This window comes from Cryptomeria japonica, chromosome 6 (assembly GCF_030272615.1).
Source record: "Cryptomeria japonica chromosome 6, Sugi_1.0, whole genome shotgun sequence".
Taxonomy (NCBI): domain Eukaryota; kingdom Viridiplantae; phylum Streptophyta; class Pinopsida; order Cupressales; family Cupressaceae; genus Cryptomeria; species Cryptomeria japonica.
The window spans coordinates 429,981,506-430,125,684 of NC_081410.1; the positions used below are offsets into that span (position 1 = coordinate 429,981,506).

Below are 144,179 nucleotides of genomic sequence, written 5' to 3' on the forward strand. Positions count from 1 at the left end.
CCTAGGAAGCTCACGAATTCTAAAACGGATTGCTCTTGTTTGCTGTAAATGCAATTTGCTTATGATAACACAAACGCATTTTTGTCCTACAAAGATGTGGTTAAAGGACACATACGTGTTTCTGTCAGACATGGACGTGTTTCTAGAATCTGAGTGCAATTTTCCAATTTGTAAAGTTGTTGTTGTGACCAAATCTGAATTTTTGACTGTTTTTCGTGACAAGAGGACACAATGTTGATGAGGACTCACTGTTTGCAAGTGTTTGGACTCAAAATGACTCAAAAGAAAGTGTGTTGTTTTATGTAAAATGTTTTGCATACACTTGAAGACACAAAAGACACAATGTTTTGATGTTTGATCTTGAATGTTTTAATGTTTAAAAGAAGACAAGCACAATTCTTATGGTTGGCCAGGACAATAGTTGTTGATCCTACATGGGGTTTCCCCCAAGGCTACACTATTCAAAGTGGATACTTAGATGCTTGAACCCACTGGCTCCACCCTTGGCACTCACTTCTCTGGGGCAGCCAAGCACCAGTCCCCACGAAAAACTCCCTATGGTGAACTTTGTCTCTACTAAGAACCGTATGTGTGTGGGCTGCTCCAAAGGTCCGACCTCTTGCCCCAACAACTAGAATGATTTTGGCTTTCTAAAACAAAAAGGTGCTAGTAAGGGCATCCGCTCATGTGGCCATACATGTGGTACTTTAAGCTCTATAAATATAGAAGACGCCTAGCCAATAGGGGTTACGCCCTACTATTGATCAAATGGGTTTATGGGGAGACATAGTGTCGGTATGAACTAATCAACACACGTTACCCATGGCTTTCACCATGGATACAATTATTTATAGTGGTTCAGAAGAGGTGGGTTTTCCTCGCTACCACTTGGGTTGTTCCCTCCTCACTAGTAGTCCTAGTGACCACACGGGGAGGCAGGCCCTCTAAAGATAAACACAAAAGAGCCTATTGCCCAAAACTCAAAAGACACTGGTTCAATTTTAGTGCACCAATTGAAGTGTTTGCTAAACTAAGAAGACAAACCAAGCAATTTTAAAATCAAATCTTTTCCAAAGTTCCCGCACCAAGATTATTAGTAGTTTTGAAATAATACCCCTCCTGCAAGCACACAAGTTAGGTAAATTTTAGATCCAGAAGACTTTGTGAAATAGGGGCCTTCGACAAGATGTTTTTTGACAAATTCAAAGATCTGATTTTCCATGAGTTATTTTGCATCATAAAAAAACATAGCACCTATTAAATTTCAAGACATTTCTAGAAATGTAAGGAAATCCAAAAAAAAATCTAATTTGCTCATAAAATTATTTTTTTATGAAAAATCACAAACAATTCATAGAAAATGCAAAATTGATCCAAAAAATTTGCATTTTTTATTGGAAACTCTTCATATCATTACCAACTTACATAACAAAATTCCTGCAAAAAATTCAAGCAGTTTGTGAGATATGATCAAATTAATGCAAAACCGTAATTTTTAAAGATCTAATTTTTAAAGAACTATTTTGCATCAAAATTAAATTACAAAGAATAGATCCTATTTATAATTCTAATAAATTTCCAAAAATATTTAAAAAAACCCGAAAAAGTCACTCATTTTCTCTCAAAATTATTTTTTTATGAAAATTCATAAAAAAATCATAGAAAATTCAAGTATGCTCAACAAAATATGATTTTTTTTCTGAGCACTTCTGATACTGTTCTTGACCTACAAAACAAATTTGATGCCAAAATTCCAAGTGCTTTATGAGATTTAATCAAAATAATGAAAAACCCTAATGTTTAAAGATCCATTTTTTTAGGAAATATTTTGCATCAAAATTAAAATAACAAAGAACAGATCATGTGTATACATTGGATAGCTTTCCAAAAATACAATAAAATCCGAAAAATACGCTCATTTGCTCTCAATTTTTTTTTTATGAAAATTCTTAAAAAATTTATAGAAAATTCAAATATGCTCCAAAAGATCTGAATTTTTTATTGAAATATCTTGATACTTTCCTCAACTTCACAACAAAATTTGGTACAAAAATTCCAATCCGTTTGTGAAATCGGATTAGATCTCTCCAAGATCTTAATCTTGTGTCCAAAACCCTAGTTGCACAAGGTTATTCTCCAAATTGTTTTAGAAAAAAGCAATATAGGGTTAGAAAAACCTACAAAAACATAGATCTAACAAAAATCCATGTCCCACCGGGCGTGCCAAAAATTTTATGGTAAAAATGGAATATCAATATTGAAAAACTAAATAGATTCAACCATGAAACCCTAGCCTAACAACAAACAAAGATCCACCATAACATATGAAGATTACCTAAGACAATGCAAATCAACAAAATCAAAAAGGTTATACCATCACATGTCTAATAGGGTTTGAATCTCCATTCTTCCTATCTCCATTGATCTTGATTGATATATTTTCTCTCAAATTTTATGTGTGCACAAGAGCTCAACAAAGAACAGAAATGTGGTTGCAAGTAGGCTTCATCGCATATGAAAGTTTGAATGCTAATCCAGGAGTGCTTAGGAGTCAAATAGAATGATTAGGAGGATTGATAATGAAATAAGCATCCTCTTATATAGAAGACACTATAATAAATGGAGGGGTAAGATTGAGAGGTGTAAAAGATAAATGGTCGGCTAGGATTAGAGGGTAGGTAGAAGAAATAAGAAAATAATGAAAGGGTAGGTAGTGTAAGAATTAAGAGATGAATGACATATGTCATAGGTAGAAAAGGCTAATGAATTAAATAAATAAATAAAGATTTATTTAATTAATAGAAGAAGTGAGATCAATTAAATAAATAAAAGTATTTATTTAATTTAGGGGAAGGATAATTTAAATAAATAAAAGTATTTATTTAAATGAGAAATAGGGCTAGAAGAGGATAAATGAATTAATTAAATAAATAAAGATTCATTTAATTAATAGAAGAATTAGGCTTAAGATAATTAAATAAATAAAAAATATTTATTTAATTAGACAGGACAATTTTAAGTGTCTACAACTACATGATTGGGATAATTAAGTGAATTTGATTGACATTTGAATTGATAAGTTATTTGTGATAATTAAGGTGGATCACTAAGTTAAAAATTGGATATATTGATTCAACCTCCTCCCCTCCCCCCATTCAGTATATTGTGTTTCCTTCAATGAAGACATGCAACATGTTAAGGCATGCCTCGAACATGAAAAAACATAATGTACTTGTAACAAACTTGCATGCTTGAATGCTTTATCTCATTGAATGTATTTTTGTTCTTGAATGATTTGAATTGCTTATGAGTATGCCAAAAGATCTTTGCAAGAAGAATAAATTTTTAAATTAGAGAGGGAGGTTGTATTTCTATGCAACTTACATGTTTTCAAAATTAATTTTGGTGAAGGATAACAAAGCAAGCAAAAATCCTCACTATTTGTGTAACCAACTTTCATTCTTTAGAAATTGAACTCAAGTTTCCTAGACAGGGTTGCTCATGGCCTAGTCCTAGCAAAACATGCCACAAAAAATGGTCATGAATAGGGGAATGAACTAGGTTTACGGAAATGGTTTTAAAACTAAGCACAATCAAGTATAAATTGGGCACATCTATCAAAGTAGATCCAAACCTTGTATGAAATTGTTAAGGTACACAATTTATGACACTACACCTTAGATTTTCACAAAAAAATTACCCTAGTAGTTGTTGTATGACTTTGTCTTCTACAAAAATCCATATGAACAAATTTCACTTGTTGCAAAAGCATTTTTTTTGCAAAAGTTGATTTGTAGGTCTAAGCAAAATCCTTCAGGTGCATATGTTTTTTGTTAGAAAATTACTTTAGGGTCAAAATACTTCAGGTGCATATTTCAATTGTTTTTAGCAAGTTTTAGATCTTTTTTGCTAGTTTTTTCCCTCTTCTACTAGCATGTATGATTTCTTGTGTGTTTTGCAATCTTGGAATAATGTTAATTTGCAAATTTATCTTTGTTTGTATATTAATTGAAAAGACAAGCTATTGGAAGAAAATTAACTATTTGTATACTTCCCCACCATATTGACACCAAAGATTTAGTCATCCTCCTTAGCTACCATTTTTTAGGGAATTAAATTTATCACCATCACCCCTTCTCTCCAAAATCCCACATATCCTCTCCTTTGAAGTGTCCCCACCACCGCAAGTACTATGCTCTATATGATTTTCCCTAACTATTTGTGATCATGTCAACATAGGGAAAAAAACATTCAAGTTATCTAAATATAGATTTTGATTTCTTTTTGTTTGAATTTAATGTTTGAAGATTATTAGGGAACCCTACTATGGAAGCCCTTAGTTTTGTTGTGCTCTAAAACTCCACACATTCATCATGTCCTACAATTGCTATTTCACTTTCCTTTGCTTGAGAAACTACAACTTTTTACATGGGCTTCACATTACAACACATGCCATACAAAGGCCTCTAACTCACTCCCTCAACCTCCTACACCTCAATAATCGAACATTCCCCTGACTCTTGACCTTTGCATGGCACCAAATCTTCATAAGTTATATGCATTGCAAAGAAGTATAGTTGGTACACAAGGTTTAATCAACCCTTGCACGTGATGGCCCATAGCTTGGGTTTTGGGTTTTGGGTTTTGGACAAGGTTTAATGACCATTTCATATTTAAAAAAATTATATAGTCCAATAGTCTATTGTATGTTAGCATTTTTATGCTAACCTCTTATGATCCAAAAATTGTAAACCTATAGTGCTCCAAAGGGGTTTTGTAATTCCTTTCATGTTTGCAATTGGGAGATGTGTAGATCTCGACATGTTTTGACTATGTATCTAGGGATGCATGTGTTGTGTGTGTTTTGCTCCTAGGTAACTATTCTATGTGTTGCTTTAGCATGTTTATGGTACCTTTGTGAATTATGGTGTGTATGGACCACCCGCATGTTTGAGATGAGGATCCCTCAACATGTGGCTTATTGATGTTTGCATTGAGATACATGTGTGTGTACTATTGTGCTTGGTCCTTTGTAAAGACTTGATGTATTCTCTTGTGATGATAGCTTATGGGATGTATGTGAGATGGTGTTTTACCCGATTTTATTATGTTTAAATTTAATGATGTGGAAGATGTTTAGATGTGGGTTTAATATGATTATGAGTAATGATGTTTGAAGATATTAATATTGATGTTAACTTTTAATGATAATATGATTTGAATTAGTTAAATGTAATAAAGTTATGTATGTGAAATTTAACCCCATTTGGTAAAATCATGTGCTTTGACTATTATGTTTGTGTGCATGAGTACCCTTGATGTTTTTTGAGTGGTTACAAGTATAGGGTACCGACTTCACCTTTCTCCAAAAGTTTGAGCATACATGGATGATGATTATGAGGAGATATCACATTGGTCAATTTCCACTATGCCTTACCCATTATACTCAATCAAGTATGATTTTTAATGTTATTACAAGTGTTATACCCAAGATACCATGATCAATAATGTTCCAAAATACCCTAACCCCTATGTGAATGCCTAGTAAAGAGTGTTTTGGTGTTAATTTATGTTTCTCATAAATTAAATTGTGAAATGAGTTTTATGAATTAAATTGCAATTGTCTATTATTTAATGTTAAATAGGCTTATATTATTTTGATTGAAAGATTGAATGTCATATGTGAAAGATTTGGTTTTGAATGTCTATCTTGGGTTCAAGGGTAACATTTGGGGGAAAAGGGAGTATTTTATTTAATTATTCCAAATTTAATGTAAAAATGAGTTTTGTGGCTTTTATTGGTAGTTTATTATTTGTAAGGAAAAGTGTGGCTTATTTATATTCATTTTTATTTATGTATTGCATTATTAGGGTAAAAAATATGAGTTTGGGAATTAACAAGTCTTATTTAAATTATTTATTTTCAAAACAAAAAGTGAATGGGGTTTTTTAAGGGGAAAATGAGTTCATTTCTTAGTCATTCTTGGAGTTTTTTAGGGCATGAAATCCCTCTTTGTGCTTGAGTTTTGGATTTTGGATTGGGAAGCTAGTTGTGAATGGATTTGGATAAAATTAATTGCAATGGGATAGGAATCGGGATGGATTTATGTTATTCATTGGATTTGCGCATTGCTTTGGTGTGTTGGGAGAATTCTTAGTTTCAAATTTGAACCAAATTTGAGGTAGGAACCTCATTTATTCCTCTTTTATCTCTATTTTTGTTTCTAATTGGTTGAAAATGATTTGATTCATGAAAAGAAACATATCCTTTGTTCAAATAATTTCACTTAAATTAGTATTTTAATTGTTATGAGGAAGTTTTTTTTTAATTCCAATTTACACTATTACCATGGCCAATTTTCTTTGGAATGAATAAATTGTTATTTTTATGATTGAAATGAGACGTTAAGAAACTAAGAACCAAAAGAGCATTATTCAATTTTAAAATTTATTATTTTAAAATTTTATGAATTTTGGAACTATTTTAATGGAGGCTGAGCATTTTGTTGGTTTTTTAGTAGTGAAATTTTTGAAAAAGATAAAAAGTGGATTTGTTGTCAAGTTTTCATGGTTTTCAATGTTGAATGATAGGTATATTGTGTAAATTTTGAGTTTGGATCAATTTGGATCTTGTTTCAATCTATTATCAAATTTGAGAAAATTAGGCTCATGTTGTGAATAGTTGTGAAAATGAGATATTTTTATTATTTGATTTTGATTTTTTTTTATGTTCATGAAGAATGTGGTGAGCCTAGGGGTAGCATTAGAGTCAATGTTGGGCGTGAATCCAATGTGTCCCCAACCCAAAGTGGCACACTGCAATCATGAAATGGGGAGTTATTTAATCAAGTGAGAATCAATGAAACATGGGTGATTAATTAACTAATATAATGGATGACCTTCTTGTGCCTTGAGTGATCATAAAGACTAAGGTTGACTTGGAAAGACCTGCCCACTCATGGTGTGTTGAATCTAGTATGATTGATTCTTCCTATCTATTAGAGAGGATTACTTAGTTCAATGTGAGCCATCCCTTCAAGCTATGTGATGACACTCCCCTCTCTTGCTCTCTAATATCTAACAATATAGTTGAGTAGCGCCTAAAAGATGATAATGCCTTTCCTAATGATGTTGACATGTTGATTTTTATGTGATTGCCATGTGTGATTGGCCTTTGTATGTTGTGATGTATCTCATGCTTGGATGTCATGTATATTCATCCTTTGATGCTATTTATTTTGTGTGTTTGGATGAGTGTTTGTATCTCTCCCCATATCTCTTTTGTGTCTGCATATCTTCAACCTTTGTGATTATCTCCTAGCATCAATGGAGTGGATTGTTTGATTCCATGTGGTTGGGTGGCGTGCATACCAGCATTAGGGTCTAGAGGATAGCAAACCAAACACGCATAATGGATTCTTCTCATAGTTTATATATGCTTTCCAGTTATTTTAGTTAAATGGGACTTTTGAGTCCTCAAATGATGTAAAATTGTAATGTTGTATATTTCACCTCTCTAAAGATGAATGTAATTGTAATCGACATTGAATTATGATAGTGTAGTTGGATTGGTTTACATGTCTTGATGTTGGAACCAATCATAACTGCTTTCGTATTTGATCAATATGCTTGTGTTTGGTTAAGGAAAATATTATACGAATATTATTGTGTGCTTAAAATGAATCTAGTTTGTGTTAGTGTCATCATGGAGGGTGTTGTAGACCACTCATGTCATCAACCTGATTTCTAGTGTCAAACTTGTTATATTGTGACATTTATAGGTTCATTTGAAGCCTTTTGGAGCATCTTGCTAAGGTTTGTATTTAGAGTAAGTGGCATATTGTTGTGTTCTTACATGTCATTTCTTAGGGAAAGAGTTTAGGATGATGATGAGATAATTATTCATATCCCCATCCTCTCCTTTTACACATTGGTGGTGTCTACTGTTTGAGGAATCTATTTTCCTTCCTTCTTCCCCAAGTCTTTCTTGGAATTTTCATGCTCCTAAGGCTTTGTGGGTCTACTCCACTCCATTTCTCATGTCATGGAGATTAGTCCCTACCTTTGTAATCCTCATTGGCCAAGATAATTGCATAGTGGGGAGGACAATAGTGAAAAAGGTTGTTTTTAGGGAAACCAACACCTAAAAACTAGCATGCCCAAAGGACTCCAAGACACCTAGAGGACTACAACACACTGCGCTAGTATCCTAGTACCTTTGGAAACAAGAATTTATGAGACTCGGATGGGAAAACCTTGCACACAAAGTTGTTCATTGGGTCCTAAATAGTCTAGGAACATCTAAGGTGGTCTTTTGGCATTGTCAATAAAAATTTGTGGTGCCAATTGCATTGGTTTATGTACCCTTGTCTATAAATGGTCAATCATTGCACCCAAGACCAAGTATATGGTTGATATCATCTGGTGAAACCTTGTGAAGTATTGTAAGGGTCAAAACCCCTTTTTGATCATCCATAAGTTGTTCTAATCCCTCCTCTAGGGTTGGTTGGTGTTTTGGAACCTAAATTTCTTGGTTGTGCATCATTAAGTTGTGCTAGGATGTCGTAAATTTAGTATTTGAGCTAGTGAACTTCTAAGAGATGATGATGTTTATCTGTAATGTTTCAAAAAAATCCATTGTTTTCTTAGATAAAGTCCTCAAGGGTTCCTTAGTGGGGCATTACAGTTTTTTTTTATTTTGTAAAAATTAAAAAACAAGATTTTTTTTTGCAAAAAATATAGTCAATGGGAAGCTATTTTAGTTGCCCATATAGTGGTGCATTAGTTTATCCAATTTGTATTTTCTTAATCTATTTTTAAACCTCCAAGAATTAGTATTTGCACATTTTTCAAGATGACATATAACTTTCACTCTAGTTATTGAAATTTGACTTTTTTCAGTTGTATTATAATTTCACAAGGATTTTAGATTTGTAATCAAGTTTAAGTTTTTGATAGCAATTTTTACAATTTGTGGAAACCTCTATGAGTTATGAATGAATGATTTAGCATCCAAATATAACAAACACTTGTAAATATTATCTTATATATTTATTGGGGGGTCAAAATTTAGATCTAATTCATATTTCTAGGGGCTTATATGACACAATTCAAGTGCCTCTTTTTGTATGCATCATGAATCTAAAAATTGATTTGGTAAATCAACATAATTTCCAAGATAGAAGGTGAAAGTAAAAAAACTTATTCATGTGGAGAATAAATTCAACACCCTCTAGGTGATGAAATCTTAGAGGAGAAAATAAGCCTACTCCACCTCACTAAACTGACACTCTAGTGAGGCAAGAGATACAAACTACTTAACTACCCAACCTAAAGCAAAGTTTTACTAACTAGAAGTTCTATCAGACTATCAAACTTGAAAAGATAGGTCACAGAGACTCTATGGTGGTCTCTGCATATTCTCTATCTAAGGATTCACAAGCAAGTGAAAGATGACAACATGGTGCGCTAATGTCCCGTGTGAATGTAAACACAAAAAATCATGAGAAAGGTACAAAGTGACACACAAATACTCTAAATGGACCTTTAAGATAACTAAAGAGTATTGGAAAGTGAAAACAACTATATTATTAAGTATTGAAAGAGAGAAAAGAGAACAAATGTCTCACAACCAGTCCACGGTTGAAGCCTCCAGCTAGCTCCTAAACTTATCTCAAAACAATTCACACATAATAGAGAGAGAAATGTTGGGGTTGTGTATAAAGGTTTGGCATAGTCAGACCCTCATTTTGGTGTTTCCACCTCCACAGATAGCCAAGATGATAGGTTGATAAATGACACAACAAACTATGAAAGAAAGATAATAAAAGATAAACTATGGAGATATAATACAACAATGGAAATAAAGATGAAGAAACTCCCCTTCAACACCAAGAGACCAAGAGCTTGTCAGCTTGAAGCTAAGCACCAAGAATCCTTTGGTACATATTTACGAGATGGTGATAAGATAAAATGTCGTATAATGAATGGTGGAATGCAAGAAGAATGATCAAGAAGTTGCAAAGAGTCTCCAAATGTTTAATACATAGTTGAATATGTTGCTAGAGAGATAAAATGAAGCTCTCAAGGGAAGATAAACCAAATAGATTCAAATCTGGTGTCAGTGGGTGCATATAGAGGCATTATGAACCTTGCCAATTGTAGGCGTAACACTCAAACAATCACCTTCAATCTGTGGATTCACGAGATGCTAGTGCAACACACAGACGTCTCCACAATGTGCTAGTGTCCATGATTCAACAATAAATGAGGTTGGGAAAAATCCAAGGTGAAAGTTTACTAGGAAAGACATGTGAGTGAAAAGGAAAAAAAGATGAAGATGATCTCCAATCAATGTAAAGTGAAGGCATTCATGTAGAGTGGAATTGCACAGGGTGCAACTTATGATGTTACATTTTGCCCTCACTTTTGCAAGCATATCATTGTTATGAGATGTGAAGCTAAAGTAGAGATAATGGTTAGAACTATTTTACCGAGAAATGAAGGGGAAGCAAAACCTTCTAATCAAATTTGACCCCAAGGAAGTGTCTTGCACCTTCGTAAGATTTTGCTAGGCTATTCCATCAAAAACATGTCAGCTGCATACAAACATTTTAGATGAAAAAGTGAAAGTTTTGATACAATCAAACACACAAATAACAAGATGATGATTAAAAGATATGTGTTAGTATGGGTAGCAAGTTGTGTTATTATAGATATCCATACGATAGGGTAGCTTATATTGATTGATGATTGATTAGATAGTGGTTTGGCCTCCACAAAGAAAAGGGATAAAAAGAGATTAGGTGGATTGGCCCCCACAAAGGAAAACAATAAAAAGAGATCAAGTGGTTCGGCCCCACAAAGGAAAACAATAAAAATAAATCAATTGGTTTGGTCCCCACAAAGGCAAACGATTAAAAGAGATCATCAGATAAACACGATGCAAAGATAATCATGATACAAATATAGAAATTTAGATAAATACAGAGACAAAAACATAGAGATACGATAGCCCCCCCTTGGAATGGTATGACTGGAACACATGTCATTCTAAGGAGAAGAGATGTTGTGTCATGTTAACATCATGAGATGTTTTCGTGGAATGTCACCTTTGATGAATGACACATAAGACCCACAACATCAAAAAAAAGACAAGGGCACATGGGGTATCTGTTGATCTGGCATCAAACCCATAGCAGTAAAATGAGACAATGTATGTAGCTACATATGAGTGTTTCATCATGGTGTCTAACATTATTGATCATATAAAGAAGACACATGAAAACAAAGATAAAATAAAAATCAAATCAGCATGGAAAAGAGCTTAAATGCCCCCAATGCTTTGCATTATCCCCAATATCGAAAAGTAAAAGATGACAAATAGAAGAATTTTTACGATAGAAAATCCTCTATCTCTGAGCACCTATGGGGTTACTCAGGTCCTCCAAGAGAACAAAATAGATAAATATAGCCAACCACCCATTTCCAAGTACTAACATAGTAACTTGGATCATTTGGGAGGGAAAATACAAATTAAGCAAGTACGAGGGAACATAGTTAGGCACATTATATACTAAAGATAAATAACAAGAAGTAATTGCCCTACGATTCAACTATCAATAGGTCATCATCCTAACAATCTAGATCATATGGGGAGGAAGGATGAGCTCAAAGTGGAACAACGACAAGAGCAACACCAAGCACAAAACCGATAGTAAGAGCCAAGGATGATGTAACTTCCACATTCTCATCCAAAATCTCCTAAGAGGAAAGGATCAATGATTGTGTCAAGATATAGATATCGTTGAGATTTAATATAAAGGGTCAAACAAATACCCTTCAACAAAAGAGGCAACTGACTTAGCCTGAGGCGAAAAAATAGGAGTTGGACCATCGACCTCCGGAAGAGGAGCAGAGACAAACTTTGGAGAAGGTGGAACCTCCTCAACAAAACAAACAGAAGTAGAAAAAGAAATAGGCATTGAAGCAAACAATGGAATAGATGAAGAGATTACCAATGCAAACTTCCAACAATAAAATTCTAATACGGGACTCTACTTGAACTTGTGTTTAGGCTACATCAGAGACATAGGCCTTCAGTCAACCATAACAGGCTGAAGGATCATAGGAAAAATTTGATGATGATGTTGCTATGAAGCTAGAGGATCAAACAAGGTTGCATTGGACCCTACTTGTGTATGCAACATGTTATGCGGTTGATAAAGTAGAGGCACATCAAGCAAAGTGGTGATAAGCGGTGGCTCCAAGGAAGGAGTAATAAAAATGTGCACTCTCTTAGAGTGAGGCTCGCCAACAATCCTAGAACAGATGGGAACAAGATGAAAGATGATGAAATCATACAGGCAATGGGCTCAAAAAAAGTAGCAATTAAAGTAGGCTCAAACATGACAAAAGTAGGAGTGGACATCGTTGACTCACTCACGACCTTCAAAGCAACATCATGTCTCTTGGCCATTGTCTGTCGATGATGCTTATGCTCACGTGTAAGCTAGTTTCAGCATGGGTGGTGAGAAAGAATGAAGGTCTAAGAAGGAGTAGTAGCATCATTCTCCATAGGAGAGGCCTTTGAGACTATTTTAGATGAAGGGGAAGGCCCAACTGATTAATCAAGAGGTGTAGCTAAAATAGGGACTATAGACATAGCTATGGGTGCCCTTCCTCTTTTTTCTCTAGGAGTAGTTAGAGGAATAGGAGGTTGTAATCTAGGCACTAGAGGTGATGAGTGAGCATGAGGTGAGCGCTTACCCTTAACATATGAATAAGATGAGGAATATCACCTATGATTGAGAGCTCAAAGGGTGGTCAGGTCATGGAATTTGATAACATGGGTGCCTTTCCCTTGTTTGTGTCAAAATAAGTCATGAGAATAGAAGACATCATTGGAGGTCATGTAGTCCTAAGCGGGAGAGGAGGTATACCCTAAGGAATAGGTCTTGTTGGTTCCCAAATCATCAGATCCTCTGAATCCTAAAGAATAGCCACTCTCTTATACTCATAATTAGGGATGAATTTGGTCAACAAATGAGATTCAACCATAGGGCTGACATCTCTTGCACTTTTGGCTTAGTAAGACCAACGCAGGTGGACCTAACAATGTCTAAAGATTCAACACATACCTTGCACAGAAATTGTATTTTATAGTAGATAATTCCCAATAAAATTTCACCAAAGATAGTCTAAATAACCTAAAATCTAGCTTTGATCTTGTTCATTTATCATTTATGCATGTTTAATTCACATCGAGTTAACCAAAATGTGTTGTGTGAAAATGGAATTGAGTATAATTAGGACTTAAAACCACTTTCATACAAACATTGGAATATGAAAGCACCTAGAGGAGTGATCCTCTTTGACTAACTCTTGTGAAAGAGATTCAATGGATACTTCTAGGGTTTCTATTCCTTCTCTGCTATGAAAGGGAGTATGCAAAATATGAGAGAATACAAAACTATGTAGAGAAGATATAATATAAATGACTAAAAAAACAAAACAATAGAATGATTACTAATAAAAATGAGATAAAAAGTATAGATTTGAGAATGGAATTTTGATGTGCACCTGTAATAAAAAGATGAGCTTGAACTAATAGGAGCTGCAAACTGAAAATCTGAATTTTGAGATTGTCAAGGCATTGTTATGAGAATTTGGAGAAAAATGAGGAGGACCAAGGCATAGGGTGCCCTGGTCTTGGAGGACGGGGTGCCTTGGTACCTAAAAAAAAGGTCTAATTTCTAGTAATAGGTATACACCTGTTTACTGAGATCTCCTAGAAATTGTTTGCTCCAATGGAAACTTGTAACTATATCTCCAATCTAAAAAATGGTCATGCTCTAGTTATATAGGGTTTTGCCTTATTCAAACCACTTGTTTTTGTGATTTCCACCTTCATAAATAACCAATATTAAAATTGAAAATGTTTGTATTCTCTTGAATCTTATGTGCTTGCAAGATTTCTATGAACTAAATGCATACTATAGTTCTACCATGTGTTTTTTAGCGAACCCTAAATGCTTGTAATGAGAGCACTTTAAATCACAATTGTAATACAATTATGAAAACTAATGTGATGTGGATCTAAAGCTCAATATAGAGACATGAAAACAACAGGAAATCAGACCCAATCCTAAGGAAGAGGTACAAACCAATCAACAGTCCACGATTCTCTTATCATTCTTCAATATCTCTTAAAGCTTTCATAATTGATGAAAAAGTTGACAAGGAATTGATTAATGGATGAATTTTCTGATCTAAGAATTTATACAATGCTACACTTTTACTTCACAAGGATCTCCTTTCAAATTGCTAGATTTGGATCCTCAAATCAGGGAGATAACTGCAATATATATGATACCTTAAATTTAAATTTGATAAAAGGCCAACTTAGATTGATGAATTTTGACACTAAGTGAGATTAGAATAGGATAAGACTACCAAATTAAGCTCTAGAAATACGGGGAAGTAAGTTCAGGACTAGGTCATATATACCTAGTCCAACTAACATTTTTTCAATTTTCTAGGGATGTCAGCTAGTGTGATTCTAATGCTAAATCTAGCTTGGTGGCTTAAACCAAGATGAGAAAATGTGTAAAATATATCTTGAAGATTAAAATTAGGGTGAGATTAGGATTAAATAAGGATTAAATAAAAAAGGGGCACATCTAAGTTCAAGACCCAATTTTTCTAATATGTAAATTGATGAGAGAGGACTTAGGTGTAATTAAATTAATAATTAAATGCCATAAGAAGTCCTATAATGCAAAATGCAATGGGACACACTAAGGCAGGTGCTAACCAAAGAATGGAATTGGACAACCTTGTTGGCATTTGTTGTCATTGATGTCAACTAGGGAAGAAGAGATGAGATGTTGAATGGATTGAAGATGAGATGAGGAGCATAAATGATGGATTACAAAAGAGTAAATGTGTTGAGTTCAAGTGTTGCAGTTGAAGGTTGCAGATGAATTGATATGCACAAAAGAGTTGATTTTATGTTTTGTAGAGGTGTTAATAATGTGGCTTCCTATTATACATTGGTCTCACAATGTGTTTCATCCATCGGGTTTCATCTATGCAAGTTGTAGATTGAAAAATGTTGAAAAACTCTTATTTCTGCAGTTTTTTGCAAGACTTCCTCCCAGTATTAGCAATATACCTATCATTTAAGTTTGAGAGGGTCTATCAATAAGACCCCTTTTATCTCTTATCGATGCTTTATACTTACACTAATAGCTTCCCCTTTTTGGTGTGAGCGAGGACCCGTCTTGGTGACATGGGTTTCAGTTCAATGAGACATGGTCTTTCGCCAAGACCCATTTTACCTCCTATCAGCCTTTTATAGTTATGCCGGCATGTTCCATTTTCAATGTGACTTCATGCTTTTCTTAGTGACAAGGGATACTTTTCAGTGTGGCATACACTATCGACAAGACTATTATTTCCTCTCATCAACAAATTATGGTTATACTGACAACTCTTTCTTTTCATTGTGATGGGCCCTTTGTCTTGGTGACAATGCTTGCTTTTTGGCATGACAAAGTCTATCGACATGAAACCTTTTTCCTCCTGCTGACTAGTATATGTTATATTGAACCTAGGCCTACATTGTATATGTGTCTGTTAGTACACATTGGTGATCATTCATTAGTCCAACTTGTCTATGAACTGTATGTGTGGGAGCCACTTATCTTTTTTGGCAAGACTTGCTCTTTCATTATGACACTTGCTTCCTCTTGATGAATGGTAAGTTATACCAATATGGGGCCGCAAGGATGACTAAAGGCTCTAATGTGACATGTTTACTGTCACATTAGCGTAATGATAGTCCACGTGGAGATGTTTGTGTAATAGTTGGGGCCCACCAGGATGCAATCTTATATAATATCGATGTTGGCTTGATGATGATTATCATGTATTCATCACTTGTTGTCATTGACGAAACACTCTCACACACATATGATTACATTGACTACCAATGTAACTTCATTGATTTACATTGTTAACCAGTATGTTTAAGGTCTATCTCTAATCGGTACTCTGTGTCAACCAGTATGTGCCTAAGAGATAACCTATGGTTACATTAAGTCGACATCAAAATGAAGATGAAGATGAAGATGAAGCAGAAGATTCCAGGACAACGGTTCACATATTTTGTTCCAACCGATATTGACTATTCTAACTAGTAACCATTTTTTTGTGATGAGTTACCAGCACCATTTGTTTGGCAGTCATTTTTATGATGAGTTATGTTTAATTGTCTAGATACACTACACCTAGGAAATTGTGTTCCTATGACCGACATAAGATTTGTATGTTTATTTAAAGACGTCTTAGTGAATCATTTAAAGAGAGAGAATTGATATAGAAGAGGAGATTTATGCGAATACTGATATGCATAAAGAGTGAAATCTTTTGTTGAAGAGCGATAAGTGTTTAGATGAAGAGCAATGTTGAATGTACTTAGAATGATCCGATCAAGCAAGTCTTGTACTACTCATAATAGATCAAATATTTCTTGTTGTTTTCTAATCATTACAACATAATCAAATCCCCTAACTGAGTAAGCTCTAACAAGCTTCATTGTACAACTCCTCTAACAAGGTGATCCATTAGTTTGGATTCTAAAATCCTCCAGCAAGGTTACTCTTAACAGGGTATAAGCTTCTAATCAAGCTTGGGATCTCTAACAAGATTTTCTCCTAGCAGAGCACTTTGTAAGACCTTAACCGGTCAGTTATCTATTACTACAGATAGTTAACTTGTGAGATCCATCTCACCGTGGTTTTTACCTATTTGGGTTTTCCATGTATAAACACTTGTGTTGTGGTGGATGTTCTACTTTATGTGGATGTTGTTATTTCATTTTGGATAGCATGTATTTTGTTCAAATTCTTGGTTAAGTTCATCTATCAGTTAGTGTTTAAAGCTGTGCTTGTTTTGGTGTCACTGATTCACCCCCCCTCTTAGTGTTTTTCAAGACCATCAATTGGTATTAGAGTCTAACTTATTTGAAGCCTAACCGCTTAGAAGGGAATCTTGAAACTACCATGGGGGATAGAAGCTACTTTGAGATGGCTAGAGAGCTAGAAGCTAGCAGAAATGAAATTGAATCCCTTAGGGGCAAACTGAAAGTTTCTCAAGTCAAAAGGAGATAACTATTTGAAAAACTGCTGGAAATATCTGATAATAGTTCTTCAAATGAATCCAATATTGAAGCTTTAGCTGATGAAGTTGAAAAGGTGAACGGTGAAAAACTAAATCTAAGGAGAGAGCTAGAAGATCACACTATCCTCATGAGTCAGGAACTAGAAGCCAAAAGAGCTGATGAAGATCTTATCAAGGTAAGAGATCAAGAGATCATAAAGATCAAACGGGAAAAATATAATATACATGAGGATTTGAATACTGAAACAGAAGAAAAGGAGAACCTAAAGCTAGACCTTGAGTTGGCATTGTCTCTGAAAGAGAACCTGTCTAAGCATAATGAAGATCTTGTCAAAAAGCTTACTGAAGCCAATGAGAAATTGGAAAAGTTTGTCAAAAGTTCTACCATGCTGGAAGAACAAATTCAATCATAGAGAATGAAGGGTGATATCTCTGGACTTGGTTTTCATACAACTGAAAAAGGTGAATCCTTCGGTACAAAGAACAAAACTGCTTCTAAAGTCAATAAGACTACTGGTAAGAAAGTTTTTAAACCTGTCTGCTTTGTTTGTCACAAGCCTGGTCATACTGCAAATGTTTGTAGAAACAAACCTAACAGAAAAGCAAATTACAATACTAATGTTAGGTATGTGTCTAGAAAGTTTGAAGGTCATTGCTACACATGTGGAATGTATGTACATAGACATATTGAGTGTAGATATGGATCAAACAATCTTGTACCACACATGCATCCTAGACCAAATGGTTTACGGATAAGGAATTTTGATAACCGGGTAAATCGAAACTGGCAAAGATCCTATGGCAACCGGTTTAATCCATTCAAAATGGAAAAGGCAACAAATGTTGTTTGCACCTTTTGTAATAACTTTGTTCATGTGGCTATGAACTGCAGAAAAAGAACAGGAAGAGGAAATGTAGGACCCTAGAGATCATCCGGTATGGTCTATTATCACTGCAACAAACTGGGGCACTTAGCAAAGTTTCGCAAATCAAGAAATAACAGACTAGTCAACTCTTTCAAGGATTAGAAAGGCAAGTAGAAAGTTGATGTTGAGGAAACTAGAGAGGACATGAACCAGACTTGGAAGAAGAAAAGCAAAGATTTGCCTGTAGAGGAAACTATTCCTTCACCAAGTGAAGAGAATCCAACACTGGTGACTTAAGCCTGTTTAACATGGCTAAGGGGAGTGTAACGGTAAAACATCTTCGGACGCCTTGTAAAATGAGCGGGAAAGAATTTTTGAATTATAATTTTTTTTGTAACTTTTATATTAACGTGTTATCAACCGGTATTTCACTTAAGCGGTAAATAAAAATTAGGGTTTGTAACCTAAAGTGCAAGCATTTATTACAGTTGGTAAAGAGGATAAAAATAAGTTTTACCTTATCATTTTTACCCTAACTCTTTCAAAAAAGAAATTTGAAGCGATTGCAGAGCAGAACAAGATTGTCTTGGTGTAAATTGGTGAATTGCTTTGTGATTAGAGAAATCAAGTTGAATCGAAAGTTGCAGAGAGGCGAACGGATGTGCATTTGAACATTTCAACCGGAAAACGGAGCGACATGCAAGAAACAAGGTATTTCTTTGTATACCGCTTTTGAAACTTGTTTATCTAGAATGGCATCTACTTATAAACCTATAGAGAGGTTGATGATCACTGCTGAGCCTGAGGAAGCTCTAAAGGTAGATGAAATTATGTCTTATAATGCATTATTGCAAGTCCCGAGTGGTGTTGTGGTCAAAGGTTACTTGTCCAGCTATATAGATTACAAAATAGAATATTTAGGAACTCTACACATCTATACTCAGCTGAAATCACTTTGTGATAAGAATGGAAAAATTGAAGCAAAATATGCTAGGGTTTTTGAAAAAGGGTTTCATAATGCCACATATTTTCTTGAAGATTTTGAGGATGAACACATAAGAATCATCTTGAGTCGAGTCCACAGAGAGAATATGTATTTGGAAAGGACCCATACAATAACTAAGGAGGCTATTAGGGTTGTAACAAGTTATTGCTCAACCCGTGAAATTCTTGTGTTAAGAAGAATTTCAAAGGACATTGTCTTCAAGCTAACCGATTCTACATCTAATAAGCATGCTTTCTCTATCAACACTATTAGAGACCCTGCGGTGAAACTTGCAGCAATGGTGATAGGCTACTGGGTATTCTACTCCAGTAGACTTAACAATGTTCCGTCTGCAGCAATTCACACAACACATGGAATGATTGTTGATAATGCAGACTATGATATTTGTGAAGCTATCAGAGACCAATTATTTCAAAAATTGAAATCCATTAAGAAGGACAACACACAAAAGTTCAAATATGGTCAGCTGTTAACCGGGTTATTTTTCTATTTTCAAAACTTCCTACCAGGTATTGGAGATATTGAATGGTCCAAGGAACAAACAGTCAATGCACATATCAAGAACAACATTAAGGTTGTGAAGAATACTTTTTCAGTTGTCGTGAACAAATATTTTAATGAATTTCAGAAAAAGATGAGCATGAGAATGAGGTTACTTGAAGATGTGGTAAAACACTTTGAAAAAGATATAATGTTCACGGTTACCACTGACTTTTGCTTGATGCAAGCAATTGAACCTAGAGAGGAAGAGATGGAAGATATGAGCTATGAGGTTAATCATGATTTATTGGTCGGCTATGCTAATACCCTGTTAGCATCACCTAAAGATAAAAAGAAGGCAAAATTGGACATTGTGGCAGTCCAAGTTGCACCAACTGAAACCGATATTGCACCTGTAGCTAAAGTGAAAGGAAAGCAAAAGAAATTTGATGAAAAATCTCCTATGAAAAAGACCACAAGGGTGACTCGGAGTGTCCTAACTAAGAAGGAACCAGCACCTAAAGTATATGAAAAGAAGGAGAATGCACCAAAGAAGAGAAATAGGAAACTGATTTTGCAACAAGAGTCTGAGGGTACAGATTCTTAAGAAGAACCAAAGAAGGAAAAAACAACCGACAGAACACCTAAGAAGGTAAAGGTAGTGCCAAAGGCAACTACACCTATAGATATTGCTACCTACAAACCTGGCACAGCCTTTGAGAGGACAATGAATTCATTAGGAAGAAACAAGTTTGACAATGTCAAAGAACATTATGATTCTTTCACTGAAGATGAGCAGAAGCAAGTAATCCAATAGGTAATAACTTATTTGGGTCATTACAATAGATGTTCGTATGATTTGGAGAAAGATATTTCAATCTCTTTGTATAATACTTTGTTAGATAAATGGGAAGAAGCAATTCAATTGGAAAAGAAGATTTTTGATGAAATATTTGTACAATATTTTCTCAATCTATCATGGGATGGAATTAGTGCTCTAATTGAGCAATACAAAGCATATTTTGATTTTAAAGTGAGAAGATTGAAGCTTCTTAATGAAAAAAGGTCAGTTGTTGAGTCTGAGACACATAAGCTAGCTTGTATAATTAAAAAGAGGGAAGAAGTCATCCACTCTAGCAATAAGGATGATACTACAGATGATGTTCCTCGACTGGAAATGGATGAAGAGGAAATTGTTCAAGCTGACGTAGTCTATCCAACCAAGAAGAAGGATGATTCCATTATTCTTGTTGATGAAGATGTTCAAGACACAGTAGACCTATTTGGAGACATTACTGCACCAAATATGGATCCTCCTACAATCACTGAAGTACAAGTTACATCAGTTGAACAATCGGGCATTCAACTCACAGTGGACAATGAACCAACAACAGAACAACTGGAGAAACCCCAATCTCCACCGGTCATTGAAACTAATCAAAAGGAGTCTAGTGAGGAAGCTATCACTCAGCTAATTGAAGATACAACAGAGAATAACACAGAAAGAGCCATCATTAAGAGTGTACCCCTTGAATTGGCAAAGCAAAAACTACTTGATGATGATGATGAAGATTCTTTAAGTATCTCAAGACCTATTGACATGAACACCTTGAGTGCATCAGAAATGATGAAGATTTCTAATGTTATGCAATCTCAAGCACACAAGAAGTGATTGAAAGAGCAAAGGATTGAAGCAGAGACAATCTAGAATGCAATAGAAATTTTGTCTAGTTTATTGCCGGAAACAGCTATTGCACATCTTCCCACTCCCATCAGCAAACTTGGTCAGTTAGTTGCAAATGCATATGATCAAATCAAATCACAGATGCTGCTCAAATGTCTATTGAGAAGATCCACAAGAAGAAATATGGTGATAAACTGGCTAAGAACATTGAAAGTGGCAAAATGGCTTTATCTCATAATGGAAGTCTGTTGAAGAAAGCTATTGAATCTGGAGAGAAGTATCTTGTCTCTACCTCCAATGTTACTTTCTTTTATTATGATATTTCTAAGAGTCAAGTTGAAACTGAGCAAGAAATAGAAAGGTTATGCAAGGCATATGTCCCACTCTAGGACTCCATTCATGCCTTTAACCGGTCTATAGATGATTTGCATGACAGACTGAACATGAATGATAATGAAAAGGCTAAGAGATTCTGATCTCTATGAGAGCTCAAGAGTCATCTCACCTCACAGGTCGACATTCTTCAGAGAGCCTACTCTAATGCAGAATCTATTCTTGCTACTCCTGAAACCTGCACGCTAGACTCAATGGAAGAATTCTATTCCTAGTTGGTGTCTACCTCTGAGTATACAGATAACATACTAGAATCATGGAAAAATGCTCTATCCCAGATGAAGTAGAATTTCAATGATATTTTTATGAGACTAGCCAATGCATGAACTTGTTTAAAATTGTAATATATGATGAACACTTTGATACATATTTTATATATATATTTGAATTTATCATTTTGGCATTTTTGTCAAAGGGGGAGTAATAATATGTATGTGTGTTTTTGAAAATTTTGTATTTATGCATGCATTAAGGGGGAGTATTGCATTAAAAAAGGGGAATATGAGTACATACGTATATATGTTGTGTATGCACACTTAGCGGTATTGTATTACTCTAAAATTTTCTAAGTGTTGCCATCAATGCTAAAGGGGTAGATTGTTGGCTTGATGATGATTATCATGTATTGATCACTTGTTGTCATTGATGAAACACTCTCACACACATATGATTACATTGACTACCAGTGTAACTTCATTGATTTACACTATTAACAGGTATGTTTAAGGTTTATCTCTAACCGATACTTTGTATCAACGGGTATGTGCCTAAGAGATAACCTATGGTTACATTAAGTTGGCATCAAAATGAAGATAAAGATGAAGATGAAGATCAAGCAAAAGATTCCAAGACAATGCTTCACATATTTTGTTCCAACCGGTATTGACTGTTCTAACTAGTAACCATTTTTTTGTGATGAGTTACTAGCACCGTTTGTTTAGTGGTCATTTTTGTGATGAGTTATGTTTAATTGTCTAGATACACTGCACCTAGGAAATTGTGTTCCTATGGCCAACATAAGATTTGTATGTCTATTTAAAGACATCTTAGTGAATCATTTAAAGAGAGAGAACTGATATAGAAGAGGAGATTTATGTGAATACTGATATGCATAAAGAGTGAAATCTTTTGTTGAAGAGCGATAAGTGTTTAGATGAAGAGCAGTGTTGAATGTACTTAGAATGATCTGATCAAGCAAGTCTTGTGCTACTCAGAACGGATCAAATCTTTCTTGTTGTTTTCTAATCATTACAACAAAATTAAATCCCATAACCAGGTAAGCTCTAACAAGCTTCATTGTACAAATCCTCTAACAAGGTGATCCATTAGTTTGGATTCTAAAATCCTCCAGCAAGGTTACTCTTAACAGGGCAGTACTCTTAACAGGGTATAAGCTTCTAATCAAGCTTGGGATCTCTAACAAGATTCGCTCCTAGAAGAGCACTTTGTAAGACCTTAACCAGTCAGTTATCTATTACTGCATATAGTTAACTTGTGAGTTCCATCTCACCATGGTTTTTCCCTATTTGGATTTTCCACGTATAAACACGTGTTATGGTGGATGTTCTACTTTATGTGGCTATTTTTATTTCATTTTGGATGGCACGTATTTTGTTCAAATTCTTGGTTAAGTTCATCTACGAGTTAGTGTTTAAAGTTGTGCTTGTTTTGGTGTCACTAATTCACCGCCCCCTCTCAGTGCTTTTCAAGACCATCAATCACCATTTCACAAGAATAAAATAAGATTTATTTTAAAGGTTTGCGATGCTATGAAAAGTGTTGTCTTTGCAAGGTGTAATCAAATGTGACCACGTGGCTATAGTTAAGGTTTTTAGGTCACATTAGTTGCATGATGTCTTGTCGATAAAACCCTAACTTGGGTTTTTGATCATTTGGGAGGATTTTGATGCCATAGGTGCAACCCGACTGCTGATTTGTCCACACAGACCATTGACTTCGATTGACCAGAAGACAAATAAGCATATTTTGATATCATGAAGCTCTCAAAATGAATGTTGATGCATTCAAATGACAAAGGTCATTGCATAGAGAGATTGTGATCATAAATGAAGTAGATTTGTAGTCCAATCAGAGAAATCTGAGTAGGTCAAAAATGAAGTAGTTGCATTGAATGAAGGATCATTTTGCGTACCATTGTGAGACTCAAGAAACTCCATCAAATCAAAGATTACTAGGTTTAGTAATTTAATCATAGAGACTTAATCTGATTTTAGAAGGATGTCTAGAGGAGGCATTTAATGCTGATGACTAGTTATCTAAATGATGTGTACAGTCGATCCAAATAGTTTGCAGATTGGATTTCTCAAAGGCTGAGAATATTTAATTTTAAATTATTTTGGAGGTAAATTTGGCAAGACAAAAAATGATGATCAAAGAGTAGATATTTGTTGGGTGATGTTGTGTTGTAGGTTGTGTAGAGATGGCAGAGATAAGTGTGCATCTTGAGTTGGTTGAATGTTGTTAGTTTTTTATGCGACAATGGGAGTGGAATGTGATACGCTGGCAGAGAGAAGGAAGTTAAGTGTGAGAAGAAAATGATCTGCAGGGATAGAAAAAGCATGTGTGGAAAAGAGAATGTGTGGTTGCAACCAAGGAAGATAGTGTGTACATCAATTGAAGTGAAGAGTTGCAGAGTGAAATAGTGGATTGTAGAAAAGAGAGGAGTAGTTACAAAAGAAGAGAGTGAGAAAAAGAGAGAATATAGGGTATGGAACCATGAAGGTGAAGTGTAGTAGAACAGAGAGAGGTGAAATCTCAGAGTTGTATTCAAGCAGAGAAGTGTGTGCATCCAATGAAGTAGAGTGTTGTAGAGATCAGCAAAAGTATGTGCATTGTAGAAGAGGAAAGTGTGGTAGCAAAAAAGAGGAAGAGACAAAAAGTATATGTCCTGAAGATGAATAAGATGACAAGTAAGGAGTTTAATGAAGTGTTCTTGTAGAGAAAAAATGTTGGTGTGTGTGTTGTAGAATAGAGAAAGCTGTGCATCTGTGAGTGAAAAATCCAAAGATAAGAAAAGAAAAGGATACTGAACTAGAAGTGCAGTTGTAGAGAGATCAGAGAGAAGAAAAGAAAGGGAGTAAAATATAGAGATACGTACTTGAGAAGAAGAAGAGAAAGAAGCAGTCAGAGAGAAACATAAAAAGAAGATATTGAGTAGCAGGTTCCATTGAGTTGCAAAGATCAGAAGGCAAAAGAGAGACATTGAAGATTTAGCTTAAGAGAGTAGCAATGTATGTATGCTCATTAAAGTATAGGTGTTACAAAATTCATTTGTAACAATGATACACATTGTATTGTTTTTATCCATTCAAGCATTGTAATTCTGTGAGTGGGTGCTCAAAGTAGGGGTAGGTTCTCATAAAAGCGGGGGTAGGTGATCCTTTGAGTAGGTGCTCATAAAAGCAGGCGTTGGTGCTCCTTTGGTTTGGTGCCCATAAACTATAGGGGTTGGTGCTCATAAATATTGTAACAAGTGTTTCATTGTGAGGCTGGATTGGAGCAGTAGTCTCCAACAACTTTTCTCACTGAGGTTTTTCCCACATTGGGTTTTTGTCCTAAATATTGTGTCATATGGTTGGCCTTGTGTGTGTGCGCTTTAATCTATTTGAGTTATCAAATTTTGCACAATTTGATTAGTTTTTAAAGATTCACTGATTCATCCCCCCCCTCTCAGTGACCTCATTGTGTTCCTTCAAACCTAATTAAGGGTGTAAAATTTACGATTCTACATCAATAGTTAGGAATAATTCCTATACTACACCTAAATCCTACAAGAAAAAATCTAAAGAGATTTTGACAAATTTAAATATTGCTAAACTAGATCTAAGAAAATATGCTAGGTCGATGCCTAATCTTAGGGTATAGATTCAAATCTAAGATCCTGGATGCAAATTTAAACAACATATTACTTTAAATTAGTGAATATTAACATCAATGCCTAGCATTAATGTAGCATCTCTTGTAGTTGCATAAATCATTCTTACAGATCCTCATTACATACTCAAATTCACTGTAATTTGTATAAAGTCATTTAATTCTTCACTTGAAAGAATGCAATATGCAAACTACACTATCATAGGAAAACTATGATGACAAATTATAACATTATCGATATTCATTGATTTATACAAATTTGGATACATAATATGGAGACAATCTCTGCAACATTTTCTTCAAATCTACACAAACTAATTGATAGTGCTGAAAAAATTATACATCGATTTCAATATAGACTCAATTCTAATCCTAAGGTGAGTATTTTTTTTAATTTTTATTTTTTAAATTAGAGATCCAGAACCTCTACAAATGAGAAGAAGAAAGAAGATATAGAATAAAGAAAAAATTTCAGTGTCACTCCCCTCTCATTTGGTCTTTGCCTTTAACCTGCATTTCCCCTCCCCTTTTTTTTAACAAATGAATTTTTCCTTTCCTCCTTGTTTGGACCTTATCTCTTAGTATTTCCCATGAACACCTTTACCATTTTTGTGAAAATATCATTTTTTTAACTTTAGTCTTACTAGATAAAATAATTTCCCTTCAAGTAATTCTTCACCTGACATTTACTAGCAACTAAAAAAATTTCTTATTCCTCCTTTTAACATTTGGCTTGACTAAAAACAAGTCCAACACTTCCTCTTTACTTTCCTTTGACCTGCATCCTTTGTTTGCAATTGAATGTGCTTTCTTCAATCTTATTATGCATTGTGCTATCATTTGAAATAATTATCAAGTTCCTTTTATTGTCCTTTTTGCCATGAAATATTTGTCTCATAATAAAGAATAATATGTAGGTGTTCAGTGATTTCCTCACCAAAGTTACTTTCCTTTACCATAGGAAATATTCCCGTAAAAACAAACTTTATTTGAATGAAAAATATTCCTCACTTGCACTTTACCTTCATAGGTGAAACTGATTCATGCAAGTGTAAAATATTTTCAACTTCCTTTTATTTGCAACTGACTATCTTATGAAATGAATTTAACTCTCAATTTGGTTATGTATATAGTTTTATTAAACAATTTAACTAATTTTTTAATATAATACTTTTGATATTCTTTGACACTCCTATCATCCACATTATGATATCTATAAGAAACTCAATCCACTTTCAATAAAATATACAATTGAAAACGACAGATTTCATCACCCACTAATATCTTGGAACTTCTATAATCACATTACCCTCTTACTGTTAAATATCCAACTCCATGGAGCCTTAGCCATTTGACTTGTGACTTTTAAAAGGATAAAGAGGGATTAATTTTATTTCTCCAACATTCATTCTGGAACATTCTACAAAACCATTTTTTATTTAAGGCGCAAATTAAGGTAGTAGATACATCCTTTGAATCGAATGTTCAATTTTGTCTTGTGAATTTTCATGTTCGACACTCATTTAACATCTTGACTATGGAATAGAGCCCAATATGAAGACAAGAAATCTTGTGCATCAAAGCTTTATTACACTACCTATAGTTGTTTGTGAAAGACAATGTTGGTCCATGAATCATTCTCACTCCTCCAAAGCCCAAATCAATCATGCCCTTCTCCATAATTCACAAACCCTATTCACTAAGAACTATCAATAAAAGAAAAGGCCAATGGGGAACATTTCTAGCATCCCATCGACGGCATGCTTGGGCGTCACATATTTTTCCTTACTTTGACATTGGGATTCCAATGTATCCCCTTTTTCATGACATCAAAATGTCTTGTGTTGTTTTGTGCTCACCTTCAGCGAAAACCTTTCTTGTGATGTGAATCTTGGTTCATGTTGAGTCACTTTCTTTAGATGAGATAGTGAGCCTTTCTGCTATTACTCATGTTACCGTCTCACTTTGACTGGGCTCAATACCATGCAGGTTGGATGCACTTTAGAGAGAGTAGAGAAAATTCAAAACTCACCTTTCACTGCAACATTTTTTTATTAATAACATAGCTCCCCATTGTCATTTGCATTATACAATAATCAAACTACCTACACAGACAAAAATACCCACATAGGTCTGCAATAATCATTTCAAGCTCTTCTACGCAACTTAAGCACTCTTGTAAGGCTTCCATCACTTTGAAATTTGGCTCACTCCCATACTGCGCAACTCTTTTATCATTCTTTAAATTGGTGGGAGTATCTATGCAAAAGACAAACTACTAGATGATCAGTACGGGTATGCAACTTGGGGTATGTAAAGCCCTCATCTATGTCTCTTGTGTACCATTCATAGTGATCCAAATCCATTTTGTGCACCCAATGCAAGCGTTTTGCTTTAGTCCTCTTTGCAAGCTACAAAACTTTATATTGTTTATACCCCTTTATGTTGTGATTGATTCAATATCATTATTCACAATGTTTAGCATACATTGAGCCTAGGTGCATCACTTTTCCAGTGTGTCTAGACTAGAACTTCAAGTATATTTTAAATCTTTCCACTTCACATTGAACATCGCTCCTAATTTTACTACTTATAAAATGCAACAATGCAACTTCATTCATTTGTGCATATTGGAGTTTGTTGTCCACCTTAGTCTCTACATTGAAAAAACAAAGAAAGGGTGCAACACACTTATAGCACCCTACACTTTTACCTTCAAGGTAAAGAAATTTTGACAGAACTCTATGCTAAAATACGTTCCAAGTTCTTTTAGTTGAGCCCATCAAATTTGCAAAATATTAATGGCCAAAGTTGGGCTCTAAAATTTTCTAGAAGCACTGATGTCAAACCTCTACAAAGTCAGTTTGCTTTTGGCTTTGAAAAAATATCAAACTAAATATTGGGGTGTTACAACCAAGCAAGCGAGTACATGAATATATAAATAATCATGAGGACCAATCCATTGGTCATGAAATATTAATCGAGATGTAGGGTCACTTTGGCAGATTTAACAATTTACATGAATAAATCCCATTTGCTCTTGACTTGGAAAAAATAACAAATGAGATCTTGGGGCTATGAAAATGGATATGAGGGCATATTAATATGAGGGGAATTCTGGGAAATAATTGGTTTATCGTGACTATCTACTGGTGGCAAAATATGACTTTCTGAAAATGGTTACTCTGACAAATTTAACAATATGTAGACAACAAACTTTCTCAGAACCCCCAAACTAGGTACTTCAAAAACTCATCAAATCTAATTCTGGGAAGTTTCAAATGGACATGAGAAATGTCTAATAGGATTTTAAAAAGATCCCAAATTGATTACTCATGATTATCTAAGGGTGTGAATTTATTCATTTTCAAAGTGCGCTACTTGGGAAGAATTTGCAGGTGTGTTTTTGGGTATTGCAATTAGTTTCGTCATCATGGACCCTTCAAATTTTACTAAATTTTGGAGTTCCTGATAGTTTTATCCCTAGACTTCGATGAAGAAGAGACATAAGACACAACTCACTACAACATAGGTGGAGAAGATAGGGAAGGCAGGATAGATACTAATGCAGGAAAGGGAAACGAATACCTAGGTTGAACCTGACTTAGGAGCTAACTCCCCCATCTTATATTGATAATACACTCTATACATCAAATCACTACAGGGAAGTAGAGGTCCAATTGGAGTAGGCCAAAAGTGATCCAATGAAAAATCCCCATAGGCTACCATTGGTCGATATCTAGTATCTTGGACAATATGCATTGAGCCCTCATGGGGAAACTTTAAGTACTTGTGAATCACTGAGGGGATTACATCCATAGCGATCAACCAGGTGATACCTAGTTCAATTCAAAAAAGATCTAATTTAGGAATGATAAGAACTATACTTAATATAGCCTTGAGTCCCACAAGGACCATCAAGGTGATATTTCCCAAAGGACTAAGAGGCAAGCCATTATGCATACAGAGGGTAGCACAACACTCATCATATCTTGACCTATGTCAACCATTAATAAATAAGGCCTCTTTCATTATGACATCAACTCTTCACAAAGGACCAACCATCACACCTATAACAATTTAACCATTTAACTTTGTTGGGATGTATAGAGGAGCAAGCTCTCCACAATAAAGGGGCATCTAAAGGAGTAAAATATATATCAATTGTTTTCACCCTCTGAATAGAAGGCAAGATTGGAGTGATGGTAACCATATTAATGTACGAGCTTACACTTGAAGTTAGATCTGAAGATGATACAAAAATGAAGCTAGACGAATGACATAAAAATGGATCTATGTATATTTGCAATTCATTGTTTGCCTTATCAATAGATTTGATAGATTTTTTTTCTTTCACCAACCTCGATAGCTCCACTATCTTTGTGGTCTTGGACAAGATGTCTAAGATGAATGCAATGCTCAGGTTTCATGTGTAGGAACACAATGAAATTGATAGAATGTTGAACCATCATACCATAGAAGGTATGGTTCATTGTTGAGAAAAGGTCTAATCTCAGGAAGGGTTATCAAATTATCTTTTAGCAACCTTTACATTATGGTCAAGTAAGAGTCATTTAACTTTGTAAAGACTCTATTTCATTGTGGTTCTTATGTGGGTCTCTTAGTTGCCTAAGGTACAAAAATGGTATTAGCCAAAAATTTATTTTTTCTTGACCCTTCCATGGAAGAAATACCCCCAAAGGCACCAATACAAGAATTCAAAGTAGATTCTTCAAATTGAGTCATTGTATGTTGGTAGTCAATGAGTGCAGAACACAAGTTAGCAAAGCTATAATACTGATTAAGTGATAGTTTTTCTCTCAATTCTACCTACAAATTACTGATGAACATCATTTGTAGATCACTATCTGGCGGGACAAAGGAAAATCTAGTAGAGATAGATTGGTACCGAGAGATAAAATTGGTAACTCTCTCATTCAAATTTTTCTTATAGTGAACAAGGTTAGGTATGTTAACCCTGCTACCAATGTTTGCTTGGAACCATTTGAGAAACAAATCCATGAGTTGATCAAGAATTTAGATGGAATGATCCACCAAAGAGCTATACCATTCAAACATGGGTCCCTTAAAGGACCAAGAGAATATCTTAAGCAAAATGAAATCAAAATTGTGATAGTCACTACACATGGTCATGGAAGAATCGATGTGCACATTAGGATCCCCTTCTCTATTAAATCAATCAAACTTTAATGCCTCACCCCCTAAGGAAGGATGGTATCAAGGATTCTCAAGTCAAGTGGGCTTTTGCAATAGTAAGTGAGCAGGGAAGATTGACTAGAGTCAATTACAAGGTTTGTGATTTATTGCTACAACTATCCTATTTTTTACAATATGGTATTTAAAACAAGATTAGCAGGTAGAGGGGGTGGAAGTGTTCCATACATAACAATAGATGAATGGGTTCCATGATCACCACCTCCACCAACACTAGCATGAGGTCCAACACTACCATCAGGGTAGTACCAACCCTCACACCAACATTGACAAAAGCAATGTGAACTATAACAGAAGCAGTAGTAGAACTACTAGGCATACATGTATAACCCAAGGGAATATTAGAGAGATTGGTGCTAGGAATCATTGGATAATGTCAACCATGTGTACTATCACTCCAGGTATGTCAATAGTAATTTGAGGACCAATGGCATTGAACTAACTACCTCGAAAGGTAACATCAACAAGGGGTGTGTGACTCTTAACAATCAAGGATAAGGCCCTCAATATCTCTAGACCTTTTCTATTTGAAATCAACATATCCCTCAAACTGTTTATCACATTTTTGGCCTAGGGGAGAACATTCTCCCGATTTAAGAACCCTTCAAAGTATCTTATGTTCTCCTCTAATGATTGAATTTGATTAAACTGAACAATTATTATGAAATCATGGTCAATATCAGGAGGGAATCCCAGGGGACTATTTTGTGATTCAAATGTAGAAGAGCACCCAATCTTGACACCCTTAAGGGGACAACGAGCAAAGAGGTCACTCAGATCTAGCATCTTTGTGAACATAAAACCAAGCCAAGTAGGACTATAATCATCAAGAGGCATACTCTACTTGAAGGTCCTCTTCACAACAACCCCAGTGGCAGTCTAGGTTATAAACCTCATAGACAAGCTCTAAAACACTCTAATCAGTCCATGGATGTGCAATAAAGGATTCAAATACAAAGTATTGACTAAGAAATTTTTTATGAAGATTAAGTTCTTTTTATCTAGAAGTAAATTTTAAAACAAATCAAACACACACAATAAAACAACACTCAAAGTTTCATGTCAAGTTCATCAAAATGTGGAGGAGGAAATTCAACACCATGTAGGTGATGAAATATCAGAGGAGAAAATAAGCCTACTCCACAAACTACTTAATTACCCAAACCTAAAGTTAAGTTTTATTGGCTAGAAGGTCTATTGGACTATGAAACTTGAAAAGAAAGGTCACAAAGACTATCTCGTGGTCTTTGCATAGTCTTTGTCTAAGGACATGCACGTGGGTTGAAGACAACAATAAAATGTGCTAATGTCTCATCCAGACATAAACTCACCCAAAAATTATAAAGTAACACAAATACTCTAAATGGACCTTTAACCTAATAAAAGAGAATCAAAAAGTGAAAATGCCTATAATAATAAGTATCAAAAAGGAGAAAATAGAACGAATATCTCACAACCCATCCATGATTGAAGTGTTCAGTTAGCTACTAAACTTATCTCAGAAACTTGCACATGTAACAAAGAGAGAAATGTTGGGGTTGTGTATAGAGGTTTGACACAATTAGACCCTTGTTTTGGTGTTTCCACCTCCATGGACAACTAAGACAATAAAATGATAAATACAAAAATAAACTATGAAAGAAAGATAACAAAAGATATGCTATGGAGATACAATAAAACAATGGAAATAAAGGTGAAGTAACTCCCCTTCAACACCCAGAGAATAAGATTCCATCAGCATGAAGGTAAGGACCAAGAATCCTCTAATACATAGTTACGAAGATGGTGGTGAGATAAAATGGTGTGTATTGGTGGTGGAATGCAAAAAGAATGATCAAGAAGTTGTAAAGAGTCTCCAAATGTTCAAGAGAGATTGGAATATGTTGTTGGAGAGGTAAAATGAAGATCTCAAGGGAAGATAAACCAATTAGGTTCAAATCTGATATTTGGTGAGCGCATACAAAGGTATTATGAACCTTGCCAATCGTAAGTGTAACACTTAACCAACCACCTTCAACCTGCAAATTTGCAGGACACTTGTGCAGCGCGCAGACGTCTCTGTGGCATGCTAGTGTCCATGAGTCAATAGTCAATTAAGTTTGGAAAAAGCCAAGGTGAAAGCTAACTAGGCAAGCCATGAAAGTTTAAAGGACAAAAGGATGAAGATGATCTCCAATTAGAATAAAGAGAAGGCATTCGTGTAGCATGGAATTACATAGGGTATAATTTACGATGTTACAATTTAATCTAAGGGATAATGAAAAATGGTTAATGAATAAAATATAGTTTATGTCATTTTGAACAATGTACTTATCAAAACAAATTAAATAAGGCAATGGGCATAATTAGTCTCCTTATATATGATAACTTGCAATTTCACATTGTTGATTATAAATCTCATAAGAAAATGTGATTTTTTTTAATTCATTACTTAGTATATTTGATGAATTCAAAACACTTCAATTTTATGATGAATTAACAAAAAAAAAATTTAATGCATTTCCTTATGTTGAAGATTTATTAGTCAAGTTTAAGTCTTTCCTTTTTTGACTTAAAGGTTGTCGTAAAATAAAAATTGACAAAGATTTTATCTTCTTTGTTAATCAAAGATAAAAGGGGTTTATTAAGTATTTACTTATTTATTTTAGTAAACAGTAGATGCTCTTGGAACAACATTTGTAACACCTAATTTTGAATAGTTTTTGTGATAGACTCACATGAGAAAAATCTAAGTTAATATTAGTGCAAGCTATCACCTCTTCCAAAAGTCAAGCACTAGTTGTCGAAACATCTAATGGAAAAGGTAAGAAGTCTTCTAAAAAATCTAAGGTCAAATAAATTTCAGGAAACAAGAAATCATCTAAGTAGAATAACAAATCTGACACACCAACCACATCATCTTCATAGTTATAATAAAATAATTCAAATTCTAAGAAGAAATTCAAATGTCCATGTACCTTTTTGTGGATTACATTATCACATCAAAAACAATTTCTATATGATGGTTGTATCTTTGTAAGAGGTCATGAAGAAACACAAGATTGATATTCCTAAACCTACTAAGGGACATGCACTTACAACTAGAGGTTTGGATTCATCGACAAATAGCTGGATAGTTGACATAGAAGCTTCACATCATGACTCACTCGTATGATATTCTCAAGTATATTGTTTATAGTACTCAAATGTCAATACAAAACTCTTTATAGATTCTAATTTTTGTGTCGTGTATAGTACAATTGACAAAGGATTGCATTGATTGTGTTCTCTATGTTCCTAATGTTTTAGCTAATCTTCTATTAGTTTACCAGAATTGTTATATTGGTGATGGGAAGACAATTTATTTTTCACCATATGATGTAGTATTTTGAGAACTACATCATCCAAAGAGGATTTTTGCTTCAAACATAGTAGATCATGAGTCTATATTATACATCTTTCAAGATTTTAAGTCATCTTGTAGTGTATTATATATTTCCCATATTAATTTTTTTAGAATACTTTGACATTATAGGTTTGGACACCTTAATTATAGGCATATTTAGTAGTTAAGTAGTAATAATATGGTACTTTAAATTATTAAGGTTTCTTACACATAAAGTGTTTGTTGAGGTTGTGTTCTTAGCAAACATCATCAAGAACCCTTTCTTTACTATAAGGTCCATCATGTTACTACCTCACTTGAGTTGGTTGATAGTAACCTCATGTCATTTCCAATTCCTTTTTCATGAGTCAAGTATATTCTCATATTCATTGATGAATTATCTTGTCACACGTGGGTGTATTTTATTAAGTACAAGCATGGTGTCTTAACCATTTTTTAGTACCTTCAAGGTGTTTGTGAAAAAGCAGTAAAGTTCTTCTATTTGGCCGATATACATAGATAGTAGGGGAGATATGTGAACCAAGCCTTTGTGGACTATTGCATTGAATTTGGTATTCAAAAATATTATTTATTTACCTATACTCCTTAGTAGAATGGTTTTGTTGATAGAAAAAATAGATCATGAATGGAGATGGAAAATTATATGCTTCAATCTAAGTATATGACCTCATTGTTTTGGGTTGAAGTAAGAAATTGTGCCACCTAGATTTAGAATCGTGTTCCCCACAAGTTAGTTCAAATATTACTCTAAAGGAGGATTAGTCCAAAATCAAGCTTGATGTTTCCTTCTTCATGGTATTTTGTAGTGATTCTTGGGAATTCATTTTAGACATTCAACATAAGGCAATATAGAAGAAGAGTCGACAATACATCTTTGTTGTCTATTTTGAGGATGTGAAAGCTTATAGGTTGGTTGGTCTTATTATTAGAGATACGTGCTTTCATAGAGATGTCTAGTTCAATGAGTTTTTCATACAAATGGATCTTAAATCTACTTTTTCCTCGCTACCTACTCTATTTTATTCATCTCATGTGGATACCTTTGTACTTGAGGATAAATAAAATGATATTCCTAATCCATAACCTCCACCACCTCCACCTCCTATCACTTTTGTTTTACCTGAGTGAGCATGTGGTACTATTGAGGAGGCTATTTCTTTAGCTATTAATCTTATGACCTCTCAACGTAATCGCTCACAATTTTTTAATGCTAGCCTTTTGGTTCATGCTATATTTCTAGATTAATAGAGTATTTTAAAGGCTTCTATTATTTTAGAGTGGGATAATGTTATGGTCGAGGAGTATTCTTCACATATGAACAATCTTACATGGGTTTTAGTTTTTCTTCCTAAGGTAATAAAGATGGTTTGATGCAAGTGGTTGTACCACACCAAGTATGCCATTGGTGGTTCTATTGAGAGATACAAGTGTAACATCATAAATTGTACCCCTTATAATTCCACATCACATGGCATCTTTGCTTCAAGTTGAATTAGAGATGATGATCAACCATCCACCTTGCTTACTTTCTCAACCTACTTTGTCACTTTTTTTTTCACTTCTTGACTACTTGGACTATTTTATTCATGGATATGTGTGCATCCTTGAGACATCCACACATGGCACATTCATCCTATGAATATTCATACTAAAGGTAGTCATTATGATGTTGCGCCTACTAATTTTTGTAGCATAAAACCTCCCTCTATGACCACCAATGTTTGAACATCTTCTAGTCCCTTTATCTTGCCTTTTGTGTTTATATTTGTTCTCTCTTGGTCTCTAATAATTTTTTTGGAACTCTCGTGTTCTCTCTAACATTTTACAAGAAGTTTTTTTGTATCTTGTCCACTATGATCCACTTGTTCATCATGTTACTACCATTGTAGTGTTGTACATTGTTGCTACTAAGATATGTCGTTGTCATTGATGTCAACATATTCTTGATTTGGTGATTGCAAATTGGTTTGTTGGGATTATAGTTTGGTGTATGGAGTATCTTTAGTATCATTATATTCTTTTGTACTGGTGTTGGTGATTCGGGAAGCTTAATTAATCATATATGATTATTTGGTTTTGTAGAGTTTAGTATTTCCTCCGATATATATTCTGGTGTGATAATATCTTGTACTAATATTTTGGGATATTGTTTGGGATGGTCTTTAGTATCTTCATTTCAGATGGTTTGTGATTTGGTGCTCCGCAAGTTATCTTTCTTCAGAATAGTTGATGTTGTTTGAGTTTTCTAGAGTTTTAGATGTTGATAGATGAAGATTTGATAAGTGGTGTTGATGCAGCTGTTACTGATGATTCTAACAAGTTTGCTAGTGTTTCCTAATCATGTCCTATTTGTCCTGATGATTTGCATTGATCATTGTGTGATTTATTGGTAGTTTTCATGATCCAATGATGTTCTTCATGTTATGCGGTTTTTCCTGGTGGTGTAGCATGTTGCAATTGATCTTGGTGTGATTTTCGGTGGTGTTAAGCATTTGGGAATTTAAATTAGGTCCATGTTATTTCATGTATATCATTATATTGGTCCAGTGGTCAATCTTTGTATCGCATGATGTAATTTTGTAATTGTGAGATGAGGGTTTAGCCGACCTTGTTATCAAGGTTGATGATTTGTATAAATAAGTGATATTGTCATGTAAATTAGGTATCAAGGATATGTCTGCATTAATAGAGAGTGGTATATGCGTGAACAAGGATTCATCTTTTAGTGTGAGAAATTGAGAAAATATTTGGTTGCAGAGCAGACATTGTGCTTAACCGGAACCGTAATCAGGCATTTGGAGATGCTATTCTTTTAGTTCATTTCTTCCAGATTGTAGTTTGAATTTTGTTGTAAGTCAATGAGACTTCCCTGAGGGTTGTAGCCTTTTGGGTCATTATATTTTGAGCAATGAGCTCTAGGTGGCATGCCTGAATGCATGTGCATTCCCCATTGTAATATTTTCACATACTACTGCAGAGTATCATCTTATTGTGGGTAGGTTCCCACTGTGGTTTTCCCTTAACCAGGTTTTCCACGTCAAAATCTTGTTGTTGTGTTGTGCTATTTATCTACTTCTCTTTGTTGTTGCTGCAGTTTATTAGATCTATTTTTGTCATTAAATTTGTAGATCCAGTGAAAACTTATTCACCCCCTTGCCCCGTCCTCAGTTTTCCTGAATTATTGTTGCCAACATGTAGAATATTCATAAAATTCATTCTTTCCTTCACTCCAACAATCTTTAGCTTCTTAGTGTTGAAGGGGAGTCCTTCCTCTCTTGCTTATTACATTGTTCATTTGATCATATTTTTGATATCATATCTTTTGTGATATTTCCTTTATTGCATCTCTATTATTATCTATCAATCAATCAATCTTGGTTGTTCATGAAGGTGGAAACACCAAAATAGGGTTTTGACTCTGACAAACCTCTTACCACAACCCCAAATTTTTCATCTTCATTCATTTGTGTGCAAGTTTGGTGAAGGAAGGTGTTGTTTTGACGGGAGGCTACATTTGTTGGACCCTTTGTGAGATTTCTTTTTCATCCTTTCATTTTTCTTAGTGTGTTTCATTTTGTTTGTTATCATTTTATGTTTTTTGTAGCACCCAGTGTGTAAAACCTTAAGTTTTAGTCATTTTACACTTTATATACAATATTGTGTAATTCATCTGTATAGGACACTTGTGTGCCATACAGTCGTCTCAGACTCATACATGCATCTTGGACAAAGAGTGTACAAAGTGCACTAGACAGTCTCAATGAATAGTACTTTTAGGTTATACGTTCATTTGTTAATATTAGATAGTTCTACATGCTCTTTTCATCCTAGTGAGTAGACTTGGAGGTCAAGGAATCTTGAATGTTTACTTGGAGTGGAGAGGAGGTTATTGAGTCCTCGAGGGGTACCCTTCATAGTGGTTTAATTTTCCCACTCTACATTTAGGTGAGCTTGACATGAACCCACCTCTTGATTTGAAACTTATAAAAAAACCCTTACAAAACTTTGTCTTCATCAATCAATGCTTGTGTCAAGTTTCTCTCTTGTGCATTTTTGAGGTTGTTGGAGTGTTGTGGAGCTCATCGATGAGCTTTACAACCCATACTAGTTTGGGGGTTATAGTGAGGAGGACTTCTAGACCTAGCATTACCTCTAATTGATATAGTCCCACATGAGTTGGATTGATATTTGTGGGAACTGTGGATCCTAATGATCCTTTTGCTTCTCAACCTCTTATTGCAGGTCTTGGTTCAAGTGGTTCTACTATAGTTTGCTCTCAACCTAATTCTTGAAATAGTACACTGACAAATACCCCTCTAGGATCTCCTCCTCTCATGGATCACGAGTCCGCTCTGATGGTTTTGTTTGATCAAATCCAATCAATTAAGAACTTAAGATAATTTGAAGGCTTCCTAAATTAGGAGAGTTTTCTCCCTCAGGTCAGTTCTATTATTATCAATATGATAGAGATGCTCATCTCAGATCATAGGGGCTTGGAGGTGCTTAAAGCATTGTCTATGATAGTAGGCTCTCTTTTCAACATCGCTATTCCTAAAATAGGTGTTTCTATGCTTGGGGAGTTGATTCATATGGTGGTTACATGTCCTAATATCGATCCTTTATCTGGTGGTACTATTTTGAAGATTAATGTCTCTCAAATTCTCTTTAGGTATATCGACACTACTCCTAGCTTTGTTGCCACATCCATAGCTCATGCTTCTAGTGTTAGTGTTGGTTAAGGCACTCGTGCTAGTATTGGTACTAGTTCTCACTCTTGTGTTGGTGTCAGTGATTCTATCTCCACCAACATGTAAAATCCACCTCTTAATCATGTTCTTAACACCATATTGTAGAAAATGGGACAACTTCAACAAAAACTTGCTAACCTTTCAAATGATGTTAATCAGCCTTCACTTCCACCATACTATCATACAATTCACTTACCTTGCACGTCCTTAATACTAACCTTCCCCAAGGGGTTGATATTTTGGATTTCAATCAATATAATGGAGATGGATAGCCTCATGTGCATATCAATTCTTTTCTTACATTATGTAATGATTACCATAGTTAGGATCATATCCTACTTAAGTTATTCTCATGATCCCTTAAGGGGACTGCGTTATATTAGTACAATTCTCTACTTGATTATTCTATCCAGACTTTTGATCAGATGATGGATTCATTTCTCAAATGGCTCTAAGATAACATTGGTAGCAAGGTCACCATCACTAACAATGTTCATTGCAAACAATGGCATAATGAGAAAATCATAGACTTTAACTCAAGGTATCAATCTATATCAACTAAAGTCCCCTTTGCCCTACATATTAGTGTTTTTTCTTTTAATTTCCTCAATCTATAATTGGCTTTGAGGGAAAATATTTACTTAAATAGATATCCAAATTTTACCAATCTTTGCTTTGCACTCATTGATTATCAACATACTATGAGTCAGTTTAGATATTCTACTATGAACTCCTGTGTTGATAATTTTGGAGGCATGCCTTCCTCAAGTAGACCTTGAAATAACAAAGTTGTGGCTAATGTTATTAGAATTGCACAATCTAATGAGAAAAATACACAAGAGTCTCAACAAAATTAGGTATTTACTATGTTATCTAATTCTTACTTGAGTGTATTGCAAAAACTATTAAAGGATAATCCAGTGACCCTCCTTGAGAACAGACCACTTTTGGATAACAAACCATACCATCATTGGTATGATGGTTCAAAATTCTACCAATATCATCGTTTGCTTGGACAAGATACTGAATATTGTATGCATCTATGACATATTGTCCAATATCATATAGATAATGGTACTATCTAGGTTGGAGATAAAAAGAAAAAAACTAATATGTATATCAACAAGACAAACAGTGAATTTTAGATCTATACCAACCCATTGTCATCACATTCTTAAAATTTTATTTTTGCATCATTTGATTTGCATCAAGTTTTTGTCGTTATGTCAATATGGTTTCTATCACTTTGATTTCTCCCTCGAGCTAGATGATGAGGAGTATGGATATATCATTCACACCTTTGGATGTGTCATATAGAGGAGAGCCTGCTCCTCTCTACATCCCTAGTAAAATAAATGATAATATTGTTACAGGTGTTATGGTTGATCCATCTTGTAGAGTCGATGTCATTTTAGAGGAGGTCCTATTTACTAATGACCTTAATCAATTTAAATATGATGAGTGTCACACTATGATACAGATGCATTATAAAATTTATGTTCCATCCATGGTATACACAACCTTAATATCCTCATGGGATCCAAGGTGGTATCTAGTGCATTTTTTTGTTATCCTTGAGTCCAACATATTATGTGTGAATTTGGGAATTCCCTGGTTGGTCATTATGTATGCAGTCTCCTCAATGGTACATATATGTCTTAAATTTCTTCATGAGGGTTTTGTGCACACCATCCAAGATATTGGATATCAACCACTAGTGTCCCATGGGAGTTGTGCTCTTGATCATTTTTAGATTGCTTCAATTGGAGCCATACTTCCTTGTGGTGATCTATTATATAGGGCTTATTATAACTATAAACTGGGCAATTGGTATCAAGATTGGTTCGAACTGTTGTGTCTTTGACTCCCCCTATATCTATCTCTACTCCATCATTATTTGGTCTTGTATTGCAGTGTGTTGTGTCTTCTTCTCCCTCTTTATCAAGAACTAAAGACAACACCTATTCCTCAGGGTAGACCTCCCTATTCATTGAGGACCATACAACCTCCACAGTGGTGTCTTTTGTTCTTGCGAATGTGCTACCCAACATAGACAAGGGAAAGGTATTCATGTTCTTGAGGTCTAAATCTTTCCCTCCATTTGAGTTACCAATCCTAGTAGAAATCCCTCACCCTACTTTGTATGGCAAGGACAAGTGCTTTCCCTATGCTCACGCTTCTCCTCTAGCTCCTATATCTTAGCTTTTGAGCATACCTCTTGTTCCTCTGACTAATCCTTGATTAAAATGGGGAAAGGTGTCCGCGACTAAGCCTGTAGTGCCTACTATAGTGGTAGCACTTACTTCATTGGTTGGGCCTTCCTCTCCACAAACAATAGCACTGACAATATCTCCTATGAAGTAGGATGTTATTGAGTCTTCCTAGGTTTATCTTCTTGCTCCTCATCTATGTCAAAACTAGTTTGTGCATGAGCATAAGCAACATTGATTAGTGATGAATAGAGAATGTGAGGTTGCCTTAAATGTTGAGAGTGAGTCTTTGATGCCCACTTCTACTCTTGTTGCATCTATGCTTGCTTTTGTTCCTATTGCTCCCACTGCTAGCTCTACATCTATTTCTGCTCCATCATCTATGGTTCTTCCTATCACTTTTGAGATTGTTGATGGGCATCACCCTAAGTGGGTATAGGTTTTCATTGCTCCTCCTTAGAGCCCTCACTCTTTACCACTCCACCAAATATCCCTCCATTTTCCTAGTCAATCAACATGTTATATACATAGGTGGAGTTTAGTACAACATTGTTGGGTCCTCCTACTTCATCTCTACATCTTCATCACATTTTTCCTGGGGTCCTAAGACTGGCTATGGTTGATGTGAAACCTTCACCTCAGTCACCTAAGTGCAGGTTCAAGCAAGACCTTGTTTCTGGAAATTGTCGCTAGAAATAAGTTCTTGCAACCTCTTTGTCTACTTCCATGCTTGTTGTGGAGGAGGCTACACCTTCTTTGGAGTTTGTCACCACCCCTCTTTTAGAGTTCATTAATGCGGGTCTTGTTTTGTCACTTTGGGCTAAGTCACCTACCTCTTCTTCAAAGGGGTGCATTTTGGACTCTCTAGAGGAAATACCAACATTGTTGATGATCTTCACATGATTGCTAACTTTTGCCTATTATAATTTATTAGATGAGAATGTTGAGGCAACCTCATCCTTGGCTCTTGCTACTTGTGAGACACCTTGTACTTCCTTAGCAATTGTCCCTCTTCAGGCTCCTTGTCCCTCCCTATATGATAAAGATTGGGAGGAAGATGATCTAATGAGGGGATTTATAAAGTAGTATTGTTAATTTTTTAGATTAGAGTGTGTTTGTTTTGTGTTCCCCTATTCTTGTCTTTATATGTTGTGCTCTCCTAAAGGAGCCAAGTTATTCTATAGGTCCTTGGATATAGGGGATTGTATTTGTCATGCACTTCCTCTATTTGTCTCATCTTTTTTTTTGTTGTATCTTGATTTTTGGTATTGGGGGATGATAGAAAGCATTGGGCACATTTAGGCATTCTTCCATGTTGACCCAAATTTTTATTTTATATTTGTCTTCATGTGTTTTTCTTCAAATCCGAAAACTTTAGGACCATGACAAGTAACTTGTATGCAACCCTACATATATAATCTTACTATGAGTTCTATTATTGTACATAGTCAAATTCCCCTATCTCCTTATGTGTTTTTTATTGATGTTGTGGGTATCATGTGCTATCTATTGCAAGGTATTATTTTATGGAGACATCTCATTATGTTAACATGACACGACATTTCTTTTTTTTAGAATGAATTTAATTTCCTCCGTGTAATGCATATCATTCTAAGGGGGGCTATCATATCTACATTTATTTATATTTGCACTTTATTATAATATTTATCTCTGATATTTTATCTTATTTATTTCTTTTGTGGGGACCAAAGCACTATATTATTAGTCTTGTATCTTTTGTGTAGTTGTCCTACAATTTACTTGTAGCAGTCACATGTTGTTGATTGTATGGTTGCATAGCATAATGCAACCCGCCACCCATATCGACACCATCTAATGATCTTATAATCTTAGTGATCACTATCTTGTCATCTATAATGTTTGATAGTGTTAATCATTTTTTTATCTAAATATTTTCTTTTGATCTAGCATGTTTTTCTATAGCTAACATGTTTGTGATGATATAGCTCAAGACTACTTTACAAAGGTTCAATTCAAGTTTTTTCCCTGGAGGCAACTCTACATAGAAAGAAGACTCTACTTCCCCTTCATTTTTTGGTATAATTTTCCTAACGCTCTTTCTACTTTCACATTTCCTTTTGACATGGTTTATAAAATGGGACAAAATGTAATGTCATAAATTGCACGGGCTGTACATTTCCACGTCAGATGGAGCCTCCACATTAAGATGAATCAAAGATGATTCTTAACCCTCTACCTTACTTTCTTGCTTACCCTGCTTTGTCACATGTTTTGTTTGAATTCCCGACTACTTGGATTGTTTTATTCACATACATGTGTGTGTGAAGCAGTCATTGGTGAGGAGGGACCTCAAAGAGATCAATCTGGACTGGTCAACAAGAATAAACACAACAAAAACACAAATATATGATGGAGGCAATGAAGAATAGATTATTTTATTGCATGAAATTTGATTACAACCAACTGGTAACAACCGGGTTACAACATATCGGCTCACAGGCCTAGTAGAATAGGTCACAATCGTGACCTTGAATCTTAGGATCTAACTTATACGTACAGTCTAGCTACTTGATTATTTGATTCATTACATTATAATGTGTCATTACAAATATATATATATATATATATATATATATATATATATATATATATATATATATATATATATATATATATATATATATATATATATATATATATATGTATATATATATATCGATCCAAAGGATCCAGTCAGCCCAAAAGGGATCAAAACCCAAAGAACAAGACCTAGCATGTAAAATAACAAGGTCGGCCTCCGCCAAGAGATTCCTTCAGAAAATCCAAAGGATGAAACGTAGTTCATGAGAAAAGGTGGACCAAACACCAAGGAACATCGGAATCAATGCCCAAGGCTCTGCAAGCTTTAGAAGGGGTTTTGGTAGATCACCAAAATAGGTCCAGGCAACCGGTAACAAATGACTGTCAACTGGTAACCGAAAACTGTCATGGAAATCGGTAGCGATATCATGTCAAAAAATGATCCAAATGCGATGCAGTTTGGAAGCCAGAAAGATGATCAAGTATTCAATTAGAATCTAACTCCACAAGATCCGGTGAGCCAAAATTGGGACACATAGAAAGGAAAATAGAAATTGCAAATAGAACAAAAAATGTTTTTTGGTTGATGCAAGATTGCTATGAACCAGGAATGCTCCCGCATCAAACATCTGAGGTTATTGAAAAAGTGAGCCTCTCACTTTGCCAAGGTCAGGGGAAAACCAAGGCGGTTTACCTCTGCCTAAGAAATCCAAGATGAATCTTCAACTGGTCTGTCCTTCCACTTCACAAGATATTCCTTATACTTGCTGCTCCGGGTACTACGCCCAATCCTATTGTTCAAAATCTCTTTAATCTGATCTGGTTCCTTCTGGGGCAACTATTTCTCAAGTCTGGAACATTGTCCTCACTGAATTTTGGTTCATGATACTCATGAAGATATGCAATATTAAACACTGGTGAAATACTTAGACTATCCGGTAACTCCACTTCATATGCATTTCCAGAACTAAACTTCCTCAAAATCCTGCAAGGTCCAAACTTCTTCATCTGCAACTTGTTATAAGTTCCAATTGAGAATCTCTCTTTTCTTAGATATACCATCACTTCATCTCCAACTAGAAATTCCTTATGTCTCCTCTTCTCATCTTCCTTCTCCTTATACTTGTTGTTTATGTCTTCCAAATGTTGTTTAACCTGAATATGTAATGTTGCCATGTGATTTGCAAAGTCTTATGCTTTTGAACTTCTTTGGTCTTCACTGCTAATGTCTCTCAATTCTGATATCCCTCTAGGATGCACTCCGGTAACAATTTCAAAAGGTGTTCTTCTGGTACTTCTATTCACTGAATTGTCGTAGCCAAACTCTACTTGTGCAAGAATCAAATCCCAACCTCCATTTTATCTACCACTAAACATCTCAACAAGTTTCCCAAACTCCGATTAACAACTTATGTCTGTCCATCAGTCTGTGGATGAAAAGTAGAACTGAACTTCAAATCTGTCTTTATCTTCTTCCAAAGTGTTCTCCAAAAATAGCCAACAAACTTAGTATCTCTGTTTGAAACTATGCTCTTAGGTAATCCATGCAATCTCACCACTTCCTTGAAAAATAGGTCTTCTACATGCAATGCATCTGATGTCTTCTTACAAGGTATGAAATGAGCCATCTTTGAGAATCTATCCACTACCACAAATATAGAATCATTCCCTCTTGGTGTCTTAGGGAATCCAAGTACAAAATCCATGTTTATATCCTCCCAAGGTCTTACTGATACTATCAAAGGTTTATACGATCCCACATTCTGACTACTACCCTTTGCAACTTGACAAACTCTAATACTCTACGCATATCTCTTAACATCCTTATGAATCTGGAGCCAAAAATACTGCTCACTCACCAATGCTACTATTTTGTCAATGCCAAAATGCCCAGCTAAACCTCCACTGTGTTTCTCCTTTACCAAATTCTCCCTCATAGAACTCTTAGGTATGCACAACTAAACTCCTCTGAATAACATCCCATCCTGAGTGAAGTAATCCAACCATTTGCTTCTATCTACCATAACCAGTTCTCTACATGCTTTCCAAGGTTCTGCAAAATCCAGATCTTCAACATACAAGGTCGTCAAATATTCAAATCCTAATACTGTCACTCTCATCTCTGTCAAAAAATTCCTTCTCCTGCTCAATGCATCAACAACTTTGTTAGATTTGCCACTTCTATTCTTTAACAAAAAGGTATAACTCTACAATAATTCTACCCATCTCATATGTCTCTGATTCAATTTACTCTGACTATTCAAATACTGCAAAGCTTGATGATTTGTATACAACACAAACTTCTTAGGTAAGAAGTAATGTCTCCACTTCTTCAAGGCTTGAACTACGGCATAAAACTCCTAATCATACACTGAATATCTCCTCTGGGCATCATTCAATTTCTCACTAAAATAGGCTACTGCTCTTCCTTCTTGAATCAAGACTGCTCCTATTGTTGTTCCACTTGCATCACAATCCACTTAAAATACTTTATTGAAATCCGGTAAAGCCAACATAGGCTGCTCAATCACTTTCTGCTTCAACAGTTAAAAACTTGTGTTTGCTCCCGTGGTCCACTTGAATTCCTTCCGATCTCCTCTCATGGTCTCAGACATAGGGTTACAAACTAAACTAAAATTTCTGATAAACTTCTGGTAAAAACTAGCCAATCCATGAAATGAGCTTACCTCTCCAATGCTTTCTGGTGTAGGCCATTCAACAATTGCTTTCACTTTCTTAGGGTCCATCTTTAAACCATCCTCAGATATCACAAATCTTAAATAGACTAACTCATCCTTTAAGAAATTACACTTCTTGATATTGATCAACAACTTCTCTTCTCTCAACCTTTGCAAAACTTGTCTTAACTGCAACAAATGCTCCTCTCTTGTCTTATTAAAAATCAGAATGTCATCCAAATACACAATAAAAAAATTACCCAAGAATTTCTTCAATACCTCATTCATCAGCCTTATGAAATTACTCGATGCATTAGTCGATCCAAAATGCATCACCAACCATTCATACAGTCCTTCATTTGTCTTAAATATTGTCTTCCACTCATCACATTCTTTGATCCTGATCTGATGATATCCTCTCTTAAAGTCTATCTTTGTAAAGTATTTTGCTCCACTCAAACAGTCCATTATGTCATCCATCGTAGGCAAAGGAAACCAGTATTTCACTGTGATCTTGTTTATTATTTTGGAATCATTACACATTCTCCATTCTCCATTCTTCTTAGGTACTAATACTATTGGTACTGCACAAGGGCTTAGAATCTCCCTGATCAAACCTTTCTTCAACAACTCCTGCACTTGTCTATTCAGTTCTTCATTCTCTTCTAGTGTTAACCAGTGTGTAGCTTTGTTAGGAAAACTAGCTTCGGGAACCACGTCCATGCAATGACTAATACTTCGCACAGGTGGCAATCCATCATGTACATTATCTGAAATGATGTCCTCATATTTTTTCAGCAAATCTCTTATCTCTTTCGGGTGTTCTCCTTCTTGTTTCAGTCTCTCAGTCTTCTTAGGAATTAAAGCAAAACACACATTCTCATGTCTCAGTCCATCTATGAATTTCCTTCCATCTACTAAACAGATTCTAGAATTCATACAGACTTCATTCTTCAAAGGTTCTTCCAAAAGCAACAAGGTTTGCTTCATCCCATTGGCCACAATGGTGTATGTATTCTCCATCCCATTGGCCACAATGGTGTATGCATTCTTCCTCCCATCATGTACTGCTTGTCTATCAAACAGCCAAGGTCTATCCAACAAAAGATGACAAATATCCATAGGCATAATATCACACAAGACTTCATCATGATAATTCCCAATTTTCAATTTCACCAAACATTTCTCACTTACTTACAACTTATGTTCATCCTGAATCCATGCTATCTAATAAGGCTTAGGGTGTTTCAATCTCTCCAATTTCAACTTATTCACTATCTCTTCTAAAATAAGATTATCTGAACTACTACTATCAATAACAACTTTACAACACTTATCGGATACCTTACATCTGGTCTTAAACAGATTCTTCCTTTGCAAGGGCTCTTCATCTCCTCTGGTATGACACAAAACTCTCCTCATCATCAACAATTCTCCATCTTTTGGTTTATTTTCTGATCCGGTGGGGTTTTATTCCACCACTGCTGCTCTTTTGGTAGTTTTTGTCTTCTTACACTTGAATGCACGATGTCCTTCTCCTCCACACTTATAGAAAGTTCCTCTAAATGTCCTCTTGTCTTGTCTCCCAAAATTCTCATTCTGGTAACCATTCGGTTCTCTCCTCCCGTAGAAATTTCTATCATCCTTTCAGTACGAATTACCTTCTTTGCTCACTTCCTTGTCCTTATTCTGATTCGTATCAATTCCTCTTCCTCTAATATATCCTCTTCCTCCTTGAAATCTTCCTCTAGTAAACCTTTCACCTCTACCTCTCTGTCTCTGCTCACGTCTTTTCTTTAACTTGTCTTCTGCCTTTAGGGCATACTGGTAAGCCTCTTCAACACTCTCCAATTTGATCAAACTCAATTCCTCTTGTATAGACATCCACAATCCATTCAAATATATTGCAATTTATTCAACTTCATCATCAATATGTATCAATTTGATATTCAACTTGTAAAATGCTTTTGTGTACTCCTTCATACTAGATTCCTTCTATCTCAAATTATAAAACTTCTGGAACAGATCCACTTGATAATTCTCCGGCACAAACTTTGGCTTCAACTTAGCAATCATTCGATCCCATGTCTTAATCTTCACTTTACCTCTTCTATGTCTGTCAACTTGCAAATGCTCCCACCAAAGAGATGCATGACCTTTCAATCAGGTATAAACATATTTCACCTTCCTCTCTTCTGCAGTGTTTTCAAAATCGAAATACTTCTCCATCTCTGAAATCCAATCCATCAATTCATCCGAATCTAACTTCCCATCATATTCTAGTGGGGTAAAATGAGGTTTGGTATTCGCCCTACTCAAAACCCTCAATAACCTTTCCTCATCTGAATCAACCGCCGATAGGTTTGCTTGTTCTATTGGGGCTTCTTCTCCTTCATTTTCACTTACATCTTCAATATGTCAGCCTCTCCTCTGGGTTGTCTCCACAACTTCTAACCGGGTTGCTATTCCTCACAACATCTCCATCACAACAAGGTCTGCATTCCCACGCGCTCCACCATTCCTAGCTCCTCTTCGCACCATCATTCACGCTAGTCCTCTACAGCTGTAGGTCGAATCTGCAATCTGCCACCCTACAACAAAATTTTAGGACACAACCTTCATAACAAAACTTCGCTCTGATACCACTTGAAGTAGTCACCAGTGAGGAGGGACCTCAAAGAGATCAATTTGGACTGGTCAACAAGAATAAACACAATAGAAACACAAATATATTATGGAGGCAATGTAGAATAGATTATTTTATTGCATGAAATTTGATTACATCCAATTGGTAACAACCGGGTTACAACATACTGTCTCATAGGCCTGGTAGAATAGGTCGCAACTAGGACCTTGAATCTTAAGGTCTAACTTCTGTGCACAATCTAGCTACTTGATTCTCTGATTCATTATATTCTAATGCGTAATTACAAATATATATATATCAATCCAAAGGATCCAATTGGCCTAAAAGGGATCAAAACTCGAAGAACAAGACCTAGGATGTAAAATAACAAGGTCGGCCTCGACCAAGAGATTCCTTTGGAAAATCCAAAGGATGAAATATAGATCACAGGAAAAGGTCGACCACACGCCAAGGAACATCGAAATCAATGCCCAAGGCTCTACAAGCTTCGAAAGGGGTTTTGGTAGATCACCAAAATAGGTCCAGGCAACCGGTAACAAAGCATTGTCAAGCGGTAACCAAAAACTATCATGGAAATCGACAGTGATATCATGCCAGAAAATTATCTAAATGTGATGCAGTTTGTAAGCCAGAAAGATGATCAAGTCTTCAAGTAGAATCCAACTCCACAGGATCCAGTGAGCCAAAACTGAGACACACAGAAAGGAAAACTGAAATTGCAAACAAAAAGCAAAACAGAAAGGAAAATGTTTTTTGGTTGATGCAAGAATGTTATGAACCGGGGATGCTCCTGCATCAGTGTGTCACAAAGACATCGGTGCACTGCGAATTCATCCAATGAATATTCAGATCGAAGGTGGTCATTAGGACATAACACTTGCTAATTTTGGCAACATAACACCTCCTTTTATGACCATTGAAGTCAAGATGTCTTGTAGTCCCCTTTATATTGTCTTTTTGCCTTCATTTTATCTCTCTTAGTCTCTACTCAATATTTTGTAACTCTCATGTGCTCTCTAACATTTCACAAATTGGTTTTTCTATATCTTGCCTACTATCCTCTATTTTTTCACTACATTATTGTCATTGTAGAAGTTTAATCTGCTTGACATATTCATTCTCGTCTTCAATCCAACAAGCTCCAACTTCTTGGGATTGAAGGAGATTCCTTCCTCTGTTGCTTATTACATTGTTCATTTGATCATCTTTTTGATAGCATAACATTTGTGATATTTCCTTTATTGCATCTTTTCTATTGTCTATCAATCAATGAATCTTGGATGTCCACGAAGGTGGAAACACCAAAACAGGGGTTTGACTATGGAAAACCTCTTATCACAACCCCAAAATTTTTCATCTTTGTTCCTTTGTGTGCAAGTTTGGCAAATAAAAGTGTTGTACTAGTTGGATTTTGCATTTGTTGGATCCTTTGTGATCTTTCTTTTTCATCCTTTCACTCTTTCTTAGTGTGTTTCATTCTATGTTTTTCATAGCATCTAGTGTGTAAAACCTTAAGTTCTAGTCATTTTACACTTTCTATTCAAACTTAGATACTTTGTCTATATGAAATGCTTGTGCATCACACTGTTGTCCTAGACCTACATGTGTGTTTTGGATAAAGAGTGTATGGAGTTCATCAAACAGTCTTGGTGACTAGTACTTTCAAGTTCTATAGTTAAAATACATTCATTTGTTCATATTAGATAGTGTTGCACTCTCTTTTCATTGTAGTGAGTAGAATTAGAGGTCAAAGCAACCCGAAAGGTTTACTCAGAGTGAAGAGGAGGTTATTGAGTCCTTGAGGGGTTTAGGCACCCTTGGCAGTGGTTCAATTTTCCCACTATACAACAAGGCACATCTCATAGCTAATGATTTTTCACAAGTTGAGGGTATTGAATAATTAGAGACATTTGCCCCTATAGCCAATATGGATTAAATTTTCCTTGTTCTTTCTATTATTGCATTTCAGAGATGTCTAGTGTATCAGATGACTTTGAAGAGTGCCTTTATACCCATTGATCTTTCCATTCTGTACATGTTGTCAAACAATCCCCTAAGACTTGGTATGAGAAGATTGATGGTTTTTTACTTTCATCTAGTTTCACTTGTTACCACTCAAATCACATTATATACATCTATAAATATGAAGAAGATCTTTTGATACTAGTCTTGTATGTTGATGACTTGATCATCAATAGAACTTTCTCATCCACAATTTAGGATATTCAACATGGTTTGATGACAAATTTTGACTTTACAGATCTTGAGCTTCTATATTTCTTCCTTAGTTTTCAACTTATTTAGTCTATTGAGGAAATATCCATATAAAAATAGAAATATGCCATTGAATTGCCACATCAGTTAAATATGATCAATTATAAGCATTCACCTACACCCATTGTAGTTTGGTGTTACTTTTAATACCACTTGCAAAACACCTAGTTTTGGTGTTACTTTATGCATACAATTAGTAGGTAATATTTTGTATGTGGCACATACAGATCCTTATATCTCCTTCATTGTTGGGATTATATCATATTTTTCATATGACCTTATGAGAGTCATTAGCAGGAATTTGAGTGTATTTTGAAGTATATTTTAAGCAATACTCATTTTGGCATTCAATACACACAAGGAGATTCATAGATAGTAGGCTACATCAGCTTACATTGGGCAAGAGATGTTGACTCATGTAGTTTCACTCTTGGGTTTATTTTTTTCTTGGTTTTGGTTTAATTGCATGGACTTGCAAGAAGAATACTTCCATCTTATTATCATCTACTAAGGTTGAGTATAAAGGAGTAGTTATTTCTATCTAGGAGGTACTATGGATTTGACAACTTATGATAGAGTGTAGTCTTCTTAATACTCATCCTATTATACTTTGGCGAGGTAACCTAAGTGCCATCCAAGTTTCATGCAATCTAGTTGACCATTAATGGATAAATAATATCACAAATCATATGCACTTGACTTGATAGATTATTCTTGCAAGCATCTTCAATAAACCTTTAACATCACCTTTCCATATTGCATTGGACTAGTTTCTTGGGTGAAGGAAGTTGTCCTTGGGAGGTCTTGAGTCCTCTTTCCTTTACATATATAGTTCTATTTTTAAGAAATAATTTTTTTCCTATGGGTTTTCTCCTTTACTCCATTTGTGAGAGACTTTTATTTTGTAAATGAGTACCTCATCAAGCCTTGTTGTTGGGACTCATTTTTTTCTAGTGAGTTACTCTGTAAGTATCACTTAAGGGGGTGTGCTAGTGTGAAAGATGCCTTTATTCATTTAGTTAGCATTTATCTAGTTCTTAGACCTAGTAGTCCTATTCATACTAGCTTAAGTTCACTTAGTGGTTTAGTTGTCTCGTCTCATAAACACATGAAACATGCTCTCACACTTGTTCCAAGTGTTCTATATGTGTCATATCTCTTGGAGGGTTAGTCAATCTTTTTTTATTTTACCTTCATACTTCCTTTTTTTCCTACATATACAAGGAGAGATCATTTTACATTCACACATTTTGTAATGGCTTGTTGGCTAATTTGTTGTGCTTGATTCTTTTGTGTAATTTCTTTAATTTTGCATTCATGGTTTGTTGCTCCAACAATAAAATGATTCCTTTCCATAAGATTTTTCATTTAGGACACATTAGTATATAATTTAATAAAAGAGGTTTAGAAAAAATGAATATTTTACTTCTATTGCCAAAAAATAAAAAAATATTGTTTGTAATCAATTCCAATTATTTTTGCCACTTTTATATTCTTCAAAATTAAAAACTAAAAAATGAGGGTTTAAAAAATGCGAGAGATGATAAAACAACTCATACTTGAGAATTATGTCCATATAATCCCAATGCATGTAATTATTTCTCTTAAGTTAAATTTTTATTTGGGATTATCAAAGGTTAGACAATTGGATACATGTTGGTTGACGCTTTCCTCCAAAGTGTGTTCTTTAATGCTCAAGTCTAGGGTCTAGAAAATGAAAAGTAAACTTTTATGTTTGATGTCTTTTGTTATGAAAATTTAAAGCTAGAAGAGATGTAGTATTTCGATATTCTACATTAGTAAAATGAAACATACTTCTAGGTAGAACAATGAGTGTTTTATGCATAAAAGACTACATGATTCAGTAAGTTGTTTCTAGATTTGATTGTGTGTATCTTTTTTGCATCAACATTTTAGATCACACGAGGTGATCCATCATCTGGATTTATTTTTTACATCTCTTGACACTCTCTCTCATCTTGATGATGGATCACAGAGTGTGATCCGAAATGTTGATGCAAAAAAGATACACACAATCAAATCCAGAAACAACTTAATGATTCAGTTATGGATTGTGGAAATTTGATCAAATTAATAGACTACATGATTAGTATTACTAAAGATTAATTCTTGAAGACCCATTGAACATGTTGTTTTAGTCTATATCTTCCCATCAATTGTCTAGTTAAATGGAAATATGAAATTCCAAAAGATAATTTTCAATCGGTGGATAAAAATCGCCAATACACTTAAATAATTTTTCCTTCATAGTGAAAATTTTCGCCCATACAATTATATATTTGTTCCTTTAAACAAAAAATATTCGTCTCCTACAATATATATTTTCCCCATAGAACAAGGTATTATTTGCCATAAATTTAAGGAATTTTCGTACCCTAGAAAAAATAGCCAATACAAAATAATTTTTTTTCCCTATTTTGAAAAAAAAAATTCGCCATCAATATGAAAATTTCCCCCCAAAAATAATGTCTGATTCGTCAGGATTTTACACTTTTGCTCGGGGAGTGGTTTCTTAAAGTTATCCCTGATGATTACTAAAGATTAATTCTAGAAGACCCATTGAACATGTTGTTTTAGTCTATATCTTCCCATCAATTGTCTTAGTTAAATGGAAATATGAAATTCCAAAAGATAATTTAAGAATGAATATCAAATTGATTCACTCATACGAAGACTCTAAAACATAGTTTAGGGGTGAGTTTTGTCTTTAATCATTTCTAGAATTTTCTTGGTCAATTATCTAGTGCTAAGTTCTTTATGTCATGTTCATACTATTTTGGATTTTAAATCATACTTAAATACTATGTACCATTTGCATATATTTTTTTATATAATTTTACTATTATTGCTAACTACCCGAGTTTTTTAAAGGAAGTTAAGGTAGTGAAACAACTTCCTACACTAACCTTGACAGGATGGTTAAACAATTTTTTTTATCTCTTTACAATAATTATAGAAACTTAATAGAAGTAAACATAGATATCATGCATACTACAACATGGTGATTTACGTGGGGAAAACCTTTTCAGGGGAAAATATCCACACTCCAAAAGTTGCCTAATATATTATTCAAAAGTCAACAACATAATGCAATATATTTGTAGAACAATCATTGCACAATATTTTCATCATCCAGAAATTCAGAGGTAACTCAATAGTTATAAGACTCTTACACAAAACCTCCATCTCACACACCTAATATATAGAAGACACAATACATGAAACCATTAAAAAGGTATTACAAAACCATGAGCTAAAACCACCCAAACAAGTGGAGCCCAAATTATATACAATCCAAGATGTCTTATGATGTGTCAAAACACACACCAACATGTGTAATTCCCTTTTACAACTCATTAATGTGTCCAACACGTTTTTATGTTTTCCATTTTAAGAGACCCAACTTCTAGAGACCATAACTTTTGATCTCGGTGTTTGATTGATGAATTATTTGAAGTGTTAGAAAGCTCGTGAAGTGCTCTCTCAAGATATAACAACTAAATTGACTATGACCAATTCCAGGCCCATCCAAAGCCTCTAAAGCCTTCAAAATTGACTTTGAAACTTTCAAAAACATAAACTACAATTTCTTCAAATATGGACATGATCTTGCAACAAAAATTTACTGCCATGCTTATTGAGCCAATCCATAGCTTTGAGAAATTTTTTGGATCAATTTGTGCTCAAATTTAAACTTACTATAAATAGTAACTTTATGTTAATAGAAGGTTGAGATACAATTTTCTTGATAGTTTTAGGTTATGCCAAACCTAATTCTCTATGTCACATTTCTATACTTTGAATCATCCTTCCCAATTATTTTGTGTCAAATGTGTTTGAGATAGTTATTTAGAATTTAGATAATTTTAGGTCAACATTATTCAACAAATATTTTACCATAGACTCTATGTCATTTATTTATTTCTCCTAATCATTTCATGTAAAAGTTATTTTAATTGTTTCAGATTAAAAAAAAAGCTTTTGTTTTATTGCCTCTTTTATTAGTGTTTTATTTTAGCTTGATGGTTTCTATGGTGTATAAATCATATAGAATTGGCTTACTACTATGGTGGATAAATATACAAAGCAAACAAGAAAGAAGAAGAACAAATCTAAGGTGATCTATTGATCAAGAAGTTAAATATTCTTTCAAAGATAATGCTACAATAATATACTTTTTTTGAAATAACAAATGTTTGTAAATTTTTTATTATAATAATAGAAATTAAGCTGGTTATCTAGCCACCAATCGTATTTACTCTCCATGAAGCATTTTCTAATTGTGAAAATATATTCAATACACATTAGTTAAAATTTATCAAAAAATATGCAAGAAACAAATAACAAATTCAATTTAGAGTACCAAATATTGTCTAGTTTTTTATATAGTATATTTTGTGAAGAATACAACTCAAAAATGATCTTTTAATGCAATATTAAAATATATAGTGCATACTTGAATAGATCATTACTTTACTAATAATTTCATCTTTAGATAGATGATAGTTAATTTGATTTTTAATTTCTTATTTTACAACTTTAATTATTTCAAATTCTTAACAAAATATTTCATAATAAAAAATATGGAGATCTCTAACTTACATATTTTTGTAAAATCCATTACAAAAACTAAAAAATTGCCAATTTCAACCTAAATCACTATATGCCTAGAAATACTATTAAAACATTTTACTCATTCAAATTTATATTTAACATTGAACTTTCCAAGTGTATAGAAATTACCTTGCCAATAAGAATAACCTTTCTAGCATTGCATATACTCTATTTGTCATGGGATATTCCATACCTAAAAATAACTTAATTATTTTTTCTTATTGAAACTTTAAAAATATATAACATTAAATTCTTTCATTTTAAATTGAAAGAGATGGACATTTCACACCTTTTTTTTTTTTTTTCAAATTAGATAAGCATGTAGATCTTATTGTAGCCCAGCCTTCCAAATAGATGCTAATTACAATATAATTGAAACCTTCCACATGCACAATGGATTTTATAATAATCTTGTCAAATAATTTTAAATATAATTAACCATAAATAAAGGTAAGGGAATAGTAAATAACTTGAAAAATCAAGTGAAATTAGGATGTGCTTCTAAAGAACCCAACTAAAGCTGAGGGAATAATAATGGACTCAAAAAACTAATTGAATTTAGGAAATATGTCTCTGATTGAGATGCCATCATCCATCAAATGACACATACATTAATTTAGATTTAGATATTAAAAGTTAAGTTTGTTCATAGAGTTTGATATTGGTTTAATGGACATGAATCATAATTTATTCACTATAAATAAAAAGAAGAGCTAAACGACCCGTCAAGGGGCATGGCTGGGTTCAATCTAGCAATGATTATCAACCAACTGAGTAGTGGATGAGACCTTTGGAGGGATGGTGGAAGATAAATTTTGATGGTGCTTCCAAAGTAAATCCTAGACCATCTGGGGCAATGTTCATTTTCGGGACTAGAAGGGTGATGTGGTGGCTCTAGGTGCTAAGAAACTTGATAAAGGAACAAATAACACATTGGAAGCATCAACTGTATTGATAGCAGTTAGAATTAGTAGGAAGTTGGGTGTCAGGAAGTTACATCTGGAGGGGGATTCTTTGATCATAATTCAAGCTATAATGAAGGGTAGTGTAGAGGCATGACACTTACAAAATTTGATTAGCAAATTATTGAGGAGCTTAAATTCTTTGAATAATTTCAAGTTAGTCATGTTAAGAGAACATGTAATGGGGAGGTAGACATCCTCTCTAAATGGGCTTTATCCTTTAATGAAATTTGTGAACTTAGGCTTGAAGATTTTTTTGGTATAACTTATTTGAAGGGACCTGAAGTATTAAATACTTTAATGATTATGGAATTTTAAAAATACATGGACCACAATGATGAGGTGGTAAGAGGCGACAGTCATTAATGTCTTGGAGCAACATTAATGAAGGGTGTCGAGTTGATGGAGCACAACTTTAAGTGAATGTCCCATCATTTTAGCAAGTTGAGGTCTCATGTTTTCTTGGTGAAGAAAGCCTATTGTTATTGCAGAAGGTTTTTTATAGGGGTGAAGGGAAGTAGGGAAGAGTAAGGTGGTGGAGAGGTGCAAGTAGTTGATATGGAGGCAAATTTCACTTTGCAGACCAATTAACAATTGTGTCCATTTTTATGGGGATTTGATGTTGAAGAGGCTTAGGGGAATTTTGAGATTTTGAGATGAGTTGCTACCACAATCTGTCGCTCTTATTGCGGGCAAAGCTTTCGACTTGGTTAAACACATTTATAAAATAAAGATGAATATCTACTATTTGATAATGGCGTGGGGATTGGAAGTTGGGGAGAATGCAGGCATGGTGAGGTGAGTAATGGAAATGATAGTGCATAAGGATTTTCTGGAGGGGATGAAATCTTTCCTAGAGTGGGCGGTTCCTGGAGAAGGTTTCGATGTTAGGGAAGGTTTGAAGGATGGAGAACAAGGTGATAGGGTAGCGATGATTCCCTTTGTAAGGTGGTTGCAAGGTCTGTGCAAGGTGCACCGTAGAGTAGAGACAAAGCATGGTTGGGAGATGTTGAAACTCTTGGTAGAAATCAAGGAGCTTGAGGCAGTTACAAAAATAGCGAAAGAAAAAGCAAAAGGTACGGGGAGGAGAGTGTTGCGCCTGAGGAAGCAAAGGGAGACAAAGACGATGAAGCTTGGTAGCGACTTTGGTTCACATAACAAAAAAAGATCATGATTTGGTACATTTACAGTTAGGTGGTGTCCTGTTTTGTTTGTAGTGGGTTTATCCATATTTTGTTATGTTGCTTAGATTGTTATGTTACCAGTTAAAGGGGGTAGTTTTTGGCATAGATGTTTAGTGTTAGTTGGGAGCATTTTGTAAAAAAGATCGCTTTAGGTATGGTGGATTATTCTTTCCTGACTTTAAGTGATCTTTTTTGGAAGGATACTATTATGATCTTGTATTACTCTTTTCGAAAATGAAAAAATATAAATTATTACCGAGCAAAAAAAAGGAGCTAAATGTCATAGTTGGAAATCAAACTAAATACACATAAAACTTTCATATCACTATGCCAATAACAAATGTAAGTATAACTACTTGCTTTATATCCCTCTTTTCAACCATTTTAACCTTAAATTATATCCAATAGGCTTCACCATGGGTTACAAATCAAATATATCTAAGAAATTAGATTGCACATCATGTTCAATATTATTAAGATATACATTTTTATTATGTCCCATTTTGAATACCCATTGACAAGATTAAACTACAAAAACTTGGGGCTTGAGACTCCTTACCCATCAAATAATGGTAATCAAACTATTGTGCACCCAACACAATGACATTGCATTATAATTCCTAAGAACTTGAAATGTTTTTTAAAAATATTAAATAAATTAAATTAATGTAAATACATCCAAAATTATTACATATAGGGCTAGGGCTTGGTTTGAAAGGTGCGAGCTTCTCATGGTAAACTATATCTTCAATTATTGCAAAACTACCATATGAACACTGCATTCAAAGAAAATAATAGTGCACCCTTTCATGAATCGAAGATAATGCCAACACCATCAGTCATGTTAAACTATATCTTCAATTATTATAAAATTGCTATCTCAACACCACATTCAAAGAAAATAATAGAGTCCACCCTTTCATCAATCAAAGATAATGCACAAGACTACGCAATGTAAAATTGTGAGAGTAATTTAAACTATAAAATGAGGAGATATAATACTTTACAAATATCTCAATTGTTTTAGCTACTTAATAAAGTGGAATGAATTATGATTCATAGTTACCTAAGTTTAACATTTTTTCTAATTCTAACCTTAAGAATACACATAAACCTAACCCTAAAACTAACATTTGTTCCAACTCCAAAACTAACCCTAACCCTAACTCTAACCATTACCCTTATTGAACCCTTACCCTAATTGAACACTAACCATTTCCATAAGTGAATACTTACTCTAATTGAACTAAATATTTAACCTTGATTTGACTCTAACTCTAACTCTTGTTAAATGATAACTCATATTTAATCTTAACCCTAACCTCAATTACATAGTTACCCTAATTGAATTGCAACCTTAATTAAGAGTATACACTAACCCTAGTTCAACCCTAATACTAATCCTAATCCTCACCGATTCTCGATTGAACCCTTACTCTATTTGAACTCTAACCCAAACTTTAAACCCTACTTAAATCAAAACCCTCATTGAATTTTGAGCCTAATCCTAACCCTAATAGTAACTATAATTGAACCCTTATTGAATCCTATTACAAATTCTAGTTATAATAGATATACTTTGAAATATAGATATCTCAAAAATAATATCTTTGAACATATATATATATATATATATATAAAATGCTGTCTCAAAAATAATATCTTTGAGCATATTTATATAAAATTCAATCACAGCAAGTTAATGCATTACTATGATTGCTTACCGGCAAGAACTACCAAGTAAGTGGGCTAAAAACAAAGAAAAAAGAAACAAACAAGTGGGCTATGAAAAGGATTCGCACCATATAAAGTTCAATTCTACTGCCTTTTAACCTATTTAATCAAGTCATGCATAAAAACCAAAATATAATATGGTTGACACGATTTCCATTCAGAAATTGGTGCACTTCCACGATCACTAAGATAATTGGGATCCACTTCATTTGTCACTATCGGTCCCAGTGAAAATTTGATGGAAAATCCTAAGCTGGTGAGCTCGAGCCTTTAAACCCTAAGGGCTTATAGCTTAAAGGTTGTATTATGTTGTAAAGAACTGTAAGAGTGAGAAGCAAATGGCGTCTAAGTCTCTGCTGCCAACATGCAGCAACTTTCATGTTGTTAGTGGCGGACCTGCCCTTGGTTTCCTTCATCCTATTTCGCTTAAGATTGCGGATATTTCTGTTGGAGGCAGGAGAATTTCACCACACAATAAACGTGGTTCTCTTCAGATCGTTTGCTCCGTGTCCACGCCTTCTGAATTTGCACAGGATAATGCTTCTGTCACCGGTAAGATATTTACTCTTAAATAAAGTAGCATGTGAAGGCAGTCTTGCTCTCTATACATATATTTTTACATAACATTACATAGCACAGCATGAATGAGCCTGATATTGAAGTACTGTGTGTTGCATAGAAGAGGCATCGTTTGAAATCTCGATGGATGTATGTTATGTGCAATGGGTGTGAATTATGTATGCTAGGTTGAACGATAGGTAAGGTTAAATGGAAAAACAATCTCCATACAGGATTTCACAAAGAAAATTTTGTGCACCATTTTTGTTTTAGTTGGGTGACCCAAAAAAATCTACCTTTACCTTATGTATAATTTTGTAAAATTCCTTGAGGGGTAAGGAAGAGTTGTAGCTGGAGTCAGTAATATTTTTCATTCATTTATGCAATTATCTGTTTGTTCATGCGAGCAATCCTCTAAAACTGTGATAATGAGTGGCTTTTATGACCTGAAAACACTGAATAATGGTGAACATTCTTCCAAAAGATATGTTGCAATTAGGTGAAATGCAAACTAGATGATATAAGAACAACATATCATCAGTTTGATACATCAAAATAGCTTTTCAGACTGAAATTATTAGACCTGAAAACCCCGCAGCACAGAAAATAACTTTTCAAATAATATGCTGACATGATGGAAAGTGTGAAAACTTAAACGTGCCAAACAAGAGGAGCTTGGCCATGTTTCTTCTCATATCAGAGAACGACCTTTGTGCTCACAAAAGAGGTCTGTATGCATCTAAAATTAGCATTTTGCTATGAAACCTTTATTTCAACAGATGATTCTAAACCTCTATTAATCTCTTTCAACTACTGATAGCATTTCAAATTTCCATTCGTCATCAATACACGATTTGTTGACCACTGCACAAGGAAACCATTTTGTCCTTATCCATGTGTTGATTAAGTTGATTTAACACTCACAACAATATAAGGCTTGTTCTATCTAGTTTTTGTTTCCTGGGACTGTAAAACCAAGCAGCCAAAAAATCTGAGCTTAAAGGCACTTGAGTAGACTGTATGGTATAGATCCTTCTTGCCTAGCATTTCTCATTGTAGTTTGTTTCCCATCTAGTATTATTCCTTATTTTCTGTACATTGGCCTGAGAATAGGAAGGCATAGGGGTGTCATCCCAGCAGCCAGACAAAGAGTTTTTAATTATCTTTCCAAGGTTATTGTGCTTTGCAATCTGTTTCTGCAGATCGTAATTCGTAGGATGGTAACATCAGATCTAATGTTGGTTCCATTGGATCCTTGGATTACAGTGACATAATATATGAAATGTTGAGAGAGATAATAGCCGCTTTTGTTTATGCCCAATTGAAGCTCTTTGTTATTGTCTTCTAAGGATGTGCCAATGTCATATCCTCTGTATGAAGGTCAGTTTGCTTTCTAATATATTCTGTTTTACTCAATCGTTCAATGGCAGTATATTATCAATTATGTTAATTTGTTAGGGAACCTATGTTGGTCACTTGCAGTAGTATAATTAAGTTTCAATACCCACCACAAAACTGTGGTTTTTGAATGACAAACGAATACCCCCAACCAATGGAAAGTAGAAATTTAGATCCCCGATCTTTCAACTCCATGTTGCTTGCAAATTTTGATGTTTACATTTGTAAATCTAAAAAGATAGTATAGGTTTGTGTTTAACAACACTGGTTATATGTATTGAGAAGCTGAGTTCAATATTAGCAGCATGGCCTTTTCTTCTGTATGCCATAAACCATTACGGGCTTTGAGCTATGGCTTCCATTGTATCTGCAGTTAGGACCTTTGATCAGGTTCCATAGATAGGAAAATACTAAGGCTGCTTTCTCTGTATGAGTTCTTCTGAGTCTGGGCATTTTATAGGAGTTTCTGTATTACTGATGGCACTAATTCTTCATCCCACACGAGAAATCTTCCAAGGCAACCAATATATTGTTTTGCTAAACAATAAAGGTATTTTTCTGTTGTTTTAATGGTTGGGATAAACTAGTGCAGGCCTTAAGTTTTATTAGCCGATAGGCTATATTATGTGCAAGCTTCTCAGTGGAAACAAGTCTCACGCTGTTAAACTGCTTGCCAGAAAACCATTTTCAGTAACCAGTTTTTGTAGTCAAAGGATGATGTCAGATGCAATATTCCTAGACAGTCTCGAATTTATCTCATGTCAGGAAAAATTAATAAGTTGTTGATAAAAAATTCTCGATAGTTGGAAGACATCATATTAAATGTCTCATTGACCGTCTTTAGATATGGTTTGATTTGCTTTGAATCCGCTATTGATACATTATGTGCAATTGGCTAGTATACTATAGATCACCGACATGTCCTTTCAAATCAAATAACTTATATGAAATATCTTATACGCTCTGTAGCTGTCATAAATTTGCTCTTAATGTAGTGTGTGTAGTTGGTAATTGCATTAATTCATTAAACTACCCAATGTGTTTATAGAAAGAATGAATATTGTAAATTAGAATACAAGATGTGCAAGAGACCACTTGAAGGACATTCCATATAGAGATTTGAAGAATTTCTGGTGCTGTTTTCCCATTTGCTATTTTCTATCAAATATTTGTAGTAGCAGGAATCCTAGTTGAAACCAGAAGGACCATTAAGCTTAGATACATTGACTCTTTGTTGTTAGGACACTAATATAGGAAATCCTCCAGCTTACGGCTTACATGATCCTATAATATGTATATTTAATTGTGTTACCATGACCATTAGTTTTCCTTTAACTTGAATTCCAATTAGCATAGACATCTAACGCACTGGCTTTTTGATTCAGCTATTGCTAGAAGTTGAAGGAAAATGTACAAGCAGACATATTTGCTTGTGCATGTTGATAACTGTGCTTCAAAAAATCCTCATTCTCATATTCATTATTAGCATATGTCATGGCCATGGCAACACCCTTTCAAACTTAAAGACTTACATTTATTCACCTAATGCATGTATTAGAACTTAAATGTTTCTGAGAGTCAGTCATACAGCAGTAGCAGTGAAGAGGACAAAGAGGCTGAGGGCCAACAAAAATACAATCATCTTAGTCTTGTAGGCCACTTCTATCTCTACTGATTGTTGTGATGTGCCGCTTTGTGAATTGTAAGTCGCATCCTCAACCTGTGGAACCACCTAACATTTGTAAGATCGTCTTATTCTACTGTTTTTCCAAGTGTTCCTCCGTTAACCCTTTAGCACTTAATGTGAATTTCCTCTTGAATATGCTTAGTAAACCTGTAAGACTATTTATCAATTGTTTTACATCTTGGCAGTGGAGTGAATGGAATTGCCCAAATGACACAACAATCAAGCTACTTATTTAGCTCATGATAATCATCGCTGCTCCATCTTCCTACCAATTTATAAACGAACTCCACTGCTTGCATAAAAGTGTAAAGAAATCAAATGCATTACAAGAACAAAAATAAGCAAGGCTAATTAAATAAATGCAGTCAAATAGGAAAAAATTAGATTAAGTATATTTGATTAATGAAAATAAGTATTTGAAAATTAAGTGTGATAGATAGCCGATACGTGAATTTAATTTTAGAAGTGATGATAACATTGTTAACATCATGTTGAATGTATTGACTATCATTTAAAAATCAATTTAGTTAAAAAAAATTACGCTCGTTATAAGATGAAAATGTTAAGAGTCTATGCATGTTCAAAAAATCATGTGGCTCAATCCTAGGTGCCACAGCATAGATTGTAAACTGCATCTAAATATATCAAAACATTTGTGAATCCCTCTCACAAATTTTCACTGGTCATTCCACTCTGCCATTTTTCTTGGTCTCCATTATTTTTATTTCTATTTCCATTTTTTTCAGAAGAGTCCAACACAATGGAATAAGAAATCTTACATCCACTTCATCATACAAATAAAACCAATTAGGAAACACCCCATAGATACAACCACAGAACCAATGTCTTCATTTAACATGTAACAATAGAATAGTTTTTGAATGAAATAAAACAAAACAGAAATTGATTCAATTGCGTACACAAAAATCTTGTTGAAACAATGGCAAGTGACTTACCTCAAGATTTTCACAAATTGTATTCTCTATCAACATTACCAATGATAAGGTTTGATTACGTGCCTCCTATGTTTCAACACCAACATATAAGAATATAACCATAAGTGTACATGATTTCAAAGGTCTTAATTGTTAATTTTAGTACTTTCAGATTGAATAAACTCAGAAAAATCAGAATTAGTTTAAACTAGGTTAATTAACTTATAGTTTTCCAGACTTAGGCATAATAAGAAAATGAAATGAAATGCACAAGGACAAAAACACAGCTACCCTGGGAAAACCTCCTAGGAGGAAAAACCCAGCCAAAGGATCCTCAGATCTGATTATGATTATGAACTGAACATTACACACTTATCTGGAGCATAGAGGTTGCGGTCACAAAGAAGAAGAGATAGAAGTCTTCACAATTAGGTTGCTAATGAGTTTATGATTTGCAGTCCTTCTCATTGGAATTTTCTGAGTGTAACAAGGGTAGCAGCACCTTAAGTAGATTACAGTCCTTCAATGAAGTCCTTCAAGGGTTCGCTCACTTCAATTGGAAATCTGCTGTTAAATAGGTTCGCTGTCTTCTATTAGAGATCTGCTGCCATCTGGTGAAGTTCGCTGCCTCCTATTTCAAGATTTGCTACCTTCTATTGGAGTTCGCTATTACCAACTGCCTTTCTATGAATTTCGCCTTCACCGAATATATTTTGCATGTGCATTAAAACTGAAAATGAGGATATTGAGAAGTATATGCCACCTTTATAGAAGTCATATTGCTTTTTATTTATGTCGGCCTTCTTTGCATTTAGATATTTATTTATTTTAATTCCTTTTAGGTGAAGTGAGATAGGGTCGGCCCTATCAAGGAGGCGAGTGGGTTTGGGTGAAGCGTGGAAACCTTTTAGGCGCACCGAAAGGTATTGGGCCAGGCCCTATATGAAGGAGGCGGATTCCAATGTTGCCCAAGGCAATTGGAATCCGCCAGCCCTAATTACAACCAACACTCCCTCTTAATTAGGGAATAGAATCATAATCATAATCTTCCAGCTTGCACACAAGCATAGACTGGATCCGCCTTGTATTGCTCACAGAGGGTGGAGAGGATCCTTTTCTACCATCTTAAATTGCCTGCAGAGGATGGTCAAAGGTTACAATACCATCTTACATTGCCCGCAGAGGATGGTTTAACAATTACACTTCTCCCTGAGAAGTTTACAATACCACCTTACATTGCCTGCAGAGGGTGGTTAACATGTACAATACCATCTTACATTGCCCGCAGAGGATGGTTAAGAATTATACTTCTCCCTGAGAAGTTTACAATACCACCTTACATTGCCCGCAGAGGGTGGTTAACATTTACGATACCATCTTACATTGCCCGTAGAGGATGGTTAAGAATTATACTTCTCCCTGAGAAGTTTACAATACCACCTCACATTGCCCGCAGAGGGTGGTTTTATACAATACAAAGTATCACTGAAATTGAGACTCCCTCTCAATCGGAGTTTCATTTTCCACAATACCAAGTCTATCCCTGAAGTACACAAACTTCACTTTGGATAGAGGCTTGGTAAGAATATCTGCAACCTGCTCATCGGTGCTAACATACTTCAGCTGAATAGCACCTCTTTGCACCATGTCCCGAATAAAATGATAATGGGTTTCTACATGTTTTGACTTGTCATGAAACACTGGATTGATAGACATTTTAATACAACTCTGATTATCACAGTGAATAACTGTAGGATCCCATGGCTGACCAAACAGCCCAGCAAGAAGCTTACGAAGCCACACTGCTTCTCTGGATGCTACACTTGCTGCAATATACTCAGCTTCAGCAGTACTCAATGCCATTGAGGATTGTTTTCTGCAAGCCCAAGAGATCACTGTAGAACCCAAGCTAAAACAAATACCAGAGGTGCTTTTCCTGTCTTTGACGCTTCCAGCCCAGTCTGCATCAGAATAACCTTCCAAGGTTATTGGAGTGTTAAGTGGATACTTCAGCCCAAAACCAACTGTGCCCTGCAAGTATCTTAGGATATGCTTGGCTGCAACAAGGTGAACATGCTTGGGCAATCTCATGAACTGGCTGAGAGCATTTACAGCAAAACATATGTCTGGTCTAGTGTTAACTTGATACATCAGTTATCCAATCAATTGTCGGTACTCAAATGGATCTGCAAATTCAGAGTTAGCTGCAGAAACACTTAACTTCTTTAAGTTAGATTCCATAGGAGTAGACATTGGTTTACAATCCATCATTCTAAATCTTTTCAAAATGTCAATAGTATACTTCCCTTGACTTAGAAAGATTTCGTTAGATCTTTGCCATACTTCTAGACCTAGGAAATAATGCATTAGACCTAAATCTTTCATTTCAAATTCTGAAGCTAGTTCTTTCTTGCATCTAATAATAAGTTCATCTTTACCAGTAAGAAATAAGTCATCCACATAAAGAACTAGAATTAGCATTTCATCATTGGCTACTTTAAAGTAAATGTTAGGGTCAGCATCATTTTTACAAAAACCTAGACTTAGCAAATATTTATCAATTCTTTCATACCAAACACGGGGAGCTTGTTTAAGACCATACAGAGCTTTCTTTAACCTGCACACATAGGTTAATCTAACCTGAATCTCATATCCCTCAGGTTGCTCAATATAGACTTCTTCCTCAATCACACCATTGAGAAAGGCAGTCTTAACATCCATCTGATGTAGTTTCCAACCCTTAGAGGCAGCAATAGCAATTATTGTTCTAATGGAAGTATATCTAGCAACAGGAGCAAATGTTTCTTCATAGTCTATGCCTTCCTTTTGGGAAAAGCCACGCGCTACAAATCTAGCCTTATATTTTTCAATACTACCATCAGCATTATGTTTAATTTTAAATAACCATTTAGAGGAAACAACAGATTTACCTTTGGGTCTGGGCACAAGGTCCCACACATCATTCTTGATGATTGACTGATATTCTTCATCCATAGCAAGCTTCTGGGCATGATGACTTAAGGCTTCTTCAACATTGCAAGGTTCAGTTTCAATGAGATTACACATTAACGAAACGTAGTTGGAAAATACCTGAGGTCTCTTAGTTTCACGGAAGGTGCCACTTGGAGCAGCAAATCTCTCAGCTTCTTGAATGGTGTTTCTTACCCAAAGTGGCCTCTTTTTGGTAACGACAATGTCACTAGGAATATCAGTGGGATTCATGGATTCTGGAGGATCATCATGATCATCTTGAGGTGGAGGTTCAACTTGCTCCCTCTGAATCTCAGGGTTAGTATCAATGTCTATATTTTAATTATCATTAGATTCATCAATAACACAAGAACCTTTCGATTTCTTAAAAGCAATGTCTTCTTCAAATTTAACATCCCTACTTACCTCAACGTACCTTTGACCTGGGATGTAAATCCTGAATGCCTTGGAGGATTCATTGTATCTGACTAGCATGCCTTTCTTTCCGGAGGGTTCCAACTTTGATCGCTTTTCCTTGGGCACATGAACATAGACGGGACTTCCAAAGATTCTGAGGTGACTAATGTCTGGTTTGGATCCTATGAAGGCTTCTTCCGGGGTCATGTTCTTTAGAGCACGATGAGGACATCTGTTCTGGATGTATACTGCTGTTCTAGAAGCCTCAGCCCATAGAAAGGTCTGCAAGTCTTGATCGTGGATCATAGCCTTTGCAGCCTCCACAATGGTCCTATTCTTTCTTTCAGCAACACCATTTTGTTGAGGATTGTATGGAACACAAAACTCCCTCTTAATTCCTGACTCAACACAAAAATCATGAAAGCTACCGGATGTGTACTCACCGCCATTGTCAGATCTTAAACATTTGATTCTTTTACCAGAGAAGTTTTCAGTTAATGCTTTAAACTCCTTAAATTTACTTAAGACTTCATCAGATTCTTTAGATTTCAAGAAGTAGATCCAAGTTTTCCTAGAGAAATCATCTATGAAGATTACATAATAAAGGAATCCACTAGGAGATGCTATAGACATAGGACCACATAAATTAGAGTGAACAAGTTCTAGTTTGTCTTTAGCTCTATTTTCACTTTTATGAAATGGACTTTTAACATTCTTACCAATATCACAACCTTTACAAGTGTTATCATGAATTTGACTAAGTTTAGGCATACCTTTAACTAACCTTTCAAGAGATGGAAGGGCTTGATAATGTAGATGTCCAAGTCTTCTATGCCATAACTCACAGGATTCCGGAGCCTCATTAATGAGGGCTTGAAGAGGGTTAGGAGAGAGCTTATAAAGACTATCATATCTATGGCCAATTATACGAGCAGATTTAAACCTATCTTTCTTAGACCAAGCAAGAACTTTTCCTTTAGAAAATGCAATTTGATAACCTTTATCTTCTAGAGCAGAAATGGAAATTAGGTTTCTTTTAATTCCAGGAACAAACAATATGTCACTGAGATGCAAGGAAATACTGGAATCTAATTTTAGAGAAGTAGAGCCAGAACCTCTTACCGAATAACGAGCGTCATCACCAATTACCACGTGAAGGCTGGTATCCTTTTCTACTAGGCCTGAAAGATGATCACAGTAACCTGTGATGTGTCTGGAGGCACCACTGTCAATCAACCATGTATTGCTATCTGAGGGAACACTGTTAGATAGAGCGGAGACGAATAAGAAGTCATCATTTTGTTCTGAGACTTCATTTAGGTTTGCTTCACTTTGGTTAGGATTAAAATGACATTCCTTAGCATAGTGACCGAATTTGTCACATCTAAAACATTGCACACGTGAAGTATCTCTTGGTTTCTTCCAAGGGTGTTGGGAACTAAAAGATCTGGATTCCCTATTTCTTTTAGGATAAGGTTGCTTCCAATTTCCCCTTTTCTTGCATTGAGCTGCAAGCATGTGATGGTCATCTACATGGGGGCTCTTGGATTGACTCCTTGTGATGAGGCGAGACTCTTCTTGGATGCAATCATTCTTAAGGCGATCAAGTGTAGGTAACTCAAACCAACCACTTATGGTTTGGATAAATGACTCCCATGAGTGAGGTAGACCATTAAGGGCAATCATGACAAGGTCTTTGTCTTCCATGTTATGGCCAATTAAACCTAGCTGATTCTTTAGTTCTGAAATTTTCATGAAGTAGGAAATAATAGAATCTTCTTTAGCCATTTTGATATTAAGTAGTTGTTGTCTTAACGTAATTGCCCTACTAAGATTATTAACTTCATATGTACTTTGTAGATGGTTGAACATTTCCCTAGTAGTGGTGAATGAGGCAATAGAGGTGACGAGGTGGTCTTTGACTGAATCAATGAGAATCTTCCTGGCCTTGATAGCATCCTTTTTGAATTGTTTCAACTCAGTTGCATCCGAAGGCTCAATTAGCTCTTTCGCTTCTATGAATTGGAGAAGATCTTCTTCCTCAAGAGCCAACTTGATTCGAACTTTCCATGCAGTAAAATTTAGATTCCCATCAAGCCTATCTTCAACTTTCAGCCCCATTGACTTGATCTGCAAAAGCTACAACAATCTGAAAATGAAAGTGTACTGAATTTAAAATCTGAAGATTGATCTAACCAATTAGCTCTGATACCATGTTAATTTTAGTACTTTCAGATTGAATAAACTCAGAAAAATCAGAATTAGTTTAAACTAGGTTAATTAACTTATAGTTTTCCAGACTTAAGCATAATAAGAAAATGAAATGAAATGCACAAGGACAAAAACACAGTTACCCTGGGAAAACCTCCTAGGAGGAAAAACCCAGCCAAAGGATCCTCAGATCTGATTATGATTATGAACTGAACATTACACACTTATCTGGAGCATAGAGGTTGCAGTCACAAAGAAGAAGAGATAGAAGTCTTCACAATTAGGTTGCTAATGAGGTTATGATTTGCAGTCCTTCTCATCGGAATTTTCTGAGTGTAACAAGGCTAGCAGCACCTTAAGTAGATTACAGTCCTTCAAGGGTTCGTTCACTTCAATTGGAAATCTGCTGCTAAATAGGTTCGCTGTCTTCTATTAGAGATCTGCTGCCATCTGGTGAAGTTCGCTGCCTCCTATTTCAAGATCTGCTACCTTCTATTGGAGTTTGCTGTTACCAACTGCCCTTCTATGAATTTCGCCTTCACCGAATATATTTTGCATGTGCATTAAAACTGAAAATGAGGATATTGAGAAGTATATGCCACCTTTATAGAAGTCATATTGCTTTTTATTTATGTCGGCCTTCTTTGCATTTAGATATTTATTTATTTTAATTCCTTTTAGGTGAAGTGAGATAGGGTCGGCCCTATCAAGGAGGCGAGTGGGTTTGGGTGAAGCATGGAAACCTTTTAGGCGCACCGAAAGGTATTGGGCCAGGCCCTATATGAAGGAGGCGGATTCCAATGTTGCCCAAGGCAATTGGAATCCGCCAGCCCTAATTACAACCAACATTAATGTTTGATAATTATTTCAAAATAAATCTACATTTGTCTTTTAAAATGTTGTTGCATGGACTAAACACCATATGCTAAGATTAATTTAGTCTATATTTTTTATTGCAATTTTGTTAAAGGGTTTGGATCGATCTTTTAAATAAATAAGATTCATTCACGTTCACTAGAAGTAGGATTGAGACATCGGTTTCACAATTAGAGTATAGTGGTATGTCATGCATGCATACAAAGAAATATATATTTGAAAACAAATTTAAAATGATCTTTTCATAAATATTAAATCATTAATGAAATTGACTATTTGTCATCTGTGATTCTGTAGTGTGATAGTTTCCCCACTAAAATGATGTTGCACAAACTTGTGATTCTTATTTAATCTTGCTAAAGTATTACTGATGTTCATGATGTTTCCAACAAATATCTTGTTTGAATGGGTGAGAAATGGTTTGAGTGGGGTCTCATGCCTTTTCAAGGCTCAATGTATTTTAATAAATTTGCTTGTTTCATATCTTCTACTTGTAAATTGTCAAGTTGTTAATCAAAAAAGACAAATCACTAAAAACATGAAGTAAAATTCATAGAGAAAAATAATAGCTTGAAGACAAATCATCAACCTAAGGTTAAGATTGTGTTTCAAAATTTTATTAAAAAAACAAACTATTCTATACATTAGATACTATAAATTAAATTAATGTATCTTATATACACATCAAATTATAATTTTCTATTGGCTCAATCCTTGCACCTCTTTTCGGTGCAAGTGCTAGTAAATAACACAGGTATTGTTACCAAACAAGTTTATGTGAAAGTAGTATACATCATTCTATATTCCATATAAACTTTGTCTGGCCTAATAATTTAGTTTGTTTTCTTCCACAGTAAAAAAACCTTGGAAGACTTCAGATGCTAGGCTTGTGCTCAAAGATGGTTCTGTATGGATGGCTAAGTCGTTTGGTGCTTCAGGAACACAAGTTGGTGAAGTTGTGTTCAATACATCCTTAACTGGGTATGTGCCTTGCCTTGAACATTTTGCTATTCAATAGTGTCATCTATGAACTGTATCTTTCATTAGTTTTCTATTTATTTATTCTTTGTATGGCCACCTTAAGAACTATGGATGTAAGGTTGCAGTAGGAAATGACACTTAACAAATGACATAAGCAACTAGATTTTTCCTGTTGGCAAAAAAACAACTAATTTATATTATTATAGTTACAAAATTAGAACATTAGAACTACGATCCTTGTTGCATTGGGTGTAAAGAAAATTATGGGTTTTTAACTTGTGTCCTGTACAACTAAGAGTTTATGCAAATTTATAAAATATATGCTGTTTGTGTCAAGGCTGGAAAAAATGTAATGATTTCTCCATACGAATAGAGCAAAATTAGTTAAATTTAAAGGTTTTGATGCAATGATAGAAGAATTATGGCATTAGAGAAAATAGGGTATAATGAAGAATGTGAATGGCCATTGGAAGGACGTTTTTTTATTGAAAAAAATACTATTTGTGTCAGGCTGAATAACAGTATAATGGTATCAATGTATGGTTAGATCAAGAATAGCAAAGATTTCAGATCAAACAAAGGTTTCAGTAAGACAGTGTCATGTTCCCTCCTTGATCGTAAAATATAGCCTATATGAAGCAATTATTATTATTAATATATATAATATTACCAACGAATGATTATTTGAAATTTATTTATTTATTAAATATTATTATTTAATTAATATTTATTACTAATAATATTCTTGAAATATTCAAATAAAAATAAATCAATATTATATTATAAACATAATTTATATGCTATAAATAATAAACATAATTTACATATAATACCTTACACACATATACGTTGGCGATTCAAAGCAAGTGATTATCAAGCAAAAGACAAATGCTAACTACAGCAAATGGTGCGATACTACCTGGACCCAATGCTAATTATTGGAAGCAATTAACAGTGGCTAATTGATTATGAAAACATTCAACAATAAATTGAATATTATTGAATTCCACATATGCAAGTCTAGTGATTAAAATTTAATTAATTGTAAAACATTATTTAGGTTTTGAGGATGGTTGACTATCACCAGACAAAGATGGTGATTAGAAGGAAGCTATCATTGCCGACTCCATAAGGGTGACACGAAGACAAAGACGTAGCCACATTAACTGGAGGACCGACCACATTGGTGGGAGGCTATTCATCACAATGAGATGCAATAATAAGACAAGGTTTATAAAGAAGATGCAATCTCATAATATGATTCTTAATAACAGCATGTATATGCGAGAATCACTTCTTATCGCTATCCCACAAACAGTCACCGACAAGGAGTGATATAGAACAACCAACGAATAGAGGTTATCATCTCCACCATCGCTGCCAAGGAGGAACGATGATTTGCATTCACTGCCAAGGAGGAATGATGATTTGCATTAGCTTAACTAATTAATTAGTTAGAAGTTAAGGCACGATGTCAAGCATTGGGTGCAAGAGTTGTGAGGAGACACGACTCTCCTATCAAATCTCCTTGCAGGATATTTAAGGGAAGAATTAGTTTTGCTCAGAGAGGGGGGTGGGAGATTAATACTCTGACAGTATCGATCAGATCAGATCAGAACTGTTATTGAGTTGCAGGCAGTGACATCCTCGTCCGGGTCGATGTTTATATATATCGTTTGATATTCCTGTTTTGGGAGAGCTGAAGGGAGACGGGCCAAAGACCCATCATCGGATACACACAACAATTAGTAGAACATCAGAAAATGTCCCCCATTCTAGCAGATATTCACCGTCAATATCAGACATTGTGAATTGTATGATCATTACAAGTATATCAATTCAATTCATTGAAGTATACTCTTAATTATATAAATCAGAAATAACAAGTAACATTGAAAGTGTCATTTTATATAAATTTGTCTTTATATTATCAATTATATAAGTCACAAGGAAAATCAGAATCATCAGAGGATATCAAACATGAAGGAGGATATAATTAAAATGCCAGTATGGTGCGATTAGAATGATACGATTACATACAGCAAGTATATTGTTATGCAACCCTTAAAAGGGTGTGATTTATTAATGCTTCACAATCATTAAGAGCACCCATAGTTACAATATAATATTAATAACTCGAAGCTTAATAAAAAGTAACTTGATGAAAAACGTGTCCCTTGTGAGGGGATTTATAAGGGGATTTGAGGAGTTTTATAATAAGATCTGAGTTGAAATATATAAAGGGATATATATGAAGATTATGGCATGGTGTCTAAGGGAGACATATCAAGTACATACATTAATTTAAGAAGGAGAAAAATATATACAAAAGGCTAAGTAAGGGAGATAGGAGCAGAAGTCTACAATATAAAAGTACATATCTCAAGTATATAAATCAGAGAAAGCCATCAAGATAAGTTTCATCTTCCAAAATTATTATTGGCATTATGATTTAAATATTATAGAAAAATGTCTTTAGAATCAATGAAATTATGTTTATAAATGTATTACAATTCTCACTTTAAGTTAGAATTGTTGTTTCAGTACTAAACCAAGGTTAATCCTGAATGGGGACATTACAGACAGTAGAAGAATCATAGCAAATTTAGAAGTTTGTTGAACAAAATCTTGATGAAGAACATAAAACATTGGCATAGTAGAAAGTTAGAAACACTTTGAGTGGGCAACTTTCAAATTCATTAACAACTCTATAATTATGTCTTGCAAGTGAACTCCTACTCCTATATTTATCTATAATTAGGTTGAGCAACAGGTAAGCCCCTATTAAGTCATGGCTAACATGATAGAAAGAAATAAAGGAAGTCAAAGATTAATTTCCACATTTGACCAGAGTAGGTCAATGGGACTTGAAAGTACAACTAGAGACCCCAGCAAGAGGGAGCTAAAAAGAGGCTCCAAGGAAGCTACAAACTAAGATATGATTAAAGGCAACACCAAATCTTAATGAACAACAAAAAGGAGGGTCAACCCAAAGCAGGGAACCCAAGTCCTATTGGAAAAGAAAGAACTTGTGAGACTTGCCAAGATGACTAAAAATAGGCAATAAGTAGTTCACATATCAAAGAGGACAACTCATTGCTAGAGTGAATAGAGTTAAGGACACCAGAATTTTAGAATGAACAAATTGGGACTACTTTGTATCACTAGAAGGGGAGTCACATCATTGGTAATTGTCAAGACATTTTAGAAGAATTGATGATGTCCCCTGTAGAAAGCCCTGGGCTAAGAGATCCTTATGGGATGGCCCTGGGGGCCTGTGAGGAGCATTACCTTGGAACTCAGTTAAAAGGTCTTTTAATATTCATGGTTGATGACCCTCCACCACCAAACATATTGTTGGAGGTGGGAAAGAATTTGGTGACGTGCACCTGAATAGAGACACTTTTGGGAGTGAGACACTACAGGAGCATGCTGTCTTGCATGAGAGAGGTGTGCTGCCCTGGTCCAAGTTTATGAAGAATTTTATTTTCTGTCTGATTTGTCATCAATAGTGTGAAAATCAGTGGTATCTTGTGGGCATCTAATTTCGCTAGTGCTAGTGATAGGATGGATGAACAAGGTGATCAAATTGGTGGTTCTAGAAACCCCTTGTAAGTCTTTGGGCTAAGAGATCCTTATGGGATGGCCCTGGGGGCCTGTGAGGAGCATTACCTTGGAACTCAGTTAAAAGGTCTTTTAATATTCATGGTTGATGACCCTCCACCACCAAACATATTGTTGGAGGTGGGAAAGAATTTGGTGACGTGCACCTGAATAGAGACACTTTTGGGAGTGAGACACTACAGGAGCATGCTGTCTTGCATGAGAGAGGTGTGCTGCCCTGGTCCAAGTTTATGAAGAATTTTATTTTCTGTCTGATTTGTCATCAATAGTGTGAAAATCAGTGGTATCTTGTGGGCATCTAATTTCGCTAGTGCTAGTGATAGGATGGATGAACAAGGTGATCAAATTGGTGGTTCTAGAAACCCCTTGTAAGTCTTTGTGCCTGAAGGTGACAACCTCCCTCAAGAGAAGAGCCAAGTACCATTGATCTAAGTAGGGAGAACAATTCAAGGAAAAATGGAAAGGAGGGAAGGAGGGATCTGGTTGGTAGAGATTTTGATGTATTTATAGAGTGAAGTGACCTTTGTGTCCTCTCAGAAGAGCAGAATAGTGAATAGGGGTATTCACATGCCCAGAAGCTGCACTCAATGTACTGTCCCATTTTTAACAAGCTTGAGAAAATTAAATATTTATTTAATATTTTATTACACTGTCTAAAGTTAAATCTGGCAACTAATATTTAATTAATTATTATTTAATTTAAAGTGATTTTTGAGTTAAACAAAAATATTAAATAAAATAACTTTATGGGTTCAAGTATTTAATGTGTTTTCTAGAATATTCCAAAATTGGTTACAAATGACAAATTCTAGAAGATTCATTAAATTACTGTAAAAAGGGATTTTTGGAGAGAAATAGGATTGGGGGGGATATTGGATTTGGGGAGGAAGCTTGTTTTTAAAATTGTTGGGATGAAAACCCTTGGTGATTTGGTCGATTGGATGGAAACCCAACTCGACTCGTGATGTGGATTCACAGCGTTTTTACATTTGGGCAAAATTTGTAAAGTCTCTATTCAAGACAAATTTTTGAGCTAAGTATTGGTTTCCAGAATTAAAAGAATAAGGTACTTCCAGAGATATTTATAAAATCTGCAGAATATGATGTTTATTGTTATATCTATGGACAAAAAATCAAGGATGGATGCTTGTTTGAATTGAGGGATAAATATATATTAAAATAAGGAATCATTTTTGGTGTAACCTTTGTGATTAGTGATTCTTGTTTCTCGCTGGGCATGGATAGTAGCTTCGGTATCGATATGAATAATTTTCTTAGTCAGCTGGGTCATATTTGAAGGAGCGATTCTAATTTATTTCTGGATTGAAATAACTTGGTGCACGGATATTCTTCTCCCCCCGTGAATCCTTTTTTCTCAGCATGGGCTATTCATTTGAGCCAAGGGTTGTTGAAACTAACTCTCTACTATTGGTGTGAACTGGTTCAGATTGGCGGCACATTATTTACTTGGCGTGAGACTTATTTGGATGGTATTCTTTGGCATATATTTCCCTAGCCCCGGTGTAAGAAAAGATGTGTGGTGACTGTTCTTGAAGGCGGGTCTGTCTTGACTTGGGAGCTTGCTGGTTGGTTGCTTGATGTTGATTCTGCCCACATAATGCCTAGCGCTTATGCAACACAGGCATTATCATCTATTCTTCTAAACTGCTGTCCATTAGCGCTGTATGAGAGGCATCATATCGACTCATCCATTCTGATGCAAATTACAAGGTGCAAACTGTACCTTCTGTTTTAATAATTTCTTTCCTCATATGTTGGTATTGAGGCTATAAATTGTCAAACTTCAGATCTGGAAACAAAGATTAATAAAATTGTTGGCATCTGTTATGAAGTTACAAAATCTGGTGTTATCATGCTGTTTATTTATGGTTGTCAATACATTCTTTATATGAAAACCCAATAAAACATGAAAGTATGCATATTTGAAATGATACACGTAGCTGTACAGAACAAACATTGCAGCAAAATATTATACTGTGGTGAAATGCCAAAGGAAAATTGAATATGGTCTTTACAATGGTATCGGAGCGAGGAATCTTGCCAGCCTGTGGATCAATCTTGTAAATTTATGCAAAAGAGTGTCAAAGGAATCATGAGTAACCGAGGTAAAGAGGCAAATCTTCTAGATGTCATTAGCTGTGAAAATAGGGAGTTGGTTAGAGAGTTTCAACCCTTCATGAGAGAGTCCAGTGCAGAAATAGTTCAGATCTTGAGGGAAATGAATCATCAATTGAATGCCTATAGACCAAGTTGGAATATGGCAGATGGAAGCAATTCAAGCAATGGGAGAGTTTCAATCAATCCTCCTACGAAGACAGTCAAAGCTAAAATTTTGCAAAAGGAAGGTTTAGTTGAGGAGGAGCCACAATTACCACTTTTCTCAGAAGATGAAGTGGTAAGGTATCATGCAGAATATGATGCTTAAAGTCAAGCAATTTGTAATGATTTATACTTTGATGCATTCTACGAATTGAAGGCAAGAAGGAGCCCAAAAAGAAGAAGGGAGTTGAAGAAAAAAGAAGTTGCTAATATTAATGAGCACGTCCAAGAACCTTGAAGAACAGTCAAACACATAGCAGAAGATTGACGAAGTTAAGGTGGATAAAGCATTGTTTGTTGAACATGAAGAGGCCAAGGTAGAAACAAGTGTTCCAAATACGAGCTACCCAATGTTCTACTGAAAGGAGGGTCATTGCAGCTAGTAATTAATTTTGAGAGTTACCTTGTTGAGGAGGATGTCTTAGTTGATTTTAAGGCTGGAATTTTAAGTACAAATTATTTTGTGTTGGAGTGAGTCTTTCAAAAGCATCTAACTTCGAAGGAGGCAAGTACTCTAATTACCCTTATCATTTCGGCTGAAGATATGAAACTACTAGCAGAAATCTATTTCAGTTTTGCCATCATGAAAAACATCCTTATATGGGGAATGTGGAAGGTTGCATAAATTGTTTTGTCCAAAATAATCCATACATTCCGATTTGGGATCGGGGAGATCATTTTTCTTTGAGGGATATTCAGAGGTTTGATTATGGACCCTTACATCTTGTAAGATCCAAAGAGGGCTCATCCTATGCTTTTGATAGAAATCTGTGCTTCACATTTACTAACAAGAAAGACCTTGAGAGTCACGTCAAGATACATTGCCGTGGAGTTTCACTTGAGCAATGCACAGAATATAGTTCTATAGCTTGTGGTTTTCATATTGTGGACTGTGATCAGCTATGGCAACACGTGATGTTTGTTCATTCCAAGGAACTCAACCAATTTGTTTGTATCAAAGAGCAGATCAGAGGACCTATAAAGATGATTAAGGATGGTTTTTCATTTGGTTATGCCAGAGCTAGTCCAATAGCAGAGCGACATGAGACTGTTGCACAAGAAAATTTGGAATTTACTTGTACCATTAGGGTTTTAAGAAAAATAGGTGTAGGTATGAGTGCAACAATTAATTCTATTTTTGATGAATTCAAATCAGAAATGAATGCTTTCCAACCTGTTACAAAGAAGGTCAAAGAGAAAGTTGGAACCATATATTGAATCAAAGTAAGGATAATGGACATTCCTGGCCCTGGTGTCCTCTTCTGCTGATTATCACAAAATATGGCGATCATGTCATCAGTTAAGAACTTTATAAGAATCCTTCAGATATTGTACTTTATTTGGATCGTCTAGACACTCAAAATGATAACTATAGTGATTTTCTACTACTCAAACTAATCATAGAGACTTTTGGAGCTGTCATCTGGTTCAATGCCATTTTAGTCCCTACTCATTCTTCTTTAGATCCCCTAGATGGGACAGATCAAGTCCCTCTTAGCTATGAAATGTTCGTGGCTCATCGTTCTCATCCTTTACAACACTTAATACAACAAGCAGCTAGTGGTACGAGGCTCACTTTTCCTGTTTCCGTAGTTGAGATTTGTCTATTTTCTCATGGGGATAGAGTCAACGAGAATGTTATACCTAGGGAGGAAGTATGCAAAGCACATTTGTTGTTATTATGTTTTGCAATCAAGTTTTTAAGTGAAGCATATGCAACCTTGAAGCTGGAAGACAGCATCCTAGGAATGCAATTTGGTGTTAACCCGAGTGCCCCGAGGTTGCATTATCTGCAACTGAGATCACAACCACATATGCTATAGGAGCATGGTGGTGTTGGAGGTGAATTGTATGAGGACATGTTTAATGAAGGTGACAATATAGTAGTCATGGGTACAAATTCAGATTTAGCTGATGAAGTTGAAGAATCAGAACAACAAATTGAGGATAAATCAGACTATCATGATGTCTCTATGATGGTGGATGTTGAAATACTTTCCTCTACACCAACAATGAACAAGGAGCCGAGAAAGCTAATGGATAGTGCAGAAGATCTGGAGAGGATTCTACAATGATGTGAGGAATGGATGGTGAGAACTAAGCCTGCTAAGATGATAGCTGGTCAAGCAAGACAGAACTTGCAAAAGATCAAGAGATGGCATAGACACCTGGATCCTTAACATGCTAGCTCGCAAGAGGAAATGAGCATTCCAAATCAAGATGGTTTTGGGATGAACACAAGTGATGATAGCTCACATATTGAGGAAGTTTCTAATGAGATTGAAAATTTCGATGATGCAGAAAGAGACCTCAATGATGACAAAGAGGGTACACTTATTTCTCTTTCTGGTTCAAGGTATGATGAATTTAGATTTTCAGATTTTAGTGCGGTGTCACAGATGAGTTTTCAGCTGCAAGACTACATCAGCATTGATGATCTCTATGTGATTGAGTTTTGTGATTTTGAAATTGTTTTGGGAGTTCAACAATTTCATTTACAGGATAAATACAAGCAGGATTCTCAGCAGGGAGTGTTGAAGATTTATGGAGGGTGCACCAAAGATGGCGATGGTGAAGAATTTGGAGGCTATGGCTATATGTAGACATGATGAGGTTGCAGAAGCAGCCCATCCTTATGAGTCTTCCCAATTTTCTTACATGGACGATGTGTTGAATCCTGGAGTCAACATGGGTAAGAGGAATTTGAGTGCACGAGATTGTATCTTCAACATTTGGAGTTTGGGTATTGATGAGGTACTACTACTTTATGACAACAAAAGCTTTCATCGAATGATCATAAATTTGAATTTCGGATTTGATATTGTTGTCATCTTTCATACCAGCAAATTTGAGGATATAGGTGTAGTTGTGACTATTGTTGGTGATTTGATGAATGGTGTTTATCCTTTTTCCTTGAGGATGATTTTTAGGCTTGGGATCCATGGATATGTATGATTGATGGAGTACTTAACAGAATATTGTAGATGGATAGTGTTGCAAATTTCAGCTATATCAAAGTGCTACAATGGATTTTTGGTGAAGTATTTGTGAGATTGATATGGGATCTTGGTATTTTTTCTCGGCATTCAAGTACAGATTGCATGAGGGCAAGCAATTTTGGGTGGGAGGACTTGTAATGTCCCATTTTTGCCAAGCTTGAGAAAATTAAATATTTAATTAATTATTTTGTTATGTTGTCTAATGTTAAACCTGGCAACTAATGTTTAATTAATTATTTTTTAATTTAAAGTGATTTTTGAGTTAAATTAAAATATTAAATAAATCGCTTTATGGGCTCAAATTAAATGTATTTTCTAGAATATTTCAGAATTGGTTACAAATGACAAATTCTAGAAGTTTCATTAAATTACTGTAAAAAGGGATTTTTGGAGAGAAACAGGGAGGAATATTGGATTTGGAGAGTAAGCTTGTTTTCGGAATTTTTGAGATGAAAACCCTTGGTGATTTGGTCAATTGGACGGAAACCCAACTTGACTCTTGAGGTGGATTCACAGCAGAATTTACATTTGGGCAAAATTTGTAAAGTCTGTATTTGAGACAAATTTCTAAGCTAAGTATTGGTTTTCAGAATTAAAAGAATAAGGTGCTTCCAGAGGTATTTATTAAGTCTGCTGAATATGAGGTTTATTGTTATATTTGTGTACAAATAAAAAGGATGGATGCCTATTTGAATTGAGGAATTAATCTATATTTAAATAAGGAATCGTTTTTGGCATGACTTCTGTGATTATTGATTCTTTTTTCTTGCTGTCCGTGGATAGTAGCTTGGGTACCGATATGAATAACTTTCTTAGGCAGCTGGCTAGTATTTGAAGGAGGAGCAATTATAATTTATTTTTAGATTGAAATAACTTGGTGTGTGGATATTCTTCTTTCCCATTTAATCCTCTCTTCTCAGCGGGCTATTCATTGGAGCCAAGGGTTGTTGAAACAAACTCTCTCCTATTGGTGTGAATTGGTTTAGATTGGCGACACATTATTTACTTGGCGTGAGACTTATTTGGATGGGAGTCTTTGGCTTATATTTCCCCAGCCCTAGCATAAGAAAAGATGTGTGGCGAATGTTCTTGAAGACAGTTGTGCTTTGACTGGATCTTGCTGGTTGGTTGCTTGATATTGATTCCGGACACATAATGTCTAGTGCCTATGCAATGCAGGCATTATCATCAACTCTTCTAAACTTCTGTCCTAGCGCTGTATGAGAGGCATCATATTGACTTGTCAATTCTGCTGCAAATTACAAGGTGCAAACTGTAATTTCTGTTTGAATAATTTCTTTCCACTCATATATTGGTATTGAGGCTATAAATTGTCAACTTCAGATGGAAACAAAGATCAATAAAATTATTGGCATCTGTTGTTATTAAGTTACAAAATCTGGTGTTATTATGCTTTTTATTAATGGATGTCAATACATCCTTTATATGAAAACCCAATAAAACATCAAAATATGCATATCTGGAATGATACACATAGCAGTACAGAACAAACGTTGCAGCAAAATATTTTATTGTTGTGAAATTTCAAAGGCAGACTGAACAGGGTCTTTACAACCAAGGGTTTGAGTCTATGAATGTGGAAAATGAACTTAAAAAAAGAAACCATAAGAAACTTTTGGAAGACTAACCTAGGGTTAATCATGCCATTTTTGCCATTCTACACCACATATAGAATAAGTATTAAGGGTGTATCGAAAAATCTATTGTTTTTGTGTCAACTTGAACAAAACAAGAGTCACTTGTTCAGAAAGGCAGATGTGTCATCCAAGATGACAAAAATGAAGTGGTTGTAGGTAATTTAGGCCTTTAAATGTTAAAAGCCTTTATCGAACAATGTGATTGTGGCATTGGTGCCTTTGGCTTTTGATGTATTCTTATCACAAATTGTTGCTCAATTGAATATGGTGCATTGTGTTTCTATGTTTGTTATGGAAGTATATATTTGTGAGTCACCATAGGGAATTATAAGAAAGATAAACTTGAGAACCATAAGGTAGGTAGAGTGAAGAAGCCAAAGTTGATGCACTTCCACATTTGTGGACCATTTTGAGTAGTTTATAAGGGTTGACGAAAACAATTCATCATTTTCACCTCTATGAGAATTTTTATCTGTCCCCTTAAATTTGTCACAAGAAATTGAAGTCTTTGAGGAGTTAAAAGAAGATGTAGAAAATAGAAGTGGCGAGAAGTTGGAAGTCCTTGGAGTTTCCTCCAAGGTTAAACCCACTTAGCCATCCCAAGCTTGGATGGTTGTATATTTTTGGATTCTTCATTTGGTTCATGTTGATAAGAAGTTTGTCACTCTCTTGGCTTCTCAATAGATGTGCGGCAAGGTGTATTCTTCCGTTTGCTTGAGGCAGAGATGTATTTGCTTAATCCACTTCAAAATATTCCAACTAATGACCTTTTGAGTGCTGATGACATGAACAACTATCGTGGAGTCTCCTTCAATGCAATCAGACTTAGCTTCTCTTTGACACACAATTTGAGGCTTTTCAACAATGCAAAGAATATTGTATCATTAATTTTTCCATCGGGCAATTTGATTGAACCGGCCCAACATTGATCCTCACGTTCATTATGAATGATAATTTCGACATCGGATGCCTCAGGGTGCCCCCTAGCAGCCCTGTTGAAGTTCAATTTTAATCTTCCTCGAGGGAGGCTAGTCCATTTGACATTGACCTATAGGTTTGGGGAGGCTGTATTGATGCAAGGGAGCGATGGAATTTTCAAGAGTGGTCATAATTTGCTTTGGTTGTTGTTCCATGTTGAGAATGCCCATTTCTTTTTGGATTGGGTTTTGACATTTTGGTGTTCACAAATCCCCACTTATATTTTTTTGATTACCGTCTCCATAGGGGATGCTATTCCTTCAAAGGTTATATCATTTTGCTTGTGCGAAAGATGCCATATTTGTTGAAAATGGTGTTGTGGTTGTGTTGACGTGTATTTTGTACACAATCATACACAGAATAAAATACCCAAAGGCATCTTATCCTCTCTTGAATAAAGTCGATAACTGCTGAAGATTTCGCAAGAAGGATCAGTTAGGATGACTCCAATGTTCTTTTTGGTAGGGTCTCTACGTGTGGATAAGCACCAGTGGTCGTTGTGATTTGCTGTGTCCTCAAGGGGCCTTACGTTGCCGAAGATTTTGCTAAACTAAACAAGCTTCAAAAAATAACAAAAGAATAGGGTTTTGCAAGAGGTCTAATTTAGTCTAACCCTAAGAATGACTTCATGTGGACAAGACTTGGCAAGATTCAACCAACTTCAATTTTGCCATAAAATAACAACTCAATTGAAATTGATGTGATCTTCTAAGGTAACAAATGGTTTTTCAACACATCAAAGATCAAAGATCAAAGACACTACCATGAAGGTACATATCTAAGATACAATAACGATTGAAGGTTAAGTGATTCGAGTATTCTCCAGTCGACCACGCAAGGCGTTCCTACAATCAGCAAGAAGCTAGTGGTTTGGAAAGCGAATCCTACCAAAGATCAAGTCCAACACTTTGTCCTTCGAATTAACACACTACTTTGATAGAGAAATGATTCAAGAAAATTGAACAACCATGAAGATAACCAAGAGAATTGCAACAAAACACCATAACTTCAATATTTCATTGATTCCAAAGTCATCATGTACAACAATTGTTTGAATTCTTTCTTCAAAACTCAATCTTGTTACAAAAGTAAATTGCTTCTAAACTCTAATCTCTCTCTAATACTGATTTTCTAGCTATCTCTCATTCAACTCCTGAAAATGAAATGAGGGTATAAATAGCATCCTCAATTACAATGAATGGTCCAGATCAAAAGTAGATCAATGGTCAAGATCATGACACCTAAACCCTAATTAGGGTTTGTTACAAATAGCCTCCTTTTATTGCACAACATTAAATGCATAGCCAATTATAAATTTGGCACGAAAATCTAGGAGACATAGACCAATGGCAATTAAGGTGCCATGTCATCTATAACAACCTCTCATCTAGAATCTTATTCCCTTTCCAATGCTCCTTTTTAGCATATGCAATGAATCTTGACACGATTCCTTCGATCTCAACAATTGGAATCTCGGGAAGATTCTTCATTTTTTCTTCCAAGTGGATGACCTGATCAAATGCATCTAGAAGAGCTGCGTCCCATGTAAGTTCAAGTTCCTTAGTCTTTTCGATCAGGAGCATGGTAGCAAACATCTGGTCCTGTTGCTCATCTGTGATATTGACGTCCTTGCAAAAGATGACCTTAATCCTATCCTCCAATTCCTGCAAATCCACATCTGTCTCAACTTCGATCCTCCTGCCAAGAATGGTACGTAGTACCTCAAATACTCTGTCCTGGATCGGGTTGATCACCTCCTCAACATGACTGCATCTAGTACTGATGTCCTCGAAGAGAACTTCCTTCATCTGGAGTAAGGTGGACCACTGAAGTAAACTGTGAGGTCCTCCATCCATAATCTTTTCCTGTGCTAAGACCTTCCTCGATGTTTGTCTGATTACCTTCAAGACAGGAATGATAACCTCTTTGGTATGAGCAAAAGCAGCTACTGTCATCATCAAATTGTGGATAATCTCAAGAACCTGGATAGCCCTATGAATAGTCTTCATCATCCTTGTTGTAAATTCTACGGCAACGTAAGGCCCCTTGAGGACACAGCAAATCACAACGACCACTGGTGCTTATCCACACGTAGAGACCCTACCAAAAAGAACATTGGAGTCATCCTAACTGATCCTTCTTGCGAAATCTTCAGCAGTTAGCGACTTTATTCAAGAGAGGATAAGATGCCTTTGGGTATTTTATTCTGTGTATGATTGTGTACAAAATACACGTCAACAGAATTGGCGCTAGAAGGAGGGCCTAGTATCCGAAGTCCAAAGGTTTTGAAGAAGAATACATCGCAAACATGATCATGAATCACGATGGTGTTGCCACATGAAGGATTGAATCAAATAGTGCAACCAAATTTGCAGATAGGCAACACTCAAGAAGATATCATTTCAGGATTGAGTCAAGTAGCGTGGAGCGTAAGGAGAAGTGAAGTTGAGTATAACAGAGTCAGAATCATCTTGGAACAAGAAGAAGACAGAGCAGAAGAACACCGAAGGGCCGCAGCTAGAGAACTTCGTAATCAGAGGAACCCACAATAATCTTCGCAAGACTTCACGCTGGATCGCATCGGTTCTTTCTCGCCAGAGAAACATCAAAGATTATTAAGGTCAACACCAGGCATCAAGAACCTTAGTGAACTTCAGTTTACTTCAAAGGCGAAGCGAGTCAAAAGAGAGGACACTCCCAAAGAATTCGAACTAAGATTGGAGGAATCTCCTGAGTCATCACAAGTTCTTCAAGAACAAGTACAAGCGGCGATCCAATCAAGTATCCAAGCAATTTCTCAAACAAAGGGCCAGACTAGTTCAGCAAGTCCTACTTCAAACTCTCAAGCCTCGAAGAGTACGATGGCTCAACGGGCTCCGCCCCCTCCTCCTCCTCCTCATGTACTTAATGGTGCAACTTGGCTAATCAACAACCCGTCACCATTGGAATTTGCAGTTTATCATGATATGCCGAAGAATCCAGAACATTTTTGTTCCAAGTTCAATGTCAGTGATTTCCATCGCACAGCAGAAGATCATATCAAGATGTTCGAAGATCATCTCCGTAACAGACAAATCGAATATGGAGATGTAGCATGTAGGCTTTTTCCCTACTCATTGGGAGAAGAGGCATATTTTTGGTTCGTCCACTTGCCTACAGGGTCAATCAGGACTTGGGACGCAATGAAAGATGCATTTATTGCAAAATTTGGTATACCAACTACACCAGCGGAGTTGTATAGACAATTTGTTGAGGTCCGAAGGAGAGAACATGAACCTATCACTTCTTTCAACAACAGATTTCACCGCGCATACACAATGCTACGTCCTCCTTATCTCATTGCGGATCCAAGGGAAATTTACTATGGAGCTTTAGATCATCTCACTGCTATGTTTGTAAGGACGCATCCGACACCAAATGATCTAAACGCAGCATATGCAAAGGCTATTGAAGTTAGTAAGCACATGGGACAGAATATCACTGGGCCACTATTACACATGGGACCGGTCGCAACACCGAATCAGATGCAGTCAGTTGGAATGGCATTGGCTAACCAGACTCCAGTCATGAATCCGGTTCCACAAGCAACATATCCGAATGTACAGCCGGCAAATCAGTTGGTCCTTCACCCCGGAGTTCCAATTTCACAAGCTCCACCCGCACAACCTGTGTACCTGCAAAATGCCACAAGCTCGTCAAGGACACAAGAGGAGAAGGACGAAATGAAAGAGTTGATTGAACAAGTCAAGAAACTATCAACCGAGGTAACTCACCTGAGGAACCAGAATAATCAACTCTAAAGTATGCAGAGGGCCAACCATGGCCAACATACGAACAATCAAAATTTCCAAGGAAATAACAACCAAGGTTTCAGAAATAACTATCAAGGAAATAATAACCAAGGTTTCCAGAGGAGACCATGGAATACAACTCCCAATAACGGAAATGTGGTGACGCCACTAGATAACCCACCAAATTCACAGAGTCAAGAAAATCCTCCTACAAGCAAAGTGTTTCTAGCAGAGGCGGCCTTGTCCAGTTGGTGTAGACTCCACAATACAAACCAACATTCTGAGTTGCAGTGTCCTGAATTCAAGATCGCGACCGACATTTTTCAACAAGAGATGCGCAGCACTGATCCACCTGAAAATCCGCCCACGACAGGATACGAGATGGTCCCAACCACGCAGTACGATCAAGCCATGATTGTTGAAAGCTGCAAGTATTCACAAGAGGAGGTTAGTCAAGCACGAAATGGGAGATTTCCACCAGAATCTGCTAATGGACCAATGGTACCTCCAGGATCCCAGTTCCCACCTGCATCTACAAATGGACCTATAGAAGATTCAGAGTATTATTTTCCACCATTGAACAACAGTGTCTTGGTCGAAGGGATAAAAGAGGTATTTCACCAATCATCAGGAGGTGTGAACCAAAGGGTTTATCACAGAAATCAAAGGACTCAAGAACCCTTGACTACATCAATTCCTCTGAACAATTTCTCTACTTCGCCGGATCCCCAAGCCAACAATAATCCAGAATATCCCCAAAACACACAAGAATACAGACAGAGGAATATTGCACCTCCCGTGGGTAATGAAATGAAAAGGTTGGCCACATTGGTGTTAGATGAACTCAAGAAAGTTAAAGTGAGTCTACCACTCTATGAGTTGCTCAAGGTTTCAGAAATCAAAGATGCGGTGATCAATAGCCTAAGTGAGTCTAGTACAGTCAGGTCAAATGTTCAGGACTCAACCAACAAGACCCAAGCTACCATCAATGTGACCCAAGAAGAAGCCTATGACCAAGGACAATCCGAACAAAACGAGTGCATGGTCCAGACCATAACCTTCCCAGCTAAAAAGGAAGATATGTTGGAAGGAAAGGTATTACTCAAAAGAGGCGAAACTAAGAAAACTCAGCCTACCATCAAAGAGGGCCTCGCCACTAGCCAGGTTTTTCCAGAAAAGGAAGTTGCAATTAAGAAGGATGTGGTCAAGAAAGGGAAATCCACAAACAAAACAGATCATTCAAAAGAGGAGAGTCTAGCAAAGGATGATTATCCAAAAGTCAATGAAGTCAAACATCAAGAACACAATGGGGATTCTTCAGCCCCTTCCCAAGGAAAAGACGAACCGGCCCCGTTCCTGTTATCAGTCAGAATCTTTGGAAAATTATTGCACAATTGCCTCTACGATTCAGGAGCTTCCAGTAACGTGATGCCCCTGGCCGTCTGTCAAAGACTAGGAATAACTCCTGCTCCTACCAAAAGAAAGGTCACCCAGCTAGACAAGACAGAAGTTCCAGTCATGGGCGAGTTGAACAATATTCACATGCAATTGGCCGCGGACCCGAGAGTTCAAAATTTCATAGATATTTCAGTGGTTGATATTCCTGATTCATATGGGATGCTTCTGAGTAGAGATTGGTCACGAAAATTGAATGGGTATGTGTCGACTGACTTTGCACACATGTGGCTACCATGGAGAGGAGTCCCGAATCAAATCAAGATTGACAACACTCCGAGATTGAGACTTATGATAACTGAATATGGGGAAGACAACGAAGTTCTGTTTTTAGAATCCGACTTGGGGACATACAAGCCTAAAGTAGAAGAAGTCCCGATGATACGAAACATACAAGATGAAGATGCTCAACAAGAAGCAATGGAATCTACAGAGATTGTTGTTGAAAGTGACCAAGGGTCCGACCAAGAAGATGATGGTATGTTTGAAAATTTCAGGAGATTCGTACATAGAAACATACAACAAAGTGTGCAACTTGGTAACTTAACATCCGTTCGAGATCTGCTTCTTCCAAATTGGTGTAGAATACACAATGCCGTCCATTCAGAACTATCTTGTGCTTTATGTCAGACTGCATTAGAACAAGTATACAAGAGAGCCCCGCAGACACTGATCATTGAAGAGATTCAAGATTCGGAAGCAGAAAGTTCCTTAGGAGATGAAACTTTATCCGACACATCATCCGAAGTCAGGAAGACCAGGAGACGGAAAATCAAGGAAATATAATATGGACATTAAGGTTTGATGGGTCTAAATCTAAACAAGGATCTGGAGCAGGTTATGAATTAATTAGCCCGACAGGAGAGACCTACCTTGCCGCTCACAGATTACAATTTCCTTGCACCAACAACGTAGCCGAATATGAATCCTTGATTCATGGGTTATTGTTAGCCATCAGGAAGGGGGCAAAAATACTACAAGTATATGGAGATTTAGAAATTGCCATAAGGCAGATCAGGAAGTAGTATGTGTGCCATGACAAAAGATTAACCAGATACAGAAATCGAGTCTGGGATCTCATTGAAAGTTTTGAAGCCTTCAATATCAATTCTATATACAGACATCAGAATCAAGTGGCTAATTCCCTTGCACAGGCTGCCAGTTCATTGATACCATTAGCAATGGAAGGTTTGAAGAAATTCACAGTTGAGTTAACGTCAGTACCTTCGGTTCCGGATAACATCACAAATTTTCAAGTTTTCGAAGACGACAAGCACATATTTGATTTTTTAACCAACACAGATGTCTTCTTAACCCAGATCATTGATGAAGAAGAAGTGGGAGAAGCCGAATTTGATGCCGAAGGTGTCCTGAACTTAAAGACAAACACTATTCCAAGAGGAATGGTAGAATTGGAAAGAATTTTCGATCCTGACAAATTGAAAGAAAAGAATAACCACAGCATGGAAGGAAACATGTGCGACACAATCAATCTAGGTGATGATATACAAGCTAAGAATGTATTTATTGGAAAGTCCTGCACAGCAACCGAAAGAAATGGAATCCTGAAAAACATGAGAGATTTCCCAGATGTTATTGCATGGAGTTATGAAGATCTCAAAACCTACGACACTGCAATTATCACCCACACAATCCCGTTGAAGCCAGGAAGCAAGCCATTTAGGTAGAGACAAAGGCCGGTTAATCCGTTATTGGAACCCCTGATATATCAAGAGGTGAAGAAGCTGCTCTCAGCCAAGATCATCTTCCCAGTACGACACTCGACGTGGGTCGCCAACCTAGTACCTGTCAGAAAGAAAAATGGAGAGATCCGATTGTGTGTTGATTTCAGAAATCTCAACCGAGCATCAGAGAAAGATAATTATCCGCTACCATCACTAGATGAGGTATTACAGATTGTCAACGGGTCGCAGATGATGTCCTTTCTAGATGGATATTCAGGATATAACCAAGTTCTGGTCGAGCCCGAAGATCGACTAAAGACTGCTTTTACCACCAAATGGGGAACATTCGCATATAAGAGAATGCCTTTTGGACTTATAAATGCCGGAGCCACATTCCAGAGAGCTATGGATATCGCTTTCAGGGACTTAATTGGAAAATGCATTATTATATATATGGATGATATCACAGTTTTCTCCAGGCAAAGAGAAGATCATGTGGACGACTTAAGAAGAGTCTTCCAAAGGTGCAGAAGATACGGTGTCTCTCTCAATCCGAAGAAATGTATATTTGGAGTAACAGAAGGAAAACTTGAGGACATGTCATTTCAGAAAGAGGAATCTCCATTGATCCTGAAAGGGTAAAAGCCATATCCACCATCAATTTGTCGGCTAGCAAGAAGGAACTCAAATCATTCTTTGGCAAAATCAACTTTGTCCGAAAGTTCATTACCGGATTTGCTGAGATAGTCAGACCCCTGAACGAGATGTTGAAGAAAGACGCAAAGATTGAATGGTATCCACAAGCTAAAAGGGCATTCGACGAGATAAAGATGGCCATCATAGAAGCACCAGTATTGATCAGTCCAGATTATCTCAAGCCCTTCTATTTATATTCCTTCGCTTCTGACTACACTTGTGCCGCTATTCTGACCCAGAGAAGTGAAGAAAGAGATGAAAATCCAATTGCATTCATGAGTACCCCGCTGAAGGATGCAAAACTCAGATATCCTAACATTGAGAAACAAGCATACGCACTGGTAAAGGCCGTTAAGAAATTTAGACATTACCTACTAAGGGCCAAGATTTATGCAATAGTACCAGATGCAGCAGTCAAGACTCTTCTCATGCAAAATGAATTAGGAGAAAGAAGAGGTAAGTGGGTCGCCATTATCCAGGAATTTGATATTGAAATCCAGCCCATGAAACTTGTTCGAGGACAAGCTTTGGCGCAGACATTGGCAATTGACGGACCAGGATTAGTCCAGCAAGTTTATGAATTAGAAGACGTCACACATGACGAATGGTACAAAGATATTGTGACATACTTGCTTAATCACAGATGTCCTGCTGGCATGACACCCACACAGAAGAGAGCACTAAGAATCAAGTGTCAACACTACATGCTTCAAGGATCTGTTCTATATCGCAGAAATTATGAAGGAGTATACCTGAGGTGTGTTGGCAAAGATGAAGCGAAACAGATAATTGAACATTTCCATTCCAAGTTTGGAACCGGACATGGAGCCAACCTCGCTACAGCTCACCAGATCCTAAGAGCAGGATATTACTGGCCTACGCTTTTCAAAGATACATTCAATCATATCAGGACTTGCCACACATGCCAAGTCGCAGCTTTTAGAGAAAGGAATCCTGCCATGCCACTGAATCCAGTGATTGAAGCTAGACCATTTGCTAAATGGGGAATGGATTTTATTGGTGTTATCAACCCCGCATCCTCAGCACAACACAAGTACATCATTACAGCTACAGATTATTGTACCAGATGGTCGGAAGCACAAGCACTTAAAGTTTGCACTACTGAAGTGGTAATCAAATTTCTGGAGGAAAACATAATCACAAGGTTTGGATGTCCTTATGCGTTGGTTTGCGACAATGGATCGACGTTCACATCATTGAGATTCTCGAATTGGGCTTTTGAGTATGGAATAACCCTCAAATTTTCATCAAATTATTATCCTCAGGGTAACGGGTTAGCTGAGTCAACCAACAAGAACTTGCTAGAAAGAAGTCCGAGAGAATGGCATACCCAATTGAGATTCGCCTTATGGGCAGACAGAATCAGGACCAAGAGCGCATTAGGCATTTCACCTTATTTTCTGGTTTATGTCCAAGATCCAGTCTTTCCCATGCAACTCAGGATCCCGACTTTGAGATTTATTCAGGAGTACATGGAAGACACTGATGCTGTCCAAGCCCGATTAACGCAGTTGATGAATCTGGAAGAAAAGAGAGATCAAGCGTTGGAGAATTTTGCGAAACACCAAGGAGTGGTGAAAAGATGGTTCGATCGACAAGCTAGAGTCAAGGCATTCAGAATCTCAGATCTTGTCCTGTACTGGGACAAGGCACATGAGAAAAGAGGAGAACATGATAAGTTTGACAAGCTTTGGAAAGGCCCTTATCAAATTTCAGAGATATTGGGAGAAAATGCATTTAGGTTGAAGACTTTAACTGGAGAAGACATCCCATTGCCTGCCAATGGGAGGTATCTCAAACATTATTTCCAATCCTGAAATGCCCATGGCTTTCCCTTGTACATATTTAGTTTAGTTTGCTTTCGTTGTTTTCCGTTTGTTTGCTTGTCTTTTGTTGGTTTGCCTTTGCTTTGTTTTCGTTTTCTTAGTTTAGGTGTTTTTGTTTTAGGTTAGTTGTTTTGTCTTGAGGGGTATCCATTTGACATTGGGTGATTTTGTTATGTAACGCTCTGACTTCCTGCTAGGTTGTTGGTTGCATTTGGGCAATCATGAGGTCTTTTGGAATTACAAAGGGAGTTTCTTTTAGTAAAGCTTTGAGTCAGGACGTATTTACATTGAAGCAAGATTAGCTTATTGAACTCACGTATTTTTGTCCTCCAGTTATTATATCTTTACACACTTATAATCTCCGAGTCATTATGGTTTCCAGGCGAAGCTGTGATCAGTGAAAAATCTAAAGTCTGACTTCAGCGCCACTGCAATCCTCAAACCCTAGTGAGCTTCATTGTTCACGAGCCAAAGAATTGACGGGATTGAAAGCAGTATCAAAAGGAAAAAATGAGAAAGAAAAAAAAATCAAAAGAAAAATGATGAGCTAAAAAGAAATATCAAATTGGCTAAAGGGAATTTACGAGTAACTCCATCGGAGCTATAGACGCCTGGCCGGCAATGGAGCAATGTTCGTGAGCTTGCGGCGATAACCTCGTCGGGGCTATGGATGTCTGACTGGCAACGAGGCTCTATCCAGGATGCTTTTGGAGTCTAGACAAACTACGTAGCTTATCATAGGGGAACCTGAAGATCATGATTGTCTTGTTGAGGGGAATTAACGCATTTGCACACACATGGGTAACTGTGGACTTGATACTTTGTCTCAATATGATGGTCTCTTCTTGTAAGTGTTTCTTAACTCCTGGTTTTGTTGAGGGAGGTTTTCTGAGTTTTCTTCTAGAAAGATTGATTCCCAAATGTTTTTCAACATTTCTCAGTGGTGTCGCCAGATGTTGTGACCATTTCACACATCGCCCCATTTGAAATGGGGACCCCCTCTTTTTGCTCGTTTTTGCTCGCCTTTCGCTTTGCTTTTTAGGGTTTTGGTAGTTTGTCAGTTGTCTGGATTAGGGTCAAGCCTTAGGGTTTTAGTTACTGTCTTTTAGGCCAGAGTCCAGTCAATCTTGAGAGTTTTTCAAGCTTCCTTCCGTAGGATGCAATTTTGAATGAAATGAATTCGCCAGAATGGTCTATTTTCAATTGGAATTTTGAATGCAGAATCTTAATTTGTCTAAGTGTTAATGATGAAAATGTGATTTTTATTCAATTGAGTAATTTTTGACCAAATTTTGAGTTTTTTGATATTTGATCCTGGGCATGAGGAATGATTTGTTTTTGCCTTGTGAAGTGATTAAATGTGTGAAATCATGATATTTTGGCCTGTAGGAGCAAAATCGCTCCTGTCCCTCAGTGAAGGACTGGAGCTCAAAATCAAATATTGCTTTGCCCTTGCAGGATTTTAACAACTTGACGATTTGAAGAGATCAAAGGAGATGCATTTTATCAATTGAATATAATTTGAAGGCACAAACATGAAGAAAGTGGACCAAATTGCAAAAATCGCTCCTGTCCCTCAGTCAGGGACCAGGGCGAAATCCATTGTAGCTCCCGTCCCTCTCCCAGGGACCAGAGCGAAATTTCTTATAAGGCAAAATTCAGGCAAAGATCAAGCAAGTTTTAGGTTTGAGGCAAGCAAAGACAATGAATTGAACCCGTTGAAGACAAATTGAAGATTACGAAACATCAACAAGGGACCCAGATGCCCAAGTTCGCTCCTGTCCCTCATTCAGGGACCAGAGCGATCTTTGCCTTAGACGAATTTCTTGCCAAGTTTGAATGATTTCCAAGCCAAAGGTGAATAAAACGGAGCATTACAAGACCATTGAAGATAATTTTTGAGGTTAGCAAAGTGAGATGAAGCCTACAAGCACAAATTCGCTCCTGTCCCTCATCCAGGGACCAGGGCGATATCTTAGTTATCTTGCTTTCATCCCAAGTTCAAGATACTCCAGGACGAAGTACAAGGTGGCGAGGACGTTTTAAGGTATCTTGATGAAGAACAAAGTTACAAGGACCGCCAAAATGAAGGATTTGCACTTAAATACCTAGGTTCGCTCCTGTCCCTCAGGCAGGGACCAGAGCGAAATTTTCATGAGAGCCTAGATTTTGAAAGTTGATCACGTTTTAAGTGTCCAAGGGGATCAAAAGGACTTCATTTTACACAATGAAAGCAGTGGCAAATTGATGAAAGCAAGTATGAGCACAAGACATTGAAGATCGCTCCTGTCCCTCAGGCAGGGACCAGAGCGATATTTATCATATTGGCCAAATCCTTCCAAAATCACGTTAAGTCAAGATCATGCGAGGTGGTAAAGGGTCTAAGGTATCTTAAGAAGGTGATATACAAAGGTTTCAAACGTCAAACGACTATCAATTGAGCCAAGGAAGCTATATCGCTCCTGTCCTTCAGGCAAGGACCAGAGCGATTTTCATTAAATCATTCATTTTCCTTCAAAATCAAGACAAGGCAAGGATAGGCAAGATCAAAAACATCATTTAGGAAGCAATGAATGAAGAACAAAGGTTGAAAGATGGCAAATTTTGGCTAGAGCTTCAAGATCGCTCCTGTCCCTCTCCAAGGGACCAGGGCGATAGTCCTCTAAAACATCAAAGTGTCTTGTAGAAGCCAAGTGAAATGAGAGTAGAATGAAAGAATAACATTGTTTATCCCTCACAATGAAGATTGAAGTTTGAAGTTACAAAGGTCAAGGAGAAAACACCAGGATCGCTCCTGTCCCTCACCAAGGGACCAGGGCGATATTTGCTAAAATACTTGTTATCCTTCGAAGATCATGTCAAAGCAAAGTTACAAAGGGTTTAAAACGTCGTTTGGAAGGCAATGAACGAGGAGTTAAAATCAAGAACGAAGAATTTCAAGTAAGAACATAGGGATCGCTCCTGTCCCTCTCCAAGGGACCAGGGCGATATCACCTCAAGAGGCACTCATTTGCAAGGTCAAGTCACCCAAGTTTGAAATTCCTAGTAAAAATGCCAACTTCAACGTAAGGATGAAGATTTTGAACGTCAAAAGCACAAGAATCAAGACCAAATTGAAATTTCGCTCCTGTCCCTCAGTCAGGGACCAGGGCGATGAGGTTTGCACTTTTCCATTTTCAAATTTTGGGCGCTCAAACATTTTTGAACTTATTTAAATGCTAAAAATCGATAAAGTTTGAAAATTCAATTAAATTAGCATTTAAAATTTGCGCAAGATATTAATTAATTATTTTTGCCTTGTAAAAAAAAAAAATCGAATTTGTTAATTTAAAAAACAAAGGCATTTATAATTAATTATTAATTATTAATTTAATCAAATGAAGCGCTTGGGTTTATTTTATCAAAAGTCGGCCTTTATTATTTATTTAAAAATCGTTTAAATTGCCTTATTTTTACAAGTCGGCCTCAAGGTAATTGTGGTGTGAACGCTTATAAAGGGAGGTGAAGATTTTCATTTTCACATTATCATTTTACCATCTTCATTCACATGCGATTTGAGGAAGACAAAGGGAAAAAGTGCGAATTGTGTTTAAGGAGAAGTGCGAATTGTATTCTCCAAGGTGGTGCGAAGTATTATCCAAGGAGGTGCGAACCTTAGTTTCCTTTGAGCAAACTTGTCAAAGATATTGAAGATCACGTCAAGGCCATCTAGCATTAATTTTGCCTAGGCGAATCCATTTGTTTTGCATTCTAGAGTTAGCTCTCTAGTGAGGTATGGCGATATGGTTTTATTGTTTTAATTTTGAATGTTGATCGTCATAGCTTCAGATTTTGAATTTTGAAATTTTGAATTCCAGTTGCTCAATTGTTTTTAGGAAATGATAACTCAAGGACTTATCATGAAGTTTCCTAAAAAAAATTAATCTTTAATCTAATCTAGTTATGCATTGCAAAATCTAGTTTCTCATTATGAAATGTTGTGTAGGTATGGCGACCCCGAAGGCGGGAGCATCCACCAGTCGTCCAGCTCTCATGAAGGAAGATCAAAAGACCGAAGAAGTGGAGACCAAGATCGTGTCTAAATGGAGCAACATTGGAGATACTAACTTGGGCAACTTCAGCACGAAGAAGTTTCGAGATGTCCCTTACATTGGCAAGCCATCACCTGTCGCCTGGAGGATAATTGAAAGTGGCATCATTAAGGCGGTCGGCTTCCCTCCAGCAATATAGTGTCATGAGTTGATGATCGAGTGTGCTCGTCATTATGATCCTCAATCCAGAACGATCGTGTCCAAGGAAGGAAACACTTTGGCGTATCTTTCAAAGGAAGCTATAAGTGAGGCTTTCCATCTTCCAGAGCACAGAGATATGGTCTACAAGAGCATAGAAGGAGCCAGGTCAATGTACGAAGATGATCCAGATGCTTGCCTAAGCATCATCAACAAGAACTGGTTACTCAAGAGTCGTCCTCGCTTGAGTAAGGTACCGAACACACCACACAGGATTGATTTCCAGGAGGAGTACAGAGATTTGATTACAATGCTCAACCGAGTCACAGGTGCACCTCAAGCTTTTTACTTTGAGAGGTGGATGTTCTACTTTATCCAGGTGATAGTTCAAGGAAAAGGAACAATTCATTGGGCCAGAATGATTAGCCATTGCTTGGATGTACAATTGAGGAGACTAAAAGCTACCAAGTCCTTCCACATGAGTTCATACGTCATATATGCTTTGATTAGGAGCTTTGAGTATGCGGGACTACCTCACAGAGGAGTGATTGGAAGAGGACCCGGCGAGGTCAGAGTTTGTGATTCCTATGTCCACTTGCATCATCCGCCAGGAAGCAACTACAAGTTAGTTAATGATACCTTCACGATGAACATCACGAGGACGTTGCAAGGTGGGATTCACAACAGATTATCACAGGATGCACAGGAATTAGTAAAGAGGTACGGTGCTTGGTTTATCCAATTTCCAAAGTTTACTTATATCAGAGTTCATGGATGTCCTTCACCTCCATACATGTTGCCGAGATATCCGACAGACAGAATAGTGTTACTTGAGGTAACAAGACAGTTGGCAGCTTATGCGAAGGCATTCAGACACAGACATGGAAATGGAGTGCCTGTACCTATCATCTTAGGCAATTCAGTTGAGGTATGTCCTAATGTTTTAGCCATGGATGACGCAGAGAAGGAGTTAGCCTTGTATTCTTTTTCATCCTTTGCTTTGAGAGAAAGCTTTGATCCACATGGATATATAGAGGAGACAGTCGGTAGGAAGTTTAAGCATGAATTTCAGATAGAAGATTTTATGATGAATCTCTTAGACGATCTTGAAGTAAAAAGAAAGATGCATTCTAGATTGCCTTTGGATTTCATCAGGAAATGCAAGATTTACAGAGTGGCCGACCAAGCTCAGGACAGTGGCAGACATCTCCAGTCATCCTATGACCGAGAAAGCAAATCAGTAAAGTTAGATTGGAATGAGCCCGAGGTCGTGGATCTAGATGCTTTGATGGCTCCAGTCTTGTCTTGTACTCGCAGATGGGTTGATGTGCAGCATCAGAAGTTGAGAGAGCAAGGCATAGCTATGACTTTCACTTTGGAAGAGAAACCAGCCGAAGGTGGAGCTAGTGTGAGCGAAGGTAATCCTAATCCCAGAAATACAAATGAAGGTAACCTTCGAAGTGCAAGTGAAGGCGATCTCCATCCAAGAGGCTCGAAGAGGAAAGAGAGACCTGAAAAGAGAGAATCTTCCAAGAAGAAGCAAGGGGCCAACCGAGATCGTTCATCTGGCACATCTTCTCGACCTGAGAAGAGGACACTTGAAGTGGAAGATTCTATGGAGTCAATGGTATAGAATGATAAAGAAGGACAGGCAACAGGTGGATCTCTTCAAGACAATGAGTTGCATGAAGATGGGGAAGATAATGAAGTAACATCTCCTCCCAGAGAAGATGAATTGCCCAAGGAAATACAGGTTAAAGAGACGAGATCTGCCATCCCAGATTGGTTGAAGGAAAGATTAACAAAAGTGATCGTGATTGAGGACGAAGACAATGTAATTGACTTAGAGAGCCTTGTTGGACATTCCCAGGAAGTGACAGAAAAGAGGAAGGCTACCAAGATGTCCAAGATGATTAGAGATGAGACTGGATCCAGAAAATTACAGATAGCTACACCGGCAGTGGACAAGTATGAAGGTGAGATCTTAGCAGAAGAATATGATATAGAGACATTTGAGCTAGGTCCATCCACAGCCGAGCAGACACTAGATGATGCCACCGATTCATTTGAGGCCTTGAAAGACAAGCTTAGGGAAGAAATGGAGAAGAATAGGAGGCTTGAGAGAGAGGTTGGTGCATGGAGAACATATTTCAGCCATCTCAATCAACCTTTAGGACGTCAGGATCCAGCAAGATCACCCATACAGGCACTTCCCCTTCAATCAATTGGTGAGGCAGAGAGATTCAGGAGTATGGTCCAGCGTATGAGTACTTGGATGGACAAATCTCATACAGTTGCCGTAGAATTTACAACAAGGATGATGAAGACTATTCATAGGGCTATCCAGGTTCTTGAGATTATCCACAATTTGATGATAATAGTAGCTGCTTTTGCTCATACCAAAGAGGTTATCATTCCTGTCTTGAAGGTAATCAGACAAACATCGAGGAAGGTCTTAGCACAGGAAAAGATTATGGATGGAGGACCTCATAGTTTACTTCAGTGGTCCACCTTACTCCAGATGAAGGAAGTTCTCTTCGAGGACATCAGTACTAGATGCAGTCATGTTGAGGAGGTGATCAACCCGATCCAGGACAGAGTATTTGAGGTACTACGTACCATTCTTGGTAGGAGGATCGAAGTTGAGACAGATGTGGATTTGCAGGAATTGGAGGATAGGATTAAGGTCATCTTTTGCAAGGACGTCAATATCACAGATGAGCAACAGGACCAGATGTTTGCTACCATGCTCCTGATCGAAAAGACTAAGGAACTTGAACTTACATGGGACGCAGCTCTTCTAGATGCATTTGATCAGGTCATCCACTTGGAAGAAAGAATGAAGAATCTTCCCGAGATTCCAATTGCTGAGATCGAAGGAATCGTGTCAAGATTCATTGCATATGCTAAAAAGGAGCATTGGAAAGGGAATAAGATTCTAGATGAGAGGTTGTTATAGATGACATGGCACCTTAATTGCCATTGGTCTATGTCTCCTAGATTTTCGTGCCAAATTTATAATTGGCTATGCATTTAATGTTGTGCAATAAAAGGAGGCTATTTGGAACAAACCCTAATTAGGGTTTAGGTGTCATGATCTTGACCATTGATCTACTTTTGATCTGGACCATTCATTGTAATTGAGGATGCTATTTATACCCTCATTTCATTTTCAGGAGTTGAATGAGAGATAGCTAGAAAATCAGTATTAGAGAGAGATTAGAGTTTAGAAGCAATTTACTTTTGTAGCAAGATTGAGTTTTGAAGAAAGAATTCAAACAATTGTTGTACATGATGACTTTGGAATCAATGAAATATTGAAGTTATGGTGTTTTGTTGCAATTCTCTTGGTTATCTTCATGGTTGTTCAATTTTCTTGAATCATTTCTCTATCAAAGTAGTGTGTTAATTCGAAGGACAAAGTGTTGGACTTGATCTTTGGTAGGATTCGCTTTCCAAACCACTAGCTTCTTGCTGATTGTAGGAACGCCTTGCATGGTCGACTGGAGAATACTCGAATCACTTAACCTTCAATCGTTATTGTATCTTAGATATGTACCTTCATGGTAGTGTCTTTGATCTTTGATGTGTTGAAAAACCATTTGTTACCTTAGAAGATCGCATCAATTTCAATTGAGTTGTTATTTTATGGCAAAATTGAAGTTGGTTGAATCTTGCCAAGTCTTGTCCACATGAAGTCATTCTTAGGGTTAGACTAAATTAGACCTCTTGCAAAACCCTATTCTTTTGTTATTTTTTGAAGCTTGTTTAGTTTAGCAAAATCTTCGGCAACGTAAGGCCCCTTGAGGACACAGCAAATCACAACGACCACTGGTGCTTATCCACACGTAGAGACCCTACCAAAAAGAACATTGGAGTCATCCTAACTGATCCTTCTTGCGAAATCTTCAGCAGTTAGCGACTTTATTCAAGAGAGGATAAGATGCCTTTGGGTATTTTATTCTGTGTATGATTGTGTACAAAATACACGTCAACAGGTTGGACTAGTTAGTTGGGCATTTTGTTGACAAAAACACTTTTTGCAGCACAAATACATTTTGATTCTCTCTGTCCTATTATCTTTAGCATGGTTACTGTGTTCATATAGTTTTCATATATCATGATGCTGTTGTTGAACTTCATATATATTATGATGCTGTGTTGAGGATTCAGATTTATGTTATGATGCTGTGTTGAGGATTTAGATTTATGTGTTGGTGTGAAGCTTCTCTTATTTCAGATTACAGAGTGTGCTGGAGGGTAGTTGTAGCTTCTTTGTTGTATGCATCTCCACTATATAAATATATATATATGTTATTGTGTTCCATGATGTTTGGTTTTCCCTCAAACATATATGAATATCTCTTATTCTTCCTTGGTGAGTAGGATTTCTTGGTTATCTTTCTTAACTTCGGCTCCTTTATCAGAACTTGTTCTTCATAATATAGTCAACTGTCTTGGCAAGAGTAATCAACGTTTCTTCACAACTTGTCGACTTACATTGCCATTTGTTTTGTTAAGGACAAGTATTATAATAATTGTCTATTGTGGTCGAAGACAGTAATTGGATCGAATAACCACTAGTGGATAACCACCTTGATGACAAGTAAACCCTTTTAGCAGCAAGGGAAGTTGAAATGGGTTGCTGATGATGGATGTTTTGAAAAGGTTGCTCGAGAAAAATAACAAGATTGGAAAAGAAATGCAGTGGTATTAATATGTTTCATGCTCTGTAATCATTTGTGCAGTGAAGAAACTGTGATGTATATGGAAAACAAAGGTCTATCTCTGTAAGTGTTTTTTTTTAATATGTTCTAAACAATTCTTAGTGTCAGTGAGACAAAGTGTTTGTATGTCAGTGAGACTCTGTAAATGGTGATATCAGTGAGAGAATATTGTATCTGTCAGTGAGACATTCTATTTAAGCCAGTGAGGCATTTTGAGAGTGGTTTTCCACTCATAAATTTTTGTGTCTTCTATTGTGATCATTGTGTTATTCTTCAGTACTCACTTGGATTTGGAAAGTCACAATCTGAAGTTGATTAACAATTCTGAATTACTTGTAATCTGTATATGTTTGTCTGCTTTGTGTTTTCAAGTGGTAGATGATTTTATATGCCATTTGTCACTGATTCACCCCTCCTTCTCAGTGACAATAGTATTCGTACAATATTATCATGGCCAGGGCCTCCAACGAAAGACTGGCTCAAAGTGATGCCTTGTACAACCCTGGCCACCAAAGAAAGAGATCACCAATTTCTATTGGGAGAAGATTGACCCAACCATTCCCAACAATTTTTTACGTAGAAATAGACTAGTAGTAGATGGGCCACAGTTTCGTCGATGCATTCACAAAGAGGGCTTTGAAAGGGCCCCATGAAGCCAAGTTTAATTAATCTATCCCCAGTTAGAATTGTGTAGTGTAATGCAAATGAGACGAAAGTGTCTGCCTTGGGGAGAAAATTGGAATCCTAACATAGGTCAGTTGGCCACTGGTGTAGTTGATGCTCTACAATTTGTACCTCATTCAACTTTCACAGAGTATTTTTGGATTTGGCCCCACACCAAGTGATTTCATTGTACATATGCAATAAGAATACATTCTTTCTTGAGAGCTCCTTGGTAAGTATTTCCTTGGACGCCTAAGGTAAGCAATAAAAAATATTCCACTCGAACGTGGGTCCTTTGAGGTCGTTTAGTGGTATAATATAGTCCCGAAAATTGTCCCTATATTTCTCAATCATAATCTCTTTGTAACCACGGAGTTCAGGGATGTTGTCAAGGGGACAATGCTGTTCAATGAATCATTCCCAAATCATGTCAATTTTTTATTGTTTAACTTCCATGAGAGATGTTCAGTAATTATATGGTGGCATTTCGTCATAAAATTTTAAAGGTGAGATCCACATGGGGAGGTTGCAATGTTTAGTAATTGTGAAGGGTCGTCATCATCAAGAGACTTATTTTGTAGCATTTTGCACCATAAGGCATTTGGATTCTCATATTCTCCTAGGGCTTGGTTTTGAAGTTAAATGTCCTTGATGCCAACACTCTCAACGCTTTTATTTTGTTTGACTTTATGGCAAGCGATGAGGGGGATTCATTTTATTCATTCGTACCCTCCCATAGAAATCTACATTTAATTTCCATGAATTCCTTTTCAGATTTGTTTGTGAGCTCCAAGCATGAGAGGAGGTAAATGGGGATTGCCACTAGAAGAACCTTGATCATCATCATTCTCCTTAACAAAGTGAGCCAACGCCCCTTCTAGGAGTTTGTTTTCTTCTTGCATTTGGCAATTGTGTTCGCCCATAGTGCAGTTCACATTGATCCTTGGAGTAATGGGATTCCCAAGTAGGGGCATGGTAATGACTCGATGCAAAATCCAAGCAAAGTGGTGATTTGTCTTTGCATTGACCATTTGGTATTGAAGGAATAATTTTTTATTTTCTCCTAGTTGACAGTTTGGCCAGAGTGTTGCATGTAATTTTCCAAAGCGTTTTTTATTGCATTGGCCTCTTCCATGGTTGCACTATCGTATAGTAGTGTGTCATCTACGAACATTTGATGCAAGATGGTAGGAATGTTTCTAGCAGTAGAGATGTCTCTCCAATTCCACGCCCTTTTCTTTTGAGCAATACCCCGACTCAAAGCCTCGGCCTTTAATACAAACTAGAATAGTGACAAGGGATCCCCTTGTTGAAGCCCCTTCATTGCCTCAAGAAAACCACTAGGAGCATCATTCACAATGACAAAAAATCAAGGAGGGGAAATGCAAGAGAAGACTCAATTGAACCAACCACTTTGAGTTGAAACCAAATTTCTCCATGACTTTTGAATCATACCTTTTTGGTTTTGCTTCATGATGCAATGAATTGTTTTGTGTGCAATGATTCCATCTATGACATTTCTTCTTGGTACGAACCAGCTTTGTTCTTGGGATATGATGGTTGAGAGAAGAGGCTTCAATTTGTTGACAATTATCTTTGTTATGATATTGTAAATAGTATTGCATAACAATAACAGCTGGTAGTCTACAAAGAATGTGCATGCTTATTGGGGGTGAGTGTGATGTTTGTAAGTCCTAGCAAAATCGTAAAATGAGGTTGGGAAATTGTTTGGGCATAGAGTTTTATCCAAATTAAGCTGATATACAATACTTTTGACCTCTGCCAAGGTGAGAGGAGTAGTTAGAAGGTGGTTATCATTTGGGTTGATGATTGATGGAATGCAGTCAAGGGACTCCTCAAGGGTGAGATTGGTGATGCCTTTACCCCCCAAGAGGAGGCAAAAATGATTTATTGCTTCTTTAATATTTGTTGAAGAGGACAAAAAGTGTTCATTAGGGGCATTGATGCTAGATATTCTATTTATGCTTCTTTTTAACTTCATCATATTGTGGAAAAATTGTGTTCATGTCACCTTCAGTCAACCATTTGGCTTCCGGAATATCTTGTCTCTTGCCAAAATTTCATAGTGTTCATTAAATGGCTCTTTTTCCTTTATATACTCATTTTGAAACATTCACTAGTTATTTCCTTCTCATTTAGGAGTCACAAATTCTTTATTCAAACCTTTAGCCTTTTCCTTAATGTGTTGGAGCTTTTTGTGGAAGACAAACATTCTAGAGCCTTTGGTATCTTGTGCCTTTGACCACCATGATTTGATAAGTCTTTGATCTCGGGACATAAAAGCCACATCTTTTCAAAACAGAATTGGTACTTTGGAGGGGGATGGTCTTCAGAAGAAATCAAAGAGATAGAAGTGGTTAGAGTTCGATATGGGCAAGATATGGGATTGTATGAGGGTCAACGAGTTTAATTAGTTGTGAGAGAATAGGAAACGATCTAGCCTCATAGCAACGTTTGTAAAACTAAACCTCCTGTTTTTCCATGTGGTGTTGCCGTTGTTCGGGGCGATGTTAGATAAATTGGTTTCCAGAACAAAAAGTTGTGAAATCTTTCTACGCTTGAGAAATTCCATCTAGATCGCAATGTTTTTATGATAGGTTGTGTTGAAGTCCCCATCGATAGTATATTTTCTCTCTTTTGAGGTTTAGCATTTCCACTTTGGGTTTGTTCCAAACAATCATTTTTTCATCTGTTTTAATGGGGCCTTAAACATTGAAGAGTGATGCGTTTAGGCTTTCATAGAAAATCCAAGCCATTGGAGGCCTTGTTGGCCTTAATGAATCGACCAAACCAACCTTTGCACTTTCTTGTAAAGAGATTGGTTTCCTCAAAATTTAGTGTTGTCTAATGTAGCAGAACTAAGTTGACCAAAGAGTTTTCAATTTTGTGTTTGGTCAAGCATCATTTTTCAGGGGCAAATAGGCCCGTAACATTCATGTTAGGATCTTCATTTCTCCCAAATGTAGGGGAGACCTCCCTTGGACATCCCTTGGACCTCAAAAGATAAGTTTTAATTGATGTTTGATTGTTGTTGTATACCTCTTCCTCTCTTTTTTGTTTGATCCTTTTTTTATCACTCTTGGAATCTGCTAGATTGATGCTGATGTTGAGTAACTTGAATGTGGATTTGCTGATTCTTCTAGGGTCAATAGTGTGATTGTATCCACCCTGTCTTCATCCTTCGATTTAGGATCTTCGTTACCATTTTGTTTGCTGGTTTCACCTTTCTCAACATTTGGAATTATGGCCATTTGTTGGGGTGAAACTACATTGGGGGACTTCAAAGGGCTCTCTGGCTTTGTGTTATCTGAATTATTCTTGATGCTTTGCTTGTTTGTGTCTTTTGGGATCTATTGTTTTTTAATCACTTCAAGGAAATGATGGCAAGATTCTTCAAAATGAGCCCGATTTTTGCATTTTGAGCAAAAATATTTTGGGAGTTCTTTATCAATCTCCTGGATCCATGTGCTAGCAGAAGTGAGCAGCTTGATTGTGGTTGAAATTTCTTTAATTAGTCACTAGAGAGAAATGATGGCAAGAGTCTTCAAAATGAGCTTGATTTTTGCATTTTAAGCAAAAAAATTTGGGGAGTTCTTTAGCTATCTCTTGGATCCATGTGCTAGCAGAAGTGAGCAGCTTGATGGTGGTCGGAATTTCTTTAATCACAATTAGTTTAATTCGAATGAAAATTGGGGTTTCCCTATTCTGCAAATCAACTTCTAGGCATTTTCCAATACAATATGTGATCTTCAATAGATATTCACTCGACCAATTTTCAAAGGGTAAATTGTACAATCTAATCCAAATTGGTCTCTCCATTGGGGAAGTATCTCAAGGTTTGAAATTAGGCACCCACCTCCATAGGTAGAGGTGTGAATTGATAAACTTTCATGAATTGTTCATCAAAATACTCTCCCTTTCTTTGTGAGACTCAAAGACAGCTATAAAGAAACCCTTGGGGAGGAAGTTTGCTACCAGATCATACTTCCAGTGTGATTGATTGCATTCCTTGCGAATTTTGCACCCATGAATTTATCGATTAAAGTGGTATTCGCCAACATGACATCTTTGTCAATGATAGAGGATACATCAATTATGCATCCATTGCCGTGTTTGAATCGTCCATCCTTGTCCGCACTTGCTTTTTTTTTTCAAACTCTGCTTTGCTTTGCCCTTCGTTTGCGGACCTCCATGTGCCATTTTTAATTAGGGTAACTATTATTTAACAATTATAAAGGAGTTCCTTTTTAATTTATTGTTATTGTGTCTAACTATATGTAATTTCATTTTTAAGTTCAACTTTTTCCTTTTGTTATTGATTTTTTCCTATAAAACAGTTTAATGACAATTGTTATTAAACTGTACTATAAGCTATTAACTTCATTATAAGGTTTTTTTTCTTATATGCATGGATGACAATCGCTATGGGCACTGCTATATTTTCATTTTTTAATCTCTTTTTTTTTCCTCATTTATTACTATTTTTTTCTTTTTAATTTATTGTTGTTAAATGTTATGTCTCGCTGTTTTAATTTTTTTTTTCATTTTTATTATTAATTTTTTGGTAACAACACTGCCAATTTTCTAATTAAAAGGACAACTTGACAATGCCAATATAAGAGTTTCTCGCTAATAAGGAATCTGATTTGAATCTTCAATTTTCATTCAATGTTCTGTTAAAATGTTCTTGAAGCTTTGACATTTCAAACAAAGTATTACAACATGAAATGATAACACAACTGAACCAACATCCAAAGCATCAAAATACCTCATATGGGCAACATTACATAGCTGTTCAGACTTGCTACAGTAGATTCAAAAGGTGAACAGTCAGCCGCAAATGCAAAGATGACATTCCACAAGCCTCCTATTGAAGTGATAAGGCCAATGAGCTTCCTCCTATGCAATCCAACTCTCCTAACATTTCCAGACCATCAAACTAGCTTATTCCAGCAAGATTAAACCACTCTGATGACAGCAAATCTGAGTCGGAACATCTGCAGCCGGAAGTTTGGGGTGCTGGTCATGTTGGGTGATAAGCCAAAAATATTCAGGTCTTCACCTTAGACACCAATATCCAACAACAACACTTAGCAATCATTTCCCACAGGATTGAGCACCAAACTTGGAGGAAAAAGTAGCCACAAATCCATCAATACACCCCGGTACCGATTTCAATGAAACCTCATACTGGTACGACCTGTTGGAAAGGGCAATTTGCTCTAGAAAATAATTATCAGCAAAAATCCACCACAAAACACCTTGCAAGGGTTTGTCTAGCCTTGAGAATTCATTTGGTGCAATATCCAGATTCATGAAATCAACCCACCAACTCCAGCATGCAAAATGGAGGTCACAGCCAGCCTTGGGGGGGTGTACGGCCAGCACTAAATCACTTGGAATCTACTCAAAACAACTCCTAAAATCACCAAGAACAATCGCCAACATCTATAGAGAATTTGCAAATCAATTCACCTTGAAGATCTTCATTTTGTGAAACTCCGGGATCAACTCCTGGAAGAACTCCTTTGTCAATTTTGATAGCGCCTCAGTATGTTTGCAAATTCAGAGCTAGAAGAATGAGAGCCAAAATCCCTGTAATTGAGTTGTAGGGAATTAGGGCAATTTGAATTTTAAAATTATATTAATTTCCCTCAAAAAAGCCTTTTTAACATTTTAAAACAATTTAAGTCCCCATTTCCCATTTCCTTAGGCAACCAACTTGGGGACATAACATCACTTTATAATATTTGTACACTAAAGTGAATAGTAAAACATTATAACTTCAGTGCAAATATTTAAATAATTCCAACCACATTGCAGAAAGTCCTGCCAGGGCACCATAAACTGAAACCGAACATGCTGAGACATAATTGATGCTAAAGAATGATGCTCAGTGCTGAAACACTTACTAAAAATAGCATTTCCCTCCAAGAACTGTGGAGAACAACACAAAAGGCCAAAAACGCTACAAAGAGCATCATCGCAATCTTGAAAGCCAACTGAATTCCAAACCATCACTAGATGCGAAGAAAACCTGAAACTGAGCTCTCTAAGAACATTGGAACTCTCCTAGCTCACTTGGAAACTTTTGGAAAATCCTGAAAACTGGCCAACGCTCACAGAAATGGCATAAAAATGGTGACATTACATTTTTTCTTATAAGAAGGTTTAATAACAGTTTGTAATGTCCCCTACTAGATTTAGGCCTATTCTAACCATAATCAATCCATCTCAACCTACTTATGACATAAACTAAGTTGATTAGAAGACAAAACTATGAATCAAGTCAATAATATTCCATAGTTCCAATAAATTAATCAATTATTAATGAGTAAATAGTTCGTCTATTATACTAGATAATCAATCTATCATTCATAATTCTAGGTCTCATTCCCCAACCTCTTAAATACTGGCAGTCTTAACAGAAAAACATACTTTTCTTTCTATTATTAACTTATGAATTCTTCCTGATATATATTTCAATATTAGTTTGTCGGATCAAACAATATTGTTTTATATTTATATATGTACTTGTATATATTGTATATTATATTTTTACATTATATATATATATACATACTCAGATATTAACATTATACGTATTACTGTAGAGCAGTTCTCACAAGTACTATAATAATCATAATTATTATTTTGTTATTAATATTTGTATTATTATCAAATTCTTATTATTAGTGTTATTATTAAATCCTGTATGTGAGCCAGTGGCTTCAAACACAGCCACATATTAAGTACGTCCCATGCATATCAGCAAGAACAAAGATGTTACTGCCTGTAACATAATAACAGTTATGATCTGATCTGATCCATCGTCTGACCTCCTTTAATGAGTACAGACTATACGATAATCCCCCATCTATAAGATGGTTGCGGATAACACCCCCTTAAAGTGGCCGATGTCTCTTTCCTTTTATATATCATGAGGAGATGCGAGAGTAAACGGGTGCACCCCTTTATTATAGTTAACATTGAAGTACTTCTAAACAAGTCATACTTATTTCTTTTGGCAACGGTTTTGACTTACAATACTTAAATCTCTAATTAATCAGTAGTTTATATTAACCCTTTGGCAGAACGATATTGTTTTTGGATGTATATCGTATATTAATCATTTAAGTAATCGTTGTTCTGAGTATCATCATTCCCTCTATTTATGGCTGACGATATATCTTAATCGCTGAATTGAATCGAGTACTGGCCAAACCGCTGCTATTATCCTCACTAATTAATTATCAGGCAATTTGATATTGATGTGGCTACCTCTTGAAGAAACTTGATCGTACCTTTTTGCTAGGCAACTAATGTGTCATCAATCATTGTTAATTTAGATCGCTGCTTAGTTTTCATTAATCACTGTGTAAACCTTCAATAGCTGCTTAGGATATGCTTGTTTCAATATTCTTCATTTGATTTTGAATATATATATATATATATATATTTTTATATTTTAATTTATTATTAAATTATGTTTCGAAGTGGGGGCATCACACAGTTTGTATTAAACTGTGCTATATAATACTAACTTCATTAAAGGTTTTTGTTCTTATATGCATGGATGACAATTGCTATAGACATGGCGCCTGATTGCAGGATATTATGGATGGCTATGAAACAACTGTTCTTTTGATTTTGTTCAGCAGCCTTTTGTGAAGCATTGCAGATTCTTCCATTGTCAACCACTATGTTCAGAACTTCAGTGTGTCAAACCAACCATGAAATCTGCTAAATAGTGAGCTGCAAATTGTGCTTTAAATACCCATGGGATCTGCAATCATCTTTCCACCACATTATTCCTTTGCTTGCAACTGTCTAGAAGATTTATTGTCAGGGTGAAGTGATTAAATTCTCTAGCTTCGTAATCAACTTGATACAGAAAATGGAAATATTGAACATTTTTTCCATTTAAATGATGGATTGAAGGCTTGTCAAATAACTTTTATGACTCGTATGTTTTGTAAGCCATCTTAATCCTAAGTACAATCTTTTTCAAAAGCTAATTTCTAGATGGGAAAAAATTACATTGATAAACATTGGACAAGGATTACATAAATACCACACGGTCTGTCTTGCATGCCTTCAAACTGAGTGTTTTTAGATGGATAACTTTATAAAAGCACTTCCTATTAGTTGGGTTAGCTGGGACGGACATACATGATGATTGAGTATGTATTCAATGTGGCGAACAAGAGGGTTTTAATTTTGCTTTTTGGGATGATACGATGGCTTCTAAGCATCTCTTTTTTCCCTATTTAGTGGATAATCAGGCTTTCTACTCTTTTATTTTGGATGATGAGATACAAGGTTACCTTACAATTTAAATGGTTGCCAAAGTACTTAGGTTATTATTTCCTTCTGGATGATTTAGGGCACTCAAGTTTGTGCCAAGTTGTAATATCCTGTGGCAGTTGACTACAGGGCTTAATAGATGTTAGCTCCTTTCCTTTGGCATGGAGAGACATCTCTATAATGGTCCATTCTTGATGTACATTTGCTCACTAATGTAATGTATTTCTCAGCTTCTGGTAATGAAAGTCTGCTCGAAGTCAGGCACAGTTTGTCCATATCTAACAAATTAAGATCGGTTTATGGTGAATTTATGTTTTTCCACATGAATGTATGTCAAAGAATATTAGGTTTGGATTAGTGCTACATGCATGCATACTTTTATAGAGAGTTTCGTCAATATCCATGATGCAAGAATCATAAAGCAAAGTGTGAAACAAGAATTGTCTACAATATCATTGATGTGAGAAACATGCACAAACTTTTTTGTTTTAGTTGTAGATGCGTAAAAATGAATAAATTCCAAGAAATATCACACTACTATTTAAAGAGAAATTGGACAGTAGCATTGCTATCTGATTACTAGAAGAAGGTTTCCTTTCATTTTTTTTTTCAATTTATAGGATTGGGATGGGGCATGGCTTGGAAGACATCTGTTTGTGTTCTTTTGAGTCTTTGACATTTGTGAATGCATTTCTTTATGACTACACGAAGTCTACTCTGTATTATAACTATAGTGTATATAACCATTCCCATGGGGCGTTGCATGTGTGATACACAATATTTCATAACTTCGGCATGTTAGAATCAACATGTATAATATGGTATTCAGACTGGAAGTTTCTTGTTATGCTTAGCACTTTAGCATTTACAACTGAGTTATGAGGGCCAGTTTCTTTGCTGTTCAGAACTTACTCAAGGAGGATCGTTGTAACTACAAAGAAAATGATTATAGGCATTTAACATACATACTCATTTGAGAATTTCAATTGTCCATGGACTTTAATTCCAAGGACAAATTTATTATCTGTTAAACATTTTAAATGATTGTTGTCTTGTTTGTCAGTATTTTGAAACACTAATTAGGTATTTGTTGATTGGGAATTACCATGCAGAAGTCAAGCGGTCTTGTGAAGATGTGCTAGCTTTAGCATATGTACCATTTTAACTTGTCTTTTTATTTCGGAATCTTATATTTGTTTGATTAAATGAAAATTTACATGATTTTTGCAATTGCAGATATCAAGAGATACTCACAGATCCAAGCTATGCTGGGCAGTTTGTGCTGATGACTAATCCACATATTGGCAACACAGGTGTCAATGTAGGTATGTTAGCTATCTTACACAAAGCCTTGCACCATGTTTATATGATGATCATAAATCAGGAATTCACAACGTGAACTTGTGTAGTTATATTATTTTGTTCAAATGATTGTCTGAAATGCAGATGATGAAGAATCACAGGAATGTTTTCTAGCTGGATTGGTGATTCGTAACCTGAGCAATTGGTAAGCAATATTGCATGAACTTGTAATTGACGTACATTCAAGAAACAAATGACAAATACATCTTATCCCAACATGAAGAATTGTTGTGTTTATTATTACATATAATGTTTATCTAATCTTTTGGTTTTCTTCATCATACCTGAAATTTAATAAAATTTGTGCATCAGACATTTTCTGATATATATTATACAATCCCTACATGTGTATTTCAGTGTCTCAAACTGGAGATCAACAGAATCCCTGCCAGAGTATTTAAAAAAGAGGAATGTTATGGGCATATGTATGTTACTGCAGGCTTTTACTGTTCTGAATTTTCAGAGGTTCTCTTTTAACAGTTATATGCCACAATGGGCCAATATGGCCCATCCTATTTCATTTTTTAATTAATTCTGGTTTATTAGATGACGTGGACACTCGTGCAATCACTCGGAGATTAAGGGAAGTGGGAAGTCTTATAGGAGTTCTGAGCACCGATTCTTCAAAATCTGATGATGAACTTTTGATTATGGCTCGCCAATGGGACATTATAGGTATGAGAAGAAAAGTATTTTTGTACTTTAATGTTTTATACATATTTTCTATGCTATTGGGGGTAGAATTTATTAGTTCTTATCTCTTGAACTCAAATGCTATGCTGTGCAGGCAAGGATTTGATTCAAGATGTTACATGTACACAGCCATATGAATGGAAAGATACAACAGGTGAAGAATGGGATTTTAACACAGATGGAAAGGTTTCTGACAAATTGCATGTGAGTTGTTACAAATTAAAATTGGAACTTCAACATAATTATTCCATATTTACTCTTCCTTATCTTGTGCCTCGATGGTATGTTTGTCCTTCTTACCAGGTTGTTGCATATGACTTTGGGATAAAACATAATATCCTTAGGCGGTTAGCTTCATATGGTTGCAAGATCACTGTTGTGCCTTGCAAATGGCCATCTTCGGAAGTTCTGAAGCTGAAGCCTGATGGTGTATTGTTCAGCAATGGGCCAGGTGACCCTTCTGCAGTACCTTATGCTGTAGAAAATGTTAAAATTGTGCTTGGTAAAGTTCCAGTGTTTGGAATTTGCATGGGACACCAACTCCTTGGCCAAGCATTAGGCGGTAAAACTTTCAAGATGAAATTTGGCCATCATGGAGGCAATCATCCTGTGCGCGATCTGCGGAGTGGAAGTGTTGTTATTAGTGCTCAAGTAACTCTTTAACACCTCAATCACTGGCTTATATGAAGAAAATACTTTTTTCATCTATAAAATAAACTGGTCAATTCTTTCACTTCTGGTATATGAAATGTAAATTCTTACTTAGTATAAATACGTTACCCACCTATAGTGGCTTACAGAATATCATTGTTCTGGCAGAATCACAACTATGCAGTTGATCCTGCTACACTTCCAGAAGGCGTAGAAGTGACACACATTAACCTAAATGATGGAACTTGCGCTGGTCTAGCGTTCCCTGCATTGAAAGCAATGTCTCTCCAGTACCACCCGGAATCATCTCCTGGTCCTCATGACTCTGATCCTTGTAAGAGATGTTTTCATTATCCTATAAATATCAATATGGTTTATATATTGTTAGCTTATCTGACAAGGGTTAATAAAAAACCAGTTTTATTTTGTTTGATGCCTTTATGTAGTTGAAGCTAATTCTTTGTATGTTTTTACAGCATTTTTCGAGTTTGTACAGTTGATGCAGGAAAACAAGAAAACACCTGTGATTAGTTAATGACTTTGGTTCATGATTTTTGCATGAACGACCTATATATTTCTAATAATGTAATCGTTGACATTTATATTTCAAAATACAGATGAATCCTGATTGCAAAGGCATCTGTTATGAAATTGAAGTTCAAAGGGGAAATGAGCGGAAAAAAATAATTTCCTCTGTACCTCAAGAATGATTGAAGGAAGACTTTGTGTTGCAAGTATGCTTAACCTGTCTTAAAATATGATGTGTTTGGGTTGGCTGTAAATTGTGTTTTTATTTTGATGGATTTTGCCTAATTAGTCACAAGATTGCAAACGTGACGTGATTGTGTACCCTGACTCTGTATGATGGACTGATATACACATCTTATTTTGGGTTGATTTGAGTCGGTTTACACACTGTTGGCTGTTTTGCATTTGAATCAGTTTAATAGCAGTGAACTACTATTCCTACATGTTTATTTCTACTGTTTTTTACCCCTGGCCAAGATTTATTTCACTTGCATATGACAATTTACGATTTTCCATTGGGATTGCACAGTATCTAAGCTAACTGTTGTTCTGCTTTGCATCCTTTATCTGAGGATTATACCGATTCAGTTGTAATACTTACTTGGATATCGACAGAAACACTTCTTTTCCCAGCAGCAGAGCTATGGTCTAAACCTAAATAATTTTGTGGTGTCGATCCCAGTGGGTTTTTCCTTATGTTTCTTTTTTAACTTCTTGTTCCAAATCGCAAACTCTTCAAGTGCGCACTTTATTTGTTCGTCATCATTGGTTAACTAGTCCCGTCACAATGCTTCTTTGAATTAGCGAATCCCATTAGTTGATGACTATCCCATTCATCATTGGTGCACTACTGGTATGTCCATGCCTTCCTAGGTGTGGTGCCATGTTGGTATGTCAGTGGTCAGAGATTATTCGTAGAGTCTTCGCATCGGCATGTGCCTTTCAAAATAAGATATTCACTTGACGATATGTGACGGCCTTATACAAGCTTCTCAAAATAAAATATTCACTTTATGTGATGGCCCTATACAAGTTTCACACGAAACCTCCAACTTGTCAATGTGATCTGTAAAATAACCATCTGTCAAGGGTACAAGTATTTTGGGAACGAGCACTTCTATCGGTCCATCTATAGTTGTGACCTACAACTATGCAAATTGCGATTTTTAGGGAATGTTAGGTGGCCATTTTCTATTAAATTGCAGAGTTCCTTACATCATCAAGAGCTACACACCACCAACTTATTTCGAGCTAATGTGCAATACGACAAGTGATCATGTATTCAGAAGACAATTGATGGTCTTGGTTGTTTTTTATTTTTATTTTTCCAAAGAGGATAATTAGAATGGGATATGTACAATTAAGAAAGTAAAGAAAGTATAGTACCAGCGTGCAAACTATCTACGTTACTTGGATTATTCAATAATTCCTAAACATGCAATTCAATTTAACATTTTTTTTTTAGGAATTCATGTAAATTTGTAAATATACAAGCACTAAAATCCAATGGAAGACATTAAATATCTAGAGCTTGTGAAAACATTGTTGCTATCATTCAAATAGGGTATCTCAATACTCTTAATGTTGCAAAGCTAATTATAATTGATTAAGTTGTATATATCCATCTTGTGCATTTATTTGTCGTTATCCTTTATTAAGTGACCTTATCCTTTACTATAAGGATAGAATTGAGGCTTGACTAGGTGGGTTATCATCTTTGAAGGGGTTGCGGGTTGTCTTCTTCACTTACAAATGAAAGTATTTTGTATTACTCTCTTGTAATTAGAAACAATGGTAAAGCCCTAATTCAACATTCTTTTTGTTAAAAATGTCTTCGAAATTATCACATAGGACAGCCACTTAGGACCTAATTGAAATGCCAAAAGGAAAGAAGCCATCAAGAAATGGGTTATTAATGGACCATCTAGAATATGCACTTGATTATATGAAGAAAACAAAAATTCCCAATAAAGGGTGGGATTTATTAGAATATTGCTTCAACAAATCTTTTTAAATCTAACCATTTGATTAATCCATGGAGGTTTGACCTAGCCAAAAAAATAGTGTCTAATCGTTTCTTGAATGAAAGCCTATTTGGTTACTTGTGTAAGTTATATGATCCAAATTTTAGAGAGGTTAAGGGCATTGGCGAAAGATTTGTTTTCATAGTTAGTAAGGAGCTGATTAGAACCACGTTCAATTCAAATCTAGAGGCAAATCATAAAATAAACCTCACAGAGTTGTCCTTAGAATATTATAGGAAAAACACAACTATAGGGTGAAATGGCTTCCTAATCATAGGTGAAGAGCATATAATAAGGCTACTAGAGCCTATTCCACTTCCTAATCATAGGTGAAGAGCATATAACAAGGCTACTAGAGCCTATTCTAAAAGATGGGTTGGAACCTTTTGATGTAGACAAATTTGAGGGCTACTTTATATTAACCAATTGGCTAAGTGAAGGGCATCAATACAATAAAAAAAGCCAAATTGGTATGAAATGCTTGATGATAATGTTCAACATTCTCATGTGAATAGATTATTTGGTTATAATTCACTTTTCGTTGAGAATTTGCATAAAGAAATGGTTAATTTCAAAGAAGTGAAGCTCCCCATCTTGAGATGGAATTTTGTATTGAATAATATTTTGTTGCATGTCTCTTTTTTCAGAATTGAATGATGCATTAGGGATACGACCTATTAAAATCAAGGACATATCTTTGATGAGAACTATGTCTACTACTAACTATTGCATATTAGAGGGCTTTGTTATTCCTATTTCAAATAAGATTGGGTATTAGAGGAAGAGAATAATAGGAAACTTTTCTAGATTTCTTAAACCTTTTACATTTAGTTCTAGGAACTATATTAAGTGACAATTGTGACGATTGGTTTCTACACAATAACTATATAGTTCCAAGAGTGTATGGTGCTAAATATCACCTCATAAGATACCAATGCATGTGCTTGACGGGGTTGCCACCTTGAAAATAGTACAAGATGCTTCTAAGTTTCATTTCAAGCAACATAAGGACCCTAGTTGAAAATATTTGAATTCACTGTTATTGGGAATCAGGGACATGATTTACTAGAAGGATTGCTAAGAAGATATGACATCAAAACTAATGAAAATCGAAATTTTGACTATGAAGGATTTATCAATGGTATATGAAATGTTGACTGGTCTATTTTTTTGCATGAATATTTTGAAAGGGAGCTAATGAAAATTTGTTTTACCAAAGTTAGAAGGATACAAGGAGGGAGAACATGAAAAAAAAGTAAGGGTAAAATTGAGAAGAAAGAACAATGATCTTGAGTACTAAAGGGCTTATTTGAAATATAAACTCAATGGAAAGGCTTGACGTGAAATTGATGAATTTTGATACCATAGTAGTAATACCACCAAGGATAAATCTTTTTGAGCCTCGAGATCAAACTCCAATTAGAGAACATGGCCAAGACAAAGAGGCATCTTTAGTGAAGGATGTTTCTAATAATACACAATTAACAAGGCCTCCAACTACTTCTAGTTCGATGGTGGCGATTGCTGAAATATAATCACTAGTGGATTATGCTAAAACTAAAGAGTTTGATGAAAATATCCCTGGAGGTTAAATGGAATCATGTGACATTGCATCCCCTCATAAGTACTAGAGTCATGATGTTATAGCCTCACAATTTAAAGTTAGTTCTTGAAAGTGACATTGCTATGTAGGATGCAAGAAAGAGGGCTTGTGAGATCTTATCAAATGATATATTTTTAAAACTATATAATTCAAATTATTTGTTTTTAGATTTCAACTAAAATCTTGAATAAGAAATGAGGAGCAAGGAGAAACATTTAACCTCCCTCCTAAGGAGCAAATTGATGCCCAAAGTATGGTAAAGGAACTTGATTTGGAGGTTGACAAAATCAAGGTAGGTATATATTACATGATAGTGCTTATCTTTTTTCACCTAGACGAGACATCCTCTACTACATCCCATGATACAATAAGAATGGACACTAGTTCACAACATATTTTGATGATGCAAAGCAAACGATTTTTATACTCTGACTTTTGTTTTATGCCAAAGTTTGAACTCTAGAAATATGGGTTGTTTCCCCAAAGAACAAGAAGCCCTAAGTACATCAAGACACTTAGGAGCTAGGAGGGCAGTTGATTATAAGAAGAGTAAGATACACTTCTCTCCTAAAACCTATTATTTTCTATCAAAACAACCATGTCCAATGAAGCCACTACTAGAAAACTATGGGCTGATTGTGATAAGTTGTAGGAAGAAAATGCAAAGATTTTGAATGAATTTAAAAAGGAAATAACTACCCTTAAAAAGTTAAGGCTTCAATTTTTAGGGAAATACTCAAAACAACTTGGATTATTTCTTGATGTTCCACGCATTGTTGAAGATAATAATGAATTAAGAGAACAGCTCTAGATGTCTAGGAAATCAAAAGAGGCACTTAGGAGTAATGCTAATCTTGATATTAAACGATTAATAACTAGCATTTTCAAACAATGAGTATAAAATTCAATAAGGATGACCAATGATGCATGTGAATGCTGCAATAATGTGCAAACCATGTACAAGATAAAAGGCTTTATTGGAAAAAGGTAAGCAATAAATGATTTCTTGGGGTTTCAATAGTAAAAATAATTTATGGGAATGCCAAATATGACTTAGTTAGCCCTATTGAGATTTCGTCTATTTTTAAGGCCTCAAAATTACATTATGATGTCTCTATTTTATGAGCTATGTAATAAATGCCGATCAAGAAAAAGAAAGATTTTGGCACATAGGTAGATAAATAATACCTCCTTTGTTGGATTCAAATAGTAAAATAAAGCACCTTTAGATTTGAAAAAGTAAGTTCAACTCAATAGCGACATTTTTTATTAAGTCCTTGTTGAAGGAGGATAAGGTTGATTCCACTTTATGCAACATGTGATTAGATAAAGTTGCTGATATAAAAGTAGGGGTATATAATTTTATCAAATATGCAAGGGTTACATTAGATGCTAGGTATGTATTTACTATCAAAAAATAATAAAGGTAGTATTATAAATTAATTGGCCTATTAAGGAAAAATACGAGGAATGGACATGGAAAAACATATGAGAATAAAAAGTATTTATTCTTTATTTCTATCTATTTATCAAATAATGAGCTATTGCTGCTATATCTATGTAGTTGGAAGCTATTACTTGAACAAATTTCACCTAATGACAAATGTGAAATTGACTGGTAATTATAATTCATAAAGAATAAGAGCAAACTATAAAGTTGTCATTGTAGCGATTGCAAAAATAGATATCTAAAGTTGGAATTTCTCAAATAGATACTTTGATGAATGAAAATATTGATCCATGTCAAGAACACTTGGATATATTTGAGTAGTGATACATGATGATATTAGATGGGAGGTGAAAAAGATCGTTTGATGGAACATCTAAGATTATCGAGTGAGTTTAATTGTATATTTTATCTTCTACTTAAAAATTATGGATCCATAATTCTACATTTGAAAATCCCCTTATTATCTTTCTAACAACTAACACAATGGAAACATGACATTTGAATTGGGTTTATAATATGTTTAAAAGGATTAGCTGAATTGGTAGATAGTTTTATAAGAATTGGTAACAGATTGGAAGAACTTTGGTATTTCTATCCTTCTAAATAAGTATAAAATTGATTATTGTTTGTAGGATCTTAAATCGAATACCCCTATGATCCTAACAAATCTCAAAGGAGATATGACCATCTCTCATAAGTCGGCTTTATTTTTAGTCCATTTGATCATGAAAGCTTATATTTTTTATTAAGGAAAAAAATGTTTTAAGGGACCCAAAACCCTTTACAAGGCAAGTTTTGGAAGGACCTGCAACCCGGACCGATAGATAAACTTGAAAATCCACTCAAAGAAACAGAACACAAATGAGACACAACATGGCCAAACCAAGGATGGAGTACAACACAAAAAGGACCCCCAACAAGAACCAACGAGCTGCAAGAGACCAGCAGCCCCAACCCAACCAGGACGGATCAAGAATTTGACCTACCCTTATGGGATCGAAGGGTCATATCAAAAGAGGACTGAGACGATTTAGATTTTTTACTTTTAATAGTAATCCATCCCTCCTCAACCCTAGCAGCAGCCTTTTGCCAAGAGGATGGATCTAGAATAGAGGACCTCCCATCACCAGGAGGAATAGAGCCAGCTTCCGGAGAGGCAGGGACAGAAGAAATCAAAGGATCAAACAAAGATCTAGCATCAATCTGGGAAGTGGGAAGGTCATCCACCAAGGAAGAAGATCCAACATTCTTCAGACAATCATTTGGGATGCCACCGCAAGCATCCCCACACTCCTGAGCACCAGAAACAGAGGCAACAACTAGAGGCTCGGCTTGAGGATCCTGCGCAACCACTTGAGAAAAGCTTTTCTTTTTAATAAAGTAGTGTTCAGAGGAGGCACCTTTCCACCAAGAAGCAAATTTCTTTTTCTTTTTATCTGATTCACACCATGCAGTAACATGTCCAATCTGGAAGCACTTTCGACATCTAAAGGGGATACCCTCAAAGTCAAGTGGTTGGACCCAAGATCCCAAAAAAGATTCAATTTCTATCTCAGCTGGAAGCCCTTTAGAAGCATCAATGTTAACCAAAGTCCAAGCATAAGTAGAATGATAGATTTGGTAAGAATCCTTATCAATCATTAAAGCTTATGTTTGTTGCTATAAGATAGATGGAATAAAGGTACTAAGTAGTACGGGCAAGAAATTTAAGAATTTCATTGTAGATATTGGTGGATTTCATTTGAAATTTTCTCTTTGTGTGAGTATGTGTCCATAATGATAACGAATGGAATTGTTAACATGGTTATATAAGTTTGTAATATTTTATATAGATTTGCTAAAGTTTTATGGAATTTGTGCAATTTTTTTCATAATTTTAAAACATTGAGTGAGATTTTAAAGTGCTCTAAAAGCAATTTGATAAAATGTCTTTAACATAGAAGAATGACCACCCTAACAATAGAAAAGTGAGCTATTGACATAGCGATCATGTTTTTATTGTAGGTTCGAAGCTTGATGATGCCATTTTGATTTTGCAAGCCTCTAGTGGTTCCCTTGTGATCGAGGATTTTTCACCACTTGAATCTAGTGACTCCCTCTTACAACTTTATTATCTCAACAAGTGGATTCTTTTGGTCTTGACATCTTTTCTTGCACCTCCTCTCCTTTGCTTGCTGCAAAGAATAAAATACATATGTAGAAGTTGCTTGGTTTTTTGGAGGTCCTTTCCTTCCATCAAGGCCTGCTTCTTACCTTTCTCTTCTTCCCTTCTTCTCATTTATGGATAAGAGGTGTTAGATAGTGAAGAACAATTTAAATATTGAGATCTTATCTATTGATAAAAATTTTTTTGGCCTTTCTTTCTAGAATTGAACAAATGGGTTTTGGATTTTTAAAGGCCCCTTATTGATGGTAGGATTGAACTTTATCGTTGTGATAGGTTTTTTTTGGCATCCTTCCAATCAAGTGATGAAAAGAATAGGCGTTGAAGGTTGGGGGGTTGTGGGAAAAGGAATTTCTCTCTCTTCATGATTTCCATCCTACAACCCTCTTAAAGAATCCTTAAGTATTTTGCAATTCTAAGTCAAACTTTTCCAATTTCCCCCTCTAATTTGGGGAAATTTCTTAAATCTATTGACAATGCTCTTGGTCATTTTTATATTAAGATGCTACAATGGTTAACTATGACCATGCTACTTTTGCTTTCATTCTTGTGGGCATTGACACCTTTAAGGATCTTCCTGTGTATATTGTCTTGCTTGGTTGGGACAAACCATGGATTTGGACATTCAATTATGAGGGTCTTACCTTCCACTCTAGGAGGAGAGTCTTTGTTATTGGACACCAAGCTTTAGATTACCCTATCTCTTTCCACAAGAAAGGTGAGGTGACTTTGTGGGAAAATTTCCATTATAAGCATCTAACTATTGATGATTTAATTGATTTAAAGGATGAGATTTTGGAGATAGAATTGACCCTCGAACTACTATGGCTTTAGAGACTCCTAATGGGTTGTCTTCTTTGGGACCTGTATCGGTCAACCCACTCGTGTTCATTGCTTGTGGTGGAATCTATAGAGCATGATTTATTGGATGATTTGGTAATACATACAACTCCTATTTCTTTAGGTTTGAGATAGTGGATGATAGTTTGAGAAAGTTGACAAAGGACATGCAAAAAGAATGGAGAAGATTTATCAAAATATAAATCTGCCTACTATTGAAGAGGCATTTGGGAGCAGGCACAAAGGAGGACTAGGTCAGTCTCTGCCTCTCCACCAATAAAGATTGGTTGCTTTGGAACCACAACTAGATCTATGACAAGTAAAAATAAAGGACCAAAACCTAAACAAAAGGCGACAAGAGGAAAGAGAGGTCTAGAACTTGTTGTTGAGGATGTTGAGAGTAGCAGTACGAATGGAGAAGTTGATAAAGGAAAGTTTGTAATTAGGAAGAGGTATGCAATGACAAATACCAAAATAAAATATGATGAGAGTGAAGAGGACAATGTGCCTCTTAGTTAAAGGAAGATAAATTTGGTCTCTTTGGGAGAGACCCCAACTAAGAAGAGGAAGGAAGTAAAGAAGAAAGAACCTATGAAGCCAAAGTAAAATAATAAGAAGATAGGTACCCTTCTAGTTGATGTTAATTATCAACCACTTGACCTTGATAGCCTAATAAATGCTATTTGTGTACATGATTCTTTGAAAGAGATTGTAAGGTTATATAATGAGACCCCTTTAGCTGATAGGGAGAAAATAGAAAAGGCTATCATAAAATATTTGATTATTTTTTATGTCTAGTATTGACATTGCAACAAGAAGGAAGGATGCAGTGATGAAGGAATCCAAAATGAGGATATGGGATTAGACATGACATGTAACCCTTTACCTAAGGAGGTGTAAGGAAGTTAAGTAGCAGGACAACTTCCTACACTAACCTTGAGTGGAGGGTAATGCAAATTTTTTTATAAATCATTACAACGGCTATAGAAACTTAACAGAAATAAATAAAATGTCATGCATACCACAACACAACAACACAACAATTTACGTGGGGAAAACCCTTTCGGGAGAAAAACCCCACACTCCAAAAGTAGCTCAATATATTGTTCAATAATCAATAACATATTATAATACACTTGCAAGGAAATATCTTCATAGGAGTACCACTAATCAGAGACTCAGAGGTAACTCAATAACCACAAGACTCTTACACACAACCTCTATCTCACGCACCTCATATATAGGAGATACAATACAAGAAACCGTTAAACGATATTACAAAATCATGGGCTAAAACCACATAATAAAGTAGAGCCGACCTTATCTCCATTCTAGATACCCTATGATGTGTCAAAACATACATCAACACGTGTTCCTCCCTTTTACGACTCATTTATGTGTCCAATGCAATTTATATTTCCTATTCCAGGAGTCTAAACTTTTAGAGGCCATAACTTGTGAACTGTGTGTTCAATTGATGAACCGTTTGAAGCGTTGGAAAGCTTGTGAAGTTCTTTGTCGCCTTGTAAACTGCTACTCCATTCATTCCCACTTTTTAGTGCATTTCAAATCCTCTAAAGTCCCCAAAATTAATTTTAAACCTTTCATCGCACCCTCCAAAAATGAAAACTTTAATATCTTCAAAAATAGCTATGATCTTGCAATGAAAATTTAGGTACATGCTCATCTAGCCAACCAGAAGCTTTGGGGAGAATTTCACACTATTTCATGCTCAAACAAAAACTTACTATAAATAGTAACCTCATGTAAATGCAAGGTTGAGACACCATTTTCCCAATAGGAGGAAATCAATATCACTAGCCTAGTCTAAATCAACATAACTATGAATATCAAGGGAAATCATGTCTCCAACCAAATTACCATGATAACACAAAGAATACTTGGAGGTACCCTTCAAATATCTGAAGACTTTTGATTGCATCCTAATGAACTCTACCAAGATTAGACATATATCTGGAAAGAACTCCCACTGCTTGGGTAATGTCTGGTCTAGTATAGACCATATCATACATCAAACTTCCAATTGCACTCTGGTAAGGCACTCTAGTCATGTCTTCCATCTCTGATGGAGATGTAGGACAATCTGAAATAGATAGTTTTGTTCCAACTATAAAGGGAACACATAGTGGTCTACAATCATGCATGTTGAACCTCTGTAATACTAAATTCAAATGCTTACTCTAGCCTACTAGCCCATCCATAGCTTTCTATTCACTCTATCTCTTCTAATTTCCATCCCAAGAATGTTTTTTGCTGCACCAAGATCTTTCATTTCAAATTTAGCAGCAAGTTGAGATTTTAGTTCTCAAATCATACCTTTCCCTTTACCAATGAATACCATATCATCAACATATAATACAATGTACAAGAAATGATCACCATCATATTTATAATAAATACAGTGACCTGATTTAGAACTCTTAAATCCCAAACTCAACACATATGTATCAATTTTTTGGTACCACATCCTAGGACTTCGTTTGAGGCCATACAAATATTTCTTCAATTTACAGACCAAATTACTTTTACCTTTCACCACATAGTGCTCTAGCTATGTCATATAGATATCCTCCTCCAAATCATCATGAAAGAAAGTAGTTTTCACATCCATTTGCTCAACCTCTAAATCATTAGCAACAACAATAGAAAGAAAAAATCTAATGGATGTCTTTTTTGCAATAGGAGAAAATATCTCACCATATTCAACACCCTCAACTTGAGAGTAGCCTTTTGCAACCAACCTTTCTTTATACTTATCAATGCTTCCATTTGAACCAATCTCTTTCTTGAACACCCATTTGCAACCAACAAGATTCCGTCCTTCAGGCAATGGTACAAGATCCCATGTATCATTCTTTTTCAAAGCTGCCATTTCTTCTTCCATAGAAATCTTCCAGGATTCTGCGTCATTCATACCTAATGCCTCTTCTACAGATCTAGGTTCATCCATATTAGTATTCAAAGCAAAAACACATCTCCAATCATTAGGTAAATACCTTTTAGGTGGTTGTCTATGTCTTGTAGACCTTTGAACAAGCTGAGTTGGAGGTTCTTCCTCCTCTTCTGAAGATTTAGAGCTAAATGAGCTCTCTCCAACTTCTTGTGTATCAAGTGGTCTTGATTCAACTCTTTCACGCGTAGAAGGAAATTGAATCACATCTTCCTATTTAGTCTATTCTGGCTGCAATGTAACAGAAGGAGACTTAATTTCTTTAAAAATAACACTTCTACTATGAATTACGTTTTGTGCAACAAGGTCCCAAAGCTTGTATCCTTTCACACGATAACTATAACCGAGGAAGACACATTTCACAACCTTGTTCTCCAACTTTGTTTGCTTCTCCTTTGGCACATGTGCATATGCTTGGCAACCAAAAAATCTAAGATGTCTCAATGAAGGCTTGTGACCTGACCATGCTTCCATAGGCGTTTTATCAACAAGAGCTAATGTAGGAGACCTGTTAATCAAGTAGCAAGCAGTGGCAACAACTTCAGCCCAAAATTTTTGTTCTAGACCAACACCACTCAGCATACTCCTAGCCTTCTCCATCAGTGTCTAGTCCATTCTTTTTGCAACTCCATTCTGTTGTGGAGAATACAGAGTTGTCTTTTGTCTGTTAATGCCATAGTCTTTACAAATTCTATCAAATTCATTAGATTAAAATTCACCGCCATTATCAGTCCTCAAACATTTAATTTTCTTTCCAATCTGTAACTCAACCATTGCTTTAAATTCTTTAAAATGACTGAAAACTTCAAATTTACTCTTTAGAAAGTACACCCATGTCCTTCTACTAAACTCATCAATAAATGAAACATAATTTGTAGATTTTCCAATCGAAGGAACATCCATAGGACCAAACACATCAGAATGAATAAGATCCAAACCACCACAAGATTTATGAGAACTTGAGTAAAATTGAACGCGATTTTATTTTCTAAATGCAATGCTCACAGAAATCAAAGTCAAGATTACAATTATTCAAACCTTCAACAAGGTTTTTATTTTTCAAAGTCCTTAGACCCTTTTCTCCAATGTAGCCAATTCTTTGGTGTCATAGCATAGTCTTCTCTACAAGTAACTTTGCTTTAGAAGAAAGAGCACCCTTAGGTACTCAAAATCCATGTACATCTACTAAAGGTGAAACCCTCAAATCTTCCGATGAAGTATCTACATATTTACTTTTTACAGAGGTGCTATTACACTCAACAATGTATACCTCTAGCTTATACAAAGTGTTGAACCTAACACCTCTAGAAATCACCATAGTACCTTTAATCATCTTACATCATGCATCAGAAAATACTACCTGCACACCCACATCTAGCAGTTTTATCACAGTTAATAAATTTCATTTTAAACCAGAGATATGCAACACACCGCTAATCCTTTTTATTCTACCATCCCTATTCTAACTTTACCTCGACCAACAATGTCTAAATGTGAATCATCACCCAAGTACACCTTGCCTCCATTAAATTCTTCATATTCAGAAAACCAATCTTTATTGGAAGTCATATGAAAAGATGCACTTGAGTCAATTAACCATACATCATTACCTGCATGAGTAGCCAAAGCTACAATGAATGCATCACCATCTTCCTTCTCAGACTCAAAATCAGAATCAAATTTCTTCTTTTTCTTCTTCTTTTCTTCTTTGCAATCCTTATGGATGTGACTTGAATTACCTCAATTCCAGCATATGACTTTGGACTTTCCAGAAGATTTCGATCTCCCTTTGGATTTGGACTTGTTATGCTTCTCATTCTTCTTGTCTTTTTCCTTAGGTCTTCCACGGATGTAGTTAGGGCTTCCTTCGAACTAATGGATACCTTCCTCTGCATGTCTTCACCAAGTAGGGCAACCACCACATCTTCAGACTTCAAAACAACAAAAGTACTACCGATAACCATAACAAGATAATCCACGAATCGGGCAAAGAAGAAATCAAGATCTAACATTTCTCCTCTTCGTCCATGTTAACACCAACAAATACAAATTGAGCCACCAACATACTAAATGCTTCCAGGTGATCAACAATTTGTCCACCCTCTTCCATCTTCAAGAAATACAATTTCTTCCTCAAGAAAATCTTATTTACTAAGGATTTGGCTTGATACATCTCACCAAGATTAGTCCATAACTTCTTTTCAGTGTTCTCTTCATGGACATTGATCAGAATAGAATCTGCTAGACATAATCCGATTAGATCCTTGGCTTTTCGGTCCATAACATCATACTGAGAAACCGCAGTAGAATCTGTAGGTCTTGAGACATTTGCATCAACAACATTCCATAGATCTCGATCTATCAGCAGATCTTCCATCTTTAACTTCCACATTATAAAATTAATATCATTAAATTTATCCATCTCTATTCTCCCTGACGAACTTGCCATCTGAAATTCCTACAACAAGATCAAAATGTGTCTTCTGCACAAGCTCCCACTCAAATTTGGATTAGTTCAAGAAACCCAACAACCCACAACTGAAACCAAAGGTGATCAGGCTCTGATACCACTTGTAAGGAAGTTAAGTAGTGGAACAACTTCCTACACTAACCTTGAGAGGAGGGTAATGAATTTTTTTTAGAGATCGTTACGACAGTTACATAAACTTAATAAAAATAAATAAATATCATGCATACCACAACACATCAACAAAACAATTTAGGTGGGGAACACCCTTTCGGGAGAAAAACCCCACACTGCAAACACAACTCAATATATTATTCAACAATCAATAACATATTACAATATACTTTCAAAGTAAGCTCTTCATAGGAGTACCACTAATCAGAAACTCAGAGGTAACTCAATAGCCATAAGACTCTCACACAACCTCTATCTCACACACCTCATATATAGGAGATACAATAGAAGAAATCGTCAAACGATATTACAAAACCATGGGCTAAAACCATCCAATAAAGTAGAGCCGACCTTATCTCCATTCTAGATACCCTATGACATGTCAAAACACATATCAACACGTGTTCCTCCCTTTTACGGCTCATTTGTGTCTGCAACAATTTATATTTCCTATTTTAGGAGTCCAAACTTTTAGAGGCCATAACTTGTGAACCGTGTGTTCGATTGACGAACCGTTTGAAGCACCAGAAAGCCTGTGAAGTTCTCTATTGCCTTGTAAAATGCTATGCCATTTACACCCACTTTTTAGGTCATTTTAGAGCCTCTAAATTCCTCAAAATTAATTTTAAACCTTTCATCGCACCCTCCAAAAATGAAAACTTTAATATCTTCAAAACTAGCTATGATCTTGGCACAAAAAATTACCGACATGCTCATCTAGCCAACCAAAAGCTTCGGGAGAATTTACCACCATTTTGTGCTAAAACAAAAACTTACTATAAATAGTAACCTCATGTCAATGCAAGGTTGAGACAACATTTTCCCAATAGGAGGATAGAGTCAAGATTATCTAGGATCTTAATACAAGATTCAAGAGTAAATTTAATGGAGTTCACATCAATTGTGCAAGCAGTAGTGGAGCTGATCTATAAAAGAAAAAAACAAACAGATAAGTGAAGATGTAGATCTAGGAATTGGCCTAGGTGACCAGATACATGTAGATGAGAATATAGAGAATGTTGCAAAAGAGAAGGAGAAGAAAAAAGTGGAGAAATCAAAGGAGAAGAAGGAGAGGAGTCCAAACAAGGAGAAGGAGAAGGGAATAGAGGAAGGGAGAAGGAGTATGTTTGGTGGAGAATCTTCTAGACCCTCCAAAGATTCTATATCAGAATTATTGCAATTGCAAATGAATTTTTTATCGGTGGTTATTGTTGAGGTACTTGAGGTACCCATGTCCCAAGGTCAAATGGACCTTAGTCGATTGTCACCCCTTCACATGTTGCATTTGGGTGATGTTATCTGTCACACAACATAGAATAAGTTTATCACATCTCAAGTGGAGTGTACAAAACTAATCAGTGATACAATACTAAAGTTTCTTCATGAGAAAATTTTGGAGGTTGTGCTAGATGAATCCATTAGTGATTTGGAGCAACTGCAAGTTTTGGTTAAGCATTTAAAATATCATGCAGAGAAGATAGTAGAGGAGAAGAGGGTAATGGAGTTAGTAGATAGGTGTGTAGATGCACACACTCACGTGAAGGGTAGTATAAGTGTGTTCGAGAATATTGTGGATGATGTCGTGGTTGTTTATTGGTTTTGTCATTTGTGGTGGAATCCACTAAGGAGATTAAAGATCAAATGGATATTGTAGAAGAACAAATTGTACAACTTCCCAATTTAGCAAATTTGAAGAAGGATGTTGATAGTAGTCATGGGGACTTCACATAGTGAACCTGGGTTATATCACATGCGTTCATGGCATACTAAAGAATCCCCCTTATTTTTTAAAATATTGCCCCCTAAACTCCTTTTTTGTTACCCCCTCCCAATACTCAATTTGAATTAAAAGCCCCTATTTTCACCAAATATTTCATTTTTTCTTTGCTCAAATTAAAAACCCCCTTATTTTCACCGATAGGCAATATGTTGTACCCTCATTTTTGGGATATTAAACCCCCCAATATGAATGCACATGATATAATATTGCTTATTTAGTGAAGCCCCCATGATAGTAGTGATATAAATTAGTTAGAGAATTCATACCTGAAGTTGAATCTATTCAATAATCAAAGGGATGAGATAAAGAACAATTTGGTTTTCTAAGAGATGTCTGTGATCTGAAGCTCACTAGTACGATGAAGTTTCTTGAAAACTCTTATAAGTTAGAAAGGTCAATAATGTTTAAGATTAGCTGCAAAGAGGCAGAGGATTTTTTATTGAAGATTGAGTGTCAATGTACATTGTTGGACTTTGTAGGAGAAGAATACCTAGACATAGCTTAAGGTCATTCATAAAGGCATTATACCTCTTGCTTTGCAAGGTTCTTAAGTTCCTATCGATAAGACAATTTCACTCTTGTATATATGTGGATAAGTAGACGGTGTTTTGGAGTACAATTTTATATTTCACTTTCATTAATTTTTTAAGGAGTTGATGTAGATAGGGGGATTAATGTTGAAGTTTTGTAGTTTGAGTTTGTGTTGAGGAGACACCCTCTATCCTTGATGTCAAAATGGGAGAGATTTTATTGATGAGTTTTTTTGGAGTTGGCACAAGTGTTGCCATCAATGACAAAGGGGGAAATTGTTGCAAATATGAGTTTGTGTTGTCATTGATGTCAAATTTGTTGGTTCAGATTTGTAAACTTATTGATATCTTTGGTTTCGATACATGCTCAATTAGTTAAGTAACAATGAATTAGTTCAATGGTCATATAGATGGTTGGATATTGATTGTAGTCATTTCAGATGGTATATCAAGTTGTAATATGGATTTTCTAGCGCTTTGAATATTATCTTCGTGGTCTACAATTGGTGTTGGTTAATTGTGATTGTTCTAGGGAATAGTCTATTAGAGTTCATTTAGATTTTGGTCTGCATTATGGCTCATAAGTTTCATTAGTTGTTGCAATTGGATGAAAATGCATGATATATTATAGTTTTCAAATTCTCATTTTGACTACAATTGGAGTTATGTCAATTTGAGTTCAGGTTTGTATAGTGACGTGGTTTGATGATTTTTTATTTGTTTATATCAGGTGATGCTAGATGAAAATCATTTGCAAGTGTTTTTAGTGGTCTGCATTGTAATTTGAGTAAGTTGAGTTGGTTTTCCTTAAATGTTTTATCATTTGAAGCTGACTTATGATGCTTCGATCCATGCGATAACATGCAGAATTATAGAAGTTATTTTGGAATGATTTGGAAGATGTTTTTACATGGTGTGATGCCCCCCATATTTCATTTTTCCCTTTTTATTGCTTTGAAGATTGTTTTTGGGCCAATTTTTTTGATACATGTTACATCTAATTAGGTCGACCTAATTAGATGTGCGTACCTCAACAAACTTGGTAGCATGACCTTAAAAAAATGCCTACAATTGAAGAGGAATTTTGGAGTAGGCACAAAGGAGAACTAGGTCAATCTCTACCTCTCCTCCAATAAAGATTGGAGCTCTAAAACCACAACTAGATCTATGACAAGTGAAAATAAAGGACCAAGGCCTAAACAAAAGGCGACAAGAGGAAAGAGAGGTTTGGAACTTGTTGTTGAGGAAGTTGAGAGTAGCAGTATGAATGAATAAGTTGATAAAGGAAAGTTCATAATTAGGAAGAGGTCTGCAAGGACAAATATCAAAAAAGAATATGATGAGAGTGAAGAAGACAATGTGTCTCTAAGTTAAAGGAAGATATTTTTGGTCTCTTTGGGAGAGACCCCGACTAAGAAGAGGAAGGAAGTAAAGAAGAAAGAACCTCTGAAGCCAAAGGAAAAGAATAAGAAGATAGGTATCCCTCTAGTTGATACTAATTATCAACCACTTGACCTTGATAGTCTAATAAATGCTATTTGCATACATGATTCTTTGGAAGAGATTATAGGGTTATATAATGAGGCCCCTCTGACTAATTGTGAGAAAATAGAAAAGGCTATCATAAAATATTCGATTATTTTTTGTCTATTATTGATATTGCAACAAGAAGGAAGGATGCAATGGTGAAGGAATACAAAAATGAGGATATGGGCATTAGACATGGTGTGTGACCCTTTTTCTAAGGAGGATAAAGCCAAGATTGTGTAGATCTTAATACAATATTCAAGAGTAAATTTAATTATTGGAGCAAATTCGGATGACTATCAAAGGATAGTCAAGAAGATCAAAGATGTGCAAATTGAGGCTATAGAAGAATTGAAGAGGACAAAAGACAAATACTAGAACTAGTCTATAAGGGATTTCACATTGTGCAAGCAATAGTGGAGCTGATCTATAAAAGAAAACAAATGAACAGATAAGTGAAGATGTAGATCTACGAATTGGCCTAGGTGACCAGGTGGATGTAGATGAGAATATAGAGAATGCTACAAAAGAGAAGGAGAAGAAAAAAGTGGAGAAATCAAAGGAGAACAAAGAGAGGAGTCCAAACAAAGAGAAGGAGTATGTCTGGTCAAGAATCTCCTAGACCCTCCACAGATTCTATATCAGAATTGTTACAATTGCAAATGAAGTTTATATCGGTGGTTATTGCTAAGGTGCTTCAGGTACCTATGTCCCAAGGTCAAATGGACCTTAGTCAATTGTCACCCCTTCACATGTTGCATTTGGGTGATGTTCTCTATCACACAATTCATAGAAGAAGTTTATCACATCTCAAATGGAGTGTACAAAACTAATCAACGATAAAGTAAAGTTTCTTCATGAGAAACTTTTGGAGGTTGTGCTAGATGAATCCATTAGTGATGTGGAGCAACTGCAAGTGTTGGTTAAGGTTTTAAAAGATCACGCTTCTAATCTAGAAGCAACACTTTTGAAGGATGTAGAGAAGATAGTAGAGGAGAAGAGGGTAATGGAGTTAGTGGATGTGTGTGCAGATGCACACACTCACCTAAAGGGTAGTATAAGTGTGTTTGAGAAGATTGTGGATGATGTTTTGGCCGTGTACTAGTTTTGTCATTAGTGGTTAAAATCCACTAAGGAGATTAAAGATTAAATGAATATTGTAGAAGAACATATTGTACAACTTCCTAGTTTATCAAATTCGAAGAAGGATGTTGATAGTGGTGATAGAGCTTAGTTGGAGAATTCATACCTGAAGTTGAATCTATTCAATAATCAAAGGGAGGAGATAAATAAACAATTTGGTTTTCTGATAGATGTATGTGATCTAAATCTCACCAATATGGTGAAGTTGCTTGAAAACTCTCATAAGTTAGAAAGGTCAATAATGTTTAAGATTAGCTACAAAGACGCAGAGGATATTTTATTGAAGATTGAGTGTCAATGTACATTGTTGGCCTTTGTGGGAGAAGAATAGAAGAATATACCTAGACATAGCTTAAGGTCATTCATAAAGGCATTATGCCTCCTACTCTACAAGATGCTTAAGTTCCTGTCGATAAGACAATTTTTCTCTTGTGTATATGTGGATAAGTAGATGTTGTTTTGGAGTACAATTTTGGATTTCACTTGTGTTTCATTTTTTAGGAGTTGATGTAGATAGGGAAATTAATGTTGAATTTTCATAGTTTGAGTTTGTGTTGAGGAGACACCCTTTGTCTTTAATGCCAAAGGGGGAGATATTTTATTGAGGAGTGTGTTTGGAGTTGGCACAAGTGTTTCCATCAATGAAAAAGGGGGAGATTGTTGCAAATATGAGTTTGTGTTGTCATTGATGTCAAACTTGTTGATTCAAATTTTAAACTTATTGATATTTTTGGTTTGGATACATGCTCAGTTAGTTCAGTAACAATGAATTAGTTCAGTGGTCATGCAGATGGTTGGAGATTGATTGCAATAATTTCAAATGGTATATAATTTTGTAATATGGATTTTCTAGTGCTTTGAATATGATCTTAGTGGTCTACAATTGGTGTTGGTTAAGTGTTATTGTTCTAGTGAATAGTCTGTTAGAGTTCGTTTAGATTTTGGTATGCATTATGGCTCATAAATTTCATTAGTTGTTGCACTTGGAGTATGATGTTGGTGGATGAAAATCAATGATATATTCTAGTTTTCAAATTCTCATTTGGTCTACAATTGGAGTTATGTCAATTCGAGTTCAGGTTGTATAGTGACAGAGTGACAGTGTACATGAATGTGTTGCATTCTGTGTAGGGGAAAAAGAGAGACTAGGTTAATCATGCCTTAATCCTACCTTTTGACACACATTGCGGAATACGAAAGAGCCTAGAGATATCGCACAATTGGCTACTTCTTTTGGTGAAAGAGAGAGCCACGGGATATCTATTAGGATTCCTATTCCCTTGTTGAAATTGTAAGATCAAGTAATGCAAGTTCAAACCCTAATCTCAAAATGCAAGTATGAACTAATAACAAGATTGCAGAATTGAGATTAAACAATGAACAGCTGTAAGTACAAGGATGAAATAAGAATGCAGATATGTACCTGGAGTCAAAATCGGACTAAAAATGTTCGGGACGGGGGCGCAGGCGCCACTGTCTTGAAAACTGCACCGAAAACCATTGTTCTGCACTCTGAAACACTGTCTGGAAACTGTCTGCAAACTGTCTGTCCGGAGGACCAGGGCGCCCAGCGCCTCTGTCCCAGGGACCAGGGCGCCCAGCGCCCCTGTCCCAGTCTCCTGCTATGCAATTTCACACAGAGTGCTGTTCCAACCTTCTCTCTCCGGATCTGTATCCCGCGGTGTCGTCCGAATCTCGAAACCTGCAATAATATCTGAAAAGAGGGAGGGGCGGCTATATAGGGTTTTGCCTTAGTCAAACCCCCGCTTCGGTGATTTCCACCTCCACGAATAGCCAAGTTGTTTTGTAAAATGTATTGTGTGTGCAAACCTAGTGTGTGTGCAAGGTCCAAAATGCAAGAAAGCAAACTAGAGCAACCTAGAAAGTAAACCCTAATTGCTTGCAAATGATAATGTAAATTCTCTAAATCAAGATGCAATGTGATCTAAAGCATGAATAAATGATGTATCAAAGCTTATGCAAAGACATGAAAACAATACGAAATCATACCCAACCCTCAAGGGAGGAGTACAAGCCAATCTTCAGTCGGTAATCTCCTATTGTTCTTCAATGTCTTCCAAGCCCTAAGTGGATGAATGAATTTGATAGATGCTTGATAGAATGATGTTGAATGTTGTTGAAGTCCTCAAAGATCTACTCTTTCGCTGCATATGAAGTTCCTGGAAACAAAAATCCGATCCCTTCAAATGAAGAAAGAGAGCTCTTAAGTATGAAACCCTAGATCGTAAATTCGTATTTTGGCCGACCTAGAGATTGAATATCCCGCCAATTTCTTGGGGTTAATATTTATTTTATGATTGGATCGTGCTCCCAAAATTTTGGGAAAAATGTCCGAGACCATGTGCACCGGGCGCCACGGTTTCGACAACTTTTCACCAAATTTTCAGGGCCGTCGGATATGATGATTTTAGAAAGAATCCCGAAGTTACAGGTGATTTCGAGATGTTTTGACCCCAAAACCAAGCCCCCAAGTTCGAAATAGGACTTAATTAGGGTTTTTGATTAAGTGATGTATTGGAGGAATAAAATGCGAAGGGCGCGCTTTAGTGAAAGGGCCCAACTTTATGATGTAGAAAATGATGAAATAGGACCTTAGACCTAATTAATTTGATTAATTAAGTGCTTAAGGAGAAATGCAATGCAGAATGCAAAATGCACTAAGGCGGGTGCTAAACTAGGTGTGAAATTGTACCACCCTAGCAGGTGCGTACAATTTACGATGCTACATTTAGCCCCCACTTTAGCGGTCATATGAGTACTACGTGCATATGCAAGCTGAAGTACAGAAAAGTAAACATCATTTGAAAAAGGATATATCCATAAGTTGTCGGACGAAGCCCCCAGCGGTATCTGCAGTACACAGTTAGGAACCGCACCCTACAAAACAAACGTTAGATCACAAAATCACCTAATGCTTACTAGGGAAAGTGATGAAATCTGTGAGTAGCTATATGCCCCCCCCTGTTTCGACTTGCTTATTAGGGAGGTGAAATAGGGTAGCATGTTTACTTGCGACAAATTGTGTAATAGAGTATTGATGAGGGGTGTTCGCTAAATAGGCTTCATCAGAGCACTTTTTTGGAACATCCCGAGAGTAGGAGAAGGAAAATACAATTCCAATGCAACAAATGGCTCGAAAATCGCATCTCCCAAACTCAAGTTATGATAAAATGAATGATAGAGGAAAAATTAGGGTTTCAAAGAGTAAGAATAAACAAACGAGAGTATATACTTCGAAAGTGACACTTGTATTCGTCACTTTGTTGATTTCATAATACTATTCAGTGCAGCGGAGCCCACCTAGCCATCATTATGCCTTCACGACGACCGGAGTGTCCCACGAGGATCGAGATCCTACGCCAGGCCGTGATCGATGACGAGCCACTGGACGAGGTGAGTTGACTGAACATTTGACTGTTGATTTTCCACATGTTTGACTTTTTCGTGATCATATGCGGGCCTCGAAGGCTGATCGGGGCCCACCCAGGGCGCCATGGTCCCTGAGGGGCGCCCTGGTCCCCCCAGGGCACCATGGTCCCTTCAGGGCGCCATGGTCCTTGATAGGGCGCCATGGTCCCCTCAGGGTGCCATGGTCCCTGACAGGGCGCCATGGTCCCCAATCAGGGCCTGGCGAGGGGTTCCAAGGCTAGCATACAATGTACGACAGTTTGCATTTGCTATTTCGATGATTGAATACTGATTATCGTCATGTTTTCGTGTTGCAGGGTCTCCCGTACATGAGAGAGCATACAGCGGGACATATTCTTCGCACTTTGCGAGATCAGATTCCGCGGCTGACTCAGTCAAAGAGAGACACACTATCGATTGTAGGATTGTGGTACGTGATTCTCATGCCGGCCATTCGATTTCATCCTGCGATGCTGATGGCACTGATGGAGCGATGGGATCCTGACACATGCACCTTTCACCTTCCAGTAGGAGAGTTGACGGTCACACTCGAGGATGTGTACCGTATACTTCATCTTCCTATCAGAGGAGCGACAGTTACATACGCGACCGATCGGTCAGCGGAGGATCATCAGAGAGAGCAGATGTATTGCATAGGGAGAGTCATGCCGAGCGAGACTAGAGGTCGCATCATGGTCAGTCGGCTCTTACATCCTACAGGGGAGGTACCACTTCTAAGATGCCTTATGATAGCCATCATAGCACTAGCCGTCTGCCCTAATGGGTAAGGGACACACATGCATGGGGGCCTCACATGGTGTATCAGAGCGATGGAGAGACACATGAGAGTGTATGCGTGGGGTCGGAGTATGCTTGCACATCTCTATCACGACCTTGAGGAGTATGTATTCGGACAGGGATGCAGTTTGATGACATGCACACTTCTGCAAGTGTGGATTTTAGAGCATTTCACATGCACCAGGCCCGTCGGCTTTCCACTAAGTACAACGAGCGAGTGACCTAGGGTGTTCGCTTATCCACTTACCAGTGAGTGGAGATTTGGAGATTTGTTGTATTGGAGAGTGATTGTTGACAGACTGACAACCGAGGTGATAGTGTGGAGACCTTACCTACTGATGCACAGATGGGATGGTATGGAGGACAGTTAGCATGTCTACAGAGGAACCGCCTACTACGAGGATGATATGCACACATCATAGTCCCTTTCTACTTCGACCGAGTACGGAGGCAGTTCGGGTTAGAGCAGTGTGTTCCAGCCGATGTGCCCATCTATACTCGACACTCACGGGTCCTTCCCAGACCTAGAGCAGTAGCGAGACCGACGGTAGATGATATTGAGATGACAGACTTAGAGGGATCTGATCAGGATGTAGTCACTGACTATTCTGCAGAGCCTGGAGCACAACGTAGATATGTTTCATGGTTCATGAGATCATATCCAGGTCCTATCTTTCCACCAGATCATCCGACAGGCTATCCAGGCCCATGGAGACATGGAGACCAAGACGAGGACGAGGGATCCAGGTCAGAGGAGCTAGAGGAGGGAGAGGGTCATGAGGAGGCGGGAGATCCTGATCCACCTACAGGCGATCAGCCTAGTGACGAGGAGGAGGAGGAGGAGGATGCAGATAGAGAGGAGGACGAGGAGGATGCAGGTGATGATGTGGATGAGGATGAGGATGAGGATGACGAGGAGGACGAGGAGGAGGAGGATAGAGATGATGAGGAGGAGTCGGATGCAGCTCCCCACCATTCAGGAGACGATACCATAGCTCTGGATCCACCTCTTATTCCCCAACAGGGGGAACAGGAGGCGATACGGAGACCTGTCACCAGTACCATCCAGCCTACACCCATCGTGGATAGAGTATGCGAGCGAGGGGAGCCTAGCGGTTCTCAGTCACAGATACTACCATATCATGATCCCTATTGGCGCGAGGGAGATCCAGGTATAGTAGGTTTATATTGATTGATTAATGTTTTGATGATATAGAATGGTACTAACAAAAAATCTGTTCTACTGCCACAGCTAATTTGCAGGAATGGCGTTCCTTGATTCAGCAGGCAATGACAGACATTTCCATGATAGCACAGATCCCCAGTTCCTCACAGATTGCCTATAGGCCTCAGGGGAACGCGGGTCGGCATGAGGATTTATTTTTCCCATTACAAGTATAGGTAGATATATGGAGGGAGAGAGAGAGAGTCCTATCAGAGGACCTTCAGCAGGTGCGGCAGAGAGAGAGAGAGTCCTATCAGAGGACCTCCAGCAGGTGCGGCGAGATCTAGTAGCGGCTCAGACCGAGGCTACTACCTATCGTGCGATCCTTATGGATAGGGATCGTTGGAGTTCCTCTCGGAGTCACTCACGATCTGTATCGCGCTACACACCCATGGGTCCACCTTCACGGCCAGACCAGGAGGGAGCATCCAGTCGACACTCGCCAGCCACTAGCCCTAGGGATAGGAGATGATTTTATAATGTAAAAGAGAGGTCACATTTTGGATGTTCAGTGACCTAGATTTGTATACGATCCACACATATATATGTATATATACATGCTTCTCTTTTGTCTCAAATGTGTTATCTTTAATGCGTATATTTTGTTTTGATTAAATCTAATACATTTGGTAAATGTACATGTATGTTCTGAATTTAATTGCCATGTGATTGATTTCTCAATGCTCCATGATTAAATTGATACATGTGTGACTTAATTAAAATATTTAATCAAGTGCTACATTGATGATAAGGAAGAAATATGCATTAAGTCTAAGAATCATATAACTAATGTGATTTAATTTTGAACTTAAACACAACATGATACGATTCTACTTAATACATAAAGACATTGTATAATATGCTAGCATAATGAGAAATGTAAACCTTTTACAATTTACATTAATGAATTCAAGACAAACTATAAAGTAAGAAGACACGCTTGTCAGGAACGAAGCAATATAGATTAAACGACATAACATTTAATTCTATTTTGCTTTAATTAAGAGATACTAACATATTATCCAATGTTGAAGAATTGAAAAAGAAGATAGATAAGAAATGAAGAATTAAGCATAATATCTACGCAAGTGCATAGCATTGATAGGTTCTTTAAGAGGCGTATCGTCTACATCCGCTATTTTGTAAGCACTTGATCCATAATCCTCAATAACGATATATGGTCCAAGCCAATTAGGACTAAATTTTCCCTTTTCTGCAGGCAAGGCATTCACATTGCGCTGATTCTCATAAAGGACTAAGTCACCTACTGAGAAGGAACGTTGAATAACCTTATCATTATAGCTTCGTTGTAGAGTTTTGTGATACGCTTGAATATGCTCAAGAGCGTTTATGCGCTGTTCATCAAGCATCTCAAGCTGTTGAAGTCGTTGTTCTCTATAAGAGTCATCATCTACTATACCTTTAAGAGAAACCCTAAGTGATGGAATTTCTAACTCTAAGGGCATAATAGCGTCAGCACCATAAACAAGATTATAAGGATTAGTTCCCGTAGCAATTCGTACACTCGTTCGGTAGGCCCAAAGAGCATAGATTAGCTGGTTACTCCAATCCTTACCATGCTTATTTACGGTTTTACGAAGAATTTGTTCAATTATCTTATTGGATGATTCGGCTTGACCATTTGACTGAGGATAGTATGGTGTAGAAAATCGATGTTTGATATGATACTTCTTGAGGAATTTCTTCACGTCCTTGTTCTTAAACGATGTCCCATTATCTGAGATAATAGTGGGAGGTATCCCAAATCGAGAAATAATGTTTTCTAGAAGAAATTGACAAATCACTTCAGCAGTAGTAGAGCGAAGAGGAATAGCTTCTACCCATTTTGTAAAGTAATCTGTTGTGGTTATAATGAAGGTGTGTCCTTGAGATGAAGGAGGAGAAATTTTTTCGATAAGATCCAAACCCCATACGGAGAAAGGCCAAGAAGCTACTTGAGAACGAAGTTCTTGGGCAGGAGCATGAATCAGATTATTGTGTTGTTGACATTGATGACATTTCTTGACAAATGAAAAGGAATCCTTCTGCATAGTTTTCCAATAGTATCCCATACGAAGCAACCTATGAACCAGGGATTTGCCCCCAAAATGCCCCCCACAGGCACCTGAATGTGCCTCTTCAAGAGCAACGGGGATTTCCGACTTGTTAAGACAACGAAGGAGAAGACCATCATAACCCCTTCGATAAAGGACATTAGAAAGAATGATATGTCTAGCAGACAGCTTACGGATTCTAGCCCTAGTGTTCCTATTAGCAGAATCAGGAAAGGTACCATCAGTCAAATATCTTACTATATGCGAGTACCATTCGTCTGAATCTACAAAGTCACAACATGTTACCAAGCTAGAATCGTCTTCAATAGCTGGAGAAATAAGATTGTGAATAATGAAATTAAGATCGACCATAGGGTCCTCTAAAGATACTAGAGAAGCCACACATGCCATTGCATCCGCATGTCGATTATCTTTTCGAGGAACGGGTTCCATGGTATAAGAATCAAAATTTTGTAATAAAGAGATATCAAGGTCTTTATATTGTGATAATTTGTCTTGTTTTGCTTGATACATTCCTATTACTTGTCTTATAATCAATTGCGAATCTCCATAGATATGTATGTGTTTTATATTCAGAGCCAAGGCTGCTTTTATTCCCGATATAAGAGCCTCATACTCAGCAACGTTATTGGTACACAGGAAATTTAGACGATATGATAAGGGAATAGGTTTCTTTGTAGGAGAGACTAGAACAACACCTGCCCCCGATCCCGTACGACACTTAGAGCCATCAAAGTATAACTCCCAAGTTTCATCTTTCTCTATAGAAAGAATGAAGTCATCAGGGAAGGACTCAGGGTTAGGGAAAGAGAAAGGCTTAGGGAAAGAGAAAGGCGAAGGGGCCTCAACTAAGTGATCGGTCAACGCTTGTCCTTTAATTGCTCTTTGGGAAACAAATTTAAGGTCAAATTCAGTTAACATCATAACCCACTTAGCTAGACGTCCTGATAAATCAGTTTTAGAGAAAAGATGTTTCAAAGGATCAAACTTAACCCTGACATGGACTTCTGAATTTAAAAGATAATGTCTCAATTTCTGAGTCGCAAACACCACGGCCAAGCATTGTCTCTCTATCGCAGAATATCGGGTCTCATAATCGAGTAAGGTACGACTTATGTAATAAATTGGACTTTCCTTACCATCTTTATCATGTTGGGCTAACAATGCTGCGAGAGCATGAGAAGAAGTAGCCGTATACAGAAGAAAGGGTTTAGAAGGTTCGGCAGGTTGAAGAATAGGAGGACTAGCCAAATACACTTTTAAATCTTCAAATGCTTTCTGACAGTCTTCATTCCATTGAAAAGTGATATCCTTTTTAGGAAGTTGAGTAAAAGGAAAGGTACGATCCACAAGTTGAGACACGAACCTACGAATAGCTTGAATCTTTCCTTGTAAGCTTTTAAGTTGAGAGACATTTCGAGGAGGTGGCATGTTAACAATAGCATCTATTTTCTTAGTGTCCACCTCAATCCCATGATGCGAAACTATGAACCCTAATAGTTTTCCACTATCCACACCAAAAACACATTTTCAGGGATTCAAGCGCATGTGATATTTACGAATTCTTTCAAAGATTTGACGAAGGATTGTAACATGATCCATGCGAAGAAAGGATTTAGCTAAAATATCATCAACATAATCCTCTAAAATCTTATGCATATAATCATGAAAGATAAGGGTCATCGCTCGTTGATAAGTTGCACTGGCATTTTTAAGTCCAAAAGGCATCATTATCCAACAAAACGTACCCCAAGGAGTGGTGAAAGCGGTTTTATATTGATCTGGAGGGTTTATGAAAATTTGATTGTAGCCTGAAAAACCATCCATGAAGGATAACAAGGCATGTCCTGCCGTAGAATCAACTATCATGTCAATGTTTGGAAGAGGAAAATCATCTTTTAAAGAAGCCTTATTTAGATCCCAAAAGTCGGTACACATCCTTATTTTGTTATCTGGTTTAGCCACAGCGACAACATTTGAAATCCATGGGGAATAGTCAATAGGGCGGATAAATCCAACCTCCAATAATTTTTCAATCTCAGCCTTAACAAGCAGAGCCACCTTAGGATTCATTTTTCGAATCTTTTGTTTCACGGGCTTAGCATCAGGAACTAAGACAATATTATGAGTAACAATCTTAGGATCTATACCGGGCATGTCAGAATATGTCCAAGCAAAGATCTCAGGGAATTCATGCAATAGTTCTTCATATTGTTTCTGTTCCTCTTCATCCAAACATTTTCCAATCTTAATAACTTTCTCTTTGTTGCAAGGATCCATCTTAACATCAGTGGTGTCACTTATGAGAAGATTACTTTGTTGAGGCGTATCCTTTAACTGAGGGAATTCTTTCACAATCTTATCGTTATCAATCTCTTTTCCAAAATAGGCTTCAGTGTTCAAACAATAAGGGAGTCCCCTATTGTGATGATAACGAGGAAGAGTGTCATAGGCTCCCAAGAACTCAGCTAAAGCATCGTCGGTAGGGAAGATATCCAAAGCACAATCACCCGAAGAATCCTCATCAATATACTCAGGGTGTTGTATTGATAAAGATGTAGAGATAGCATTAACACTAATGCATGGTCTTTTAGAAGCTTTAGTACGTCTGCAGGGATTATAGCCAAGTCCAAAGGCATAATGTTGAAAATTAGTCTCTAAAGGAACTCTTATCCCTTGTTCATTAGCACCACAACCTTTTCCATGATACCCATGCTTAGCAAAAATGCGAAAACCACGACCATAACGATCAGCCATTTCAGGAAGAGAAGGTGGTTTTTCATAAGACAAAGAATCAAACTCTTCATAATTATAGATGTGAGGAGAAGACGTTTGAGAAGCGGCCATGAAATTATTACTCATAGATTCAGGTAAGGTTGATTGATTTTTAGTTTCTTCTTTCTTTTCAACTTTGTGATTTTCAGCTTCTTCCTTCTTTTCAACTTTAAGCTCTCTAGAAGGAACCTTATATTCACCTACAAAGGTAGGGTTAAAATCAAGAGATCCCCAATCATCTTCTGTGAGAACCTTCTCAGGATCAAAATCCTTTTTATGTGTAGTTTCAAGTCGAGAAGGATCTTCTTCAGGAGTTCCAGACTCATCCAAAGGATTTTGATCATCGGAAAGCGAAGACTCATCGATAGGTTTCTTGTTTAAAGAGTCATCACTAGACGAGGATGGCTTAGAAGAATCTCCTTTGGAATTAGATGTTTGTAGACAAGCTTGAAAATTAGTATCTCCTATCAAAGTATATGTCTTATTGTTATAAACGAATTTAACTTGTCTATGTAATGTAGAGGGGACAGCTTGCATGCTGTGAATCCAAGGCCTCCCTAGTAACAAGTTGTATGTTAAATTTCCCGGCATAACATGGATAGGAGTAGGCAAAGTAATAGGTCCTATTGTGAGAGGTAAGGTGATGATACCTAATGAAGTCTTAGCCACATTGTCAAAGCCATGAATGGGACGAGAGTCAGGCTCAATAAGAGATGTATCCACATTCATCTTATGCAATAGATTAATGCTACCACATTAAGACCAGAGCCATTATCTACTAGTGTTCGTCTTATAGCAGTGTCTTTCATGAAAACCACAATCATCAAGGGATCATATTGTTGTTGAATTTCACTTGTAGGCAACTCATCTTGGGTAAACACAATTTGAGCTTTAGGATTCATCACAGAGTTAACAAAAGATGCTATATTACTGGATGTATTCGGTGGAGGAACATTCAAATCTTTCAAGGCATCTTGTAACATTCCATGATGAGCGGAAGAAGTTTGAATCAAATCACAAAGGGATATCTTAGCAGGGGTAGCTTTAAGTTGTTCTATGAGATCATATTCCTTACCCATAACTTGCGAGATACGGGGAGCTTGAGGAAGAATTGGTTGAGGATTAGGAAGAGAGACTGGAATAACAGGAGGAGGAT

The 144,179-nt window shown here is 36.3% G+C and overlaps 1 protein-coding gene across 1 annotated transcript; it reads left to right on the forward strand.

The window, feature by feature from the left end:
* Nucleotides 1-59,883: 59,883 nt before the first annotated feature.
* LOC131044149 (carbamoyl-phosphate synthase small chain, chloroplastic) lies at nt 59,884-114,302 on the forward strand. The gene is made up of 10 exons (XM_057977416.2): nt 59,884-60,313; nt 71,668-71,794; nt 112,051-112,139; nt 112,261-112,321; nt 112,534-112,601; nt 112,723-112,851; nt 112,964-113,073; nt 113,173-113,520; nt 113,689-113,854; nt 113,997-114,302. Exons 1-10 carry the CDS (start codon nt 60,100-60,102, stop codon nt 114,053-114,055), a joined length of 1,371 nt encoding a protein of 456 aa, XP_057833399.1. The 5' UTR covers nt 59,884-60,099; the 3' UTR covers nt 114,056-114,302.
* The last annotated feature ends 29,877 nt before the right edge of the window (nt 114,303-144,179 follow it).

Bases quoted from the DNA above. Each gene is read 5' to 3' on its own strand.
- LOC131044149 (XM_057977416.2), top strand. From the start codon at position 60,100: ATGGCGTCTAAGTCTCTGCTGCCAACATGCAGCAACTTTCATGTTGTT. The intron at 112,602-112,722 runs GTATGTTACTGC...CTGGTTTATTAG, and splicing joins GAGGAATGTTATGGGCATAT to ATGACGTGGACACTCGTGCA. The intron at 113,074-113,172 runs GTGAGTTGTTAC...CCTTCTTACCAG, and splicing joins AGGTTTCTGACAAATTGCAT to GTTGTTGCATATGACTTTGG.